Below are 144,179 nucleotides of genomic sequence, written 5' to 3' on the forward strand. Positions count from 1 at the left end.
CATCTAGTGAGAGGATTGTATGGTTTTTTTTTTCTTTGAGTTTGTTTATATGGTGAATTACGTTGATAGATTTCCATATATTAAATTATCCCTGCATCCTAGGGATAAAGCCTACTTAATCATGATGAATAATCGTTTTGATGTGTTCTTGGATTTGATTTGCAAGAATTTTATTGAGTATTTTTGCATAAATGTTCATGAGTGAAATTGGTCTGAAGTTCTCTTTCATTTTAGGGTCTTTGTGTGGTTTAGGTATGAGTGTAATTGTGGCTTCAAAGAATGAGTTGTGGAGTGTTTCCTCTGTTTTTATTTTGTGAAATAGTTTGGAGAATAATGTGTTACGTCTTCTATGAAAGTCTGATAGATTTCTACACTGAACCCATCTGGTCCTGGGATTTTTTGGTTTGTTTGTTTGTCTGGAAGGCTGACTGCTTCTATTTCTTTAGGTGTTATGAGACTGTTTATATAGTTTGTCTGATCATGGTATAACTTTGGTATCTGGTATCTGTCTATAAATTTGTCCATTTCCTCCAGTTTTGTTGAAGATAGGCTTTTGTAGTAGGATCTAATGTTTTTTGAATTTCCTCAGTTTCTGTTTTTATGTCCTCCCTTTCATTTTGTTAATTTTAATACTCTCTCTGTGCCCTCTAGTTAGTCTGGCTAAGGGTTTATCAATCTTGTTGATTTTCTTAAAGAACCATCTCCTGGTTTTGTTGATTCTTTGAATGGTTCTTTTTGTTTCTATTTGGTTGATTTCTACTCTGAGTTTGATTATTTCCTGCCATCTACTCCTCTTGAGTGTATCTGCTTCTTCTTGTTCTAGAGCTTTCAGCTGTGCTGTCAAGCTGCTAGTGTATGCTCTCTCCAGTTTCTTTTGGAAACACTCAGAGCTATGATTTTTCTTCTTAGTAATGCTTTCATTGAATCCCATAGGTTTGGGTATGTTGTGCTTTCATTTTCATTGAATTCTTTTTTTAAAAAAATCCTTAATTTCTTTCTTTATTTTGTTCTTGACCATGTTATTGTTGAATAGCGCATTGTTCAGCCTCCATGTACATGTGGGTTTTTTGTTGTCTTTGTTGTTATTAAAGACCAGCCTTAGTCCATGGTGATCTGATAGGATGCATGGGAGTATTTTAATCTTCTTATATCTGTTGAGACTTGTTTTGTGAATGACTGTATGGTCAGTTTTGGAGAAGATGCCGTGAGGTGCTAAGAAGAAGGTATATTCTTTGGGTTTTGGATAAAGTATTCTGTAGATGTCTGTTAATTCTAAGTGGTTCATAACCACTGCTAGTTTCACTGTGTTTCTGTTCAGTTTCTGCTTCCATGATCTGTCCGTTGATAAGAGTGGGGTGTTGAAGTCTCCCACTATTATTGTGTGTGGTACAATATATGCTTTGAGCTTTAGTAGGGTTTCTTTTATGAATGTGGGTGCTTTCGCTTTTGGAGCATAGATGTTCAGGATTGAGAATTCATCTTGATAGATTTTTCCTGTGATGAGTAAAAAGTGTCCATCCTTATCTTTTTTGATAATTTGCTTGAAATCTATTTTATTAAAAATTAGAATGGCTATTCTAGCTTTTTTCTTGGGACCATTTGCTTGGAAGATTTTTTTCCCTTTTACTATGATGTAGTGTCTGTCTTTGTCTCTGAGATGAGTTTCCTGTATGCAGAAAAATGCTGGATCCTGATTATGTATCCAGTCTGATAGTCTATGTCTCTTTATTGGAAAATTGCGTTCATCGATGTTAACAGATATTAAGGAATAGTGGTTGAGTCTCTCTGCTCCTCCTTGTTTTACAGACAGCTACGTCTTCTCATGCAGTGCCAGCCTCGTCCCTTAGACAAAAAGGTGAAGGTCAGTGTGAACAGATTTGGCCGTATTGGGCGCCTGGTTACTACAGTTGTCTTCTGCTCAGGATCTGGCAAAGTAGAGATTGTCGGCATCAACGACCCCTTCATTGACCTCAACAACATGGTCTATGTGTTCCAGTATGAATTTTCAGTCCCATGGCAAATTCAATGGCATAGTCAAAGCTGAGAATGGGAAGCTTGTCATCAATGGGAAGCCCATCACCATCTTCCAGGAGCAAGATCCCACTAACATCAAATGGGGTGATGCTGGTGCTGAGTATGTTGTAGAGTCTGCTGGTGTCTTCACCACTATGGAGAAGGTTGGGGCCCACTTGAAGGCTGGGGCCAAAAGGGTCATCATCTCTGCCCCTTCAGCCAGTGTTCCCATGTTTGTGATGGCTGTGAACCATGAGAAATATGACAACTCCCTCAAGATTGTCAGTAATGCATCCTGCACCACCAACTGCTTAGCCTCCCTGGCTAAGGTCACCCATAACAACTTTGGCATCGTGGAAGGGCTCATGACCACAGTTCATGCCATCACTGCCACTCAGAAGACTGTGGATGGCCCCTCTGGAAAGCTGTGGTGTGATGGCCATGGGGAAACCCAGAACATCATCCCTGCTTCCACTGGTTCTGCAAAGGCTGTGGGCAAGGTCATCCCAGAGCTGAATGGGAAGCTCACTGGCATGGCCTTCCATGTTCCTACCCCTAATGTATCTGTTGTGGATCTGACATGCTGCCTGGAGAAGCCTGCCGAGTATGATAACATCAAGAGAGTGGTGAAGCAGGCAGCTGAGGACCCACTAAAAGGGCATCCTGGGCTACACTGAGGACCAGGTTGTCTCCTGCAACTTCAACAGTAACTCCCACTCTTCTACCTTTGATGCTGGAGCTGGCATTGCTCTCAATGACAACTTTGTGAAGCTCATTTCCTGGTATGACAATGAATACAGCTACAGCAACAGCGTGGTGGACCTCATGGCCTATGTGGCCTCTAAGGAGTAAGAAACCCTGGACCACCCACCCCACAGCAAGGACACTGTGAGCAAGAGAGAGGCCCTTAGTTGCTGAGAAGTCCCATCCCAACTCGGCCCCCAACACTGAGCATCTCCCTCACAATTTTCTTCCCAGACCCCCATAATAATAGGGGCCTAGAGAGCCCTCCCTACTCTCTTGAATGCCATCAATAAAGTTTCACTACACCCACAAAAAAAAGGAATAGTGTTTGTTGTTTCCTGTTATTTTTGTTGTTAGAGGTAGAATTATGTTTGTGTGTCTTTCTTCTTTTGGTTTTCTTGCATGATTATTTTCTTGCTTTTCCTAGAGTGTAGTTTCCATCCTTATGTTGGATTTTCTATCTATTATCCTTTGTAGGACTAGATTTGTGTAAATTTAGTTTTGTCCTGGAATATCTTGGTCTCTCTACCTACAGCAATTGAGAATTTTACTGTATATAGTAACCTGTGCTGGCATTTGTGTTCTCTTAGAGTCTGTATAATGTCTGTCCAGGATCTTCTAGCATTCATCGTCTCTGTTGAGAAGTCTGGTGTAATTCTGGTTGGTCTGCCTTCATATGTTCTTTGTCCTTTTTCCGTTACTGCCTTTAGTATTTTTTTGTTTTGAACATTTGGTGTTTTGACTATTATGTGTCGGGAGAAATTTCTTTTCTCCTCCAATTCATTCGGAGTTTTGTAGGCTTCTTGTATGTTCGTTGTCATCTCGTTCTTAAGGGTAGGGGAGTTTTCTTCTATGATTATGTTGAAGCTATCTACTGTGCCTTTTAGTTGATATTCTTTACCTTTTTCTATACCTATTATCCTTAGGTTTGGTCTTCTCATTGTGTTCTGAATCTCCTAGACATTTTGGGTTAGGATCTTTTTGGTTTTTGCATCTTCTCTGACTATTTTGTCTATGTTTTCTATGTTGTCTTCTGCCCCTGAGATCCTCTCTTTCATCTCTTGTAGTCTGTTGGTGATGCTTGTATCTATGACTCCTCATTTCTTGCTTATGTTTTTTTATCTCCAGCATTGTCTCTTTTTGTGAATTCTCTATTGTTTCTATTTCCATTTTCAATTCCTTTACCTGTTTGGTTGTGTTTTCCTGTAGTTCTTTGAGTGCTTTCTCCTGGTTCTCCTGTAATTGTTTAAGGGGTTATTCATGTGCTTCTTGAAGATCTCCATCGTCATCATGAAGTATTAAGTCTAAATCTTGTTTTTTCTGGGGCATTGGGAAATCTGCTACTTGCTGTAGTGGAATAACTGTGTTCTGATGTTGCCAGGTTGTCTTAGTTTCCATTGCTTGGGTTCTTGCACTTTCCTCTTGCCATCTGGTTGTCAGTGATGGTAGATGTTCTTTGTGTTTCTGATTGATGCTTGTCTCTCCTGTAGGACTGAAGTCCCATAGGCTCAGGAGGGAGATTGCTCCTGGGTTTTCGGCTCTTTGTATGCAGGCATTGAGTTCAGATGGCAGTTCTTTCTTCATGGTCTCAGGTGTCAGAGCACTTGTGGGGCTATTTTACAAGCTCAGTCCTTTGCCCACAGGTCCTGAGTCCTAATGGCAGTGACCCAGCTCCCTCTCTTCACCAGAAAGAACCTTTTACCAGACAGCACCGCACTCCCTGCACTCTAAGAACTCCTGTTCTTCTCTCCCAGGCCTGTGAGTCAGGTTCAACCTTGGTCCAGGTGGAAGAGCTCCTGTGCAGCTGATCTGGGAGCTCAGCCTCCTCTGGGCAGATCCTGAGTCCCAGTGGTGGAGAGAGAGAGAGAGACAGAGAGAGAGAGAGAGAGAGAGAGAGAGAGAGAGAGAGAGAGAGAGAGAGAGATCCTCGAATTTTCCCTTGGAAGTTTGGATAAAACCCTTAATAACCCTATAACTCTTATATTCTGGTGCCTAGAAAGTCAGCACTACATGAGCAATGCCTAGCTCTGCTCACAGATTAAAAAGTACCATCTTTGGTGCATGATAGCAACAGCCTCTGAATATCTATGTGGATGATTCAGAAATCACTTCTATGGGTAGTCCTGTTCAAACAAGATTCTGCCCTAAACTGTAGGAAAGCTGTGGGCACTCAATGAAGCTGACCAAAGACAATGTATACCTCAGGGATCTCTGAGTACACCTGTGTGGGTGCACATAAATATGGGTGCATATGCATGCATATGTAGAGGCCTAAAATCAATGTTAGGTGCCTTCTTCAGTCATGTCCCCCATTATTCTCCCAAGCAGGTCTATCAATAAGACACACAAATTACAGACATGATTAGTCTAGCTAGTCAGATTGATTCTGGGATTGCCTCTACCTATGCCTCCTGAGTGCTGAAATTACAGGTAACCTGCTACACAGACCTAGTACTTACATAGGTTGTGGTGGTCTAAACTCAGGTATCCAGGCTTGTACAGAAAGCATAAAAACAAGCCATTTATACATTTAAAGATCTTAAATAACCCCCTCCTACTGTTAACAAAATAGAAAACCAAAAAACAAAGAGAAATGTTACCTTAGTTCAATGCTTATTATAAAAATAGAAAAATTAATACACTGTGACGTTGGTACAATGATATAAAATAGATCAGTGAAACAGAATAGACACTCTGGACATATTATAAACAGGTGACATTGGGAAAAAAAATCTAAAAGCACTTAGTGGTCACAGGATAAAACTTTATCACCAACAGTTGCTGAACAGTTGAATATCAATTATCAAAAGGATAAAGACTAGAAGTCAAGAACTTTGATATTTTCCTTGTACCTTATATAAAAATCTAACTCATAAACAGATCAAAGGCAAAATGTAAGATCTATAATCTTAAGATTCCTAGAAAAAAAACATGGAAAAACTATCTTTGTGACCTTGAGTAAGACAAAAGTGTTTTAGATTTGATATGAATGGCACAATTCATAAAATAATGAGGCATCTGCTTATCAAATGATAGTGATGAGTAAATGGAAAAAGATAAAGATATTTGTGAACTAAATATCTGATCTTTTGAGCACAGAATATGAGAAAACCTCTAACGTCTTAATGATAAGAAAACAAGTCAGTTAAAAATGGACCAAGCATTTTACAAAGTAAGATATAGCACACAACTATCTGAAAGAAATTCATTAAGGAAATACATATTAAAGCCACATTAAGAGTCCTCTAAAGACTCCAAAGGTAGAGAGACATATTGTTCAACTGAAAAACCGTTAATTCTCATCTACTTCAAGGAGAGGTTTCTCTGACGAGGGCTGAGCAATGCTCTGATTGATGGGTAAAACAGAATGTCATTAGGAGTCATTTTATTACTGTGTTCCTATAGCCAAATAATACATTTTCTTTTAGGCCTATGATCTAACAGGTCCCAGTTCTTAGCCCCTTTAACAGTGCCAAAGACGGGTTCCATCTCATGAAGTGGGCGTTAAATCCAATGTTTAAAAGTGGGTAGCTTCCCCCATAACATATGTGCCACTGTTACTTCAGTATAGCTTGCAGGCAGGACACTGATATAGGTATCAGTGTTTGTATCGGGGAGGTATTGATAATCATCTTTCTCTTCCAGTAGTATACAGAGTGCCCTCAAGCACCATGAATGCTAATAAGGAAGAATGAAGCATCCAGTTAGGCACCAGTTTGGCTTCTCCTAGTTAAATGATATAAGTAAGTGTGGTCCTCAGCAATGGGATCTTACCATCATGTTGTAGAGAATAACCAATATCCATGACAATAACCTGGGATGTCTGGGGTACTTCTGGGACCCACTTGGCTAATGTCTCAATAAAATGCAATCCATTCCTGGCACGTGAGGAAGTTTCATTTGGTTCTACAAGATGTCTAGTTGAGGCATTCTCTCCCTTATTATTTGATTATTCCTTTCATATATATATATTCTAAAGCAGTTTCTAAAGTAGATTTCCACGTGGTTCTTCAAATGTCCATTAAACTTAGTTACTCCTCCCAATACTCCCTCCATTACCTTCTTCCCCAACCTTTCTGCCATCTAACTTTCCTCCAACTTCAGTTTCCTCTTTATTTCTCTATAACTCTATTCTATCTCCCCTTTCTTGGGAGGTTCCCCTCTTTTCCCTAGTCCTTTACTAGATACCTTACCTCACCCCTGTGGTTATTCAGATTGTAGCATATGTCTCAAAAGCTTAAACACTAACATTCCAATAACAACATGCAATATTTGTCTTTTGGGGTTTGGGTTATCTCCCTGAGGATAATTCTTTTATAGCTTCATTCATTTACCTGCGTGTTTCATAATTTCAGTTTTCTTAATAGCTGAATAATATTTCATTGTGTAAATGCACCACATTTTCATTATCCATTCACTATTTGATGGACATATAGGCTGTTTCCAATCACTCAGGGCTCAGGAATCTATGAAAAAGAGGAGTCAGAAAGATTCTAAGGGCCAGAGGTGATTGATAATTCCAAAGGAACAATGTGTTCCATACACAAGACTGGTTGCACGTATTACCTCGCATAAATTTGGACCCATGCATAGTTTCAATTCAGATGCGGTTCCAGCACTGAAAACAGGAAGTATAAGCTATTTGCAAATGATGCTTGCTGGTAAAGGGCAAAATCAGTGTTCTCCAATGGCTCGTCACTGGGCATAGCAACCACACTCTAGCACAGGGACTGTACCCAGGAGTCGACACAAATTTGCCTTCATGTATTTGGGAGGGATGGACATTTGTTTTGTTTTGTTTTGTTTGAGCATTTTTCTTGTTTGTTTTGGTTTCTATTTTGTGGTTTTTTTTTCTTTGAAAGGGAGAGATAAAATTGATAAACTTGGGTTAGTAGAGAGGTACAATGTATCTGAAGGGAGTTGGTGGAGAGAAAATAATCAAAATGTTTAAAAAAATTAAATTAAAAGTAACAAAATAAAAATACGTATAAAAACAAGCACACAGAAAGTGGTCCAGGTATGGTGACATGTCTTTAATCCCAGCACTCTAGAAACAGAGCAGGCATGTGGCTGCTACTTTGAGGACTGCCAGGACTACGTAGCGAGTTCCAGACCAGTCATGGCTACAAAGAGAGACCCTGTCTCAAAAATAAAATTAAAACCATGATTAAAAAATAAGACAGACCTATTAATTATAGGTGAATTTATTAATTATTTATTAATTATTTACTATTTTTATTTACAGAACGAGTGACTATCATGTTAGTGGAAATACGGAGGGCAGGAACTCTCACACACTGTTGGTAGGAATTAAAACTAGTACAACAACTTTGGAAAACAGTTTGGCAGATTTCTAAGAAGTTAAACATGAAGTTGCACAATGACCAGCCATCTTTAGGTACTTATCTATGAGAAAAGAATGCAGGTAGTAAATTAATATCCATACAAGCTTCATCCATAATGGCATGAAAATGAAAACACCTCCAGTGTCCATCAACTGGTAAATGGATAAATTAATTTTGTTTCTGTATACTTTAGAACGTTACTTAGCCAAAAAAGATGATTTATTATAAACAACATGAACCTCAAAATAATTACACTGACTTAAAGAAGCCAGACAAAAAGTACACGGAGCATGATTCACTTCTATAAATCTTTAGAAAACAAACTAATCTATAATGACAGAAGACAGATCAGTGGTTATTTGGGGATGACAGGCAGGGAGGAGCCAGAGAAAGGGATTAAAAAGGGGCATGAAGAAACCTTTAGGGTTATTGGATATATTCACTAACTTGATTGTGGTGATGGCTTTTGTGTGTATATGTCAAAGCTTGTCAAATTATACACCTGCAATATTTACAGTCTATTGTATCTCAATTATCCCTCAGTAAAACGATTTTAAATAATACTTGAAGTAGGCATAGAGATTAAAGAGGAGTGAATTAAAAGTTGCAATCTCTATGGTGAGCTTCCAGAAGTTGAGAAAGGGGCATCGAACACACGGGTGGAAAAAATTGTTTTGCAAAGAGGAAGAACACCTATTAGCAACAGGAGGGGAAAACAGAAAGTAGGCAAGCAGAGACAATGCCATGTAGGTTTTGAAACAGGAAGTTGAAGGAGTCCCATCTAGGTTTTTTTTTTTTTTTTTATGAAGAGTTAGAAGCAAAATAATCTGCTGAACCTGAGGCGGAGCGTGAACTAGTCACTGCAGACAGAAGGCAAAGTTTTCTTAAGCAGAGAAACAGTTTCCAGGAAGTGTTAGGGTGTCATAGAATAGGCAATTAACTGTATCTGTGGCTCTTCCTGTGATTTCCTCCAGAGCAACCAGACTCCCTCTGCAGACAGCAGTGGCAAGAATATAAAAGGGAAAAGCAGGCCGGATACCAGCGGGATGTAGAATCTAAGGCAAATTCGGAGCAAAAAGGACAAAGCTAATTGTTTGAGAAATTATGAGTGGAGTGGAGGCTCTGATGCTATCTGAGGAGGGCTATAGGATATGTTAACTTTAAAATGGAAAGAGTTAAAGTTGTTATGAAGTGCTGGAGAGATGGCTCAGAGGTTAAAAGCACTGACTGTTCTTCCAGAGGACCTGAGTTCAAATCCCAGCAACCACATGGTGGCTCACAACCATCTGTAATAAGATCTGATGCCTTCTTCTGGTGTGTCTGAAGATAGCTACAGTGTAGTTATATAAGAATAAATAAATAAATCTTTTTTTTAAAAAGTTGTTATGAAACTATTCACTGTTGCTCTACTCACAATAGCCAGAATTAGAAACAACCCTGATGTCCCTCAACAGAAAAACAGATAAAGAAAATGTGGAACATTTACACATTGGAGTATTTACTCCACTGTTTTAAAAAAAATGCCATCATAAAATTTGTAGGTAAATGGATGGAACTAGAAAAAAATTCATGTTGAGTGAGATACCCCAGACCTAGAAAAATAAATAGCATATGTATTTACTTATATGTGGATATTACCTGTTAAATCAATGATATCTAAGCTATAGTCTGCAGAACCACTCAGGGTGGGCATAGAGTTAGGGACTAGACAGACCTTGCTAGGAAAGAGACATGGGATAGTTATGGATGGATAAGGGGGTTTTAAAAGAAGAGGATTATGGCAAAAGTGGGAGGAGAGAGGGGAATGGTGGAGGGAACATAGCAAGAGAGGGGCCTCTAAGATTAAGGGTCATTTGAAGTACCTAAAATATATACATACATGAAGGTGGTCTTGATATAGTCACCAAATAATGGGGAGACAGAGTTTTGGATAGCCATTTCTCATCACCAAATGAAGCTTCTAGTACTGAAACTTCTAGTACCAGGACTAGGTTACATCTAATTAGTTGTTGGCCAAAGGGGTCCTTGAGATCCCCAAACAACCCAGGCTGTTGCCAAGACAATAGGTTGCTCTTTACAAATTGACAGCAAAGCTGCTTTTGGCTGAAGACAACATCTACAATACTCCTTTAACATGGCAAAGTGAAGCTTGTGCTTACAAAGCACCTTCACCCCTACATCCTAATATCTTTGGTACATGAAGGTACTCTCAGCGCACTACCAAATGAGAAACATAAACACCAACCCAGCCCACAAACCCTTTGATCATTACAACTGTGTCTTTCCTGCAAAATATAGCACCAAGCTGGTGGGAATAACCAATCAATATCTAATTTGACTTAGGGCTCACTCCATGAGATGGAACCCACACCTGACACAGAGTGGGCGACCAAGAATCTGAGACTAGATAACACAGAAACCAAGGGTAAAATTCAAACTTACTGTTAAGTAAGAGGAAGAAAGGAAAGAAAGAAAGAAAAAGAAAGAAAGAAAGAAAGAAAGAAAGAAAGAAAGAAAGAAAGAAAGAAAGAAAGAAAGAAAGAAGAAGGAGGGAAGGAAGAAGGGAGGGGGAGGGAAAAGGAAGGGAAGGGAAGGAAGGGAAGGAAAGGAAAGGGAAGGAAAGGAAATGAAAGGAAAAGAGATGGTAATAGGATGACTCCTAATGACATTCCTTTATACTCAATAGATCAGTGTCTTGCTCAGCCATCAGCAGAGAAGCTTCCTCCTGCAGCAGATAGGAACACACACAGAGACCCACAGCCAGACATTATGCAGAGATTGAGATACCTTGGAACACTCAGCCCTAAATGGGATGTCTCCATCAAACCTTCCGCTCAGGGCTCAGGGAAACTTCCATAGAGGAGGAGAGAGAGAGCCTGTAAGAACCAGAGAAGATGGAGAACAGTGAGAAAACATGGCCTTCTAAGTCAACATGATCACAGTTCACTGAACTCACAGGGACTGGACAGCATACAGGGCCTGCCCAGGTCTGCACCAGGGCCTTTGCATGTATATTGTGACTTCCAGCTGGAAGTTCAGTCCCCAATTCCAGTTCCAAATTCCATTGGAAATTAATTGGTATGGAAGTGATAAATAAAACTTGAAGAATTACAGCCCACTATGAAGTCATTGTGATAACTGATCTCAGGCTGATGGATTTGGGCCTCTGATTGCCCTCTGCCTTCTTGTCCGGTGATCTTTTACTCCCTGCCATCCTCCAGGAGGTGACAAAGGCAGGAGAGGCCCCCAAATGAGCCTGATATTTGTATTTCATGTCCCAAAGCTGTAAACTAAATTGTGCTTCTTGGTAAAAAGCTCATGCGGTAGTTTGTTGTAGTGAAAGAAAAGAAACCCGGCCAGACGTCAAGAAGGACTTGCTCTGAGGGAGCGAAGCTATGGAGCTCCACATAAGATATGTCATTAGGAAGGCTGTCCGGACCCTGCTGGCTGTGTCTCTGGAGCCGGATTAAACACGTTCCCCGCCCTTTTATATTACACACATTGACACTTTCATCTGAAGTCTGATCAGATTTCTAGTTTGATTTCTATTTTGCGGGAGTTCTTCCTAAGTAATGTTGTACACTTTTGCTGGGGCAGAGTTAATGCCTGATTATCTCCCCTTGGCTCTGACAATCATTGGTGATTACTGTTCATATCACTTCTTCAGGAAACGACTCTCAGCAACCTGCTATTTAGCTACAGAGAAACATCATCTTCCATAGGAGATAAACATCTCCTGGTTTTGCTCTATAGGTTTAAAAAGACCTGAGTTAGTTTCGTCTTACTGCTCTTGGTTTGCATTTTATATTCTGAACACATACATTTGTACATACCCAGTGCACTTTAACTCCTGGCTCTAATTATTACTGGTTTCAATGCTCATCATCTGCTTTAATCAATGACAGCCTCTAGACTCCAGCTTCCGTGTGCCCCATTCCTTTGGCATGACCTAGTGGTAGTTTACAACCCCACTGCTTTCTGGCCTAACAAGACATTCCAAGCCAGACTTGCAAAAGCCCCACCCTAGATCTGGGATGAGTCACTTCTCTAAGACTCCTAGTTATTATTTGGAGGGGAGAGATTTTTAGAGGACCATCTAAGTTACTGGGTTAACCATTCATTGTTACTTAGTTTTTTTTTTTTAAAGGCAAAACTGAGGAACAATTGTTTTTAGAGACAAATGAGTCCACACTGCCATCAACAGTCAATGGTTGAAGTTCATACATCCACGGAAACAATGCATCTGATTCACAAATCAATTAGGAAAGGACCGAAGAGACAACATGGAGACATTCATAGAAACATGTACTTTCTCTTAAGCTCAGGCGAATCCTTTATCCCAGGCCAGTACTAACTATATTGTTCTAATCCACCTTGCAAAAAAAGAAAAAAAGAAAAAAGAAAAAAAAGCTGGCTTCTTCTGAAAGCTAACAATGGTAAAACTGAAGGAGAATGTCTTTGTCAGATTTCCTAACTTATGCTCAGTATTTTTATCAATATAAATATGGCTTAAATATGAAAAGTGGGGCAGAGAAAAGTAGGTAACAGCCAGACACTCCTCTGTGCAGGGTGAGGAAAGAACCCAAAGCCATGACCACAGGGTAAGCCCGTCTGTCCAGCAGCACACTGGCAGGCCTGGCCACAAGAGAAGCCTTAAATCTAGTAGTAACCGTTGACATGAAGGTGACTTCTTTTGCTTGGCGGGCTGGCATTTGACAAGGATGTCCTTGCACTGGTCTCTGTATTTCAGAGTGTACAATGATCTTGAGAAGGGACTTGTTTTAGGTGGAGCTTTCTGAGGACTTGCAAACAAGGAACAACTGAAAATCAGAGATCCTGGGGCCAACTTGCCACAGTGTATCAGTGAGAAATGCTAAGAGATAAACTTACAGGGTGGGGAGAAAGTTGATCCTGGAACCACTGAGAACTGTGGGTAGCAGAAAGCTTGTTCTGTGGGGACCAGTGGCCCCACTCTTAGGGGCACCATTGTCTGCAGATTCCTCAGAGGTTGAGAGCTACTAACTCTTGACTGATGGGCTGGCCTTGGAACTGCCTCTTTGTCTTTTGTGGTTTGCTTCTGGGCAGGACTCTGAGCTCTAAGGTCAGGTGTAAGGGATCACTAGACTTCTCCAGTCTAGTTGGCGGTCTCTGAAGGTACAGAGACTGGAAGACAGAGAAAAATTCAGCAAAAAGATAGGTTAAATCAAATCCCGTAAATAAAATTTTCAATGAATCAAATTTCAAAAACTAAATGGCTAGATCATCAACAGACTAAGCCAGGGAGAAGAAAGAATACCAAAAACACGAAAGAAGGCTAGAGACTTACTACTCTAAGATGGCAATAAAGAAAGAAGGGAGAAGGATGGAGAGATGGCTCAGCAGTTAAGACCACTGGCTGCTCTTTTAGAGGACCCTGTCCAACTCACTGCCCTCACAGGGCAGCTCAAAATTGCTTGTAACTCCATTCCTGGGAATCTGACACCCTCACACAGCCTTACATACAGGGAAAACACAGGTGCATGTAAAATAAAGTGAAATTAATTTCTACAAGAATGGAGAAAGGTAATCATTACCACAACCTTCAAGACCCTAGGACATGATTAAGAGATCAAAACTGTTAATCTGTGGTTTAGGAGAGGGAGCCAGAACTTAGAATAAAGGCAAAGAAATTATAGCAGAAATTTTTGCAAATCTTGGTGGAGATTTGAACTTTTAACTACAGGAAGCGTTGGTATCCTAAATAGAAATGATCTTGTGAGTTTATGGTTTAAATGACCACCCAAACATGAGCTAAACAAAGGTGACACCAAGGAACATGCCAAACTGAACAGGGAAAAGCCCAGGAGGCCTCAAAACTACCCAAAGAATCACAGGTAATAGAGTCGAGTTGGCAACAGAAAAGGGAGTCTTCCCCAGGGAAGGATACAATTTGTTGTCCAGTGCCAAACTGTCAGTCCTGAGAACATAAATGTAAGTAAAATTATATGGACTCAACTCAACACACTACGTCGGGTAAGCTGTGTGTGTGTGTGTGTGTGTGTGTGTGTGTGTAATAGTTTTATGCCAACTTGGCACAAATCAAAGTTATTTGAGAGGAGGGAAACTCAATTAAGAAAATACCTCCATAAGATCAAGCTTGTAGGACATTTTCTTAATTAGTGATGGAAGGGGAAGGGCCCAGCGCATTGTGAGTAGCGCTAACTAATCCTGAGACAGTGGTCCTGGATTCCATAAGAACACAGGATAAGCAAGGCATGAGGAGCAAGCCAGTAGCAGCAGCCCTCTGTGGCCTTTGTATCAGCTTCTGCCTCCAAGTTCCTGCCCTGCTTGATTTATTGTCCTGACTTCCTTCGATGACAAATAGCAGTATAGAGACGCATGACAACCCTTTCCTCCCTAACTTGCTTTTCGGTGATGGCATTTCATCATATTAATAGCAACCTTAACTAAAACAATATACAATGTATGTCTGTTATAACAATTAATGGGAAAAGAGGTTATGAGTCTGAAGGAGCGTGAGAAGAGACGGGCATGTGGGAGGGTTTGGGGCTAAATTTTGGAAGGAGGAAAAAGAAGGGAGAAGTGTAATTAAATTACAATCTTAAAAAATTAATAAGTAAGTACACTCTTTAAAAAAAATGTCTTCAGGACACAACAATAAAAACGGCAAGAGAGAGGGGCCAAGTAACCCATAAGTCAAACTTATGGATAACAGCAGACTTTCTGGGCAGAAACCACAAAAGCCAGGAGGCCATGATATGATGTCTTTTAAGCTGAAAAATGATATGTTTCATGCATTTGGAAATCCAGATCACTGTATCCAGAAAAGCTCTCCTTCAACATTGAAGTAGAAATAGTCTCTATGGTAGGCACAAACTAAAACAAATGGTGCAGGTGAAACTTAATGGAATATTAAGTGTAAAAGAAGAAGAAAAACATAAGCAAGTAAGAGAGCTCAGAAAATAACACTAGTAAAATACATAAGCAAATGAGAATCAGTAAATAGTCAAAACATATTAATTTAATAATCTATAAACTTTGAAGATGAAGGGCAGAGAATGTAACGCATGCCTTTTAGAAGAATAACTAAACGTAAATGATCTTAACTATCTAATTAAAATATACAGACTAAGTGGATAGATTGAAAAGCAAGATCCAAATGTTTGTTGTCCTCAAGAAGTTTATCCTCCTGACATAAAAGGGTAGACAGTAAAAGGACAGATAGTATTCCAAATACTGATTGCTTGTAGGTGAAGGCCTACAGACAATCAGTGGCTGCTGAGAAGGAGGGACCAGTCTTCCATAGGAATGAGTACCCTGACATATTATGCAACCCCAAATTGTCATCCCTAAACATATATACATAAGAGCCATGATAAATGGCCTCAATAGAATGTGTGTGCGAGTGTACATTGTGAGTTCGTATGTATGTGTGTGTGTCAGTGTGTATGTGTGAGTGTGGGTAAGTCAGTGTGTATGTGTGTGTTTGAGTCTGTGTATATGTGTGAGTGTAGGTGAGTCAGTGTGAGTGTATGTGTGAGTGTGTGTGTGAGTCTATGTGTGTCAGTGTGCATGTGTGAGTGTGGATAAGTCAGTGTGTATGTGTGAGTGTGTGAGTGTGGGTGAGTCAGTGTGTGTGTGTGTGTGTGTGTGTGTGTGAGTCTGTGTGTGTAGGTGTGTATAGATTGTCCTGGAGCTGTTTGTATTTTAATGTTAATTTCACTTCTCCTAGAGTGGCTGCCTAGTCATATGACTCCAACTGAACCTTCCCAGTTTAGTTAGAGAGATAAAGGAAAGTCAGTGACTGGGCGGGGCAAGGGAAGTGGAAAGAAGGGAGGTCCAAGAGGTCAGAAGGCAGAGAGGAGAGGTCCTGGCAACATGGAGTTTCCCAAGGACCAGCTAGACCCAGGTGGATATTGATTGGCATTAAATAGCTACGAACATCAAGGATTTTACAGGTCTAGTATCTCATATAGAAGGGCAGTTTGTATCTTTGTCTATTTGATGCAGTCTTGTTGTGTAGAGGGTTTGTGGCTTGAGAGTTGAATATATAAACCTATATGAAAACCTATCGGGCTGTAGAGTTGTGCTTGTGGGATTTGGGGGTACAGAAACACCCCTGGACAGAGGCAGAGAACAGGCAGTAGTAAACCACCAAGGGAAGGGAGTTGTGCGAACAGAGTGAGATCCGGGTGGCAGCTTGGACCGGCCTTGGACCAGGCGCACTGGGCTCCATATCACAGTCAGGCCTGAGGAGTGAGACCTCGGGGCCAGTAAAGAGACAAACCGGTTGTTTTACTTTTTAATATTTACTGCAACAGGTGTGCAAGTGTGAGTGTGGGTGAGTGAATCAGTGTGAGTATGTGTGAGAGAGAGTGTGTGTGAGCGTGTTAGTGTGCATATATGAGTGTGAGTGAATCAGTATGAGTGTGTATGAGTGTGCTGTGAGTGTGTGTGTATGTGTGTAAAATTAATAATTATAGAGGAGGTTGAGAACTTAAGAGCAGGTTGTTTGCAAGTTAGGAGGGAGAGATAGAAAAAAATGTAAATATAGTAGTCATGTATGAAAATCTAAAGGAATTAAAATTTTTTATTTTTTAAAAAGTAATCCAAAAGGAGGCTGAACATGTAGTTCAGTTGGTGGAGTGCTCATGCAGGACGCACAGGGAGATGAGCTCATCCTCAGCATCATAGAAACCGGGCATTCTGGTCCATGTCTGTACGCCCAGAACTCGGGAAATGACAAGAAGCTCAAATGATTTTTAGCCACATCATAAATTCTAGTCCTGCTTGGAATGTGCAAGACTCCAACTGAAAGACAGTAAAGGAATAAAGAAGAGGCCAGAAAAATGGTTTGCCAGTTAAGAACATTTGCTCTTGCAGAAGACCAGGCTTTGATTCCCAGCACCCATGTGGTGGCTTTCAGTCATCCATAACTCACATTGTAGGGGAGCTGATGCCCACTTCTGACCTCTTCAGGCACAAGCCAAACACATGGTACACAGATGTACATGCAATCAGAACTCATACATATAAATCAATAAACCTAAAACAAAAAGAAAGGTTTAAAGAAAAAAAAAACAACAAATCAAAAACGTGGATGGGGGGGACCCTTGTCACTGCTGATAAATGCAATCTGACAGTCACTGTGGAACTGATTACGGAGTGGGAGAGATGGGCTGGTAGTTGAGAACGTTTATTGCTTAACCTAGTTTGCTTTCTGTTACTATGATAAACACTAGGACCAAAAGCAACTTCGAGAGGAAGGTGTTTGTCTTATGTATCCTGATCACAGTCCATGAGGAGGAAGTCAACGTATGAATTCAAATAGGAACAGAGGCAGAACCCTGGAGCAAGACTGCTCACTAGCTTTCTCTTTATGGCTTGCTCAGTTTGCCGTCTTACAGGATGCTGGACCAAGGGTTAGCACTGCCCTAGGCTGGACCCTCCCACATCTGTTACTAGTCAAGAAAATGCCTTCACACATACACCTTTCATGCAGTTCCCTAATTGAGATCCCCTCTTCCAGCTGACATCGGTTTGTGTCAAACTGACCGAAAGCTAACAAACACCCTGCTCTCTCAGAGGACCAGGTTTGGTTTCTAGCTCGCAACCACCTGTTGCTGCAGTTCAGAGGGATCTGATGTTCCCTGGCTTCAGAGATAGCCCGCCCGAACAAGATGTACACAAACTGAAGCAGACAAACGTGCACATATAGGTACTTATACATTAATGCACCCATCTTATACGTAAATCTTTAAAGCTAAGAATAGCACTGTCCATCTCCTGCTGTAATTCTCCTTGTTAATCACCCAGGTGGATCAGTCAGCACACGGGCGGGGTACCCTCATCCGAAAGGGTATCAGCAGATACGGCAGTATTGGCAATGCCAGAGCGATCAGCCCACATGCCCATCCACAGGTAAACGGGTAGATGAAATGTGATATAGACATAGTTAATTAAATATTGTTCAGCCACAAAGAATGAAATTCTGTCACTGACAAAAAAAAAAAATCAAAACTAGAAGGAACTGGAAATCCTCAGAGTTAACTGAATAAGCCAAACTCAGAAAGCCAATGTTATGTGTTTTCTCTCATGTGTAGAATCTAAACTTTTAAAGATGTGGAAATTAAAAGGGAAAACGTTTAGGAAGAGACAGGGCAGAAATAGTGGGGGAAAGGGACAGGCAAAGATGGTGGATGAATATTCTTTACTGGCAGTGGAGAGATAATGTGTATGTATGTATGTATGTATGTATGTATGTATGTATGTATGTGTGTATGTATGTATGTATGAATGTATGCATGCATGTATATATGCATGTATGTATGAAACTGACATAATAAAATCTCCAGACTGCACTACTAATGTCCACTAATAAAAACGACTAAAAATGATTAAAGAAAACTCACCTGAGCTCAGCTCACAGATCCTCCACTACACTATTTCTGTGAATACTTTATTAGTCCTCATGACGTGAGAAGCAGGCTGCTTTAGGTGTCCCGGGCTGCTGTTTCACATGGTGCTTGACACAAAGTCTAAAACTAAGCTGATTCTGGAAAGTTCGGTTTCCACTTCTGACTTTGTGTGAAGAAGCCCCTTTTAAAGGAAACACATTCTCACTCAAGTCTTTGGCTCCGGTGAACACACGGCAGTGTCCAGGGTGCAGACAGACACAGCTGCCCTGAAAACAGAACAGCCAGCTCCCACACAGCCCTGGCTGCTGTGTCCCTCAGCACTCTTCCTTTTTGCACTGGGAACAGCTGATTTCACTGACTACTAGAGAGCGAGTAGTTCATACTGTGTACCCCATTCACCTGAACACAAGCTGAAACCCAAGTGCATACAGAACAAAAGCAATGGCTAAAATCAAAACCAAAGAGACAGTGGACAGAGGCAGTGGGCAGAGGCAGTGGGCAGTCGGAGAAAGAGCCCTGGGGTGACTGAGGAACAAGGTGATCCAGGGAGTGGGGCCAGGACACTAAGGTTGCTGGGACCTCAGAGGTCACTCCAAGGGCATCTGGAGAAGAATGACCTCTGTAGCTGTAACAAGGGACTTTGTATTTTAGTGGTTCCCCAGGACAACATCCAAGGTCCCACATCTTCCTCACACATTTCCTCCCACCCTGATATAAATGGCCACCTCCTTGAACATTAAGAGTAGGCAAGCCTAACACAGAGCTTCAGACAGGACTCCTCCCTCCACATTCATCCAGATGTTAACACCTGCTTCCTAAGTTCCTGAAAATGACGACCCACTTCGGTGCCCCTTGACACATCTAAGCCTCTGGATACATAACAGAAGAGGTGAGAAGAACGCTGGACATGTCATCTGAGGGGCAGGTTGTTCCCCAACCTGTGAAGAATGATGCCCTTATATCACCTGTGTGGGAGCAGAGGCAAAGGTGTTTGTAGGAAGGGCCAGGGTACACAGGGTCTGCCAGCCTCTGTGTTTTGTCCTGGGATCAGCCTTGCTCAACTTTGTCCTAAGAGCAGCCTCCTTACGAGCAAGCTGCCAAAAGCTAGAATGGGGAAAGAGTGGAGCCCCAGCTACATCAAGTAGCTGTGCAAGCTACCTAATCCCTAGCGCATTGTAGGGATGCTTTAAGAAGTCGGCAGACCTGGACATTGTTACTTTGAGTCAAGCGATTTGTATGAATGAGAACCCAGGTGCTTGGGAAGAAAGGTCACCTGAAGGAGAGAAAGCCTGAAACCACTGGGAGTTTGGATCAAGAGAGTTGGTTTCTGATCCCAAAGGGTTGAGGATTCGGCCTGACGTGTTTTGACATTCTTGGCAGGCGTTTTGAGCAGGTGCACAGCCGCCGCTCTGCCTGTCTCAAACTGTGTGTTCTCTAGCAGGCGAGACAAAGGAATGAACTCTAGACCCCTGCATCTGAGGGAGAGATGACACATGTCTTGATGAACGGGGTAAATCCAGGCACCTCTGAGGGCCCTTGTTACATTCTTGAGCTGTAGGAGGGGCCTCGGCTTGGGTTTCCGGTATTCTTGGCCTCCTTACTGACCCGGGGCACCATTTCCTCCTCCTCTCCCCTGTACCTCCCCTACCTTCTTTCAAAAAAAAAAAAAAAAATGTTTAAAGGGTTTCGTCCATGAATGATCTTATTCATGAGGCAGGCACAATGACAGTTTGCAGAGTTAAATGGGCACTTTAACTGTGTGTCTAATAAATCCGCAACCAAAATAAACACACGGGGAGAGGGTTGGGGAAAGAAAGGAGTCAGGCAGGCTAGAAGGCACGAAAGGGGCCTGTCACACTGATTTACACAGCCCCTTAGAAAGCAGGGTGTCCCTCCCCTCCCAGGCCTGGCTGACCTGGGGGCCAGTCCAAAGCAGCCAGGTAGAGGCTGGTGTCGGAACACACCTGCGCGGACCATGAGGCAGGTGGGAAGTGGAATGGGAAGGGCCATGCTGTCTGCTGCCCATCAGAGAGGCAAGAGCCAACTGCAAAGAGGCAAAACCGGACTGATGCTGAACCACGGCGGATCCACACCCAGATTACAAATGGCATTACCAGGCTCTTTCTGCCCACTCCAAGTCACCCTCCACCCAGGATTTGGGAGACAAACTGGGATTAGAGACATATTCAGGTGAACTTAACAAACACCTCTTGCTCCAGTGCTAAGCATCATTTCAGTGATACAAGGGGCCCACCTAAGACCTTGACCCTTTCTTAGCCTGTCTAGCAAGCCAAGGACATGCTTTGGGGTGTATCTGCTAGTGTATTTGGGGTGAATCACCTTCCTTGTCCAGAAAGAACACTATCACACAGGGAAAGGGAAATTCCTCTAATATTTTAATAGGTTTGAGGGTAGAGCCAAACTTCTTCCCATTGTCCACCCCGTCTCTACTCAGTGCTATTTTAGGTCTAGACTTACTGGTTCATGGCTATGGCTGGCTGCTCCTGGTCCTTCAGAACCCTAGATGGCCTTGCTTCTGGTTCTCCAGGTGCTGCGACCTCTTTCAGACCACTGCTGTCTCTAGCCCTTCCCACTCTGCAAAATGGGAAGACTGTCTCTAGCTGTTGGCCCAGGACTCTTGGCGGAAAACACTCTGAGGATATCTCAGCCCCATCCACACGCCTCCACACTTCCCCACACTCGTCGGACCCCAGGAAATTAGCACAATCAGTGACATTGCCTTCAAATGTAGATTCTCTGTCACCCTTCCTTATGAACTTCCTCGGAGGTTCTGGGAGAATTTCAATAGACAATGCAGCTCATTTCTTTGTCTTCTAGTCTCTGAAAAGGGTAGGCAACCCCACAGCCCTTAGATAGATCTGCTGCTGTGAGGATGCCCAGGATCCAGGAAAGGTAGTCTGTGATGAGGAGCCTTGGGTTTCTTGGAAGTAAGCAGTGAAAATTTCTGTAGAGCCATTAAAATAATAACAACAACAACAACTAAGCAAGAAGCCAGGAGGACACAGACCCTCTCACTGCGCAGCTGCAGACCTTTGATACCTCTGCTGAGAAAGAGTAAGCGCCAGCCTGTAGCCACTGAAAAACAGCCTCGGGGGATTTATGCTCTAATAAGGGAACAAAACAAGGATCCATGTCCTTCTTGGGAAAATGGCAGGATGTGACAGCAGTCACAAAAGGCACATTAAGAAGAAGAGAGGGAAGAGGGAAGAGTGAACAGGTTGGACCGGAGAGAAGGCAGGGTTAGTTAGGAGCACTCATACGAGGAGTTGGCTGCTCCCGGCCCTGCTGAGGTGTGCGAGAAGAAAGGAGGCTGTCTCTTGGGCACAGAGCCCTTTGGCATCCAGGGTCTCAGAGACAGAGATGCCTGACCCAAGGAAGAGGGGTGCCTCAGTGCCTGGAAGGGGTGCAGCAGGCAGCAAACAGAACCAAGGAGAGAGTGGGGATCTCAGAAGTGGATTGGAAATCCCCAGTTCCCAAAAGGGGAGTTTCTGTACACAGTACGTTTCAGCTCTACCCCCAAAACATTCTGTACCCCCACCCGGGTTTCAAACAGATGGAAGGGTCAGAGTAAGGAAGTACCTACAGACAATTTTGGGAGGGCTTGGACTTGACCTAGCCATAGACTTGGGCAGGACAGAAAACTCCAAGCTGGTCTGCTTAAGACGTGTTTGTGACTAATCAATTTAGATCAGTTTGAGGAGTTATAGTAAGAGCCAATGCACCACTGAGTTCTGTGCGGTCGGGTATGTCTTAGCAGATCTTTAAGGATAGCAGAGGAGCCATCTGGCAGGCACAGTGGGTAAGAGAGCATGACCGACAGCCCACAGTGGGCTCTACAGCAGCAGTCTGTTTTCTACCAGAAAGAATGCACAGGGTGGGCACGAGCCAGAGGAACCCTCTAAGAAATCCTTATTGAAACCAACAGCCTGCCCTTGACAGGCCCGTGTCTGGGAGAAGAGGGGCCATGCTTATGAGGAAAGCTCTGCAGGGGCTGCTTGGTCCTCAGCATGACTCCTAAGCCAGGCAGAACCCAGAAAATAGCATTGGTCTTTCTCTGGTTAATGACTTATGTAAAACTGAAAGAATCTACCCACTTTTCAGTCTAATTGGACAGCAGTAAGTCAAAACAAAAATGTGTATAAATAGGTTCTCTCCAAGTTTGCCAGAGCAGAGTCACTCCTAAAGAGAAACACTAATGTCTCTATGGTCAGCTACTTCAAATTCTCAAAGACTTGCCTAAGCTCCTTCTCTTCCTCCAGGAAACTTCAAAATTTGACCATCCCTTAAATTAAAATCTGAACCCTTGGTGGTCATTTTCTTGCATTCCAGAAATGGACAATGCACTCACTTAGCAAAGCCTGCAAATGGAAAACCATGGAAGAAGATTCACATGGAAACCATGAAAGAAGAGAAACACGGGGTGGAGCAAGGAAATTTGGGGGTTGGGGGTTCTTAGTAATTAATTCCAGAATTGCTTAGAACAACCTACGTACTGTGACATTCCAGAGAAGACTTGTGAATCTGGTACCTGGATGCATAGCACAGGATCCTGGAACTATGTGAAAAGAGAAAGATAAAGCTGGAGGAAGAGTGGAGCTTGGCTTCCAGAAAAGCCATAAGCAAAAGGCGATTTCCTTCCCACTGCTAAAGAAAGAGACAGCTGCATGCCCTTATTCATGTCAGCACTACGTACAATAACAGAGTTGGGTGTCAACCGAAGGATCCAACCAGCAGGTAGATGAAGAAACTGGTACCTGACCTCCATGGAATACTATTTGGCACAAAAGTGAAGGACATCTTATTATTTGAGAGAAAATAAATAGACCTGAAGGTCATCATCTCATGTGGGAAAAGGGAGCCAGCTACAGAAGACAACCACAGCATATTCTCACTCGGTACACAAATACTCAGGAATTTAAGGCTATGATGGAAGTAGAATGTAACCATGGTAATTGCCACATGTCTGGGATGGGAGATTAGGTCTGGAGAGATGCTGGGTAAAGAATAAACAATTTTATGGGGCTGGAGTGATGACTCGGTTGTTAAGAGCACTGGCTGCTCCTTCAAAGGACACAAGTTCAATTCCCAGCAACCACAGGGCAACTATCAACTGTCTGCAATGCCAGAGGATGCCACACCCTCACACAGACATGCATGCAGGCCAAATATCAATGCACATAAGATAAAAAATAAACATTTTATTTAAAAGTTTTCAGTTGTGATGAATAGTTTCAAAAGAGATCTATTGTACAACATGGTGATTACAGGTTTCAGACTATTATATGATGAAAAATTGCTGAGAGTAGCTTTTCAAATTCTAACCACAAAAGAATAGTATATGAGATAATGCAAAGGCCAATTTGCCTAATGTGGCCATTCTTCATTGTGTGCGAGTTTTAAAAACATCAACTATGCCTTAAGTATGAATAATTTTATTTGTCAATTAAAAAATAATAAATCCCCAGGCTGGCCCATCTTTGATTCATCAGAAAATAAAGAAAAAGAAAACAAGAACATGCACATCTTAGGCTGGAGGGTAAGCCATGAACTTGTAAATGGAGGTGCCCTTGGGCTGGGCCTTACCAAACACAAGGAAAGATAATCCCAGGTCTTAAATTGACCAGCAAAATGTCTTCAACCACTGCAGGCAAGAAACAAACCAAAGAGAACGGGCCAAAGAGTAAGCTGGAGTCAGGAGCTCCTGGAACCCAGCATGTGGGTGAACCAGCATGTGTGTACAAACAGGTCCATACAGTTACACCTGCTCTCAGACAGTAAAGAACATTCTCTCTCTCTCTCTCTCTCTCTCTCTCTCTCTCTCTCTCTCACACACACACACACACACACACACACACACAGAGAGAGAGAGAGAGAGAGAGAGACAGAGAGAGAAAAAAATACAGAGAGACAGACAAACACACACAGAGACACACACGGGGTGAGAGAGACAGACACACACATTCACAGAGAGAGACAGATAGACAAACACAGAGAGAGAGAGAGAGAGAAACGGACAAACACACAGAGACACATACATGGGGAGGACAGACAGACAGACAGACAGACAGACACACACACACACACACACAGAGGCATCTTAGTACCAGACGTCTCCTGGAATGAGGATAGTACGGCTCTCAATCTACCTGGCCCCACCCACATGCTTACTCTAGCCTTCTTGGTTTGTTGTGGTAGAAGTGGACTGTGGGGTGGGCAAAAGTGAGAGAGTTTGCTTTCTGCACATTTGCTACAAGCCACCTCGAACGGGCAGCTGGGTGTGGTCTATACAAACTGGTTCTCAGAGGCCAACCCTCAACCCCTTCATCTGTTCATGGGAGTAAAAAGAAAGACTTCTCCCTCTGCTTTTCTCAGCAGCAAAGATGTGAGGTGGGCCTTGGTGGCATCAAAGCTGAGTAGTAGCCCTGCCAGCTTGTCAACAGAGAGCAGCAGGCAGCCAAATGGCAAAACATGGGCAGATTTTTGTCTGTTTGGCGCTAAGGTCTTCTGTGTGACTGTTTGACAGGGACAGTATTGGTTCTGCCTCCTAGCTGGGGCTCTGTTAATGGCTGGCTTCCAAGCTTACAGCTTGGTAGAGGTGACAATATGGGTGACTAGCCAGCCACTATAATAGGTGTTGTGTCCTGAAGGGCATCATAGGTGACCCTGAGAAATCAGGCCTCACCACCAGAGTGCATGAGAGCCAGACCAACCCTCCCTTGTGACATTTGGTGTCCAGGGCTTCCCTGGTCTTATTGAAAGTGAGGGGTCAATAAGACCTTTTGTTTGTCTTCCTCTGATGCTGGCAATATGGAGCCCAGAGCCCTTGCATGTAAGATAGCACTTCCACTAGGCACCAGCCCCAGTGCCTTAGCACAGCTCGGCAATCTGCTTTTAAGTCTTCTTTTCTTAGAAGTTGTATAATTAATAGAGAATAGCAATACAAAGGATTGGGCTCAAAGGTTTGGATAGAAGCAAGGCTCATCTTCATAGAGTTTTGACCTTACAAAGCTGATCACTAACTTAGCTGTTCAAAGGGCCAATCTGCAAGACAGCTGAGCAGGCGAAGGCACCTACTTCCATGTCTAATGACTTGTGTTGACTTACTAGAATCTACATGGTAGAAGGATAGACCTGACTTCCATAATCTGGCCTCTGGCTTCCACACACAGTGGCATGAGCATACATACATACATACATACACGCGCGCGCACACACACACACACACACACACACACACACACACACACACACACACACACGGATAAAATAAATAAGTATATTTTTAAAATACCACATCTGTGCAGCTACTGGCTGTGGAGTAGCTTGGTGGGGCAGCCCAACTACTTAGCTTCCTAACCTTATGACCAACGCATCACTTCTGGGGCCCAACCTTTTGCTTTGTACATGGAAAAAGAAAGACCTAGAGAAACTGACTACCTCTCTTTCCATAGGACACTTCTCTAAACAAACAAATGAGCAAACAAACAAGACAATCCTCTTCAAAGATTTATTTTTAATTAAAAAATAAAAGTTATCTTAACGTATCTGCATTTGCAGCTTCCAGGATGGCAACTTCATGAAGCAGGGAAGCCAAGGATTGATCATCAGGTCTGTTGGCACCTGACCATCTTATAAAGGTACAAAGGCACACATGTCTCCAAACAAGACAAGCAGAACTCGGAGATATCCCTCGTAACTCACAACTCCCTCCAACTCCTTTTTTTTTTTCTTTTTTTCTTTTTGTTTCTCTTTTTTGTCTGCCTTTAAACAGCTTTCCCCATCCCACCCCACCCTCAAAAAAATTAATTCTCTTAAAACTACAGAAATAAGCACTGAGTCAGCAAGGAGCCTGGGCAGGTCTCCATGTTTTGCTAACCTGTTGCCCAGAGGGGAGCGGGGAGGGAGAAGAGCAGCCCTTGTTGCAGGCCAGCCCAGCCTGCCACCCTAACAAGCTACTGTAGCCAGCCCTAGAGCCATCACCCAAGCCTGGGCAATCAGATCCAAGGCGCTGTCTCCCTTATTCAAGGGTATCTGTGGCTAACACAGCCTTGCAAGAAGGGTAAGTCCCACACAAGTGCGTCTTCATCAAATGCCTCAGATGAAAATGCCACTGGTAGGAGGGAGACAGGAGGTGCTCCTCTACCCATGTGACTAGTCTTTAGAGGTCTTGTCTCCTTCAGAGTCTCCTTGCCTCTCTCGTCCCTTCTTCCCAGTCTCCCCCTTCCCCAAAAGAACTTTATTTTAGCTTAATGGTGGGGGTTCAGAGGAAGCTTCGGGCAACTCCTGGGGCTGGTGAATCTCCACCACCAAGGGGTGTTCTGCCACCTCCAAGGGGACAAGGCACGTTTTGGGCTCCTGGGTATCACAGGGCTCCTCCTGTCCCTGCAAGGATTCCAGCTGCTCCTGGCTCTGGGCTTGACTGTTCATCTTCTCTTCAGCCTCAATCTCCTCTGATGTAGGAATGGAGTTCTTTTTGGGGCGACCCTTAGGTTTTGTGGGTGCTTCCTGTCCACCTTTAAGGACCTACATGGGATAAAAAAAGAGAAGTTATCGAACCTAAGAAATCCCTCTGTCCTGCTTCTGGTCCATCCTGAACAACACTGTGTAGCTTCTCTCGAGATAGCAAAGCCACAGGGTTTGGTCACACGTAGCTAAAGGCTATCCCCTCTAGCCTGCTTCTTCCATGCTCGGTGGATTTTAGTCAGGGTCGAATACTTTGGCACTTAATACCCTGATTGTGAACACAGAAAAATGTCACCTCCTCTGGTAAGGAAAGAAATTAAAGCTCAGATGCCAAGGAGATAATTATGGACTGACAGATTAAAAGAAATGGATCTATGGCAAGCAGAAAGATAAACACACGTGTGTGAAACAAAGCCCGGATCATCTTTTCAAGACAATCTGACAACTCAAGTTTAAAAAGCTTTAAAATGTGAACCCTTTAAAAAAAAAAAGAAGAAGAAGAAGAAAAAGTGCCTTACAATAAATTCTCAGCACTCATACCTAAAAAAATAGGTTGATCTGCAAAACATATTCAACCACACCCCAAATGGCCTATGTCAGTATAAAATATTTATATAGACATCCTGTTTTGTGATCTACACAAGAACTTCCATGAGACAGGTGGAAATTATTGTTTTCAATATTCATAGTTTACTTAGTAAAGGTAATATACAGTTCCGGTCAGTTAGTGTGAAGGGCTTTGGGAAAGGTTGAATTAAATAGGGAAGGTATGGGAGATATTTCTGCTCCTTTCTGTACTAATTGGATCATCTCTGGGGTATAATATCTGAGTTGAATATATCTATCTGAAGGAACAGCTTATTTTCCCTTGCTGGTTAGTGGTTTTACTTCGTGGTTGGCCCACTACTTTTATACATACGGTAAAGTCAGTTTATCATGCTGGAGAATGGAACAAGCTGCTGGTTTCATGTGATCAGGAAACAAAGAGAAACAGGAGTTGGGGGTCTCAGTGTCCACTCAAGGACACTTCCCAGTGACCTAACTTTCTTCCACTGGGCTTGCATTCATGTTTCATGTATTTAAACTGTCCAACTTAACAATGTTTAGCATAATTGCTAACTTGGGCAACTATCACTGCAGCACAATTTTAGATCAAGTTTCCTTATCCCCAATAGAAACCTTCTACCCATTAGCACCAAATCTTTGCCTTGGCAATCGGCGGTTTTTCCACATTAAACAGAATCATGTGTAGGCTTTGCTGGCTTCACTTGGCACAGTGTCCTTAAGGGTCCGTCTATGTTGTAGCATATATCAGAAAATAATAGTCCCCGTATGTCTGTATCAGTTTTCTGACTCCCCTCATCAGCTGAGGGACACTCAGGCTACACCCACCTCTGGGCTCAGTGAGTAGCGCTGTCAGTGAGCATGCGTGAACAGACAGGGCTTCACGTTTCCGCCGGACCCCTTTCAGGTCTGCACCCGGAAACGGAATTGCCATATCATGTGGCAACTTCCTGCTAACGTTCTGAGGACTCCTGCTAAAGTAGCTGCACCTCCTAACCAAGCATGTGTATGGATTTCAGTTCTCCACTTCCTCATCAACGCTTGTCGTCAATGCCTTCATGATTACAGCTGTCCTAGCCAGTGCGCGCGGTGGAGGGAGGGGCATTCAGTGCGGTTTTCATTTAATGGCTAACAATGTTGAACAGCTTTTCATGTATTTATTGGCCTTTTGTACATCTTCTAAAATATTTTTAACTAAAATATAGTTGTATCATTTCTTCCTTCCCTTCCTCCAACTGTTCCCATGTACCCCTTCCCAGGTTGGTCTCTCTCAAATTTGTGGCCTTTTTCTTTTTAATTGTTGATATACATCTTACCTAAGTATGTATGTACAGCCTGCTCAATCTGTATACTGCTTTTTGTATGTGTGTGCATATAATCTCAAGGCAGACCATGTGTGTATCAATTTGTCTGTTTGAATTCTCCTTAGAATATAGTATAAGAGATTTTTATAAAATAATCTAAATTCATGCTCCTTATCAGATAAACACTTAAAAATATCTGTTCCCATGCTGAGACCTCTCTTTTCAGTTTTCCCTCTCTCTTTAATTTTTTCACTCTATGATGATATCTTCCACGGCACAAACGTTTTTAACTCTCATAAAATCCAACTTAATCTCAGAGGCTCCGCCAGAGTCATACAGATACAGTTGAGGATGCTTCAGCTAACTATCGGACTAAACATGGAGATCTCAATGAATGAGCTAGAGAAAGGACTGAAGGAGCTGAAAGGGTTTGCAACCTCACGGGAAGAACAACATTATCAACCAACCAGACCCCCCAGAGTTCCCAGGGATTAAAACACCAACCATTGAGCACACGTGGAGAGACCCATGGCTTCAGGTGCATATGTAGCAGAGGATAGCATTGTCTGGCATCAATGGGAGAAAAGGCCTTTGGTCCAGTAAAGGTTCATTTTCCCTGTGTAGGGGAACACCAAGGCGCTGAGGTAGAGAGGGTGGTTGGGAGAAGGAGCGCCTTCTTGAAAACAAGTGGAGGGGGAGGGTGATGGAAGTGGGCGGGGAAGGGATAACATTTGAAATGTACATACAGACAATACACAATAAAAATTTAATTTAACAAAATCCAGCTTATTTTTTTCTGTTGTTACTATGATTTTTGTTTGTATATAGAAAGGCCTTTTTTTTTAATCCTAAGTCAAAAATATTGACTTATTTTTCTTCTAAGGCTTTTATGATTTTAGTTCTTATGTAGCTCTGTGATTTGTTTTGAGTTAATTTTTGCATGCAAGAGCCAGGAAAACTGTATAGTCTCTGTATAAACTGTATAAACACCTCTTTCCAGCTGCAATTCTTCTTGACTTATTCAAACCTAGCCAGACAGCTCAAAGGGAGGTCTAAAATGACCTTCAACAAGATATAGACACTAACAGAAATCACCTCTGGAGAGAAGACACCCATGTTCCTTCTTGGGTATGTCAGTATCTGATTTCAATGCCAGTGCTTTTGAAAGTCTTGACCTAGCTGTGCCAAGACAGAACCTCCATGTTGAAAGCAGCTCCACCGGGTATGAAAGAGGTTATACAAAAAGCAGTTGCCCCATGCAGTAATCAAGTTAGAAAAGGGCAGGTCTAAGGAAGCCATCTAATTGGCAAAAGAAAGTCCAGCCCAGCAATTACAGAACACCACCCACACGGCTTGGATCTACCCCACCTGGCTGTTTTCCTACAGCATGAGAAAAAAAAAAAAAAGTCAAAACAATCAGACCATTTTCTAAATGGAATAAAACATTCCAGTGCAAGCAATAATTAGGAGATAACTACCCTCCTGGCTGCTTTCCGAATCGACCTCTGCCCCCCTGCCTCCCAGCGCACCTGAGACATGCAATTACACCGCACCCGCCCTGCACCAGGACTGACACTCACAAACACCCTGCAGCTCTCTCTGGGGGTTTGTTTCCCCACCGATTCCTAGAGATAGGTTGTTCCTTAGTCCAGAGAGACCAGGCAACCCACTGGGCATGAGGTCATGTGCTTCTCCCTGTCTCTCACAAAATCACCTAGAATATGGTACTTCATTAGCTTTTATCTACAGTCCTCCTCTGGACCCTAAAGCTAGGCATTAAAATATAGATGAAGATGTCAAGGTGGCTCTTCTTGTTTTCTTTCTGAGGTACTTAGATGGGGTTCAGGCAGTCACCTCACAGAGACTAGGATGACAGGAAGCAGTTGACAGAAAGTGTTTGCAGCCATCAAAGCAAGCCATGGGTGGAGCTAGAGTTAAATGTAAGACTCCAAACTTGTGGGATCTAACATTCACACCAGCGTTACATTCTGCTCAGTGCAAAGGATGGAGTGTGACGCCACTGCCCTTACTGCTTCCCATTTGTCCTCATTCATCCACCAGAAGCCAGGCTTCAGAACTTAGGGAGTGTTTGCCTCTCCCTCCCTTCCCTACTCCAGCACAGTTGGGACCCTAAAATTGATGATGAGGAGGAGGAAAAAATGTATGGGCTCGAGAATCTCTCCTACAGCATAGCCTTTCCCATTAGCTGTTTGTCCTAGCCTGATGGCCCAACGTCCCATTAGGCCACCAACTGTGTCCCAGTGCAGAATCAGGGAATCAAGTACTTGGTACTCCTCTCAACCAAGAGAGAAGCTTGAAACATCCTAGAAGCCTGTAGAGTTTGCTTTCACCTCCTGTCGTAGCCTCTAAAAGTTTGGATTCTTTGAAAACATGGATTTTGTCGACAATGAACACGAAGAACCACAGCAGCTAAAATCCCTCGTCTGCATCTCACGTGGCAAACTCTAGCCTAGGTGTTTTTAATAGACGTTATCTCAGCACAACTGTGTGAAGTAGATGTGAGACTTTAACAAGGAGACACACAGTAACCCGTCCAGGGTCATCACTGAACTCTTCACTCTCTGGAGACAATGCAAAAGCAAGTGACACCCATGCGTGACACTGGAGTCATCTCACATTCTGCTTTTAAGGTACTTGTACGGTTGGGGCCGCTTTCCGAAGAGAACTCAGCATTAATACTGCAGGCCACTGAAAAATGAGACGTTTTCAGCCTGACACAAACGCTGTGGATCTCCAGAAACGGAATATGGAATAAGCATCCCAGCGAATGTGCAAAATTAAATTTACTCAACCCGCTATAGGTTACACATGCTGACCAGTCAAAACTAGTTAGAGATCCTATCTGGATCTCTTGGCAGCTTTGTCTTTGGCAGCCTTGAGAGTGAGTCTGAGCATCAAATGCTAATCTTTTTCCAGTTCCAATTAGGTTACTAGCCTTGAGACATCTTTATTACCCAATTATCTTTTTCTTTCCTTTGCAGTACCTGAAGAGATAGCCTTGACAGAGTTCTTAGCAGGGAAATATATGAGGCAATCTGGAGCTCAACAATGCCCCGCTGTTCTGAGGAGTCTGAACTCAACACAACTGCACACCATGCCTTGTCTGTGGCTACTGCCATTTGAAGTTCCTTCTGCCCCTCTGCTCCTTCTTTCTGCCTGAAGCCCGTTCCCCGCCATTGCCGGACACATCACCATCCATCCACCAAAACCAGTCTACCAGCACCTCTTCCACAAAGCCTTCCCTCCTCTTTGCTCCTGAAGCAGCATCTCTGCCCTCCCACAGTTGCCTTGATTACTCTGTATAGCTTAGCTTCCAGGTCTGTCTCAGTGACTCAACTGAAAGCATTTTTATATTTTGTGTTTTTAATTAATATTTTTGATTAGCATACAAAGCATGGACTTCCTTAAGTATTTTCAAGCACCACTTGTTTTCGATGGCTCTCCTCCTCCTCCATTTCTGCCTCCCTTTGCACTGCCTGACCCTTCAACACTCCCTTCTCCTCTCACAGGCTTTTGGGGTTTGTTACTTACATCCACACTCACAGCCACCACATGCTCAGTTCTCTTCTGAAAGAGGACTCAACCTTACAAGTACCTCAAAACGTTTCCAAGGTTCTAGGGGACAGCCTGAACTTGTCCCTTCAACCCTATTACCTGATACAAAAATAACTAGTCCATGTGCTGTTGCTAACTGAACTGAATGAACTAAAAGGTCGCTTCTCTCCTCTCCTGAAGGGGAATTCGACTTGCCTAGAATGCTCTCTGATGTTAAATCTGCTGAGTTACTTCCATTTTGAAGTGTACAACTAATACATCATCAGGTACGCCACAACTGTGCGGGCTGTAGAGTGGCTGATGAAAAACAGGTGATGTCAGAGCCCGGGGTGCACACGTTGTCCCTCAGGGGCACTGGGTGGTGCTGGCCGAAAGGACATGTTGTCAGTTCCTTCTTCGTATGACTCATTCGGAGATTGCTGATAACCAATTTAAACAATACTCTGCTGCTTGGGAGACATTGATCTCCGCAATGGTGATTGATGAAGAAAGAGGAAGGTGGTGGGACTTAAAAGTAAAAGAACCTAAGGGAAGTGCTCCAGATGGGCAGGGAGGGGCGCCCAGAGGAATGAGGCCCAGCACCTCTCACTCCCAAACTCCTTTAGAGAACAGTACCCACCCCCACCCCCAATTTCCACCATACGTTTTATATGTGTAGAGCCTTATAGGATTTTTAGAAGGACTCAGTTTATCTGAATTTCATTATCCTTCAGTTTTAACATCTGTCTGCAGCTGACTTCACTCCCGCATCTCTGCACACCCTTGCTACTTCCTGGGCCTTCTTTCTCCACCTACAGAACAAATTCCATTAGAAGCAGAGGTTATGTTTTATTTCCACCCCTGTGCTGCCCATGACAGGGATGGCTAGCAGAGGAACAGCGATGCTGCTGCAGTCTGGATGTGAAGTGTGTCCATAGCATCCTCTCCAATGTAAAATGTTCAGAGGTGGGACTTCAGTAGCATGACTGCACTATGGAGTCACAATAGGCTCACAATTGGATCAGCCACTGGGAGGTGGGAGCCAATTGAAGGGAGCATGCTCCAAAATATTCTGGCCTGTCCCCAACCCTGCCATGGGTCTCTGAGATCAGACTCCCTGGGAGGGGAGCTTATCCTGCTACTGCCCAATAACTATGATGGCCACGAAGGTTAAAGACTACTGCATTCAAGGACACAGGCACAGAAGCATGTGTCTCTTTTTATAGCTACTGCCAGAAGGTACTTAGCTACTGCCAGGAGGAGAACGGAGTTCTTTGGAAGTACTAGAAGATGGGGTTCAGAATAGCAGCTGAGAAGACTTGTAGGTTTTCTTCTTTGATTTCTAAAGAAACTGTCAATCAGAGAGGACTTAAGTGGAGGGTGTAAGGATCTCCCCCAGGGAAGGGGAAGTAGAATAGATTTTACAGGTGAACTGTGAATGGGTAGGGTTGAGAACAGGCAGGATCAGTAGGGGAAAGGAAGGAGAAAATACCGGGAGAAATGACTGGAATTGGGGAACATTTTAGGAGTGAAATGAAACCTAGAGTAATGGAAACTCCATGGAATCTATGAGAGTAACCCTAGCAGAGAGACTCCTAGTAATAGGGACATGGAGCCTGATAGGTCATTTTCTGTAACTAGGCAAGGACTCAAGTGGAGGGATTGGGACACCAACCCAGCCACAAAACCTTCTACCCACATATTGTCCTGCCTAAAAAGAGTGTGCTGGATTGGAGTCTAGCAAAATCATCATCAAAAAGACCAGAGACTTCATCCAGCTATCCATCCATCTGATGGGAGCAGATGCAATATACTACAGTTGAACGAACATTAGGCAGAGCTTAGGGAGTCCTGCAGAGGAAGAGGGAGGATAAGAGGAACCAGAGGAGTCAGGCACACCACAAAAACAGGGCCCACAGAGTCAACCAACCTGGAATTTTCAAAGAGCCTTTTGGGGTCTGATCTAGGTCCTCTGCATATATTTTATAGCTGCACAGCTTAGAATTCTTGAGGGGATCAAACAGTGGGAGCAGAGGCTGTACCTGACTCTTTTGCCTGCTTATGGAACTGTTTGACTCCTACTGGTTTGCCTTTTTGCCTTGATGTGGTAGTATACACCTGGTCTGATTGTAACTAGTTATGCAGTGTTTGGTTGAAGTCCTTGGGAAGCCTGCTTTTCTCTGGGGGGGGGTGGCAAGTGAATCTGGGGGAGAGGGGTAATGTACAGACAAGGGGGAAGAGCATTTTGGAGGAGGAGAAGGAGGGAAAATTTAGATCTGAATGTAATATATGAGAAAAGACTAAAAAATGTTTTGTTTATCTTTGTTTTGTGTTTTGTTTTAAAAAAAAAAATGAGGTCAAGTTTAAAGAGCCTCCCTCTATAGCCAGCACCTCAGAAGACCTTCCTGTTTTGAAGCCCAAACTACCAAAGATCCTTCTTGCTTCCCAACAGCCCGAGACTGGAATTCTTCCCCAGAGTGGCCCAGAAGGGTTCCACTCCTTGTCCTTTCTTACCATCTTCTTCCATTTCATCCTGCGATTCTGATACCAAGTCTTCACTTGCAGCTGAGTGAGTCCCAGAGACTGGGCCAAGTCCAACCTGGAAGGCATGAGAAACAAAGGAGGGGTGAGGAAGAGGGGAGTGGGCAAGAGAGCTGGGGACATGCTGGCTAGCACCCAGCACTTGCTACACAAGCTCAGACTGCTACCATTAGCCCAGACCATCACCAAGAGGAAGAGTGTCTCCCTTCTGAGAACACTGTGTTGGACGGGTGAGAATGTGGGCAGAGCCCTCATCCCAGATTCATTCTCTCTCTGGAGTGAACCTGAACATCCAAGCCTTTCCTCTTCACCCCTGTACTCTACACAATGTAGGTTCCAATCCCAAAACCAAGAAATAAAAGGAATTCTGCTCATCGCTCCAGATTCACCTCTGGGAGGTGAGCCTCCCAGCTTCCTTAACTCCTTACACTCAGCATCCACCCCAACTGACCGTGTTGTCAGCTGTCTCCAGAGTCCATGCTACCTCTGCCTCCCAGTTCAAGTCTGAGTCTTTCAGTTAATTTGTGTTTACAAAACTACCTGCTACATTCCCAAATCCCAAAGCAGAGCTCAGAAATATTTTTGCATATGCACGTTCACATGTGGCTAGGTGCATGCATGTTCGAATGTGTTGTGTGTAGAAGCCCAAGGTTGATGTCACGTGTCATCTTCTGTCACCTCCTACTTTGTTTATTGAGACAGGGCATCTTAGTGAGCCCAGGGTTCCCCCATTGTTCTGGCTATCCCCTGGTTTTGCCTGCTAAATGCTGGGATTGCACGCAGCAGCCACACCTAAACAATTTTTGTGAAGGTGCTGCGGAATCTGAACTCCAGCCCTCATACTTGTGAAGCAAGTGACTCGTGTGCCAAGACATCCCCTCAGCCCCAGGAATTTACCGTAGCTACCCTAAAGTATTACAATGATTGGAATGTACAACCGTAAAGAATCCAATGAGGCATTAAATCCTTAGTCCCTCCTGCTTTCTATGATCACTGTTTCTGCTTTTTTCTGTAGCCTTCTGAAAAGCCCTAAGGTTGAAGCATTTTGTACAGCAAGAAGTAGTTTTAGCAGCACAACAGCCATTTCCAGAGCATGCCAGCATGTCAGACACACGCTAAGCCCGCACCCGGTGCTATCTTTTCACCACACCGGGCTTGGTATAATTATTCCCATTTTACAGATACAAAATTTAAAGCTGAGAGAGAGAAAGGGAGAGAAAGAGAGTAGACTCTCACAAGGATGGGACCAAACTCTTCCTGACACTTGGTTTTTCTGTTCAGTAAAGTCTATTGGAACACAGACAAGTTAATTTGCTTTCATTGCTCACGGCTACCTCTGTGCTACATCAGCAGACGGAGTAGATGAGGAAAGACTATGTGATACAAAGAGCCTGAAATAAACTCTTCTGGCTCTATTTTTGCTGACTCCTGGATCCTGGAGCAAGAGCGCAATCCGCCCATGACTAACATACACCACCTCACAACACTTCTCCACAAAGCACAGTTGAGGAGGGGAAACAGAGATGCTGCAGCTGGAGCGAGGACCCAATACTCCAAATGGGACATGAGATATTAAGAAGAAGTTAGTCGGATTTCTATCCTTAGTTCTCATGACTGGGGCCAGGAACCTACTCGGTTACCTGGGTACCGCCTAGGGGGACATGAGATCCGAGAAAACACGAGCTGTCTGCCTGCAACCTCCCTTGAGCTCCAGCCCTGCTCAGTGAAGCAGTTCAGACTTGTACATCACTTGAGCTGTGGCCACCAATGCTTGAAGGTCACCAGGTTTCTGAGAACTGCCACTTGCAGATCGAAGGCCCACTATTTCTGGCAAGCCTGCACAGGCTCAACCCTAAGCCACAGGCAGTCCAGGTGCAACAGGCAGTCCAGGTGCGACGCCTCAGCTGCAGCTTTCTCTACCTAAGGAGATCTACATTGGCACAAACACTGCCAATTGACCCTGGCACCAGCCAACTCTTGGTGTTTTACATACACAGCTGCCCAGGACTCCCGCTCTGATTGGGGTACATTAACTAAGCCTCTAATAATAGTTTTAAAAATTGAATCTGACTTCAAAGGACTGTTGAGCCCGTCTTAAAGTTACATTTCCATACTGTGGTCATCTCTGTAGGGGCTACGGGCGGCTGAGCATTTGGTTGGAAGTGACTAACTGACCAAAGCAATAAACGCCCAGTGCCAATGGCACTTAGCTCTTCTCATTAATGAAGCATTATGCCCTCGGGAGTCATTCATTATGAAGTGGACGATCCAGGGTGATTCCACAATTCTGGTCCCAGAGCTGTTCTGGGTTCTGATGGTACTAAGGGTCCTTTCCGGCTCCTGGGGGGAGGGTTCTCCACCTGGTTCACCTGAGGCCGTCAGGTGCATTAGTCAGTGGAAGGTTCACAGCTTTACAACAGCATTGGCAAATGTTGTTAGCTCACTTGGGAAAAATGCATCCTTGACTCACTCTGGCTGCAGAAAAATCTCACTGTCATCATCTTTCTCCCATTACCTGCCACCGTTACAAATTCTCACTTCCCTGCATATAACACTCAAATGGAGTCACCTAGGAAACCAGGGAAACAAACACCAGGGAGGAGGGCAGGAGCTGTGGGAGGAGGGAGTGCTCATGGCTCTGGTCACGTAGGGATGTGGGGAATACTGGAGAGGGCGGACTGGGGCGTCAGCTTCAATGCCAGCCAGATGGAATCCTCCTCCCTGTGCCAGTGAATCAGTTCTGTGTGGGTCACCTGCAAGATGCCTGGGCAAGTATCAACCCCAACAGATTTATTAAGAACCAACCCCCCCCCCCCCAGGTTTCCTTGCTTCTGAGAAATAAACCTAACTTTTAACCATACTTTCTGAAGCCTCTTGGATGCACAACCATACGATGAAGGATGATTGCTGCTCCATCTGGCTACACAAGTCCATGAAGCTCAGTCACCTGCAACCTGCGGATCACGTGTTTCGGCTCCCAACTCACAGACCTGTCTGGCCAAATGTAACCACGGTGCAAACGCGCAAAGCGAAGCTCACTGGGCCTTGTCGACCCTAGACTGTCCCCAGCTGTTCGACTTCCATGAAGAGCATCCTTGTTCCCTAATGACCTGCCTCATTCAGGAACCACAGGGCATTCGGCTTCTTCCTCATCCAGGGTTGGTTTTTCCCATTCCGTTTCCATGTTTAAATACTCCCCCAAGTCCCTGCAGCCATCCCTACATGCTTCCACTGCGGGCTGTTCTGCCCCATCACTTGCCCATAATCTATCAGCTGTGGCGCTGCTGCCTCTAAAATGAATCTTATGGACCAGTGACTGCCTCAGCAGCAAGACCCTGTTCCTCAGTCAGGCACACGCCCGTCCACGCCCTAAGTAGAAATCCCCACATTTGTATTTCCTTCAGCATGCACAGTGAGACAGGAGTGTGTGCCTTAGGGATATCTCCTCTACGTAGGATGCTCTCTCTTCTGGAACCAAAGGTCTTCTTAAAGGCTTTCCTGCATGCTCAGCAATATCTTTTCGTTTCTATGGCAACATATAGCTCACTATGCTGTAGCAATTGTATTCCATCTTTCCCCCACCCCACCCATGATGTCCTTTAAAGCAGGGCTCTGTTGACTACAGAGTATTCTCCGCCACCCATGCCACCCCACTTTGGAGCACCCCCTGGCAAGCAGCTAAATTGTAGAACCACTAGACAAGTTCTCCATGAAAGGGAAACTTGGAGAGCATGCTTCACTTCCGGTTTGTTTTCTAAATGGCTACTGAACAACTTCAAGCATGCAACTCCAGTGATTTCTTGTTCCCTTTCATAGAGCTGGTGTCACCCTAATAGGGACAAAGCAGTGACAATAAAAGTAATAGTAATACTAATAATAATAATTTTAAGGATCTGCAATAAATAAATAAATAGGCTTATCCCTGAGCTCAGCCACCTCAGGGTAAGATAAGGATACAGGCGTATTTTGTAATTAAGATGCTAAATTAAAGACAGAGGGCCTCTAGAGAAAACAAGGGTTACAATCATTCCAAACATGGTTTAAACTCTCCAGCTTTTCAGCGATCTCTGCCAAGTGGCTCTACTTCAATCCTGATCAAATACACTAGCCAGATCTTTCTATCCAAAGCCAAGCCATCAAACTGAGTCAGCCAGATATTCAAGAGGGCAAGGAATGGCTAAAATCACAGTTCTAGACCCACTGTGTGTGATGTTAAATGTCTGGGGCTTTAAGAACCAAGCCAGTCTCCAAACATTGTTGATTTTTCGTTCCTGGGTATTCTGAAGAACTTTATCAAAAACATAGGAGATACAGATTGGATGCAGAGTATGCATTCAGGCACTGTGGACTGATGGGATAGATTCGGGCAGGCTGCCCCTTCTAACGAAAAGTTGACAGGACTTGAGGAGAGGAATAAAATCTGGGCCAGAGTGTAACCAGCACTGAACGTGCCCTTTGTGAATCCACAGCCCACGAAGTGCAGAGCTTCTCCGGGTGGTACCTACAGAGGGTCATCCTTTGATCCTCACCTGTCTGGGGTAGACAAATACTTCTGCTTCTGAAACTTCTTCTCTAGACCCATGAGCTGCAGCTCTGTGAAGATGGTGCGACTCCTGCGCGGTTTCTTCTGCCGGGGTGTGGGTTGTTCTGTCTCCGATTCGCTGCTGGCCAACGCCTCACCACCAGGGGTCTCAACAGCAGCAACAGAGGCGGCCTCGGCAGCGACTGGATGGCGAGGTAACACTGGGGTGATTCCTGGGCTGGTGGGAACCAGGTGGGAGATGACCGTGGGCTGCCGGGTGATCACTGACAGGAGAGGATATGCCCGCAGGGAAGGAGAGCCTGGAAAGCAAACAAGAGTCAAGTCACCACAAGGTGCCGGAGAAACCAGGGACAAGGAGCCCACAGAGAGCCCCTTGCTAACACTGGAACGAGTGCAGGGCCTCTTGCCCATCAGAAGGTACAAGCGGAGCAAACAAAATCAAGAAAAAGCAACTCAAGACCCTGAACCACAGGGTGAGTCAGCTCCACAGAGCCTTGCTCCAGCGTGGGCTGTGAGGACATCTGTGCCCCACTTAGCCGTAAATGGCTTCTTGATAAGTCCCCTCATTTAAGTAACACCCCTGTGAATGTCTAAATTCTGGTTTCAGTGATATAGATCAATAGAACTATGCAAATAAAGAGCAGCTGCCAAGACAGGCTAGACACATAGCATCTGAATTCCAATAACAGATCTGTAACAAGCAAATTTCCTAAAGAAAGGAAAACAAAACAAAGCAAAAAAAAAAAAAATCCTTCTATGGTCTTCATTAAAGACCTTCTCATAACTATAAAACCACAGACTCAGAAATCCCTGTGCCTTGAATCATAAGGACATTCAGAGAAGGAGGATACTGACTCCATCATTTCAGGGAAACTAGTCCCAGAGAAGTTAAATGACTTGCCTAATACAACATATTCAGGAAAAGCAAATTGAGGGTCAAAACCACAATCTTCTGGCTTAATGTCCAGGGCTCGCTCTTAGCACTGCGTCATGAGTCACATGTTTTTGAGGGAGGAACAAACAGATATTTAATTCACATAAAAGCTTGGCTCAATTATGACTAGTTACCTGCCAGAAGCACTGTTTAAAGAGGGTTCTCGGGCTGCACTGGAGTTTTCTGAGATTGATTAACAATGTCTGCTATGGACAGGTGGTAGGGTACAAATATGCTTTTTATACTGCTTCTTAGGAACATATAGGGTTCAGGGACACATATATGCTTTTTATACTGCTTCTTAGGAATTTCAAAGCAAATGTGCTTTTGCAGCTAACAATGTAAGTTTATAAGTGCACATTTTTAAAGTTCATGTTCTGTTTACTATTTATAGGTTGAGGTTTAGAGTATCTGCGCTACCTCCTGTGAGCCACACTTTGTCTCTCTGAACTCAGCTTTGTCATCTAGATAATAAGAGTAGCTAATTTCCCAGAACTCTTCAAATCCTGGCATATTGGTGCTACGTTAAAGTATCTCTCGGCCCACATTCGACAGCTGATGAAACCAGAGAAAACTGGGGGCTGCCCTTTGAACCTCATGGCAGGCTTGCCTGCAGCCACAAAGGCAGAGCAAGCAAGAGTCAACCAACATTCACACTCGTCCTGGGCTGAAACCAACTACGTCACAGAAGCCCCCAGGTGCTGCTTGTGAACCCGACTCTCCTCGGGCTTGGCATTGCTCTTTGTATTCATTGCTGTGCCCGTGTTCTGGATGCCAGGCCTAGTCATTAAGACAGATAACTGTTCTTCTTCTTTGGGAACACTCTAGTGAGGCCCAGTGGAAACCACAAAGTTGTTAAGAAACAATAAATCACCGAGTGTAACAACTTCCAGGAACCCTAAAGCCAACTCTTAACACTTGAGGGTTGTGTTGTAGATACGTTTTAAGAAAAAATACAAAACTGGGCTGACCCAATGGCTCAGGGGTTAAGAGCACTACTTCTCTTTCAGGGGGCCTGAGTTTGGTTCTCAGCACCTGTCACATCTGCCTGTACCCCAGTTCCAGGGCATTTTAGGACTCTGGCCTCCAAGTACGCTGCCCTTATTTGCACAAATAATAAAAGCAAATTTAAGGGGGAAAAAAGTCTAGAAACAGTATTGTACAGCAAGAAAACCAAGGTGCTGGGTGTGGCCTTTGGTTCTCTCTGCACACATCAAGAGATGACTCCAGAAAGAAAGTCTCCAGAAGCTTCTATAAAGACAAATGTTGCTCATCTCAAATTACCTTCTTTCTTTCACACTTTATTTCTTTCATTATGAAGCGAGTTTCTGATCGAAGAATTCAAAAGTTTACCAGGTAGGAAATGCAAAATATCTACTTGCAAGTCTAGGTTTTATTACTATTCTCATTTGTAAAGGAGTCCAAAAATTTATGCTAAAAGTGATATAGCACGTTGTGCTGGCAAAGAATGGGGTGATAGGTGCTTGTCTGCTGTTGCTGGTAATATAAAAAGATAAAAAAAAAAAAAAAAAAAAATAGGAGAAAAGGTGTTTTACTGGCCCATTGTCGGCATCTGCCAAGTCACTGACAGAAGAAAATTCCAGGATGAGTCCTTTCGTCCACATGCAGAGATCTGTGGGCCACCATTTCCACTGCAGTCTTGTTTACAGGAATGGGGAGGGGGCTCAATCTGCATACCTATGAACACAGCGATGAGCCGGTTATATCTGCAATGTGGCCTAGGGGTATGATCTGATAAATGAATACATAAGTGAATGGATCGACTAACTATTCAAATATATATTAAGTGAGAAAAGCACAGTATGAAATTTGTGTCATCAGAAAAGCACTGTGCCCACTTTTACAAATGCATTTTTTTAAAGAAATCCAAAAAGCTATTTAGCTCACGAATCACAATAATCACCTCTCAGGAAAGGCGGAGGTAAAATATAATAGAAAGGAATCTGCTGGTGTTGATCTCTGAGCATGGACTATGGGCCACCTGCTCTGAAAGCTGGGGTTACAGCTGTGAAACAAGCAAACCCCACCTCCGTTGCTGCTCAGGTTTCAGTAGAGGAGGCAAGCAATGTAGTGGCAGGCAGTGATGAGCTCTAAGAGAAAGCTTCAGCAGAGATGGAGCAGGCATGGGGAGGGCAGGTAGGCCTCTGAGAAAAGGACGCCTTTCACAGGACAAGTGTGCCTAGTGCGCTAGAGTCTTGAGACACATGGTTGCTGAGTGCCTCAGGCACAGAACCAGCACGGACAATCCCTCTCAGGGCAAGATTTAACTCGAAGACTAGTAAACAAGGACATAAAAGTTCAGAGAGACCTGCTGGGGTCAAGTCATGTAGAGATGTGATTCAGAATGATGAAAATCCATCCATGAGATCCTGCTGGGCAGAGGGACAATCTAGTCATTAATGATCTTTATGGCCGCTGTGGAGAACAGGCTCGGGAGCAGGTAGGGAGACTACAAAACCAGTGAGGAGTAGGGACCAAATCCCTAGCTAGGCTCTAGAGACATCTGTGGCCATGGCGCTGTCAGATTCTGGGTATATTTCATTGATAAGGCTGAAGGGTCTGATAGGAAGTTCCGAAGCAAGAGTAAGTGGGGAAAGCCCAGGCTGCTGTGGTAGACAAGTAGCTGTTAGACATCTCTGATGTGGTGAGGTAGCAGCTAGGTAAACTAGTGGTTTGGGGGAGCAAGAGACTGGAGGGGCTTTGATTCGTACAGTGCGTGTGGCATTTTGAGCCATAAGCTGATTGAGGTCACTCAGTGAGTGAGCAGAAGAAAGAGACAAGAGACTGAGCCTGGGGCATACCAACATGTGAGGTCATGAGGAGGGAGTGATGCCAGCCCCAGACAGCAAGGAAAGGACAAAGAAATAGAAGCCAGCGTTCCATGGAGCTCCAATACTAAGATAATACTTCTCTGGCCTGTATAGTCTGTCACATGCTTGTGTTATTTTTGTGAATTGGAAAAGGAAGAATTTAGCTAAATGAGCCTTAAGTTCTATTCTCATTCTAAAGTTCTGATTTTCTTCGGTCTCTTTGAGCTTCTAAAACGCTGGGCAAAGAAAAACTGACATATAAACTATGTTTAGTTTTGTGATATTGTTGGAAAGCAAACTGTGGGTGCTCTCTTAGGTAAAGGAGACCCTCTTCGTCACAGACAGGGTCTGCAGAACCTTCTCTCTTTATGCTGGAAGATATTTGAGTTTTTATTCTAGGTTAAAACACATTCTTTCCTTCAGAATAAATGTCATCAAGTGTGAAAAAAAATTAAAAAGTCTTATACACGTGAGAAAGAAAAGTGGAGAGTCTTAAGCTAATTTTAAAAAAAACTATGCTTACTTAAAAGTTTACTTGAAATAGACCATAGATCCCAATATAAACACATAGAGTCTTGTGGCTTTGTTTAGGCTGAGAATTCTTAGTAGTGGCACCAAAAATACAATGCATTTTAAAATGAAAAAAAAAAAAAAAAAGAAAAGATGATCCCTGTCAAAATTAAATCTTTCATATATAGCATTTTTCATATGTGAAACCTAGATTTATATATGTGTGTACATGTGCCTGTGGTGTGTGTGTGTGTGTGTGTGTGTGTGTGTGTGTGTGTGTGTGTATTTCAGGAGGGGGAAAGAAAGGGAAGAGATGGAAGGAGAGAGAAGAAAAATTAGAAAGTGACACAGAGATCTTAAGGGATTAGGAGATGGATTATGGGACATGGACACAGTACAGGAGGTGCAAGGGGGATGAGGGAAGGGAGGCAAGGGGGATGGGGAAGGGAGGTAAGAGGGTCAGGGGGAGGGCAATGGAGGGGTGAGCTGACTAGGAAGTATAGTGACGTTCATGTATGAACATTCCACAGTGTTGTAGGGAAAGGCATGCTATAAACTAGGGGATTCATGTAACAAATAATAGATAATTTGTATATAGAGAATATTAAAGATTTCAACTTTAAAAATTATTTTAAAAAATAATCAAAAGTAGGCAAGAAGTGAGGTACATATCTGTAATTCCAACACTGAGGAGGCCGAGGCCAGAGGATTGCTAATTAGAGGCTGGTCTGGGTAAGATAGTGACAACTTCTCATACAATTTTTTAAAGACCAAGAATTGACATTTTATATAAAAATTTCATCAATACATCATTAAAGGTGATTAAAATAATGGGTTAGTCGCTGTGAAGATGCAAGATTCCACCGTCCAGGGATAGGAATGTCCACAGTATTCTGTAAGCTGACAAGGAAGAGAAATGACTGAAATTCTTATGCACTGCTGAATGGTTTGTCTTCTTTGGAAATCAGGCTGGCAGGTTCTCATAAAGTTAAACATACAGACACCATATGACCCAGCAAAGCAAGTTCCTAGGTGTTGATCCAAGGGAGAGGAACACACAAACCTACAGGCCAATGTGTAGAGCAGTTTCTTAGTAATGAACAAACACTGGAAACAACCCAAGCACCCCTTAGCTACAGAGGGACAAAGAAAGTAGTATTCACGATGAATACTGTACAGTGCTCAGAAGTCAGGAGAGAAGACTTCTGATGCACATGGTGCGAGGAAACCTCAAAGCCATTGTTCTAAGTGAAGCAAGGAATGTTTCGCGACGGTTCCACTTTCCTGATGTCCTGAACATGGCACAACTAGGGGTGGGAAAGACACTGCCAGAAGGTGGGGACTGGGTGAAGCTGACTACAGAGGGGACACAGCTCCAGAGAACGAGGGGTACCCTGAATCCAACAGTATTTATACAGCTTCCTGTTTTCATCAAGACTCATCCTTATCCATAACAATGAAACATTGCTGAATGTAAGTTAAAAGAAAAGTTAAAGGAAATGGAAAACAGCTTGGGTTTGGGAGGGGGCGGTTAGGCCACCTTCACTTCCATATATTTATGTTCTCAGATACCATGGACCCGTATATGCTATTCCCTACTCCAGGCTCTGGGAAATTGAGTCAGGGGCCTAACATATGCTAGGCAAGCATTCTGTCATTAACTAACATGACTATCTTATAAAAAGGTTTTGTTTGGGTTGGAGAGATGACTCAGCCGTTAAAGGTGTCTCACAACCAAAAACATACATTTTTTTGTTTTGTTTTGTTTTGTTTTGTTTTGTTGGTTGGTCGGTTGTTTGTTATAAGATAGGACCTCATATATCCCAGGCAAGAGTCAGACTCTCTATGTAGCAGAGGATGACCTTGAACTTCTCATTCCCCTTGCCTCCACCTCCCAAGGGTTGGGGTTATGGGAGTATACCATCATACCTGGCTGTTATAAGTATCTTAATTATTTTTTTATTACCCAGTGAGCACACATTGTTTTAAAAGAAATTCAAAGCAATTCAGGAGTATACAAGGTAGAAGACACCTCTTCACTGTTTCTAACACCAAGTCCCTAGGATAAATGCAGAAGTGCTCTTGTGCATGTGCAAACACAATAACCAACAACTCTAACTCCATAATATTGGCTATTTGATGATAGTTTTAAGTGACAGGTTTAAGATTTAGTAAATTGCCAAAGAGAGAAGTTGGGAATCTTTGTTCATCAGAATTCTGGGAGCCTACAAGGGAATTCCCACCCGCAGAAGCCTGAGACTTACTTCCTAGAAAAGCAGTCAGACTGGGAAAGAAATTACCCTTCCCACGGTGACCTCTAGAGAGGGGTCACACACAGAATACAAGATGAGGGAGGAAAGAAGAGGAGGCTGTGGTGGGACAAGAGTGGGGGACATGTTTTAGAGGGTTAGGAATCTGTAACTTTGAGGAAAGTAGAGGCTATAGAAAGAGTAATTCAGGAAGGATGTTGACTAAGAGGTATACTATATAACCTCATGGAAAGTTTGGATAAGATCTTCCCATCCCATTTTTTAAGACAAGGTCTCTTGTTATGTAGCCCAGGCTAGCTACAAACCCAAGGTCCTTCTGCTTTAACTTTCTAAGCACTGGGACCATATCTTATCTGGCTTCATGACAAGTTAAAAAAAAATCAGATTTCTATTGTCTTTGAGTATAATTCTACACATACAGTGGGCCACAAAGGGCCCTAGACATGGTCAAGGTTAATAGTCCATGTATGCCTGCCTGCTTCTGAATCTATTGTACTAGGTTTGTTTCACTTTAGCTATCACTAGACGTGGTGGCACACTCCCAGCATTCTTGAAGCAAATGCAGGTTGATCTCTGAGTTCAAGGCCAGCCTAGTCTACATATCAAGTCCTGGGCCAGAGAAAGCTACATAAAGAGACACTAAATCTACTTAACAACTATGGATCCCTTAAGACATGTTTTATCAAATAGAACAAGACAACCCCCCACTTTCTTCTTTTCACAAAATTTCCTGACTGATGTCATTCATTATTTGTCTAATTGAACTTTATAATCAACTTGTTGGTCTGTTTTAAGAAACAACACCCCCCACCACACACGCAAAAATGAAGAAGCAAATAGCACTGATGCCCTGGTAAAAGTTGTGCTAACCTCATAGATTTAGGGAAAGAGAACTCTATTGATCTTACTCTCTAATGGAGACAGTTTACAGAGATTTGTGCAGTTTGTTAAATGAAGACTAAACCCAATGAAACATTTTAAACCCTATCTATCTATCTACCTACCTACCTACCTATCCATCCATCCATCCATCCATCTATCCATCTATCTATCTTTTTCCTCCCTAACTCCTTCTCTTCCTTCATCTCTCCTTCCTTTCAACCTTCTGGTGGGACATTTTTACCACACATCAGAACCACCATCGTCTATAGTATGAAGAATCTTAACTAAATATTCTAATGCAAGTTCAGTGACAAAAATTACATCCAGCTACCACCTGTGAACACTTCTAAATTGGGGACATACACAAATGGAAGATGACCAAAATGGTAAATACAACTACAGGGAAACTTGGGGACCTGGGTATTTGATGTAAATCTTTAGGGTTAGAAACATGGCTGCGCTAAGCACTAGTGGGTAATATATGAGCAACGAAGTCCTGAGTCGCCCAACGGATAAATCTATATGCACAGTAAAGTAAGACAAAATATGCTTAAGTCAGCTGCTTCTGTCTTTTCTTATACACCCTGATTTTCATCAAAATAGCTCTGCTCAGAGCTTTTATTTTACTAAATGGTTACATCAACATTTCATCTTCCCATGAGAGCACTGAAATGTTTAGTCATATGCCTACAACTTATTTAAAAATAGGTGGGTATTTACAAATTAATGCATAATTCTCAGAAATTACCACTAAGAATGTTGACTAAAGACAGCTGCTGGCCTAGTCTGGATCATTCATGTGTACTTGTGAAACTCGGGCCGTGATCTGCCTCAGAGGGAGTGATGACTGTAATAAACAGACACCCTATTTAAACAAACACATTTTTAGTTGACAAATGGAGTGTAAGCGTGACCACACTGGATGCATTTTCTAATGCTTGTTTTTCTTCGGCTTAAATGGGTTTTCCCATAGAATGAATAGCATGTAACTGTGTGTCCTGTATCTAGAAACACTTCCCTTGACAAATGTTTTACCTCTCTGAGAATCTGCCCTTGGATTCTAAAACTTGAGTGGTTGACTCATGCCACGGAATATCCCAGGAGTTTGAAGGGATGGGTTAAACAGAGCAGTCATAACTCTAGATTCATGGAGTCTTGGGTTCAACCTGGGGTTGAAAATATTTTTTTTCTTTTTATTGATTCTTTGTGAATTCACCCCAATCCCACTTTTCTCCCTATCCCTTCTTATCTGACCCCACCCTTGCAACCCCCTCCCCAAAAGAAAATTAAAAATTAAAAAGGAACAAATAAACAAAAATCTCACTGCGGAAGCTGCATGTGCCACAGTGTGTCACCCAGCATATCCCCTTTTGCCCAAACAGCTTTACTTGCAAATGTTCACTGCGATGAGTTATTGTTCTGGCCTCTGGTTTCTGCTACACTATCAGTACTGGATCCTCATAGCCACTCCTCTTGAATATCCTGTTGTTGCCCTGTGTCATGGAGATCCTGCAGCTTTGGATCTGCCGGACCGGCCCCTTCACGCTCCAACAGTTCATAGATTGAGTTGATGTTGGGTTGGGCCAACTCAAAGCTCTGGATCTGGGCCTGGGTGGTAGCTGAGTTGGTCAGCCTGCCATCTCTCCCACACCCTCACCACCGGGGCCAGCTCTCCAGCCCTGCCCTCGCTAGCTCCCCCAAGGCTATAGCTGGCAGGAGGCAGGGCCAGCTCTACCATTCTTCAGCTCTCAGTGACCTGGAGTCCAGCTCTCTTGGAAAATATCTTTTAAAACAATTGAGTCTGTACTGAATATGTACACTTTTTTCATTATTTTATAAACAATTAAGTGTATCCACCAGTTCCATAGTGTTTTCATTGTGTGGGGTATTAAAATCATTTGGATAAGGCTTCAATTATCTAGAAGAAAGTATGCCATTTTACACAAAGAATCTGTTCATCTATATGTTTGCACATCCACTGGGGCAGGGTGACCTAGAACTGAAAAATGTCAGTACTCCCAGATTCCACCGGGTACATGAGCTCACATGCCAGGGCCAGGCATGGGCACCATCTAGAGTTACCAATTCCTATCACCTCTTACCTGCAGCCACAGCTGTACTTGAACCCTGTGGGAGAAACCTCAGACAAGAGTCCCTGCATCTACAAATCTCCTGTGGGCTTCTCTTCATTTCTTCAGCATACCAATTCCCAAAGTACCTCTCCACACCCACATTTCTGGCTGACACAAGCAAGGGTCAAAGGTCAGAATGAGTAAGAATCTCTAAGTTGCTGATTGACTCATTTATGTTCCAGGAATGTGTGACCTATATATGTGCAGAATGCTCCAGAGCAACCCAAGGAGCACACACAAAGGCAAGGCAAGAGATGTATTCAGTCAGCCTGAAAGTGACTTAGTGGAACAAATGAGTATCGATAGCTAACTTCCCTGAAAAGGGGGGGGGGGTGTCATATAATCACTCACAACAAATAATTACAACCAACTTTCATTTCTCCCAACTGGCTGGTAAATTTGGAGAGAAAGGAGGGGGTGAGGCAGAGGGGGGGCTCTTTCTCTGACTCTCAAAGTGGTCTGGAAGAGATAGATGTTAAATATTCCTTTTGTAATATCACCATCTATAAAGTCAAATAAGTAATAGTTCTTCCCCTGTGTGACTGTAAAAGTTAAATAAATTAAAATATGGAAAGTACCCATGTGCACTGGGTTGCTCTTAGCCCCCTTTGTTTCTTCCCTTAACTTAGATACTTGTGATTGGGCCACACTAAAGGGGAGAGGGGTTGGTTTTATTGAGCGAGTGGGCTTAAATGTAGCTTGGTGTTATAGGCCTGTAGTCCCAGCTAGTCAGAAGTGGGGAGACAGGGGATTGCAGGTTCAAGACCTGACTATTCTGGAGAGTATAGAAACATAGCTGTTAACTGTCATAGAGAAGCATAAAGAGAGTTCAGTGGTAGAACTTAGTACACATGAGGTCCTGGGTTCAAGCCTCAGTATCAAAAGTAAGAAATGAAAAAGCAAACCCACATACGAACAACACACCTGTGACCTCTGTGCATTCATATATAGTGCATGAGTCAGCAACCCAGAGCCAGTCAGTTTCTCTTTCTATCATAAGGACTTCAAAGGCCCTTGCAACCACGTTCTGGGACTGACTATAACTGGAGAGCAAAGAAATCAATGTAAACTGATCAGAAATTCTCCTACAGAGCTGGAGATGTAGCTCAATGATAAAATACCTGCTTAGCATGCAAAAAGCCCTGGATTTCATCCCCAGCATATTACACACAGAACACACAGGCATACACACACACTCACATGCATATACATATACTCACACATATACTCATGCACACACAAACACACACAAACACACACACACACACTTCCATACACATCACACACATATACAGCACAGGTACACACAGAGAATGCACACACATAGCATACACACACACACACACACACACACACACACACAATTCATTAAACAGCTTGAACATCCCAACACATAACCCTTGTCAGGATAATGGGAAAGAAAAGATGAATTTTAGGGCACAACAGACAAAAACAAAGTCGGTTTTTATGAAGTACAGGAAAAGTTACAGGGTTGTTTACATTACTTGATGTGGAGTGAAGTCAGGATAAGCAAAAGCTGGATGTAAAATCCAGTGGCTGTCAACACTGATGAAGGGATAAAAGGAAAGAGAACCCGAGGAGGCGCTGGATAGTCCTTTAAAGCTCTGACACAGTGGGTTTGTAGCACGGCACAGTGAACGAAATAGGTCATTTTCCAGGTCACAACTTTGCATGGCTAAAGAAGAAAAGCCAACCCAAGAGCCAACAAAATGTCTTACCTATTAACTTCCTCATTAAAGGGGGGTGTTGGCATTTAGTGAGGTAAATGTAGATGAATTTGAAACATGGAAGAAATGTCTTTTGGAACATCCACATGAAATGGTGATGATGTAGTCTCTATAATAATCATCTATGTGGACATAACGAGCAAGCAAGCCAACTGAAGAAGGTTCATGAAGGTTCCAAACAAAAGGCAGGAGGTGGGGTGGAGAGGAGAAGCCAAGGAGATGTGGGAAACTGGGGGACGACAGGGAGGTGAGCCCAGACACAGAGCAACCCCGGGAGGCTGGTTGCATCACCTCGGTTCGTTGTGCACACAAGCTCAGTCTTGTTGGTTCGACCTGCAATATTACCAGATCTGTAGATACCTGAAAAATATCGGGCTGAGCTGAGATCAATCAAGATAGCCAAGGGGACAGATTCCTGGACCTTTCTAGGCTGCTAAGATGCAGATTGCCTCGCCCCATCTTCAACAGTCCTCAGTTCCCTCCAACAAGAACACCCTGGAAACTGCCTGGTCTTTCTCCTCCCTCCCCGCCATCCTGCAGGCCTATGTACGGCCACACCTGCTCTCCTCCACTCCTCACAAGCCAGCATTGACAGAATGCTGCCCAGAACAGCTGTTGTTTATGACAAAGCCTGAATTAACCGCTCCTCCCTTCGCGTACCCACACCTTTTGTTCACGGCCTTATTCACCCTTACTTAACTGAAACCTTAAATTACAAGGTAATTTATTTACCCATCTGCTTCTCAGCAACTTGCAAATTATTTATCAGAAGGTAAGATCAAAAAAGCTATTTTCATAGAGTCTGGACCTCCACTGAACTTATTTTACCAGAACCAAGAGATTCAGACCAGGGAAAATCATGCCGACCCACGGAGTTCTGTGGCTTTAGTCAAATCCTATTTAGAGACTTCTGTTTTCTGTGTTTTAAATGACAATGACACTTTTCTGCAAGTATGTCATAGAACAATATTGGATGTTAAGTATCAACAAAGAATTGATAAATAAAAATCAATGAAGAATTCTTCCCAAAAAGTTTCTCTCTCTCTCTTTTTTTTCAAACACCCGTTTAGCAGGCAGGTTCAACTTAAGTTCCCTATTTGCCAGATGCCTGAACTCACTAGGAAATAGCTCTGCTTTCTTGAGCTCTAGCCCTCCCACCCATGCCTCTTGTTCACTGGTTTCTAGTTAGTTCTGGGATTTCTGGGAGGAGGCACCTGTATGGTTTCTAGAAGGAAGCCTGTAGTTCCGTCAGCATTGGAGAATGCAGCAGAAGGAACCACGAAAACACGGGGGGACAGGGGCAGATTTTCCCTCAAGAACAGATATAAATGAGGTTTGAAAGGTGCAGCTGTCTGAAGTGCCATCACAAATAGCAAACAGCTAAGAAGGAACAAGTAGAAATTTAAGAGATGTTCACAGAAAACCACAAAAATTTGCCAAATTCCATTAAAAACTTCAAAGGAAAAAATGTGCATGCATGGAGAGAAAACAAGAGAAAGAGTGTTTGTACATGGTCAAAGAATGCCTCGTGTTGAAATTGGTTCCACAGAGCAAGGGTGAGGGGAAGTACTATGGAACATGAAGGCACGTCACTAAGTCAGGATGCCCTTGTGTGGCAAGGGTCCAAAAAGATAGTTAAGGATCAGAATAGTACCCTTAGTTGTGACAAGTGGCACTGTGACATTTCCATGTGATTAGTTTGATGTCCTACACCCAGTCCTATGATTTCTGTGGGTAGGGTTCCTCTCAAGTGTCTTATTAAAAGTTAAGCAGATACTGTGGCCGTGAGACCAAAATAAATAAATAAACAAACAGTTTCAAAAACACCTCAAGCGTGAGATGAGGAAGAAAAGGAAGCCCTGTGTAATGGCAGTACCTTTTAATTTTCCTTTTATTTTTATTTATACGTATGCCCACATGGTGGGTGACCAGAGCATCCAGTAGATGGTGTAGGATTTCTGCATCTAGAGTTTCAGGAGGTTGTGAGCTGTCCGATGTGCATGCTGGGAACTGAACGTGGGTCCTCTGTGAGAACCATAAGTGCTCTTAACCAGGGAGCCATCTCTCCAGACACCATTGGATTTATTGAAGAGGATAAAATTGTTCCCCTCTTTCTCTCTTACTCAAGCAAGGACTCCAACTGTGGAAAATATGTGCCACATAACAATGTTCGAGGCCTACTCTTGAAGGTGTAAACCATGCTAAGACAATAATGATAAATTGTTACATCACCATGAACAGCAATTGTGCCAAACATTGTACTCAAACAAGACCAAATACAGCCACTGACTTCCACAAAATGGTTTTGGGTTTACCCTACACTGAACTAAACTTTGTGTGTTAAGATTCATCTCTGCCTGAAGCAACTCCATTCAGTTTGCTCAGCCTTCTCTTTCTCTGAGTTTTCTTCATCTGTAAACAGAGAGGTGGATAACTTTTTGGCCTATTGGGTATGAAAATGTGATGGTTTTATTAGTATGTCCTGCTGAGAAACAATAATCTTTCTGTATTTCTCAACCTGATTTGAAGCCTTTGCTTTATATTTCTATCTGCTTTTATACTATACTTCTCATAGAATATCAGCTAAACAAACACAAGCTGTTAGACAACCAGTCAAAGAGAATGAATATTAATACATGCAAATAAATTCCTCCAGATCTACTTGGTTCACAGGAAGTAGGTGATAAGCTGTTTACTTATCTGATATCCCCATAGGTGATCCTGATTAACTACTGGAGGCAAATGACTCTATCTGCATAATTCTCGACTTGCACAATTAAGACTTTGAGACTCTGTGATTTATACCTAATGACACACTGAAAACAAAATATGAGGTTATTGTTTCCTAAACCATCCTTTGATGGATGAGGCAGTAAGCATTGAACACAGCCATACAGACAGCCCAGCCCATATCTGAACTCAGGGACCAGAGCTCAGACCTCTGGAGGAGGACAGGCATCTGTTCATCTCACTGGATTGTTTTGGTATACAAGGGCCACCAAGTGCTGAGTATGACAGCCCCTTATTCTGCTTCAGGTAGTCTAGTGTGCTGTAGCTAATAAATAGGTATATCACCAGCCAGTATATGAAGTTCTGCTTGAGATCAGTACACATGTATGAAGAGGGGTGGAGAGAAGGGGTAAGCTTCTGGTGTCTTAACAAAACAGCAGGACCTGTGCTAGTACTGTTTTGTTCACCACAAAATAGTGGTGACAACCACAATCTCTTGAAGGGTCAATCTCTCAAAAGAAAGGAAGCCATTCAACCAATTTCATGTTTCTTAAATAACACCCCTGATCTAAAGGCAGTGAGCATAGAATGAAGACAAGGAAGGGAAGCTCATGGAGTTCCACCATATGTATTTCATCCCCTTGCCCTCACAAGCATCATTCAAGGACTAGAGCACACGTCTGGGATTCAATTAATGGACGGAGATTGCAAAAATTCTAGAACACGGCTCACCAGGTGCTCTCCTTCCTGATGCCCAGTGCATCTCCAAACATTATGAAGACCTCCCTACTTCTTCTGAAGTGCCCGGTAGCTCTGCTGGGTGTTAGCTTACAATGCTTCAGACTGGTCAGTTTTTGTCTCAAGGCCTTCATGGTTTTCCTGACATCGTTGGTACCCAATCCCCCAAAGAAAGTCAAAAGGTGTATTTCCTTTCTTCTAGATGACAACTGTCTCACAATAGACAATTATATATTTCAATGAGGAGAAACACAAAAATGTGAATCTCCCCAAAATATACATGTATATTCTCACATACAGAAAAACTACCAAAGGTCATGGGTTTCTAAAAGATAAAGTAGGCCCAAGTGGAGAGGTTCTGCCCTATTTGGGAAAACAGTAACACACAGGTTCCAAGTCAGGTAAAAAGAGGACAGATAGTTGTGTTTCTGATGAAACAGCTTGGGTTAAAATAATATGACATTCTAAAATCCATCTAACACAGAAATAATGACCTCACTACCAAATCCAGAGAACTGATCCAACACACACACACACACACACACACACACACACAGATGATGAACTCAGATCTGCAGCCAAATACTCTGATATTTTCTCATTTTCCCTGAGGTATTTGCCACCTGACCACTTGAGAATGTGTATGGCTTGGGGTTTCCTTTAATAAGTTGGATCTACTTTTTTTTTTTTTAATACGGATGAGGACTTTCTTTAATATTATTTATTTAGTGTATATGAGTACACTGTAGCTGTCTTCAGACACACCAGAAGAGGGCATCAGATCTTATTACAGATGGTTGTGACCACCATGTGTTTGCTGGGATTTGAATTCAGGACCTCAGGAAGAGCAGTCAGTGCTCTTAACCACTGAGCCATATCTCCAGCCCCCTATTATTTTTTTAAAGATTTATTATATTTACATATGTACACTGTAGTTGTCTTCAGACACACCAGAACAGGGCATCAGATTCCATTACAGATGGTTGTGAGCCACCATGTGGTTGCTGGGATTTGAACTCAGGTCCTCTGGAAGAGCAGTCAGTGCTCTTAACCAATGAACCATCTCTCCAGCCCCGGATCTACTTCTTAAACTGATAAAAATCATCTAAGTGCTTTAGAAAGGTGTGTACAAAGACTAAAGCTGAACACAGTGTAATTTCCAAAGACTGATTCGGGACTGTGGGCTCAAAAAGTTGTTCTCCCAACAGAGATGGAATAAGATTAATAAACGGCAGGGCTGGAGAGATGTCTCAGCAGTTAAGAGCACTGGCTACTCTCCCAAAGGGCCAGGGTTGGATTCCAAGCACCCACATGATGGTTGCAATCATCTGTAACTCCAGTTCCAAGGGATCTGATGCCCTCTTCAGGCATCTACGGGCACCAGGCATACATGTGGTGCACAAGAATACACAGGCAAACCACCCATACACATACAATTAAAAATAAATCTTTAAAAGGAAATAAATAAATCATAGTGAATAATGTTGTCATGAGTTTAATCCCAGCACTCAGGAATCTGAGGCGGAAATACTGCAAATTTAAGCCCAGCCTGTCTATGCAAGAGACTGTCTTGGTTTAAATAAATGTATATAATATATTATTAATATATAAAATTTATTATATAATTATGCATAATAAAGTATTACATAATTTGGATCTCTCTGTCTTCTTAGAGATGTGAATGCTAGAATAAGGTTCTGAATTCTGTTATAAAAGGGGAACAGTATCAAGACGATAATTTGGTAAACTTACGTCAGAGGCACTATTGGACCTGTGTTACAGTTAAGGGGGTAAATTCAATTAAGAAAAACCCAGAAAGGAAAGAGCACCACATATATAAATCATTACTATCATCTGTCAGGGACCTGTGCGTGAGTCCAGTCCTCCCCAAGAACATCACCCTTCTTTCTGCTGGCATCAGAGAACCCAATTCCTACCAAATATAACGAGTGTATAGACTCCTTCTGATGAAAATATACCCATAGGGCTCCAAAATCAACCCGATTCACTTCTGCAATTTCAACCAGCAGAGAGAAGTACATTTTTGAAGGGTAAAGCCTCTTTCCTGAGCCCCATAGGAGAGAGTGTACGTGCAGACACTGTGTGCCGGTTACACACATTGAACAGAGCCAACACTTCCAGGCTTCCCGCCCAGCACTCGCTGGGCCTTTGAGGACAGAGCCTGCCTTCTCTGGTTGTACATCTAAGAGCAGGAATGGAAAGTTCTTTCAAGGGGCGTCCTTCTCTGTCCTGGGGAACAGAGGTGAGAGGGAGTTGGAGCAGAGCAGGATTTCCCTTTCATTGAACTTTGCCCATGTTTTACACCCATGACTCATCAGAAGGCTGACAGAAGCAAGCATGCTGCAGCATCTCCTAAGGTAGAAGCAGACACTGGATAGATGCACTCCGAGGGTATTCCGAAGGTCTCCAACAAATAATTTCAAGTAGCAGCTGAAGTACATCGCACCGAAATGCAGGTAGATACTGCCCATCCCCGAGGAGAGGAAGAACCAGTTAGTCTCTCACGTTTTTTATGCCTATAATGGAGTTAGTAAGGGTTGGAGTTGCCAACATGGTAATTAAACAGAAACTGCCATTGTCAACGTGTCGACCCACCCACTCACTGGTGAGGACTTCTTTCTGGTCAGAGTTCAAAAGGGAAGCATGCAGCTTCCACACATCAGCCTCGAGTGTTGAGAGACCACACAATTTCTTAACAATCTGAACTAGTGAGGTGCTATGTGATTCCTGGTTTGAACATCCTTGGGGCATCACCGACAAAAGGGATTGGCCAGAGATGCAAAGCTAAGTCACTGCCAAGAACGGCTGAGAAAGTTTCTGTAGGAAGAGCCTTGTTAATGTCTCCATACCCAGGCCCTGGTCATCCTCCTCCTTACCATGGGAGTATCGGCTCGTCTTTCTTAACAATCCCACTTTCCTCCCTAACCACACCCTACTCTCTTGATATCCACCCCGAATGTCACATGTGGGTAAAAAAAGACCCAGGTTCAGAAATAGCAAGCGCTGTAAGACTCAATGACCAATGACAGGTCTTAAGGGTCAGAGTACAGAAACTGAAAAAGTCCTAAGATGCAGTCCCAGCTATGAGAATATCTGCAGATTAGATGTGAAGGTCCGGTATTTTCAGACCCTACATGGAAATTCAGACCCTACATGGAAAGAGCCCACTCACCCAATTATCTTTCCTATGAGACACAAAGATAGACAGGGGAGCAGATTTATGAAGAAATCCCCACCTCTGAAACTAGGTGAGTCGTTCTGATCTGAGAACGAGCACGAGGAGCCTAAGACTTGACATAAAGACCCAGCCCATGTCAGACCCAACAAACAGCCATGGAAATACCACCATTCCTGAGGCCGAAGCCACACCTAGCTTTACAAATGCCTAGCTTCATCCATGATTTCAGAAGGCTTACCATAGGATGTTAACACTTGCTTTTCTTCTGGAGAAGCACAAAGAAAAAGTGGAGGTGACAGAAGAGATCATTCTGAAAAGAAGGATCCTTTAAAACTAATTTAACAGACATGTAAAACCAGACATGCTTATGCATGCAGCATTTTAATGTTTCCCTGCATGTATAAATATGTTATACATATGTGTGTGATACTCAAATCAGAGTAAACCTGTCTTATCTCCTCAAACATTTATTGTTTCCTTATGAGAAAAATATTCAAAATCCTTTCTTTTTGGCTTTTTGAAATACACACACACACACACATACACACATCTACTGTCTCCCTTCTGTATAATGGCACAGAGTTTTTTTGTTCATGTCTTAGTGCTACTACAAAACAACTTCTCCCCATCTTGCCCCTACTCTCCCAGCCTCTGCTAAACACCATGCTATTCTCCACAGATTAACAAACAGACAAACAAAGAAACACTGAAGTCCATTTGTCAGAGACACTTTTATGGCAAAAAGCCGGCAGGAATCTGTGATTTCAAAGCCAGCCTGATCAACACAGAGATTTCTGGGACATTTGGGAGTCCACCGAGAACCTGACTCCAAATACCCAAAATAAAGGGGGGAACACGCATGTCCTTGTATTTAGAGCAATGCTCTTCAAGATAGCCGGGAAATAGAAAAAGTATCCATCAATTAATGAATAAATGGAGGAAGAGAACGTGCAATGTGTATATAATGGAATGTCATTCAGCTATAGGATGAAAAAGAAATTAGGGGATGGCTCAGGGGTAAAGTATTGCCTGACGTATACAAAGCTCTGGGTTTGCTCCCCAGTGCCACTAGAGAAAACAATGGCTAAAATCCTGTCATTCACCACAACACAGTTATAGAACTATTTGGTAAGGGTCTTGTCTAAAGAATTCATATACACTAAAGGATGTGCTCCTCCCGCAGCCTGTAATTCTTTCAGCGATTTAGGCCTGGAAAGAAGTCGCAAGTTTCTAGAACTCATTGCTTTGGTAACAGTGAACAGGCACCTGACTTTCCCTGGGGATAAAGAGCTTAAAATGGGCTAACAGGACAGACATTCCTGCTTCTCTTAAGTCTCTAGCCAGCTACAGTAAAGCAAGCTTGCTGCCTGGGGTAGTTCAGAAGGATCCTTCCCATGATTCCCTGGAGGCTTTGCTGTAGAGGCAGGAGAAAGCTTTTCCTGATGCTTTTGAGCAGAGGGGGGCCAACTGCCCAGAAGAGAACAGCTGGCCCACATAGCACAGTCAGAGCAGACATCAAAGAGGCTGTCCGGTTAGGCAATCGGCATACACTTAAAGCTCATCATTATCATCAATAGCGCCATCAAACCATCTATTAAGAACCTAATTATGGGGCCCATCACAGGGAGTGAACTGAGGAAGTTCCACGGAATGGAAGCCACAGTTACAAAGCTTAAAATGGGGAGGGGGACTTGGGAGGTCCACTTCTGTTTAAACCAACTAAATAAAAGCAAATGAAAGTTAGATCAAAATTAAAACAGCAGTATTCAGTGACTGTGAGTACCAGTTATCAGGCTTAAAGCCCGGGGCCAAGAAAGGACAAAGAGCTCACTCATCCGGTAATTGCTATCTCATTATTTGGGAGTGTTGTTGACAGTGCTATTGTTCACTTTAATTATTTTTGGCCTAAACTCTTTAGCCCTTATGAAAATCATTAGTAAGAATGTATTTGAATCTCTCACACCTAGCCCAGGTAGCCTAGCCACATAGCTTTGATAGGAGTAATCAAGGTCCAGGTCCTTCTCAAGCTAACACAGGACTATAGTCATATCCAAGAGAGGTATAAAGACACTCTGATTCACTGCCTGCTTCTTCCCAGTGAGGTCATCTGCATGCCTTGCTAACATGATGAAAAGGCAAGGGTGAGATACAGAAACAGCGCCATGCCAGCTCAAAGATGTTTCTTGCAAGTGCAACAAAAATTTGAAGGCCATTTTAGGGAAAAGCTTCTAGTTGTGCATCTAATTTGAGTTTTTTCATAAAGAACTCCAGGGAATAGCTTAATAACTTAAGCAGGGACAAAGGATCATTGCTCTCTCCCAGTCTCCCAAGACTCAGAGAAGATGGCATAGGGTAGAAAACAGCGTGGACTTCTAACTCAGTAGCTATATTTAATAGAAAAGAAAACAAGGAAATAAGAAAACAATTTACTGGGCTGTTGAGAAATACTGTCAGAGTCCGGCATCAGAATATGATTGTATTCAATTAATGTAATCTCTTTATCTCAGAACTTACTAGATAAGGTATATAAAATAGCTTAGTCACCGAGGCCAAAATTCAATTATCTACAGCACTGAGCTGAATCAAAGGTCATATAGTTCCGATAAGCCTAGAACTCAGATAGAACTTACACCAATTAAGAAAACCCAGAGCTCTCAGGGACCCAAGGAGTACACATGAAGGGACCCATGGCTCCAGCTGCACATCAATAGGAAGAGAAGCCCTTGGTCCTGTGAAGGCTCGTTTCCCCAGTGTAGGGGAACGCCAGGGCACTGAGGTGGGAGTGAGTGGGTTGGAGAGGGAGCATCATCATAGAAACTGGGGGAAGGGGAAGAAGGAAGGGGGGAACAGGGAAAGGGAGTAACATTTGAAATGTAAATACACAAAATATCCAATAAAAATAAGAAGAAAAGAAACCCTTTTATCTTTTTTCTTAAGTCTGTGAATATATATTCCCTACTCTGAAGCCTCCCTTCTTATTCCAACAGAGAAGTTTGCACTGATGCCAACCTCATACCTGTTGCTACGGACCTTCCCTGTTCCCTCCCATCCTGCCTTTCCATTCCCCACCTCCCAACTCTCCACCTTCACGGTCTGAGTACTGACTTTTTAACCTTCCATGACCTTCCATGTCCCCAGGATTTACTTTTTGTCTTTTAAAACAATACCTTCAATCTTTGTGCCATCTTTCAAAAACCTTTAAGTACTCCACAGTTCATAAAATTGGGTTCCGGGAAATGGCAGTGGAAGCCCTTGACAAACTGTCTGTTTGGGGGATGTTGCAGCATGTAAAGTGCATGCCACTCAAGCATGAGAATCTGAGTTCAATTCTCAGCACCCATGTAAAGCACCAGGTGTGGTGTGTATCTGTAACTGCAGCCCAGGAGCAGGCTGGGGGCATAGACAGCCTAGACAAATCCAGGTTCCTTGAGAGAACTGTCTCACAAACTAAAGCGGAGGCATCTTCTGACTCTAACGGGCCACGGAGTCATGGTTCAAAAAGCTCATGGTCCACACTGGCCTCTCCTCCTACAGATGGTGCTGGCACGCCCTGCATGAGAGCCACGCAGCCCTACTTCAGAGTATAACTCCACCGATGAAGATCTCATGCAATAGCTGACCAGTCTCGGCTTTTCCTCCAGAAAAGCAGAGATGACAGCGTGTGCCTCCTAAGGACAGCAAGGAAGTAAGAGGTTTCCTTTGTAAATGCGTGCTTCCTGGAAAAGATCAATGCTTCCAGTCCCTGCTTAAGTTAATCCGCTATTCTCTGGAGTCCTTTATGAGAAAACTCAAATCCAATGAGCAACTAGAAACTTCCCAAGCATTCCCAAATCATCTTCAAGTTCTTATTACCCTTACATTTCCCAACATAACTTAGCATCAATTTTCTTGTCATTGTCTTGTCAAGAAGCTAGTCATTCTTATCATCCTCAATCTAAAATAACCATTTCTTCAGAATATGGACTGTTGTTTCTACTCCAGAACAAATTTCAGACCAGACACAAAACAAGCCCTCAGCTAAGAGGCACTATCCAACCATCCCAACTATAAAAACTGCTTTCTCTTCTAAGCTCATTCACACGAATCACTTTTATAACACTTATTGATTTGTATGGATAAAAGATTATCACCACTGTGTGTGCATGGAAATCAGAGGATAACTTGCTGGAGTTGGTTCTCCCCTGCCACCATATGGGTCCCAGGGATTAAACTCAGGACATTAAGCTGTATGAGCAAGAGCCTTTACCAGCTGGGCCACTTTGTCAACTCCCATACTACATTTCACAAGCTACATATTGTGATTTACAGATCTCATACTATGACTTAAATTCCGATTTAAGTTAAGAGTTCCAGTAGATCTGTCTTCTAATCTGATTCCTTTTCCATAAGATGCTTATGAGTTTCATCCTAGTTCCGAGTCTAAATGACCTTAAGAACTTTTAGCAAGCAGTAATCCCCAGGCCTCATACCCAGAAGTTCTGAGGAACTGGCCAATGGTGGGTCCTGCTGATCGTATTGTGCACCAGCGCTGAGAAGTCACCAAGCACAAGGCATACGGTTCTTGTTGAGCAACCGATGGCAAGTCTGTGAACAGCAGTGAAACCTGTCCTTCCTGCCTGTGCTTGGGAGCTTACTCTGTGTCAACATACCCTTACATGGACTTCACCTCATCTCCCTCTGCCTTCTCCCTCATTCCATCAAACACGCGAACCCACAACTCAATAACAGACTTGCTATCTAAGCCCGCTCCCCAACGACTTGGGTGCTATATGCTGGCCATGAATTCTCATCCATGTCATCCTCAGTTACAATCCGGTACATGTCTTTGATACTCCTCTTTATATGGGATGCCCCGAGAGACTGTAGGACCAGTAGAGAGCAGACTGACCTCAAGCCTGCCCATATGCTTGGATGTGATTCAGATACATCTATGATTCAGTCCCATAGCTTAGACTGTAAAGAGAACATGCTCTCAACATTCCAGAATCCATAAGAACTCTGGACCTCACAGAGGAAGGTGAAGTGAAAGTGGACAGGTTTGTTGGGAGTCTGTGTGCAGAGCCTTCATAATGAACCCTTATGGAGTTCAGCACTTCTAACCCAAAAGGTTAGATGCATCTCAGCCCATCTTCTAACAGAAATTAAAAGGACCCTTCTCCAGAGAGAAAAAAGTAGCCTTGGTCAAAGATCTACTTGCACTGATAATTCCATGTGGCCCCCAGGTGAACTGCCTTCCCCATGCCTGGACACCCCACAGAGAAGCACACCTGTTGAGGGGGTGAGCACACAGCCATTTTTGTACACGTACCCTTCCCACTCCGTAGTTTACAGTTCCATTCTGGCATATAAAGACATAGCTCAAGTCATTAAACATTTGAAGAAAGCCTTGTAAAATGAGAGTCAAAAATAAAATAGGGAGAAAAAGGGAAATTGGTGCAATTAAAGACAATTCGGGGAAGTGGAAAAACTTAAAAGAAAACTCATTAACATCCTCAGAGAAATGAGAAAATTTTCATATTCATGAAATAGGATGCAATTTTATTTATAGAAGGAACTATTAGAAGACAAGAACAAACTTCTAGAACACAGGCAGGGAAGGGGGGCAGTGAGGTGGCTCAGCAGGGAAAAGTACTTGCTCCCTGAGTTCACTCTCCAAAGTGACACAATAGAAGGAGAGAACCAGGTCCCACAAATTGTCCTCTGACTTCTTCACACATGCCATGGCATAAGCATGTCTCCACATACAAGATAGATGGATGGATGGATGGATGGATGGATGGATGGATGGATGGATGGATGGATGGATGGATGGATGGATGGATAAATGAATGGATAAATGGATGGATAGATGGATGGATAGATGATAGATAGATAGATAGATAGATAGATAGATAGATAGATAGACAGATAGATAGATGAATAGTGTTTTAATATGATGTCCAACAAAAACAATGAGTTAAAAGATGGAGTTGAGAAATAAACTGGGCATTCTGGGATATGCCTATAATCCCAGCACTCAGGAGAGGAAGGCAGGAGGATCACAAGTTCAGGACCAGTCTACACTATATACAGAATGCTTCTTAATAATAAACTGATAAACAAGTAAATAGGAAGTAAATTTAAAGCATATAGATATCACATACACTGAGAGAGGTAAAGCAAAAAGCATATGCTAAAAAATCTCAACAGCAGTGTTGGGTACCATCTAAATATTTTACAGTACTTTGTAAACATGCTGCAGGGCCATGTGTCAGACACTTGGTAGCCAGTTTATGGCACTATTGAGATGTAATGGAATCTTGAGGAAACAGGAACCTAGTGGAAGCTTTTGTGTTCCAAGTCCTAACCAAGGTATCAGTCTGAGAAATGTTTCCCTGGCCCTATTCCATTGCAAGTGAGAAGCAAGGGTTTTCCTTTGTAACCAGGGAGCATCTTGCATGCATTTTCATGATAGCATTCAATGTGATATTTTGGTTATTTCTGTTTGTCTTTCCTATTGGCCTCATCTTGAATCTAAAAACATACCTTAGTCCATGGATATAATTTAGAGTAACAGTACATTATAGAAAGCTTAACATTCATAAATTTGTGGCTTACTGAATAAGTATATCTAATAAATAAATGCAACTTGGAAAGTGCCTTAGCAGCTGCCTGTGATGTAGGATTGGCTGAAAGGTAAAATTTGGGATGATTATAGTTCAAGAAAGCCACAAAACAGATGTGGATCACCATTATCAAATGTGTTCTGTGAAGATGTTTGGGGAACCACTCAGGCAGAGGCTGGCATCCGGCAGGATTCTCCAGTATACAGGATATTAAACCAAGTGACTTCTTCGGGCCCATGCTACAGGCTCTAGAACTCAGAGAGTCCTGCGGACACGTTAAAGGACACACATGTGCAGAGCAAATCCAAGAACATGCTTCCTGTAGACCCTGTCAGGTTTCTCTTCAGATCCCTGCTCTGTGATTCTTTGGATTCCTTCTACTGCTTTTTATAATAAATGTAACGTGGAAAATCCCTTAACAGCTGCCCGTGGAGTGGAGATGAATCGGGGGCCAAGTAGGGAGAAAGAACGTAATCCCATTGAGCCAAAACAAAGAGCTTGAGGAAGGGAGAGAAAGGGAGAGAAAAGAAGGAAGGGATAGAGGGAGGGAGGAAAAGCAAGTTTCAGTTCAGCCTGGCAAACTCCAACATTCATGTACAGACTCACCACAACCAGAAAAGCACATCAAGCTTTTGCCCTGGGTATGAGTAGCCTTTTTGCACATAAAAGATGGTCCCACTGAGAGGCTCATCAACTTACGAGGGAATTCTGTGCCAGTAAACCTGTTGTGGGTTGTAATAATACAGGTCAAAATGAATTTAGCATAGATGGCCTGCCTTGACCGTGCTCAGAGTACATACAGTAGCTTCCAGTTGTGCAAAACCATCTAAACTCCATTTGTAAGAAAAGGCCAACTAGAGAGGTCCTAGGTAGAACCACTGATAACCGTGGCCCTTCTGTAGCAGTAACATCTCAAAATGATCCACGTGCAGTGAAGTGCCGCTGCTCCAGTGTTCTGAGACCTGGAACCGCTCGGATCATAAAAGGGCCTGGATTTCCCTGCATTAGATAGAAATCTCCCTCGGATCGAGTTATGATCCCAAGGACACAAAGAGACAGATCTAGATCATCCATGCACAAATGTATATACAACCCACACACTCTCTGCATACTTCCAAACACTGTTTATGCAGCTGTCTACAAACTCAGCTTGTCTGTTTATTTTCGTCCTTAGAGGAAACAGAGACGAGAGATCTGCCTATTAGGCACAGGCAGATCAAAGAGGCCCCAACAAGCCTGGGAGACTGTCCCATTCCAGCCTTCCATCTAAGCAAAGATCAAAACAAGGCTGCAGCCCTGGCCTGGCTCCCCAGCAGAAAGCTTGTGGCGGCACCTGTTGGGACCTTCCTCTCAGTGCTCACACCAGATGGACATGCTTCTGATCTCCTGGGAGTCAGCCATGGAATAACATTGAAACTCTCAAAAGAAAAAGCATTTCACACCAGGTCTATAGAGGCCAAATTACTACCTCAGAGCACGCTGCTTTATGAATCAAGAGGGGTGGGGTTTAAAGAAAAGGGAGGGTCCTGCAAAGGTCAATTGCCAAACTAAAGGTTACCCAGACATTTATTTGTAGGTAGACTTGTGAAGGTGGCAAACATTTGCTTTCTCTCTTGAGCCAAAAGAAAAACTCTGGCACCTTCTGTGTTTTTGCCCCTCCCTCTCTCCTATGTCATCCTCTTAATTGGCTATAATCACCTAAAGCAAGACTGTAGGGTGACATTTATATCCATCACCATTTTGTTGGCTCTGGAGACAGGCATGCCCTTGTGCACTATGAATGAATGGTGCATTGTTCATCTCGTCACCCTGGGGCATCCCTACAGCCCTCTCCAAGCTGCCCAGGGTTTGCTTGGAGTCATTGTTAATAGTCAAAGCAATCAACACCATAACAAAAAAAAGCCTGCATGATAGCAGGTACAATTTTGGGTCTTAGTACTTCTCCCTTGGGGACATTTCTGTGTAGGAAAGGACAAATTGCCATTTGACACAAACTCCATCACCATGGAAGTGGCCAAGGACTGTATCAACAAAAAAGTAGGGTGACCACTAGGACATTGCTTTCTTAAGTAGGTTCCAGGAAGGCCACCTGCAATCCACAGCAGGAAATGCCTGCTGGCGGCATGGCAACCATAAAACAGCAGAGCCCAGCACACCTGGCACAATCCAAACCAGCAGGGAAATTCTCCCAGTGCTCAGTAGAGACTGTGGCCAAAGGTAGGACGTATTGAGATGGTCCAAGGGCAAAGGCTGAGAAACAAGGTACCTCCTTGTGAGTAAGCCTGTGGTGGTATCCACAGCAGATCCACACAAACCTCTCAATGTGAGCCACCAAAGGAACCCCCAGTTTCCACAATGGAAAGGAAGCTTGCCACACCACCCTCATGCACCCCCTGGTGTTCTGTCTGCCACTTAGGACACGGGAAGAAGTAGAAGAGGTTTCTAAGTCAATGACTGAGGGCAATTGCAACTAGGCATCGAGGGGGTTGAGCCAAGCGTTTGTTCCGTGAGCTCTGCCCGGCAGCAGAACAGGGGAAGGTTGCTTCAGCTCCCAGCTGACGTGCTGCACCTCCTTCCAAGGATCTTTTTCTGCAGGTCAGTTTCTACACTGCCCGCTCTGCAGCAGTGCTCTCTTCACCCAGAAGCTCTCTCATAGCTACTGTTTGGCTCTCCCTTCCCCTAATCCTCCTTCCTAAGATCCCTTTTAATAAACCTTTCATTCCTTGAGGACAAAGACTTGAAGCAGGGGGTTCCTGTGTTTGCTACTTATTTTGGTTCTTCCTGATGAACTATGGCGACTTATATATGATAGGCATTTAATTAGCTAGCTGTCGTCTGACCAGTCTCTTTCTCTTATAGAGAACACATAGGATCCTGGAGAAAAGGAGTTAAACATCCAGTTGACCCTCTTACCACCAATGTCTCAGTGACTATAAGCTTAGCGTATTCCTTCAGCTTCCAAAACATTTCACTTCATAAAAGTGCTTTTCATAAATAGCTCATTTTCTTCATTATAAAATGGATAGATTAAAGAATGCTACCAAGAGCCCCTTTTGTGGAGCTGGAGAGGTTGTGACATTCCAGTATAAGTGGCTGCCTAGTCACCCTGCGATTTTTGCATTCACTCACACACCGTTCAAGCAGCTGTTGGGCATCGTGTTCGTGGGTACTAATGTGGCACACCTGACAGTCTGCACGCACACTTGCTCATTTAATCACCATGGCAATCCCGTGGGGTGGGTATTAATATGCCTTTTTTTAGATATGAAGAGACAAATGCTCAGAGTGTCTAAGTCCTTTGCCTGCTTTATCACATTGAGAGCCAGATGAGGCCTGTCCCTCCAGAACTACAAGCTTTTATTAATGTATGCTGATGTCTCCCGATGCCATACAAGCCAGAGCCAGGCCTCAAAGCCGAGCCTCCACCTGGTACAGCAGCAGTTGCTTCATATCATCCTACACTGCAATGATTCATACTTGTTCACACACTTCTACGTGAAATGGTTCTTCTGCACATTTGCTATGTTTTAAACAAAACTTCTGCCAATCCCATGAGCTAGAAACTGGTGATTATGTCCTGAAATGATGATTATAACCATTACAGACCTTTACATACAAGGTATCCTGGGCAATTTGTGTCAAATACATCAAGCTTGCATTGGCTACTATATATAAACTTCTGGCTAGAGTTAACTGGTGTTTCTTGTTTTGCCCCTACCTGCCATACATCAGTCTATAATCAATATGACGTCTTCTTAACGGCAGAAGGGTCAGGATCAAACTACTAAAGGCTGAAGTCGTTTTAATAGAAGTGAAGTAACTTTTATTGTCGTCTTGATCCTGGCCTCTTGGACACCCATCATCCATGTTCTTTCCAAGCCTCAGATCTCAAATTTTTTTATTTTCCTATCAACTAAAAGTAGGGTGCTCAACTGTCCTGTCACAATGTGCTTTCTTAACTGATATCCATTTCTAACAAATGTCTCTTTTTCCTATGGTTGCCGATACCATTTCATTGGAATGGTTGAGAACAAAGGCAGCATTTCTAAAAATTTAGGGAAATCTGGGGACAAGAAAGTAGAGAAAATATTAGTCTTAAGACCATTATTGTCAGCAAGCATTTCTAGGTTCAAGTAAGATCTCCAAGTACGAAGCGGAATTCGCCATCTTTACAAGCCTCTGTTGTTGCTGAATCCTGAACTACAGGGTGGGTGGCATCATCAGACTTTAGCCAGGCCCTGGCACTTTACTGCTTTTTCTTTTATCTCTCTAGCTGGCTTTGCTCAGGCTCCTGATCTCTCCTTCTTGTTAAGAGCTAGAGTTAGGCTGCCACCCTGGCACCTCATCTCTTGCCAGAATGTTGGTAAGAGCCTGTAAATGCCTCCAAAATGGGGTCTCCTCCCATCTTGACACTTGTCCTTGTCAAGGTCATTTTCCTCAGATACAGCTCCAGGAATAGTTTTTCCATTTCATGATTCTCCAGAGTCCACAAAAGGAAGGTCCCCATTGGCCTAGGCCCTCCCCTCCAGCCACACTCCTCAACATTTTCTCTTTATACTTTGAGTTCTGTGGATATGTCCAGAGTCCCAAATGCATGAGCTGCTTCAAGTCACTTCACCTTTGGTGATATTTTCTTTTCTCAGAATGCTTCCTGCTTTGCTTCATAATCTCATTCCCTTGGCTAATTCATATTCATCCCGTGTTATTCAGCTCTAGTTTTCTCATCCAGAAAACATTCTAAAGCCTTCTCCTGCTCCGTTCTGCATACTCTGGGCGAAATAACACGTCAAGAACTATGCCTCTGGAGCTGAGGAAAGATACAATGTAACACTGCTGGGCAATTGTGGACAGGCATGGGCTGATGGGAAAGATACAATGTAACACTGCTGGGCTAATGTGGACAGGCATGGGCTGATGGGAAAGATACAATGTAACACTGCTGGGCAATTGTGGACAGGCATGGGCTGATGGGAAAGATACAATGTAACACTGCTGGGCTAAGTGGATGAGCTAAGTGGGTTGACAGACAAGGTAATCATATAGCCACCTATTGTGATATTCTTTAAAACTACCAGTAATGAACCTGGCCATGCATCTGTCTTTGACAGTATCTCTGGACTTGAATTATAATGGTAGCTTAAGGAGATGAAGTAGCACACAGGGTTTTCTCTGAGCCACTGTGTTATAAAAGAAGAAGTTCACAGCTAAACAGACCCCTGCTCTCACCTCATTACGGTAGTTTCCTGTGCAAATAGTATGGTATACTCACACAAGGACAGCTACAGTGTGACTAGGAAACACAACTGTATATAGAATCAGTCCTGTGGGAATGGCACTCACACTCAGCTCTTATCTATGGCTCTAAACTGCACTCTAGACAAATTCAAATAATATGTGACTCAAAATAAAAAATACTCAAATTCCCATAGAAATAGCAATGATACAAAATTTTTTATTAATCAACTGAAACTATATTTTTGTTTTGCTTTGCTTTGTTTGAAACAGGGTGTCTCTGTGTAGTCCTCGCTGTTCTGGAACTCACTTTATAGACTTGGGTGGCCTTGAACTCAGGATCTACCTGTCTCTGCTCCCGAGTACTGGGCCTAATGCCAGCTTGCAACTATGATTCGAATTCTTTGTTATAAATTGTGGATTTTTAAATTCTCAAGTTTAAACCAGAAAACATTTACGGAGCTTCTGTTTGAAACACCTAAAAAATCTAGACTCCTATTTTGGATTTTTCTGTTTCTTAGTTGGCATGTATGAGCTCTATATAAGACAGAAGAGTTAAGAAAGATATAACCTGCTTCTTCTTCTTCTTTCTTCTTCTTCTTTTTCTTCCCCTTCCTCCTCCTTCCCCTCCTCCTCCTCCTTCTCCTCCTCCTGGAAAACACTAAATGGCACCTGTGTACAGGGAGGGCCCAGAGGACCCAGGGACCCAGGATTAGGAGGCTGCAGTGGCTTCCAAGGAGGATTCAGCAGTGGTCTTAGGGGCCGCGGTCGTGGTCGAGGCCTTGGGGCTCATGGAAGTAAAGCTGAAGACAAGGAGTGAATCCCTGTCACCAAGCTGGTTAAGGACATGAAGATCAAGTCTTTGGAGGAGACCTACCTGTTCTCCCTGCCCATTAAGGAGTCTGAGATTATCGACTTTTTCCTGGGGTTCTGAAAATCATGCCAGTGTAGACACAGATTTGGGCTGGCCAGCGGACCAGGTTCAAGGCTTTTGTCACTATTGGGGGCTACAATGGTCACGGTGGCCTTGGTGTTAAGTGCTCCAAGGAAGTTGCCACTGCCATCTGAGGGGCCATCATCCTGGCCAAGCTTTCCATTGTCCTTGTGCCAACAAGATTGGCAAGCTCCATACTGTCCCATGCAAAGTGACAGGTCATTGTGGCTCTGTGCTGGTGCGTCTCATCCCTGCCCCAAGAGGCACTGGCATTGTATCTGCTCCTGTGCCCAAGAAGCTTCTGATGATGGCCGGTACAGATGACTGCTACATTTCAGTCAGGGGCTGCACTGCCACCCTGGGAAACTTTGCCAAAGGCCACCTTTGATGCCATCTCCAAGATCTACAGCCACCTGACCCCTGACCTCTGGAAAGAAACTGTGTTCACCAAGTCTTCTTATCAGAAATTTACTGGTCATCTTGTGAAAACCCACACCAGAGTCAGAGGACCCCAGCTCCAGCTGTGGCTACCACATAAGGGTTTTTATAAAAGAAAAATAAATGAACTAAGTCTGTTTTTTAAAAAGGAGAAAGAACCTGTCCACCTCACTCTAGAGCAGTGTCAACTTCTTAATGCTATGGCCTTTTAATACAGTTCCTCATGCTGTGGTGACCCCCAACCATAAAGTTATTTTCATTTCTACTTCATAACTGCAATTATGCTACTGTTATGAATCATAATGTGGATTATCTGATATGTGACATCTGTGGGGGTTGTGACCCATGGGTTGCAAACCTCTGCTCTAGGGTTTATTTCAAGATTATAGTAAAATATATGTCCAGTTAGCCTCTTTGTTCCTGGTAAACTACAAAGCTGTCGTTTCATCAAAATATATAGATACTATCATGACCCTCCAAGGCATCCATGTCAAAAATGAAAAAAACATGTTTAAAAATTCATGAAGTTGCAGTAAGTAAGAATTCAAACATGATTCACTGGGCCACATTGTCTCACAAGTATTAACACAAGTTCACAAACATGCCTTGGAAATACACGTTTGCAGCTATGTTATCACTAAAAGCTTAATCACATTTTAAAACTATGGGACATTTATGGCACTATATAAAGACAAGTGGTAAAATAAATAAATAAATAAATAAATAAATAAATAAATAAATAAATAAATAAATAAAAAGTTACTACCTTAAAGGCATTGAGAGCCTCAACTACCACAAATGTTCATTTATATAAGTTATCCCATTCAGAAAGAAAAAATAAAAAAAGAAGAAGCCTGGGTTTAGAAAGCTCCTGCCTTTCCTGGAGCACTCTCCTGGAGCACTCTCCTGGAGCACTCCTTTTAACTCCTATTCACCCCATAGGCTCAGCTTCCAGGCTGCCTTCCCCAACTGCTCTGGGTCCCAGTGCCCCCCAGCACACACCTCCCAGCACAGATCTGTCAGGTAGCACTGACATAGTCCCTTCAGACCCATGCCATCTCCCACGAGATGCCTGCATCTCCCATGAGAGAAATGGGAGGACTTTGATGGTAACACTCTATCTCTACTCCTTGTACAGTGTGGCCTGGGGACAAGTACTTTTTTAATAAAATTTTACTTGTAATAATAAAGGCCATTAGCTTTGTGTTGTTTTAATCAGGAGTCCTGCTGCTCCATCATTTTGGAGTTAGATTCAATTCGCTAAGGTCTTTTTGTGTAGCCATAGGTTAAACGTTCCTTATCCAGAATGCTTGGGACCAGAGGCATTTCAAACTGAATATCTTCACAGAGTTTACAAGTGGAGCATCCCTAAGCCCCAAATCCAAACTCTAAAGTACCCTAACATGCACTGTCATTGCTGCACTTACGTGTGTATCTGTGGTCTATCTGCCTGCATGTTGTGAGTGTGGATCCCTTGGAGGCTAGAAGATGGCATGGACTGGTACATCTGGCATTGCCACCAGCAAAAGCCACCTGATGTGGGTATTTGGAAGTAAACTCAGGTCTCCCAGAAGAACCAGTGCTCTTAACCCCAGAGCTGTTTCTCCAGCTCCAGAAACTGCTCCACAGTCTTTAGGCGCTTGGTGTCACGTCACTTCTTAAAACTTGGAGGGTTTGTGCCTTCTGGACTTGAGGTTTTCTGAGTAGAGAAGCGGGTTCTTTATTAGCTTATTTGAAATTTGATTTTTGAATCAATGTTTTTTTTTTTTAAACCCTGCAACTCTCAGACAATTTCCTATGAGTTAAAAGAGGCAAATGAACTCACTAATCCATTTATTTCCACGTGGGTTAGGACTCTGAAATAATGCCATGAATTTCCCAGGAAATATTCTCCTATCTGTCAGCAAAGGCCAGACTCTCCTGAAACCATGCTTAATTGCAGTTACACACATTAGGTGAGGAGGGTTTTATTTCCTCTGTCTCTTGAAGTACCTTGTCTCTAAAGGATTTAAAGGGCTCTATTATTCTGTATAGAATATTAAAGTGAGGCCAACGGCGCTGCTCTTCCCATGGAGGTTTGAGTTAAGAAAGGAGTGGACTAGATACAGAGACAGTATATAAAGCTCCATGAGTAACTACCGCTGCTGACAACTCTACCAGCCTCGCTCCTAGGGCACCCTGGGGTAAAGGTTCAAGAGTTCTGGTCTGAGACATAGTATGTAAGTTCAAATCCCACATCCTGCAGCTCTCAGTGCCCTCATCAAATTCCAGCATATTCTATTACTCCAACTTCTTTTTCATGTTTAAGCTGTTGTGAAGAGTTGCTAGGCACCACTTGACAGCTGCCGTTTCGTTCCCATTCCCCCACACACACCCAAATAGGTTACACTTTAGTCTTGTAGATTAACTTGAAATGAACTATTATCCCTCAGGATGAAACACAATCAAAATGAACTTAGAGAATTTAAACACACACACACACAGCCAGCAGACACTTTAATGTCTATAAATAAGGTCTTAAATATTAAGGATTCTAAAGTTGAAGCAGAACATTCCAGACAACAGCTCTAGCTGCATGTTAGAAGTACTTAGTCCAAAAGGAAAATTAAAGAGTTTGGAGCAGCATGTGAAAACTGCATGTGTACAGAGGGCCAGAGGAGTGCAGGCCTGGGAAGGAGTCACAGGAACAAAGAAAGCAGAGAAAGGCAGGAAGAGAAGTTACAAATTGTTCATAGTAAGAAAGAGAAGGCCACGGATCATCAGGCAAATTTACCAAGGCTCAAATCCACACAGTTAGGACTGGGGACAGAGCCCTGAGAGAGACTGCTTATGTCGCCAAGGCTAGTTCTTCCCTTGATTCCCAGTCCTGCAAAACAAACAGCAGCAAGGAAAACAGAGATTTTTCGAGTCTAGGTGCCAAAATACAGCTTACCCGCTACAGCCGCCATTCTCAACCTGTGGGCCCTGACCCCTCAGGGAGTCAAGTATCAGAGAGCCTGTGTGTCCGATATTTACATAAGCAGCAAAATCATAGTAGCAAGGAAATAATTTTGCACTTGGGGAAATCACGACATGAGGAACTACATTAAAGAGTCACAGAATTAGGAAGGTTGAGAACTGCCCGTGCTAGAAACAAGGGATGAAGAAGACAGGCCTTTGCCCAAAGAAAGTTGAGTTTTCCTAGCAGAGGGGAGCCCATGAAAGCCACCAACAGGGTGGACTGAAGAAGCTGGTGCTGCCTGGTCTCAAGCGTGGGTATATGGGTCTGACAGTCAGTCAGAGCCCTCATATCTTGCCCACTCTGTTCTCTGGCATTAAGTGGAACTCTAAGGAAGCAAATGCTGGCTTCTTAAAAGTTATTTCAGGGGTGAACTAGTTTGCTCTCAGCAGATCTGAGGTATTTCACTCTCTCAATGCCTGCAGGAAGTCCAGGAGCAAAGGTGGTGTTGCACCTTTCTTTTTTTTTTTTTTTTTTTTTTTTTTAATTTTACACGCAAAAGTGTTTTGCCTGCACATATGTCTTTGTAGCCAGTGCATGCCTGGTGCCCGTGGATGGCAGAAGCAATGCTAAAGAAGAAAAATGCTGCTAATCTTAGAGTTTCAAGCATCGTGGCTTGGTGTACCCAGTGAGAAGCAGAGCTGGAAGCCAACTCCAAGCCCAGTTGCATTCCTCTGATGTTGTCACTCAATAGATTTTAAGCAAGTGGAGATTTCTCAAGGAGAAGAAAGGCAAAGCCCACCCGTGGCAAATGGAGAGTACACCAGCTCCCAAGGGATTAATGGAGTACATTTCTTCCGTGCTATTTCAGGATGGGGGCACAGGCAGAGGGTGGGAGGTGGCCCCCAGGGTGTGACAGGGAGGGCTAGGGGATGTCAAGTACATGAAAAGCTTCACACCCATCCCTAAATGGATGCCCTCACTTGCTACTAACCCAGGCTAATCCAAGTGGCCTCCTGAAGATCTCCCTTGCAAAGCTGCTGTTTCCTTAAGTGGGAAAGTGCCTGCACAGCGGGTGGACAAGCTGTCTAGAGGGGCCTGTGCCTCTGTTGACACAGTAGGTTCCTTCATGCTTGGTGCTCACCTGGCATACCACTGGTGGCAGGCGAGTTGTAAGACAATGGAAATATTGTCACCTCCAGGAAGCAGAGACAGGTGAGACCCCTGCAGGCTCAGCACAGTGAGAAGACTTGATATAATGCTCACACCTCCAATGGTCAGAGACTGCAGGAGATTCTTGATGGTTTAAAATAATGTTAAGCGTTCAAATCAAGTTGCACAGAGGTAAATACAGGTATATTTAGAAGCTTGTGGCTATGAAAATTAAAAATGATAGATTCCCAGAACTGTTTTAGAGGTGCTTCGTTTAAAAGACACAGCAAGACTCCTGGGGAATCTTAATTAAGTGACTTCTTACTCTGGGCAATGCTCTCTTCTCCAGTATAAGCAGACCAGTGGATGCCCCAACTCAGTGCTTCTGCATAACTCTGTAGATTATTCCAGAATGATTTTAGGGTCTGCTTTTTTTAATGTAGAAAAATTAAATTTTTTTCCAGCCTAAATGAGCAGGACAGAGATCATCTTCCCAGTAGACAGCAATCTTGTTGTCTGTTTTCTACATGGAAAAAAGCTTAATGTTTAGTTTGCAAAAGAAAGTGCATCATACTCTACCACAATTTAATATTTTAAATTTATTCATTTTATGGAATATAAACATCTTAACTATTAGATACACACCTTCTAATATTTTTAAAATCATAAATGCTTTGATTTACTTTAGAAAATGAAACCAATCATTATTCAATTCTGGAAAAAAGTTAATCCATAAACCAACTAAAAATAAACTTGTTTAATAGGTAATCTGTGCCCAAAATTAAAACTACATCTTTGTGTATAAGAAACAAAATAAAATTGCCATTGGCATTTATGAACTTTAGGAAAATTATTTAAATGACTCTTAAAGATCAGGAGATGGGGGGGGATTTAACAAGAAGTTTCAAGCAACAATATTTACAAAAATAAAAACACGAAACGTTTCAAAAAGTCCTCAATGAGATAAGGAAATAAAATGTGGTTTTTGCTCTGTGCAAAGTAATAGAAACATGCGAGCTACTGGCGCATACAACAGCAAAGAGGAGTTCCACTGATGTGACACCCAAAGCAAACAGAGTGGAACAACACAGGACAGGGACACAAGCATGTCAGAACAGAGAGACACAGTCATGACAGCGTGCGGGGACACTGGTAACCTCTCACAGGCACAAGCACCAGGCAGAAATGCTCTTTTCCAAAGACGCTGACAGGCATCTTGTTCCTCTTCTTATTGTCACTATCTGTCTGCATTTCATCACTAGTTCTACCTGCTTGATGTGTGAGTTTGTGTGCTCACACTTGGGGCTGAACCCACGGCCTATATGTGATAGGCGCACACTACACCGCTGAACCCCATCCCCAACTCAACCTTAAAGCCAAACAGCAATTATGTGAAATATATCTAATCGTTTGCATCCTAGAAAAGTACCTGACTAGCAAGGCACAGTAGATAAAATGGGACAGCATCCCTGTCACTAGCTTGCTTTGCAAATTTGGCATAAGAATGCATCCCGTGGACTGCGGCTGTCTGAGATCTGGATGGCTCCAAAGCAAGGAGAAGAGAAAGGAGAAGGACCAAAAGGAATCTTTTTTTAGGGATAGTTTGGTATGTCCTAGAATTTTAAAATCAGCTAATACAAATCAAATCAATTTAAATAAAGCAGAAGGGACCTCCAAGACATCTCAGCAGAAAAAGGTACCTGAACTCAATTCCCAGCATCCACAATATAAAGAAAGAACAAGCTATTCTCTGGCCTTCACTCCTTCACCATAGCACTTGAGAGAGCGCACACTCATGCACACACCCATACACTCACACTTACATGCACATGAACACAGACACAAATAAATAAAATGTGCCTTTTGAACACAGAAAATCTCAAAATATATGTATTGCTGAGGATCCACTATTTTCTATACAGCATTACATTTTTAAAAATAAATTTTTCAGATGACCAAGCTCTAAATTGGGCAGCAGTACTCCCTTTGTGTGTTAAGATTTGGACTTGTCTTCTGTCCCTTTACCCACACTGTTCGGGGTTTTGCTTGGCTTTCCTGTCTTGACACAGTAGAAACCTGAGATTGCGCCCAATACAGGCATCCCTGTCCAGCCTGAAGAGTCACTTCATCTTCCCCATCCTATTCCTTCCAGACAGAATTACCTAAGCTCATATAAAAACAGTCAGGTAAGCATAGAGAAGTATCTACCGTGATGTATGCTTGTCAGTATTATTATTTTTATGAACTTCACTTTAGAGTGACTAAGAAAATCTGTACTTAGTGGAATTTTACCCACCGAAATTTATAATTTACTCCTGTGAAATTAATTGGCCTTATGACTCCCCAACTCCTGTTTAGTGGTAAGAACTAAATCTAGAAGCTTCTCAGCCTAGTGTCCTGGTTAACCCTATAAGGCACAGGCACATATAGAAAACTCAGCTTACTTTCACACATCCTGTTTCCTAGAGGGCTTTGCTCAAAGGCTGCCTCATCATGAGTAAACATTCCATAGAGAAACAAGGGAGCAATGGAAAAGCTAGAGGATCACACTTTGCCCTTCCTGAAAAGAATCCGGAGCTCCTGTCCTGGGCATTTGGGAACCCACAGGCACAGAGAGAGAGAGAGAGAGAGAGAGAGAGAGAGAGAGAGAGAGAGAGAGAGAGAGACCACCACAGTCAACTGCCTTGCCCTGTTCTGCATTCTCTTTCCAGCCGGGGCTGTGGTAATGGCTACATAACTTTTATTTGTACTTTATATTATTTCTAGGGATAGATGACAAGTTAAAAGCAATTAAGAAGCATATGAACTATCACCAAATCTCACTGAAGCCATAAGTCACGATGATGCTCCAGCCTGTCCTCACTTGTCACTCTCAGATTCCCTCTAGGAAAAACAGTGGGGGTTGAAACAACAGAGGAAAAGTCCTAAAACTAATTTATTGAATTCCAACCACTTTATTTTGGTTGAAACTCAACCGCTTTATTGTAAGTATGGGGGGGGGCAGAGAATTCAAGAAGTTTTTCTGAATTCCTGGCTGTCCTGGAACTAGCTCTGCAAACCAGGCTGCTCTCAAAATCATGGAGATCCCCTTGCCTCTGCCTCCCAGGTACTGGGATTAAAGGCATGTACCACCACTACCCAGTTTGTAAGTATTTTTGATATGTGTGTGTGTGTGTGTATGTATGTATATATGTATGTGTATATATACATATATATATATATATATATAATTGTTTCTAGAATATTTTGAGAAGTCCGCCCAAGAGCCCAAGCCTGATCTCAATTTTAAGAGTCCTTGCAAAGAGCCCCAGTAAACTGTCACCGTCAGCCCTTCAGGCGTCAATGTATGACTGCAGCATCAGGGGCCGTGATGGATCAAAAGAGGTATTTGTGTGGCTTGGGATGATGTCAGATGTTTGGATCAGTAACCACCTTATTTCACAACTAGGAACTCCTCTTCGAGTAGCCTGTGTCAAGGGTTGGCAAGACTTTCTGGAAAATAAATACATATGGCTTTTGTGAGCTGCACTGTCTCTGTTACGTCTACCTGACTCTGAGGATCATCACGAGAGATGTCACACAAAATACAGAAACCAGAGTGCATGGTGCATGGCTAAGCTCCAGTGACATTTTTAATGCATGGGTACTAGTTGCATTTTATATATCTTTCACAGATTATGAAATATTCTATTGCCATCTCTATGACTATTTATAAATATAAAAACTATTCTTTGGCTCACGGTATCAAAAAATAGATGGTGGACCAGATGTGGCCAGCCCTTACACCTACTTGCCTACAGAGCACAGTAACGTATATCATTCTGAGGATCATTTAGCTTGCCCTATACTTATTGTGTTTTTCTCCTTTCACAACTAAATTGATATTCCTTAATCAGTCATTTCTTCCTAACACAATGGGAAGATGGGCTTTGTTTTATCAATAATAAAATGTAAAGTGTTCAAACATTATAGTCAGGGAAGGTTTGCAGAAAACAAGCATGGGGGTGGTGTCTTTTGGTTTGGTTTGTATACAGTGCTACAGATAGACCCGGGGCTTAAAAAATGCTAGGCAAGCACTCTACCACTGAGTTTCATCCCAGCCCATGAAGAACAGTGGTTTGGGCAGGATTTCCACTGTGATCTTTGCTTGCACGCTGTTTATCAGCTACACAGTCCTCTGTGTGGCACCGCACCAATACCATGGCTGGGTTAGAATGAAGGCATAAGGATCTTCTGTGATCCAGGATGATGACACTTTTTAACACATCATTAATATGTGCAATAATTAGGCTACACGTGTGGCTGGGCAGGCTATTGCCCCATCGTAAGTCAGTGGCTGCTGTGAGTTAGAAGGAACGCCTTTCAAAGGAGCACGTATACATAGGGCTGTCTTCAAATGCATTTGTTTTCTTCCTGAGGACAGCAGGTGCTGAGCAAAGCATCTTGGGGCCCTGCTGCAGTCCTCTGGCTTCTTTCCTCACACCTGACTTTTTCCATTTGTCTGCATTCCTCTTCTACCCATCACCCCATTCCTGCCCCCTCCCCGTCCTCCCGTGAAAACACACATACACATGAGTACACACACACACACACACACATTTTAGTTATCTGGATCTTCAAGTCTCAGAATATTTTCAACAAGCTGCTGAAGATCTGCAAGTCCCACTGAATCTCGTCTCCGCTATTCAAAACACAGGCTACTGCTGAAGAACCTTCAGAGAACTCACCCGTTCTCCTCACAAACTCCATCCAGACTTGTCTCGATGGCACCTTATATTATACAACCCCTCTTGCTTCCTCCTGCCTGGCCCCCACAGCCGTGAATGTGAAAGAAGACACTAGACCTTGTTTCTAGGACACATCATTTTAGAAGTTGGACACCTGCGTTGCCCTGTGCAGAGGGTTTCCTTAGTGCCACAGGAGTCAGAGCCAATTGTCAGGGGACTTTTCTCACATCACAAGGAGTTGCCAAATAAAGTGTCCCCGGCAGATACAGAAGACATTGCAAGATACTAGTAATCCTCTGGGATACAATTCGAGAAAGACCCATACGAAAAGGCTCTTATTTAGGCAGTCCTTCCAAAGCATTCCCCAATTCAAAGTTAGGAGATGGGGCCCCATGTAGAATGCACCCCAAATCACAGGAAATAGATTCACCCTCAAACTGCATACTTTCTTCCACGCCATCTAATTACCAAAAAAAAAAAAAAAAAAAAAAAAAAAAAAAAAAAAAAATCAGGTCTCTATCCAGTTAGTTCCTCCTTGGTACTCTAAAAATAAAAAAACACTAATTCTTATCCGCCTCACAAAGACAGTGGCTAAACTGTACTCTGGTTAAAGAAAAGGATTCACACTCCTTGAGATGTCTTCTATTTCTCTAATTCGTTTCCTGAGTTGCTAACACCCGAGGAAACGTTTCCTACATATAATTCATCCCACGAAACTCCTATGGGAAAGAAAGCAACAGAGGTCATTCTGTGAGGCCGCGGTGCTGACCCTCTTGTGCTTTTCATTCAAACGTGTAAAGCTCCAGGTCCCGCGGTAGGACAGAGGGCTGAGAGGAACGAAGCAGACCTAGCCAGAGGAACTGAACTCAGACAACCCACAGACCACCCACGCTGCCTTAAAAGCATCAGCGCAGTGATGTCATCCAGAGGGTGCCTAGAGGAAAGTGTTTTTTTTTTTTTTTTTTTTTGAGAGAGAGAGAGTTAATTTTGCTGGAGTTTAATTCACAGATAATTGTAATCTTTCCCTATAGGGCTGTGCCTCAATCAACTGAGAAGACATTCTTTTAATAGGATAATTATTTTTAATAGGAGCTATCAATGACTGGGGTGCTTTGTTTTTATGGACTGGACTTAATAGCTTGATAAACACTATTTTATTTAACCTAAGTGACTAGCCTTGTTATGCAGTCTCTATTTTATGGATGAGGAAACTGAGTGTCGGAGAGGTTAAAGTGGTTTGCCTAAGGTCACAAAGACAATAAAATACAGACAAACCCAGGACAGTCTAACTCAAAACCTACACACAGTGCACCGTATGCCTCCACTGAGTGGTTTCACGCACCTGTAAGCAAAGGACACGAGTCACACATATTGTTCCTTAATCAGTAATTCCCAATCCAGTGATTCCTAAGCTTCGGTGTCCAAGAAATCGTTTTAAAACAGAAAACTGTTCAGCTGGAGAGATGGCTGAGTGGTTAAGACGACTGGATGCTTCTCCAGAGGACCTGGGGTCCATTCCCAGCACCCGCATGGCAGCTTCCAACAATCTGTAATCCCAGTTCCAAAGGATCTGATTCCCTCGTGCCAAAACACTACACCTACGCCGTCAAAATAAAATTAAATTAATTATTTTTTTAAGTGAGGGGGAGAATCTGTGTGAAGGGGTACTGGAAGGAGGGGGTGCCGATATTGAGATATAAGGTGAATCAATCAGTTAGAAACAAATATTGTGACCACTCTTTAGTCAAATTTTGTCATTTAGAGTGAAGTGAATGGAACCAGAGAGCAGTGTGTGAAGTAAAGTAACCCAAGCAAAGAAAGACAAAGTATGTGAGTTGATGTGGAAACTAAAAATAAATAAATAAACAAATAAATAAATGAGGGGAAATGGACAAACAAAACAAAACCCTGGTTAGATGGAAGATATTCTACAGCACAGTGGGAAGCTGCTGTTTCCAACAATCTATGACATATGCTGTAGGCGACTAGCTGGAGCTCAAAACACAAGAAACAATGCGTGTTAAAGGGCATGGTAACCGCAGGTATGGGTCATCAGACCCTGAGCGGCATTTTTAAAGTGTCACACCAGACTCCACGTGTGTGTCAATTAAAAGGGGAAGATGTGGAGACTGGAACCGAGTTGTTAAGTATTTTCTATCTAGCTCTTAACAATGAGGAAATGGAGATTCCACCCTTGAATCTTCTGTGAATAGCTTTAACCCAGTGACTCATAGCTCAGTGATGCCCAGGACTGTCAGCGACTGTCACCCAGCAACAAGTGAGTCACAGAAACAGACGACAACAGTTCTGAAACCTCCCAATGATCAGATATGCCATTTCCCACCTCAAATATCATTCCCTCACCGAAGTTTTCTGGAGTCGTTGAAAACCTCAGTCACAAAAACACTGGACTTTGCTGTATGTGTTACACCAAACACACACACACACACACCAAACACACACACACACACACACACATACACACACACACCACACACATACACCCACACACACACAATATATATATATATATATATATATATATATATATATATATATATATATATATAATGAAGCCTGCATAAAAGGGGACAAATCTGAATTCTAATTTACATACCTAATAACCACATGAATGTAACTTTGCACTGAAAGACACCCACAGTCTAATCTCAGTTCTGTGATAATGGGAACTACATCATACAGAGTCTCCATTTAGTTTAATTACTCTTATGCTCTACAAGTTCTTAGCTCTAAGCCTGGTACCCAGCTACCTTTTATTTTTCTAGTATCCTACACAGAAAAACACATTGTTTGGGCTAATTTTTCCAAGCATCAAAGGCAAAGTATTCTAGCTTTAAAAAATCCAAAAACTCCATACCTAGTCCTCTGACACAGTGTCTGTCACACTATGATCTGAAGAGACAATTGGAAAATGAACTTTCAGTACCCAGCTAGAATCAGAATTGTCTAATGAGTTCACAAGTTACCATGATATCCAGGAAAATCAAAATTAACAACACTCTCCAAATAAAATCTCCTCAGACATACCAAGCTTTTCAACAAAATATGTAATCATGGAAAGGAAGTAACTTAGATAAGATTCCTTTGCTCCCCCTCAGTGAAAGCCTGAATATCATATATTTTAACTTTTTTTGTTTGGTGATTTATTTTTTGAGATGGGGTAGTCTTGACTAAGTCTTGCTGTATAGACCAGGCTGGCCTAAAACTCACAAAACTTTATGTGCTTGTGCTAAGATTGAGGGAATAAACCACCGTGCCCAGCTCAATGGTACCTTTGAAAGGTTTGCTTTTATTTCCCATGTACATGTATATATGTGGGGTGGAGGGGGCTAAGGGGGAGGGAAGCGGGCATCGGTTCCTCTGGAGCTGGATTTACAGGAAGTTTTGAGCACTGAGCTGTATTCTGGTCCTATGAAAGAATGAATCCTCTTAACCACTGAGCTACCCACCCCTCCAGCCCCTGTCTCAGGTTTCAACATAAAGATTCAAAAGCAGATCTCTCAGATGTGATGCCAGGGTGCAGACCTTCATAGCGTGCAGAATGACGTCCCCTGCATTTTTCTCATAGACATATGTACATAGCTGCCTGGAAGCCTCTTTGGAATTCGGTTCAAATTATCAAAGATGTGTTCCTACAACTGCCATGGATAGACGAAAATGTTCAAGAAACCAATCTATGTATGTATGTATAGATAGATAGATATAGATATATAGATATAGATATATGGAAAGAGAGGGAGAGAGAGTAGGTGACTAATAATAATAAATAAAATCATTGTAACAACATACTACATTTATGTAAGCGCAATGTCCCCTGCCAACATCCTATTGAACTGTTCTCACCCTTCTTGCAATGTTGTGAGGTATTAGATGCATCTTTGCTTATATATTTGCTTGGGCATAAAGGAGTAGTCTGGGAAACGGGGGATGTGGGGGAGGTGCTTTGGCCAATTCAATTGTACCAACTGTTTCACTTAAAGGAGGGCAGAGCTCACAAAGGGCTATATTTCTGCCAAAATGTCTAAATGTGGTATTTCTAAATTAGACCTACCGTGCAATGATAATTAAAATGTCTGGACTGTTAAGATCACTGAATAAAGCAGCTGCCACTAAACTTGTCATTACAGAATAATGTCGTTGAGATTAGCACCTCTAAACAACACGATGACCGCTTATTACTGGTAACAGACATCTCTCTGGAGATCACCATGGTTACCTTCATCCCTTCCAACAATCCCTGACACCACACACTGACCAGTTTTCATGTTACAATTTTAAATGATTACAAAATATAAAGAAAATGTACACAGTGTGCCAATGGTATCTTTCCCCCTTGCAGAATAAACTACAATTTTACATTACATTCTTTGATATTTAATCTCAACTACCCTGGCAAAGTTCTCAAAAGTAAAATATCAGTACCAATGAGCCACTGGCCAAACACCAAGGACAACTTATCACCATATCACCAAATATTTATAAAATTGGGGTGCAATGCAAAGGCGGTTTGTTATGACTTAAAGCATCATTAAGAATAAGAAATTCTAATAATTCAGACTTATATAATTGTTGCTACATATTAGCAAGGAGCAACAATTAAGAGTATGTGTTGTAATAATTCCTTTGGGAGCTCCGAGTTCTTTTGATTGGATGCCAAGGCATTGATATGGGTAAGGGTGTTACTATAGAGAGAAATAATGCTGCCAACCAGGCTGGAGAGGTGGGGAAGATACAAATCCAGCTTAGGAAGACACAGTGGCTGTTTAGTGACCTTGTGTGCTCACTGTGAAACTGCTGACAAGCTTTTGCCTCAGGATGGAAAAGCTCCTAAGAAAGCCATCAAAAGTTCCACAAGATTAAGAGTTCTGTGTACATGTGTGGTCCCTTATCCTATCGGTTTTCAATGTTTATGTTATGAAAAGTTTCAGCTATACAGAGAAGTGCAAAAAATAATACTGTGAACATCTGTGTGCCCACAACCAAGTGACAGATTCGCAATGCTTAGACTGAGTCACCATAGGCCTTTTTTAAATGATAAATAATTACATAGGAAAATAAAAACATGGAGGTAACTCTCCCCACTTCCATCCTCCTGCCTGCTAAGCATCCTGTACCAGCCTGAATGTTTTCATTCACCCTGTAAATAGCATCAGACTATACACATCAATCTACAGCTTGTTCATCCTCAGAATTTTTATTTCTGAAAATGATCCATGTTGACACAAGCACATTTAGTTCATTTATTTTTAATTACTACATAAAGTTTATTGCACAATTACAGCACATGTTATTTTATTCCCTGAAAGACTAGTTAGGTTGTTTGTTTGCTTTTAATTTTCCCTCATCTAAAAGACACAAAAACTGAGCAACGTACTTATCTGTGTCCTGTTGCTTTATCTACTACGATTCCTTGAGGCACAACTTCCCGAGGCACTGCATTGCAGAGTGCACACATCTGCAGCACTGCCAGGAGCTGCCACCTCTGCACAGTGGTCTAACCCAAATGGGAGTCCCACCTCAGCCTGCACAAAGCCCCAGGTTTGATCCCACCACCAGGAAATAAAATCTGAAAACCCTCTCTCTAACCACTGGCACTGGGGTTTGAGGAGGCCGAGTTCTCCACAGCTCTGCTCTTACCTGGGATGGGCAGATCCACTGCTTTGCCCACCCAGTGGCTGTGAGGCACACAGTGGGACTACGAATCCCTGCATTTCATGTCCTAGACTCCTGCCCGTCCATGAACGGTCTGACTGTGTCACTGATCATGTGACTTCAGTCCTCAAGTTCCTCACTAGCAAATGGAGATAATAGTAGCCCCTCTCAGGGGTGTTCTAGAGCTGATTTTAAGAGCCATTATTCCAGCACTATAACATATCAATCACACATACACATACACACACACACACACACATGCACACACACATACACATACACACACATACACACACATGCACACACATGCACATACACACACACACACACACATACACACACATGCACACACACACATGCACACACACTATTACTGAACCAGCTGGGTGACTTAGTAAGTAAAGATGCTTGCTACCAAACCTGACAAGTTTCATCACCTGGATCCATACCATGGAAGGAGAAAAGTAACACATACAGCATGACTGTGCTTATGCTTGTGAACAAGAAAGTTGAGCATAAAGTTTTTCTCAAGTTTATAGGCTTCTCTGGATGATGACTGCAAGACTCAGAGAGAGCACTCTTGGGAACCCTCTTGCTTAATCAAGCTAGCTCCCCAAGGTAAGAAGCCATACCGTTTGTGGTGTCCATTCAGGAAAAGTGCAGTCAGCAACCCAAGGTATTAGGTAAACTAAACCTCAATCCACGGGTGACTGCCACCTTGTTTGTGACAGGATCAACCCCCAAAGCACAGGGTGGTGGAGGCTGACAGGGACCTGCCATACTCCAGTATTTCCTGGAATGGAAATACAGACAAGCCCTCCAAAGGTTCCCTAGTCCTGAGACAATTCCATTTCTCCCAAGGGCTATATGCTCTTTCATCTGCAAATGGAAAAGCAATCATAGCATTTATCAAAGAACTAAGTCATGTGTTATAAAAGTATCTATCAGAAGTATATTGAATCTGGGAGTGGTGGCACACACCTTTAATCCCAGCACTCTGGAGGCAGAGGCAAGCAGATCCCTGTGAGTTTAAGAGCAGCTGGGTCGACAAATGGAGTTCCAGTCTAACCGTGGTTATATGGTAAGACCCTGTCTCGAAGAAACAAAATGCATTGAGCAGGCATAAGAGTACAGATCTATCTTCCCACGCAGAACGCTGAGATAGTAGTATTTCAAATTTGATGTAGGCTTGGACTATACATCTATAGAGTCAATTTAATATAGAATCCACAGTAAGGCCTAGTCCTAAAAGTCAAAGATGTATCTTCTTCACTTGCGTCTGACCTTTCCTTTGTGGATGGCTGTGCTTGCCTTTGTGCCCTTAGCTGGCGGAGTCAGGAAACACACACAGCTGCATGCCAGACCTATCGAGTAGTCCTGACATCAGCACCTTCTGGTGACTGACAGGGGCCTTCTCAGATGTGCTTTCGTATCAGCTAGAGTTTATGATTACTATTCCTGGTAATCAATTTAAACCGGATTTGGACACCAGGAACTCCTAAGTAACTCCATTCAGGTTCCCTCTCGTCTCCAGGGTGGACTCAAGACTCAGCTGCAGCCGGAATATAATTAGACAGCCTTCCGAGACCGTCTAGGTGCAAGACTTTCCTCCTCACTACTGCCAAGTTTCCACATTCAAGAACTTAAACTGCCATATAAAATGCTCTTGCAGGGATGAGTAATTAGACACTGTAATGGAAAAGTAACTGTGTTTTTATTTAGAGCACTTATTTTAACAAGACTTTTCTTTCTAACTATTATTGAATGGCAGTAAAAATAAATTAAATCCTGAGAGTTTACAAAGACATTCTGTTTTGAAAAAAAAAATAACAATAATAAATGAACACTCTCCCGGAGAGTATGTATTTTGTAATGCCATTAAGTTGGTGCACAGTCCTAATCAGCGTCCTAATGCTGACTCTGTATCTGTCACAATTGCTGTGTAGGGACACCGTCTGCAGCTGTCCGGCAGCACTGATGTGTGAGTCCCCTGGAAATTCCCTCAGCCCTTAGTCTTCTTTTTCTCCTGTCCCGTTGCTTCCAGGAGACATGTGCCCTTGTGGCAGGATGTCTTTCGAACATTCTACAAACACCTGTGGTTTTAGCAACTTCATGGGTAGAAAGGAGGATGCTGGCCAATCCAGCTGTGAGCCCAGCTCAAGAGACACTCCAGAAATAGCAGCCCCACCCAGGTGAAGCGGCAAGCCAGTACCTCTTAAGAGAAGATTCACGCATCTCATATCATCCAAATCCTTGCAGCCTCCAACCATATTCCACTCAAGAGCTGGTAAACTGGCTCATGAAACTACACATTTCACTCCAGTACAGGACAAAGGGCCATAATGGAAGAGCTGACACCACTCCCACCTAAGGCCACAACCGAGTGGAGATCAATGAAGCTTGGGTCATCCGAGCTGCCACGTTTTTCATCTTTCCTGCTCCTGCGGTTCTCCTAGCAGTGAATGAGACAGACCCTCAAAATGACTAGGATATGGTATTTCTCAGCCCCTTCCTCCTGCCATGGATGTTAACTGACAGGCAGGCTCCAGGGGCCTTAAGGTGCCTGGCTTGAGTCCGGGTAGAAGTGCTGTTAGCCGTCTATTGTCTGTGGACAGTCACTTCAGAAGCCACCTTTATTTCTGCACCACAGAATTCTCTAAGATAGCCTCAAGATTTAACAGAAACCCACTCTTTCCCCTTTTCCTTATATCCTCCTCCTTTTTTCTTTCCAGTCTCACTTTACGATTTAAACAACTATTTTCAGTTCTCACTGCTTCTCATGTAGACGGCCGGGAAATCTGCACTCTGCTAAAATTAACTTTATACTGTCTAGGCTTGCATTGCCAATTCAGCCTTCTACCCCAAAGAATAAGTAGCCTGCATATTTGTAAGACATCGGCCTCATATATAATATTCCAAGCAAGTATAAATATTTGTTTAATTCAATTATCAAATTCAATGCTGTCGAGGACTGCAGACACTGGTGGAGGCATTTGAAGTCTGAGCAAGATTCCTAATCCTTTTTCCATCTGTGATTAGAAAAATCGGCGGCAGCAGAGGCCGCGCTTGTAAACGTCTCATAAGCTCTTAAAGCCCATTCCCGAGGAGCCCCTCACGTCACAGTGTAAGAAACAGAACTGTAAAACTGAAGAGGTGGTAATTCACCAGCTCCTCTCCAAACATACTGTGACTCCGAGCTAGTGCCTGGTGATGCTGGGCATCCCTCAGTGCGTTCCCCCTTCAAATGGGAACAGCAGAGAGCTGTGGAGGTAACCACTAGTGAAAAGCCTGCTGGCCTCTGGCGGCATTGATAATGACCATTTTCCCAGACTCCGATTTACATCTCTCCATTCACATTCCAGGGTCCCATTCTCAAGTTCCCAATATGCTATGGGATTTGGTCTCTAAATAAAAGAGCAGAGATTTTGGGGATTTGGTGGAACCAGCCTCATGAAGCTCTTCTCTCTCTCTCTCTCTCTCTCTCTCTCTCTCTCTCTCTCTCTCTCTCTCTCCAATAGCAACAGAGTCATGCATGTCTGAGCCTCATTTAACTTTTCCCCGGTATGACACCCAGTCTTTTTGATAAATGTGCCCAAGGACACCACCCCAAAGAACTCGTTTCTCATGGACCCACCAGAGGATAAAATGTTCTCAATGCCACCTCCTAAGATAATCACCCTGTCCCAAATGCCCCTTTTAATTGGTTGACTGTCCCCTGGGTGTGTCTGCACCTAAGAAGTTTATCCAGGGTGTGTAACCAAGAAACAACAGTCTTCCTGATTTCTGAGAATCCTGACAAGGACAGTGGTGCAAAAGGTAGATTGAACTGTGCCAAAACATTAATGTGATGATGTAGTTTTGTAATAAATGATAGATAGATAGATAGATGATAGATAGATAGATAGATAGATAGATAGATAGATAGATAGATAGGTAGGTAGGTAGGTAGGTAGGTAGATAGGTAGGTAGATAGATAGATCTTCCACTTGGGAAGAGTAATCTTTCTACCCCTTCCAGTTCCAAAGCCATGGCCAGACCTAAAGGACTGACACTGAAAAGTCACAGATAGATTCAGTAGAACCATCCTGCCCAAGAAGGGAAAAGGAGCTAGACCGTATAGATTCTGCATTTTCTTCCCACAGATGAACCTGCAGAAATGTAACATCACTCTAAGAAGAACAATAAATTGTAAGTAATACTATAGGTACGTTTATCAATAATCTCACAGGAAAACCCTTAGGGTAAACAGCCCATATACTGGTGTTTGTGAAACAAATTACCTGTTTCCTCTGAACACTCCTCACATTTAGAAGCTCTGACTACTTCTAAAACATTTAAACAGAAAGACAAAGCTTCCAAAAGTTAAAATGCTCTGCAACCTAGTCCATTGTGAGGAGCCAGTTTTATTCAATGGCTTTCCCTTCTTTTGAGGGGTTCTGGATCCTCCTATTCCCATTTGTTGGGGTTACTGGTGACCCAAAACAGACAGCTGTGCTGTGCTTATGAAATCATATGAAGTTATTATCTCATCGGGGTAAACTTACCATCACTGACATGATTTCTGACTTCCAACTGGCAATCTGTTTTGGTTCTGTGTGAGGATTGCTGTTACCAGATTTAAAGATAAGACTTTCCAGTCACATACTCAATTATGTAAAAATAAAAGTATTCTATACTCCACTGATGACGTGAATGACAAACTTTGTATAAATGGAGAAATTCTTTAGGTTGTTTTTTGTTTACTTTGGGGTTTTTTTGGTTTTTTTTTTTTTTTTTTTATGATAAACTTTCCTTTACTTTGGCTTAAAAAGGATTCTCCTCCTCAGTGTGAATTAAGGTGACTTAGGAGGCACTCCTGGGAAACAGAAACATTTAGAGGCCACTCCGTAAGAGCAAAACATTTGTATTTTCAATAAAGGCCTGCTAAACTGAACAATGCTTTTCGGATGATGAATATTCCATCAAAGGGGAAATGTTTAGTAATGAATTACTGACAGGTGATTATCTGACTAATGAAAAAGGTTTCCATTCCTCTGTTTACTTAAATACACACTCTCCTGCCCGGGGAGATTTGATATCATGCATTGCCACTTGGATTGCTAAATCTAGCAACACGAACTGCTTAATTAGGTGGAAGTCTTCTAAATGTGGCTTTTGTTTCACCTTATCCTGTGTGCTGACTGAACATGCTGGTCAATAGTGAAGGAAATTCTGGAGAAAGTTTTAGTCTCGGTTTTCAGTATTTTGCCTGATCAAGTTCACGTCTGTCACAGTTCTTTAAACTGGTGGAGGTGTGCAAAGTAAAAAATAAAAATGAGAAAATTTGGTAACTAATTCTAGTGTAAGCTTTCACTTGTTTCAAATTTCTCAGACAGTGCTTCTGCTACGCAATGCTGAACATTCGTCTCTATCCAGAGAAATGTACTACTGTTTCCCTATAGTTAGGAGCCATTTATTTTTTTAATTTTTAATTACGTTTTAAAAGATGTAGCTGTCCTAGCTATGTTTTATTTATTTATTTTTTTGATCCTGCTTTGCAGTTACAAAGTACAAGAAAGCTTTGAAAGCGTGAAACCCGGGAGAAGTCTCTAATGGGCTTCCTATGATCTCATCCACGTGAGGCTTTCTCTGTAATCGTAAACCCACTGAAGGCTTACGATCTGGAAGTATCAACTATTGTAGCCAGTTTTTATGGGTATAATTCCACTAGCAAATCCTACTTTCTACATTCTAAGTCTCAACTAGAGCAAATCAAGCACACTTTGAGAGAAACGATCCAGAGGAAGAATGGAAAAAGGAGGCAAGAAAACCACTATCAATAGCTACATCTGCCGCAAACCAAGAACTCCTAGGAACACAGGACAAGCCTTCAGCCATGTTAACTCAGCTTTAACATTCACAAAACTCCCTTTGAATCACTGCAGTGTGCCTGTTTTATTTCCCACACACGGCTCCAAAGATCATGGAACTAGCCTAGACCAACTGCATGACAACTTTCCGGGCCTTTTCTCCCCTCTCTTTTTCCAGCAGGTTTTCTTACATGAACCTATGCTGTGACTCCCATAAGTCATGAGATGTGGCCTTAGAATTACAGCAAAGCCCCCGAAAGTCAGCAGGTACTAAACGGGCCCTGAGTCCTCAGGAATTGAGCTTTCATTCCTGGTAACAGCTGGAGGGGGTGCATTGAGAATTGTTATTGGGGGGGTCTTCATTGGGATTTGTGTTGTTTTAGCAAATAAATGTTCTCCAAAGGAAGATTTAGCCTGCTTCTCCTAGCCCAACACAGTCACTCATCCCACATCTGAGGCTCTACAGATAGCACGCGAAATGCCTGCAGGGTAACTATCTTATTTTTCAAATCTCTTTCCTGTAGACCTTGTTTATTTCCTTGTTTGTAAAATTCAGTATTACAAGGCTTGTTGTGGGATATCAGGTCTAAAACGTCACTTGATTTTGAAAAAAACGTCTCACCGTATTTCTTATTCAGATTTAGTGACTGCCTGGCTTAGCTGGGCTGTGTCCATGGAGCCAAGGGAGACATAGGAGTCCCACTGAGCAGCTTTTTATCCCACAAGTTCCAAAAATGTCTTTGAGTCTTTGAGAACCACTGCAGTGCGCACACACTTCAGTTTTTCAGAGTATAATTTCATGAACTTTCTTCACCGCAGCCACACAGCAAGCATAGAACCAAAGGCCCAAAGCATGGAGTGTGTGCTTCTAGTAGAAAGCATAGTCAAGAACTTCTTTGAAAATATTTTTTTTCTCTTCAACTGTTTTTAAACTACAGCTAGGGTTTTTTTATAGCCTGATCTTCGTCATATAAGAGATCTTTAAAACTAAGCTTCTCTTAGTGTAGTGTTTTAAATGATTTTTGGATTGATTTTCTACATGTCTACTTGTTCGATGTAATTATTAAATTCTGTCTTCTTCCTATCGGTCTAGATTTTTGTGGATAGATGAAACCAGGTTTGAGGGATTGTTCTTTTTTTTTTTTTTTAATTGTTCCTAGTGTTGGTTTTAGTCACTTAAGACAAACAAGGGGTTGATCCTCTCTGCCTGTGTCAAAACTCGGCATAGTCCAAAACTACTTTCCCGAGGGCAATCATTTTGAGTAAAGTTTGATGTATTCGCAAGTTTATTGTGAAGCCCAGGAAATCGACTTACCTTTCAATATTACAAAAGAGGCAATCTAACTGTGCGTGAAAGATGAGACCACCAAATTCAAGTTGAAACGGACAGACTCACTGAATCTGTTCAAGTGTTTGAACTTTCTCACTAACCCAGAGTATGCTACACTGGCGTCCCACTCCAAGGGCCACTGGGTCTTAACTGAGCTCCCATCCTGGGAGCAGTACCTGCCCAGCGGGTTGCAAACGTTTTTGAATGTCCTCCGCTGACAAGTCTCCTCGCAAGAACTCGGGAGAAGAATGCTTTGGTCCCTGTCGCTTTCGGGTTGGAAAGCAGAGGCGACCGCACACGGGCGAAAGTACAACAGCCCACTGTATCTCCCAGCGATTGTCTTACCGGTACAAGAGTGCAGGGGCTTGGGTCGCACTACCAGCGATGGGCACACAGAGTAGAGGGAAAGTTTCTCAAAGTAGTCGCAGGTCTCCTTGGAGAGGATCTCATCGATCATGAAAGTCTTGTAGCGCCGCCTGGCTGCTTTGAGCTGGCCGGGTGAGCTCAGCCTCAGTTCCGCGTGGCAGTGCATGGTGAGCCGGGACCCGAGCCTGGCGACCTGAGCACCGCGAGCGCCTGGCCGTCCGGGACCGCAGGAGGTGGCGCGCAGGCTGGGGCCTGAGCCCCGCTCCTCGGCAGCCAGAGGGGCGGCGGGACCCGGGGAGGCGCGCGAAGCAGAGAGGGCACGGGCGCGCCTGCTGCGTCTACACCCACCCGCCGAGCAGCATCTTTTGACTACAGCCTTTTTGGGACACCGCAGCTGTCAATCAGCGCGCACTTCCTGCCGTGCCAGGTGCGGAGCGCGAGCCGAGGGGCGTCGGCTGCTCCCCCGCCCCTGCGCGCCCGCGCGGCCCCGGCGCTGACCTGCGCACCCCGGGTCCAACCACTCTTGCTCGCGGCCTCCCGCCGATCCGAGAGCCGAGCGCTCCCCAGACTGGCTCGCTATTTTAAGACGCTCGCTTCGGTTCTCCTCTCCCCCTCCCCCAGCTCCAGGTGTGTGTACGGGTGTGTGCGCGCGCTCCTGTGTGTGTGTGTGTGTGTGTGCGCACGCGCGCAATCCGGCGGACGCGCGCCGCCTCCTCCAGAGGCTCAGGAGTCGAGCCGCCACTTTTCGGAGTCACATCGCCCCCTCGGACCTCCCTTAGAGCCAGTCCTGCTACAGGGGGCGCCGCTCCCGACCCCCGCAACCCTGTAGGGAGCTATGTCCACACCTCTTGGCACAAAGCAGTGGCTTTTCCCCAGTCCACCGCTCAGCCCGCAGCTCCCGAGCCCGCACTGCACCGGTGCGCTCCCGGGGTGGGGCATTTGCGCCAAGGTTGCAAGTTTGACTGCCTCACTGAGGACCCCAAACTATAAGTAAATTTAGTACACTCCATTACCCCAATAACAAACTGAGATAGTTGTGTAGTGGTGTGTGTGTGTGTGTGTGTGTGTGTGTGTGTGTGTGTGTTTAAATTCTGTTTATACAACGGTTTTCTTTGCCAGAAAGGGCCAAAAACATCGGGGTTGCAACATGCCCACAGCTCTTCCACAGTTAGCCCAAATTCTGGCTTTTCCTAGCGCCCAACCGCGGTTTTCAATTCAGGTGCAGAGCACACTTTGGGCTTTTGGGGGTGGTTTCGCTATTTCTTCTTAGCGTCCTAATCTCAGAATCTGTTCCTACCAATGTCTGTACGAACTTTGCTCGCAACCACAATTCTTGCGTGAGAGGGTCCGGCCGCACTAAAACGCCTGCGACAGCTCCTGCTGTCGGTGACTCGCAAAGCCGTGGGAAACGACCTCCCGGTGTACTCCCAGCCCCCTGGACTGTGGCCCTGAAGCGGTGTGTGTGTGAAATGAAAAGGAAACGGACAGCGGGGACACAGAATTGGGGACACAGACTGCCGATGATGTCTCCCAGATGCTCGGACGGTGGGGCTGATCCCGAGTCTCCGGAGAGCTCTGTGTGCGCTCCGAGCGTGGCTAGCCGCCGAAGCAAGTTGGTACGCGCACCTGGGCGAGTGGTTAAACTCACCAAGGAGCAAACTTGCTGAACTAATGATTAAACACTTAAAGAAAATAGGCATCAATAGACTGAATCATAGTTGAGCATTTATTGTGGCCAGCAGCTCATATTGACATCTTTATTTCCCATCTCTTCCCTCCTTAACTCTTGGGATTGATTTTATTTCTTCCGTTCCAGGCGCAGGCGGCCAGCACTAAAGCTAGGTACCCCAGCGACGGTGTGCTCCTTGCTTTTTTTCCCTGGACTCTGTGACCTATCCGCTGAAGAGGATGGAAGGCCTAGGACCTGTCCCTGTTCAGTTCAGTCCGGGTGATGCCATCGGTCGCCTCGACCCGCTGCATCAGGAGCCAGGGCCAGGGACCGGAGCGCAACACTCGCTGCCACAGCAATCCTGGGGGAGTCACCCGGACAGTGCCCCCGCAGTTGGCAGTCAAGAAGAAACTAAGGGCTTGGCGGAATAGGAGTCTGACCAAGGCGACGGCGAGACCGGCTTTCAGCGCTCGGAGCCCCGCATTAGAATGGCCTCGGGGCAGGAGCTTGAGCGTGCCGCCAGGCTTAAGCTAGCGCTCCGCAGTAGTGCTCCGCAGTAGTCGCACGGAAGGCGTGCGCTCTGGGTCACTCTGCCGGGAACCCTATCCCTGTACTGCACTCCTGTCCTTCAGCCTTTTTTTTTTTTTCTTTCTTTCTCTTGGCTCTCCTCTCTTCACCCACTAACTCTTCTTTACCCTTTCGTTTCTCCCTCGTTAGTGCTCGCCTTTGGGGCCTCTAAGTTTGGTCTCCTTTTTCTCTGTCCTTATTTCTGCCCTTCGCTCTGTTCTCCCCGAAGGCGCATGCTTGTTTCTTTTTCTTTCTTCCTTTCTATTCTTCCTCCTCAACTTTCCTCTCTCCAAACTCGGGTCGGGAGTGGCATTTGTAAACCCAGTACCCAGGAAAGTTCATCAGTAGACCGACCCAACGCTTGAACTCCTAGTCTAGCAGGCTGGAACCAGCCCCATGGACTGGCCTTCGCCCCTGTGAAGTCTTTCCAAGAGATGCATCTTTCTGTCCTCTTACTGCTCCCTTCTTCCCACAGAGCCTCAGGTACAAAACTCACCTAAACCCTCCTGTAGATATGGCTTGAAATCTAGTGAATTTTGATAGCCAAATAAGTAGAGCATCCCCTGTCGGTACATTGCAATTTTTCTCCCCCCTCCCCGACTTTCTACTAGGACGGAATCTGGAAGAACAAATTCCTGAATAAGCAGTTCGGAATCTTGGAGTCTAGAGTTTTTAGCTTTCTGGTATTCGTTCCTTGAACTGACCTTGGCTTCTCATTTCCAAAAGGCAATCCTAATTTCTACCTCAAAGGGTTGGCCTTTTACAAGCCTTGCCAGTAATTGGAATGCCCTGCCACCCCTCCCCTCCCTTCTCTGCCCAGAAAAACTAGAGACCCATCCAAATACAGCCTCCTCCCTAGCAGCCTTGCCTCATCCCCAGGTTTGTCCCTTACTGTCCCTGCCCCTAATCCAGAATTTCCGTCCTTTGCAGGTTTATTTCACCCGATGGACAATGAATTCCTAGTGGCAGATGCCTTATTAAACTTATTCCCCTCCCACCATCAGACAGCACCTGGCACATGGTCCCTTCTCAGTAAATGTGTCACGAACAAATGGTTGTGGGGAAGCTCTGGAAACAGAATTATATAATGCGTTTGATGGGACATCAACTCTTAATTAGTTGTACTAAATTTGTCTTTCTCTTTAAATGAGTCTCTCCCCATTTTCCTTGTTAATTTTGAGCTTTGAGCAATGGCATGTAGCCTAATTTCTTTTCTTTTCCTTTTCCTTCAAGCTCCCTTTTTTCACCCCCTCTATGACACTCTTAGACTGAAGAAAAGCATCTCTCTGGGAGGAAGCACACCCCAGCTGTCAATCATGAAGTGAAACTTTGCTCAGAGGAGTCTGGGGTTTTGTTTCCCAAGTTAATGAAGTGGCTGGAACAAGAAACATCTGCCAGGGGGATTCAAACCTTCTCCAGCTGCTGGAGACTGGCAGATGCTCTTCAGTGTCCCAGGATCATACCCTGGTGGTGTCTGCCCTTGAGACCATCCGGAACCTCAGAGAAACACACATGGAGGGACAGACTGTTTACACTGAGCAGCAAGCATACAAGGTGAGAAAAGTTCACACCCTAAAGGACAGTTTCAGAGGACCACACACACCCCTCCCCAGTTTGGCCTCTGATTTCTAAGACAGCTCAGCATAAGAGATGGGGATAGGATGGAAACTGGGCTAAGTGACCTGAAAACCAAAGGTTTCCTTCTGATCTCTACCTTCCACTCACCACAGACTCTTCAAGTTGCATGAAAAGATTCTTCTAACTCCAAATCCGACACTTGAATTCCGTGTAGGACCTACCTTAGGACAATCACTTTGACTCTGAGTTAACCATCCTTTTATAATCTTGACTGTACCGCCATCAGGTGTACTTGCGGCAAAGACACCATTTCATTTCTCAGCTGCCTTTTCTTCAAAGGGGACCCAGAGGACAGAAAAGCATTTCTTACGGTCTTGTCACATGTATTTAATAACTTGTATTTCAGCCACTAAGTTCTGAAATCATTTCAGACATGTAAAAGCAAAATAGGAAAAGCATTGTAAGTTAATATTCCCCTGGGCCCCAGATTCATGCCAAAACCTCTTGCTGTCTGTGCGGCCCAACCGGGCAGCCTCGAATTACAAGCTAAGGGGGTATACCAGGAGGCCAGCTTATTTTTTAATGATGATATTAATTTACAAAATTGCTCTCGTGCACTGGAAAGCACCTTTTAAAGAGAGGCCACAAATGCAGTCCACTTGACCAATGAGCTTAGAAAGGATGGAGCAGAGCCTAAAAGCCAAGTTCAAACTGGAGGGGAAAGACAATAGCTTTGTCTGTAAAGCACTAAGTACTAATGCCAAGATGAAAAAGTCTAGTAAACTGGAGGAGTGGATGGGGGGAGAAGGGATTTGGAGAGGGAATGAGAAGAAAGGAGAGAGGAGAGACTGTGGGCAGGGCGTAAAATAACAATTTAAAAAGAAAGAAAAAAATTCGATTATTCAAATAGTTCCAAAATGGAGAGGTTAAGTATTTAGATTAAGATTAAAAGATTTTACAGTGTGTGTGTTTGTATCTGTGTGTGTGTGTGTGTATGTATGTGTATGTATGTGTGTGTGTTTGTGTGTATGTGTGTGTGTTTGTGTGTGTATGTGTGTGTGGTGTTTGTTTGTTTGTTTGTTGAGATGGCCTTTTTGTATCTAGGATTCCCTTGTAATTGCTATGTTACCAAGGCTGGCCTTGAACTCCAGATCCTTCGAGACACATAGTAGAAGTGCATCTTTTTTTTTTTTTAATTGTTATTTTCTTTCTTTTTTAAGATTTATTTATTATAAATTTAAGTACACTGCAGCTTTCCTCAGACACACCAGAAGAGGGCATCAGATCTCATTACAGATGGTTGTGAACCACCATGTGGTTGCTGGGAATTGAACTCAGGACTTCTGGAAAAGCCGTCAGTGCTCTTAACCACTGAGCCATCTCTCCAGCCCTTTAAATGAGGCCAACCTGGGTTTCAACCCAGCTCCGACACTGAATAATTCTCTGACCTTTGACCTTCAGCCACCTGCAGACAAGGAGAGTCAGAACAGGTTTTGAGGGCTATCTCTGGGACTCCTTACACCCAGCACTAAGTCAAGAATTAATAGTCTCTCTGGCACCTCCCCCATTTTAATAAAAATAAATGATTTTCACCAAACAAAACTTCCTGAAAAGGCACCAAGCCCTGCCTGTCCTGTTTCAGAAGGCTAGCGTTAGATTTTCTCTGCTCTAAGCCCAGAACCAACCAAGACATTAAGAGAGAGGGACAGAAAGGGAATGAGGCACAGCATGTAGAACACTCGCCTGTGTTCAGTTCTCAGTGCCACAGTAAACCAGATTGTGCCTACAATACAAGCCCTGAGGGGGTAAAGGCAGGAGGATCCAGGGTTCAAGTTTATCCTTGGTTACAAAGCAAGTTTAAGATCAGCTTGGAATCCATGAATCCCTATTTCAATTTTTTTTTCCGTTTCTTTTTTAATGAATCTGAGAGCAGGAATAGAGGGCAGGATTGAAGTAAAGAAATTCTAAGGCCCCTATAAAATCATCTGGCCCACAACAGCAGACTCAGCACATCTGCCAGTATTAACCAGTTCACCCGGCACCTTTTGACTCTTACGTTCGATCATGCTCACACTAGGAGACATCTCATCCAAATCATTCCGTAAAATGTTTTCCCCTCTTGCTTTCATGTAGTTTTGAATTAGATCTGGTGTGTGTTCTCTGTAAGCTTCCTCAATCCAGGGCAAGTAGCCAACCGAGAGAGACAGGCTTCAAAGAGAACTAGTGGACCCTCAGCACCGGTTGGTATCAAATACAGAAAGCTCCTGCGTCAGCCAGCCTGGGGAAAGACTGGTGGAGCCAGTCTGCCTTCTGAGCACACAAAGAAAAACAACACTCATGGAGAGCATTGGGCGATTAAGGAAATCTGCTGGCAGGATTATTACTGAGCTAATACAGAACAATATTTACCAAGAACACTGACTGAAATATGCCAATCAAAGACTGTAATGGTCTCTGCACTCCAGGCCCTTAAGAAAGAGGAAGTTTGTACAGAGTTCTGGGCACAGGTGCTAATCACCTACTTAGGTCTAAGTGCAGAGGGTGTGTGTGAGTGAGGCTGTGTGAGTGTTCTTTCTGTATGGTCTTCTTTCATTAGATTTTTTGTCTGTCTATTCTCTCTCTCTCTCTCTCTCTCTCTCTCTCTCTCTCTCTCTCTCTCTCTCTCTCTCTCATATCTCTTTTTTAATAAAGAGATGGGGAAGGAGTACTGGAGAGATGGCTCAGCAGTTAAGAGCACTGGCTGCTCTTCCAGAGGTCCTGAGTTCAATTCCCAGCACCCATATGGTGGCTCACACCCATCTCTCAGGCAGGTGGATGTATGTGCAGCAGAGAACTCATGCATTAGATAAATAAATAAAAACTTTAAAAAGAGAGAGATGGAGAAGGGAAAGAAAATACATTTTTAAATTGTATTTATTAAACAATCCAAGACTTTCAAGCAAATGCAAGAGAATTAGCCTGTACTACAAAAGAAAAAAAATAACAATCAAACAAAAAAGCTGAGCATGTTCAACAACTCAAAATTTCACACTCGAATCACAGAAGCATGGTTCTGTGGGATTCCCAACCAGTCTTTGCTGCATGTAAAGAAATGTAAACTACTTCCAAGATCTGTTCATAAGTAATATTCTTTATCATCTGCAGAGATGATAATGTAGCAAATGTGCATAGGGAAAAATGAGAAGCCAAAAGTATGAATTTTCTGGCATAAAACAGTATCATGTGAAATAATACAAAAGCAGAAATGCTAAAGTATCCCTTCCTAGAAGATCAGTCAAGGGAATTCTGATATTGTTAACCTTTCTTCTTCTCCTCCTTCTCCTTCTTCTCCTCCTCCTCCTTCTTCCTCTTCTTTTCTTCTCCTTCTTCTCTTCCTTCCCCTCCTCTTCTTCCTCTTCTTCCTCCTCCTTTTTAAATCCAGCAATATTTCTGCAGACAAACATTTTGCTTAATTTCCAACAGATAGCCTCGGGACAGTTTTTCCATTTCTCTGATGTTATGGATTTTCCTTCATTTCTTTCAACAGTTACAGGATGTGAAGACCTACACAGGCTGTAAATTACTGGAGTAAATGAACAAGACGGTGCCAATCTCTCTACTCTACTCATTTCAATTATGGAAGCTGGCTGCCTCTTTTTTTTTTTTTAATGGAATTCAAAGTTATTACAGAACAGAGAACCCCAGATTCCACTTCGAGTCCACACTCTGATATGTTTGCTTAAATCAATTTTTGAGTTACTTAGATTATGTCTCCAGAAGCTGCCAAAACATCTGGTGGTTTCAATCAGGTCTAGAAGAGATTGTGCCAAGTCAGGGGTTGGGGGTGGGTGGGAATTAGTCTGATTATTCATTTGTATAGGCAGAACAGGGGGTTGTTTTCTCCCAGTAGACAGTAAGTGGATATAGCTCCATAGGTTTTGGTTTTCTCTGCGGAAGCCAGAATACAGCCCATAATTCCTGAAAGAGGTTGTGATTTTTATCAGTTAATGCTTGCAAAGTTTTCTGACAGATCTTCGGCCCAAAAAGTAATGGGTGTGAAGCTAACTTATCCATGTCTGTGAGACAATTCTGTGCTCATTTGAATTCTGTGTTCTGGTAGTTGAAACCAAGCCAATGGGGCTGACGCTGTTTGGTATTCTCTAAAAGGAAAAAAAATAAAAATAAAACTAGCTGCCCTAGCCATCACAGAATGCTGTGCTCAATGTAACAAAACCCCACACATGATTTTCATTACCTAAAACATATCTATCCAGGGCTTTTCACCAGAACCTTTGTGCATAAAATGTTTCTCTATAAGATCTAGTACAATCTGGAACCAACAGAGAACTCTGATTTCTTCAACCCACTCAGATGACACCCTCAACTGATACCTGGAATTTTACATCATTATCTTTATAAATCATATGGCTACAGCTCCAAGAGAAGGAGAAGGATAGAGAGAGAGTTGCTCCTGAGAGTCTGATATTCTGAGGACATTGTCTTGATTTTCCTTCTTCATGTGTTACTTGGGAAAGAAATATCCTATGATTTGTAACGTTCTATTAGAGATTCTCCCTTGAAAATACATACCAGAAAGAGAAAGCATTTTCACATTGATTTGTGACATTAAGGACAGATTATCTAGCCATGTCTAATTTTTATAGCTTCCTTATCCATATATAGTTATAAACTAAAAGGGAAAGCAAAAGCTGATTAGAAACAATTATTGTTATACCATTCAGCATAAACTTTGTATGAAGGTCAGAGGTGACTCACTTTCCTTCTGAATATTCCAGAGCACATAACCACTTATCCCGACGTCTGTGTAGAAGTTGCTGAATGTCCATAGCTTAATTGTGCAGAGTTAATTGTTAACAAACTAGTTTTCTTTTTTGTTTTGTCTAAAGTATTTTTAATCTCCTAAAGGGGAGAGGGTAGTTATTTGCTTCAAGAACAATGAAATTTAAAGGAACCAAATTGCTCAGTAGAAGGAAGGAGGTTTGGGGGTTTTGTTTGTTTGTTGTTTGTTTGGGGGGCAATACTTTATTTAGAGTCTCACTATGATAGACTCTTGCTCCATTTTAAAAGTAAATAAGGGCGGGAGAGATGTCTCAGCAATTAATACCACTGACTTCTCTTGCAGAGGACCTGTGTTCAATTCCCAGCACACACACACACACACACACACACACACACACACCAACACCTGTTTGTTTGTTTGTTTTCTATGTGTAACTGTGGCTATCCTGGGACTGTGTAGACCAGACTGGGTTGGAACTCACAGAGATCTGACCGTATCTGCCTCCCATGTGCTGGGATTAGAGGCGTGGGCCAGCATGCCCCATCTGAGAATATATTCTTGAACAGGGTATAACAACCAACTCCTAAAATGCTCAGAATTACTAACAAGAAACTTGAAAATGTCAGACTTCCAGTTCTACCTGCCTGCAGACACATGGAGGCTAGCTGCCTACAAGTGAGCTATTGTCCTAAGCACAAATGGAGCGAGAAGCAAGGAGGAGATACAAATGGAGGAGATACAAGGTATCCTGTAGCACAGCGAGAAACACATGAAAGAGTCTAGGTGAATCACACCCTGTGTGTGGGCATGTGGCCTGGTATGACACTTCTGGAGGGCAGCACGGCGTCATGTCAAAGGTAGAGGCAATGTGGCAATCTCAGTCTAGCAACTGAAACCAAAATTGTGGTTCTCAAGTGTGATAATGCTTACAATGGTCCAGGACAAAGGTTCTCAACCAGTGGGTCCCGACCCCTTTGGGAGTCATGTGTGCATATCAGATATCCTCTATATCAGATCTTTACATCGAGACTCATAACCATAAAGCAACTACAGCTATGAAGTAGCAACAAAATAATTCTATGGTTCAGGGTCACCACAACATGTGGAACTGTATTAAAGGGTCACAGCATTAGGAAGCTGAGGACCCACTGGTCTGGGAGAACTTGCCTGAAAATTGTCAACACCTGCAATGCAAGAGTTGCCCTTTTTTTGGATTTTGAGGTGTTTTGGTTTTGGTTTGGTTGTTTTTCGCTTTTCATGTGTTATTTGAGGTGTTTTGTTTGTCTGTTATTTGGGTTGTTTTGTTTTTCTTTTGGTTGTTGCTTGAGACAGGGTCTCTCTAGAAAGCCTTGGTTGTCATAGTCACTTTGTAGACCAGCCTGGCCTTGAACTTACTGAGATCTGCCTGCTTCTGTGGTCCTGGAAGGAAGGACAAGTGTTACCAGGTCCTGGAAGGAAGGGCAAGTATTACCAGGTCCTGGAAGGAAGGGCAAGTGTTACCTTACCAGGCAAGAATTGGCATTTTAAAACAACAGTCCATTCTTGAACAAGAAGGCCAGGAGCAGAAAGATATATGTTAGTTATGAGATTCATTTAAATCACAGAAAATAAAGACTTGTTTCACACTTCTGAGCCTCAGTTCTCTTGTGTCTCACACACAAACACACACACACACACACACACACCTCTTAATTATCTTGTGGGTATACATTTAAACAATGCTGACATAAAGATGAACAACTGTTAACTATCAATACTAAGTGAAAAAGTCCATTTAAATAATATAACCTAAAATACAATTCAATTTTTAAAATATTGTTCATGGACATGCATGTACATGCAGACTGGTCCCAAATCATATTCAAATATTAACTGATAGTTTTTTATTCGTGGAATTTTATAGGATTTGTCTAACCTTTCTGAAGTTTTAAGCAATATTTCCACCATTTTACTTTAAATTGTATATATAAATATATATATACTGTTATTAAAATGTATAATTTCCCCAAAACCTATTTAAATTTTGAAATAAATTTTAAAATATTTTAAATATTTAGACTACCTAAAATTTTGATATTAAAACTTCTAAGTTAAAAATTGTATACTTAACAGCTGGGCATAGTGGCACACCCCTTTAATGCCAACACTCTGGAGGCAGAGGTTGGCAGATCCATGTGAATTTGAGACCACACACAGCACTTCTACAGTTCTAGGCCAGTCAGAACTGCACAGTGAGACTTTGTCTAAAAAAGAATAATAAATAATAAAGCAAAAGTTGTGTACTTAATGTAACGTGTGCTTTAATAATGTCTTACATTTGCATAACACATTTGCATGCATTGCTTCCTGGGAGCCTCAAGCAATCCTAGGTATGAAAAACCCATATGTGTACTACTCCTGTTTTACGTTGTGGGAAATGAGCTCACTTGTTTTCCTTAGGCTGTCTACAGACAGCTTAATTTTTAGAGCTGAGTCCCAAATTCAGCTGGGTTTTGCGTTTGTTTGCTTTTTGTTTTGTTTGTTTGTTTGTTCTTTGGTCCAATTTCAGAATAGCCTCTATCCCTCTATTGGACAGAATTTTCTGATTAGTACCAGTTATGTTTTTAAAAAGAAATCTAATTTTTACTGTTCACTTGTCTGCCTCATAGTTTTGTTGCCTTTTTATACGTTAAGCCATTGATAACATTGAAATTTATTTGAATATCAAGAAGACTGGCAAGGTAAAGTATATACAGAAAACTTAATCATCTCACAGGCCACGAAGCTTCGGTTATGAAGTAATCTCAATATAAACAATCCCGATTGTCTTTTAAAGTCAACAGAAATTTCATGAGTAAGGAAAATTAGTTGATGAAGTATGTGGAGTAAGGACTGCCAACTGGATTGCTGTGAGCAGAGATTTATCAGCAAGCAAATTTAGCTGTTGACTACTTGGAAGGCCACAGGAGCCTGAGGCAGAGGTGACACCTAGGAGCAGCAGTCACTGCCCTCTGCCAGAGGACAAGGACGTTCGTGGTGTGCGGTGGAATCATGGCCCCCTCTGCTGGCAGGACCCAGGACTGTCCCTGAAGACGTCCACCGAGGCGCTGACGTCAGCGCTAACTTCTGTTCTCTAGTGACCCTTGGGGGTTGGGGTGAGTGACTTCAGCACTTGTGTCAGAAGCATCCCTAACCACTGCACTTCCCATATCTGGAACCAGCTTTAAATATGGCCGGGGCTGCAGTTTGCTGATCTTACATTTATCAAGGACTTAAATATGCATCTAAAATCAGTTAAATGACTTTGTAACAAGTATGGAACGAAAGATATGGGAGCAGACTATGCATGATACAGGAAGAACGTTTACAGTACCCTACTCCGCAGCCCTGGCTGTTCCCTGTTGCTACAGCATCCAAATCCAAATCCAAGCTGCGTGTATGGACCTCAACCAATACTAAAAGGCCACTGGCCTGAGGTAATTAGACTTAGAGGCTCCATTAGTGCACTCTAATATGACCTAACTATGAGCTTACAGTGTATTATAATGAACCTGTGCCTACTCAAGGCCATATTCTAACGCACCTAGCTTCTGTGGGTTGGATGCATTTAACGTTACCCTAAACTTACAAGTACATCTGTTCTCATTAAACTACCGCCCTAAACCTTCCAAGAAAAGGAATAGAGAGTGTGGCTGAAATCGGAAAATATAAGGTACAAAATGTTAATAATAGGGTGCCCCGTAAAGCAAGGCAGACCGAAAACATCTCAGCTTTTCTAACCTGAAGAAAAAGCTCTGGCCTTCGCAATGACTAAGAGGCAGCTGACTTGGCAGCGGTGTCATGGTTTTTTTCACACAAACGCCTGTTTCCTTATTCTCCCCTGCTCTGCAACAGGACTTACCAAGCTAACCAGTCTGGCCAGGCACGACAAGCTAGTTTGTTTGTGACTACAACCATCCAGCCCCGCCGAACGTTTCAGAGCTGAGCTCTGGTTCGTGTGGCTGGCTGAAACCGGCGCAAAGTACAAAGCACTGTGGGTAATCATTAAGAAGCTGGCTTAGATACTGCGTTCCCAGTGGCCATTTAGTCAATCAGATAACTGGGTTTGGGAACGGGACATTGTTGTTTCTTGATATTTAATAGCACATTGTTCAATACAGCATTTTTCTTCACGCTGCGTCGCCTTCTCACAAGCATGGCTGTGCTAGAGAAAATGCACGAAAGTTGAAAATAGAGGTAATTTACTTAATTATTTGTTGAGAGTCAGTTCTATCCCAGGAACCGTGGGGGTGGGGATATGGGTAAAATGGGTTAAAAGTGGGCACTCCTTCCTCGGAATAGCAGACAAATGAATCAGCAAGCCGCTACCTATGCCCAAGACGGTGTGTTTGAAACTAGTGCAGTTATAGCTCAGTCTCAGAAAAGAACATGGGAGACTCTCAGAAATGGATGGAAAAACACCCACACATTTGCATCTAAGCTAAGACCTAAAGGGATATTATGAGTTTGCATGACGTGAAGAAAGTGTGAAAATTGTTCAAGGAAGACAAGAGAAACATCCCAAGTCCAGAGGCTGAAACAAACTGTCTGGTGGTCTGCAGGGGACATGTGTTGTTACAGAGAGATGGTAGTTGTAGGGAGGGCAAGGTTAGGGGAGGGTGGGGTGAGAAGAAAGACAGGATGATGGTATAAATGTAGAGAAATTGAAACCCTTGACTTGATATGGTTGGTGGGAAAGTTAAATAGCACAACTGCTGTAGAAAGTAGCTTAGTAGTTACCCAAAACTCCAAATATAAAATCAGCACACTATCCTAGTTACTTCTCTATTGCTGTGGCAACTTACAAAAGAGTGAGCTCATTGGCCTTATGGTTTCAGAAAGTGAGTCCATGACCATTGCAACAAAGAGTATGGCAGGCAGGTGGGCATGGTGCTAGAAAAGTACCTAAGAACTTACATCCTGATTTATAAGCACAAGGCAGAAAGAGCTAACTGAGATTACTATGAGCTTTTGAAACCTCCAAGCTCACCCCTAGTAACACACCTCCCTCAACAAGTCCACATCTCCTAATCTTCCTGAACAGTTCCACCAACTAGAAACCAATATTCAAACATACAGGGGTGGTGGGGATTTTTCATTCAAACTAACACACATACTACCCAGATATATAGCCCTAGAAATGTACTCAAACTAATCCTAAAATGGAAATATAATATTCAGATGCTTGCTACAGCATTATCTAGTGTGAAAAAAAAATCAGAAAGGACACAGTCTATCAATAGGAAATTAGATAAGCAACAAATGTTACATGCACTCAGTGAAATGTTACTTGGCTATACAAAGGCATAAACTTCTGATACGCTCTACAATATGGACAAGTCTTTTATGTATTACACAATTAAAATAAGTCAGTCAAAAGTATATAAGTATCGTGTAACCAAATGTATAGCCCACTTGGTCATAGAGGCGCATGCCTATAACCCTAGCACTTGGGAAGCTGATTAAGAATACATGAAATTGAGGCCAGCCTAAGCTAATACTATAACCCAGTTTTAAAGAAAGAAAAGGAGGATAAAGAGAGAAAGGAAGGAAGGAGGGGGAAAGAAAGGGAGGAAGAAAGAATTATATACCAAATACTGGAATAGTAAATTTATAGAGACAAAAATTAAAACCACAGTTAATAAGGCTTTCCTGAAGAAATGTAAACAAATTTCTATGAACTCCAATTAACGTACCAACCACAGATGAAAGAAATTATTCTATTTAAGTGTATCATGTGGAGCCAATGAGTTTATTAGAATTCCTTACAGGGACATAGGGACATGAGCAATTCGAAGGTATCAACATTACTGAAAAGTCCAATTAGCATAGGTGAGGAATGAGGAAAACTGCAGCCCCGAAGCTCCCTGACAAACTTACAGGCAGCTTCTTAGCAAAAGAGTCTCCTCTGGAGTTTGCAGAGTTTGTGAGTGTACAGACATTGTGTGGTGGAGGGGAAGTAACATGTTCATGTGTGTGTATCTGATGTTAATATCTATTGTCAACTTGATTTGAATCACCTAGAAGACATTGTTCAAGGCATCCCTGAGAGGGAGCAGACTGCATGCCTCCGTGTATGCCCTGAGGGATTATCTTGCTTAGGTTAAATCCAGGAAGAAGACCCTCTCCCCAGTAAAGGTGGGAGCACCAGTACATGGTTATATAAAAAGAAATCCAACTGAACAGCATTCTTTGCTTTCCATATCCTACCTGCAGATGTGGTATGACCAGCTGCCCCAAGCTTCTGCTGCCAGAGCTTCCCCATGGTGATAGACTGTACCTTTGAACCAGGAGCCAGAATAAATCCTTTCTCCCTAACTTGCTTTTACTGAGTATTTTACCACAGCAACCAACAAAGTAACTAAACTACCAACTCTCCGTTCAATCTTCTTTACTCCGGCCTGTTCTGGTTTGCTTTCTCTGGCTGTGATCAATGCCATGATCAAAAGCAACTTTGGGAGAAGTTTCTTTTGCCTTACAGGTTATGGTCCATCGTCCAGGGAACCCAGAGGCAGGAAATAAAAGAAAAACCATAGAAGGGATGTCTAGGCATAATGTTATTTTTGCACTGTGTAATGATTATTCTTATATTATTCAAATGCTGATTTCTGTGCCCCCATATCTGGTTACAATCCTTATTCTAAGAATCTCCTGTCTCAATGTTCTGTACACATAGTTCCCCAATTATTCTCTGATTGCTCGATAAAGCTAGCAATTCAACTAATGACCGACAGGACAGAGAAAAAAGCTGGGCTTTCTCTCAGCCAGGAGAGACGAAGTGGGAATTAGCCACAGGAAGAGGGTCCAGGGGACACCATTAGAAAAACACCTGGAGCAGAGAGAGCCATGAATTCAAGTATCTCGGGGGATTTGGGCTGGGAGGTAGCCAGGTTAGCATAGAGGATTAAAATAGAGTAAGATTGCTCAGTTGTTGTGTGTTTAAAGCATGTTAAATAAATATAATGGTCCACCCTCGATTATTTGGGAACTAGCTGAGTTAAGAGGAAAACTGTAACACACTTATATTAAAAAGCCATTAAGCACAGATCTACCTGCCAAGAGATGGCTCCACCCACAGTGGGATGGGCCCTCCCATGTCAATCATCAATCAAGAAAATGCCTCATAGGCCGGTTGTGGAGGCAATTGTTCAACTCTTCCCAGTTGCTGTAGTTTGTGTCAAGTTAACAAAAAACTGACGAGCACAGGCTCAATTCATGTTCCTTGGATTCAAGAAGAAGAAAATCTTGTTTGGAGTTTACTCTTTAACCTTTCCCGTGAATAAGGTTTCCCATGCCTTGTTTTGAGTAGGAGTGTTGTTCTGTCATATTCATGCTTCATACAATGCTTTAATTAAATCCACACCCTCCAGTTCTCCCACCATTCCTCACCATTTTTCTCTCCAGCTTTATGTACTGTTTTTCTTTCTTTCTAACTCACTGGTTCCACTTAGTGTTGGCTGTACATACAGAGATGTAGAATTATCCACTGTAACATGGGTAGCTGGTCCGGGGCCACACCCCTACAGGAAACTTACTCTCTCCTCCCCAGCAGCCATCAATTGCTAATAGCTCCTCAGCTAGGTGTGGGAGTTCATGAGCCCTCTCTTGTCTATGCTGGGAGTTTTGATGGATTAATCCTGCACTGGCTGTGTACATCCCGTCACAATCGCTATGAGTTCATGTGTATAATGGCCCCATTATATCAAACAAATAATTTTTCTCTTAAACTTTTTTTTTAATTTGTGAGAGTGTCTGTGGGCTTGTACCTTGATGCTCAAGATATAAACTGCAACCATTTTTCAACAAGAAATTGGATATACAAATTGTGCATATGGCAATTAGAAATAATTAACAAGGTAAGAGAAATACCTTAGTGGTTAAGAACACAGACTGTTCTTCCAGAGGACCTAAATTCAAATCCTAGTACACACTTAAGTAGTTCACACATGCCTACAAACACACACACACACACACACACACACACACACACACAGAGCATGTTAATAGATAGAAACTTGTCTGGCACAACAGGGACTACAGAGTGCACATGGGGGAATGTTTCTGCTAGAGTCCAGGGATGACAGAAGAGTTCTGGTGTCTCCCTAAAACAGCTGAGCTGTGGAAGTTGCATCCCCAAAGATGCATGACTAACCAATACATTCATAAGAAGATAATTAACCTCACTACTAGTCATCAGGGAAATGGAAATCAAAACTATTGTTAGGCAGCTAGATAGTTTGAAGGCTTGGAGGCCAGGATAAACTCATTCTTCATAATCGGGTTTGGACACCGCATCCCATGTATTACATGAAAACATGGGAGTATCATGGACTTGTTAAGGGACAAGGGAAACCTATCTCTTCCTAGTCAAAAAGATACAATTTGGATTCTTCCTATGGCCTTGAGTCACAGAAAATTCTAATACACTCCATGGGGAATAACTATAATCCTCTCTCTTAAAAGTTAAACCAACTGGACCTGTCAATCAACAGACTAGGAGACCACCCTCAAAAAAGGTGACTCACTTGAAAGCATGTTATGGAATGGGAGGGATAATTATTGCCTTAATGAGACAGGTTACATCTCGGGAGCACTTCCATGAGAGTGCTTACACATCCTCATTCCCAAAACTGCCAAGTTTTCTGAGCTCCAACTCAAGAACATAGCCTCTCCTCTTTTTCTTTCTATCTGTTCTTTGGCTGCCACTCAAAGTTCCAAGTAGGCTTTCCCCAACACTCTGTGTTTTCTACTAAAGATTATCCTTACATATAGATTATATTATGTATTAATAAAAAGTTTTATGTTGGGGATTGGTTCTGATGCTTTGAATCAATCTGGCCTCCAAATCAGGAATCTGCATGTCCAAACACTGAACGTCCTTGTCCCCAACTGGTTTTTTGATTGATCAGTAAAGAAGCAATGGCCAATGGCTGGGCTGGTAGGTTGAGGCAGAACCTTTAGATGTTCACAGGCTAAGAACATCTAAAAGAGAGGAAGCAAGAGAATCATCATGATTCAGAGGGAGACAGATCAGATTTAAAGCTACAGATGGAAAATCATCCAAAATGTAGGTAAGAAGGAATGTGGCACCCAGAAGAGTCTTGGGCAACAAAGACTAGGATCCCGACCAAAAGGATCAAGGACAACAAAGATAAAACATAAAATTAGAGAGCGTTAAGCCAAGAGTACTGGAGGAAAAGTGTGCTAGCCGAGGGGAAGGTTAGAACTGCCCAGCCTGAGCTAAAAATAAAATCAACTGGGGTCTGGGGGGCGGGGGGGGGTCTTTCATTTCCAAATCTAGACAGCTCTTGGGCGGTTGCAGCAAGCACACATGTCCCACCAGGAACACAGCCATTGTTAAAATTACCCGTGACATTTTCACTTCTTCCTTTCCTAGAAGTATCTCTTATATCCATTTCTCTTCTCTTACTGCTGTAGTGTACTTGGAGTACTGTAGTGAAGAAAGTGAGCATCCTTGTCTTGCTTTTTATTTTAGTGGAAATGTTTTTCCCATTAAGTACAATGTTGACTTTATATTTGTAACTATAACCTTTCTTATGTTGCGATTCCCTCCATTTATTCTTTGTTTCTTTACAGCTATTATTGGGAGAAATGTTGGATTTCCCCAAAAACATTTTTTTAGATTTATTCAAAATATCATATGATTACTGACCTTTAGTCCATTTGTGTAATTTATTATATTTAATAATTTCAGTGTATTAAACCATCTCTGACTTCCAGGAATAAGGTCAACTTGATCATGGTGAATGATCTTTATGATATATTCTTCAATCTTCTTGCTAGTTCTTTCCGGAGAATTATTGTGTTTATGTTCATCAGGACTATACATACATACATACATACATACATACATACATACGTACATACATACATACATACATAATGTATGTGTTTATCTGGTTTTAAAATCAAGGTAATACCAGCTTTGAGAAAGGGGTTTAGTAGTATTCTTGCCCTTTCTGTTACTTGGAGTACTTTAAATGTCCTTGGTGTTAGTTATTTAAGAATCAGATAGAATTCAGAAGTGAATGTATCTGGACCTGAACACCATTAGTGGGGGAAATGTTATTACTGCTTCAGTGTTGTGTTTTGTTTCTTGGGGTTTTGGGGAGGAATGTTTTGTTTGTTTGTCCATCTGTTTTTCAAGACAAGGTTTCTCTGTGTAACTCTGGATGTCCTGGAACTTGCCCTGTAGACCAGGCTGGTTTCAAATTCACAGAGATCCACCTGCCTCTGCTTTCTGGTGCTGGGACCAGGTATGTGCTACCACTGCCCAGCACCCCAGTGCCTTTTATACATTGTTTTAAAAATTTGCTTCATCTTTGTTAAATCTCAGTGGGTCATACGTGTCTAGAAATGTTCCCATTTGTTTTAGATTTTTCAATTTATTAGAATATAAGTTTTGAGTGTATGCCAAGAGGATTTTCTGAACTTTGCTGGTATCTTTGTAATGCCTCCTTTTTATTCCCATTTTGATTAACTTGAGTCTGTTCTCTTTCTTTGCTTAGCTAAAGGTTTGTCAATCCTGCTTGTATTTCCAAAGAAACAGAGAGTTGTTTCGTTGATACTTTGTAGTTTTCGTTTGTTTGTTTTCATTGTAGTCTTTTTTATTCCATTCAATGTTCTGATTTGGTGTTTCATTATGATTTTTCAAAGCCTCTAAAATTCACAATTTACTTGAGATCTGAATTACTTTTTTCTAATGAATGTATTCTTTATTGTTGTTTTGTTTTATTTTAAACATATGAAAGTACTCTGTCTGCATGTACACCTGCAAGCCAGAAGAGAGCATCAGATCCGTTTATATAGTTGTAAGCTGGAAATAAAACCCTGTATCTCTGGAAGAGCAGCCACTGTTCTTAATCACTGAGCCATCTCTCCAGCCCATTTTCTTTTTCTTTCTTTGGCTTGTTTGTTTGGGTTTTTGTTTGGTTGGTTGGTTGGTTTTGGTTTTTTGGATTGTTTTTTTGTTTTGTTTATGTTTTTTGAGACAGGGTTTCTCTGTATAGCCCCGGCTATCCTGGAACTCTCTGTAGACCAGACTGGCCTCGAACTCACAGAAAGCTGCCTGCCTCTACCTCCTGAATGCTGGGATTAAGGACATGAGCCATCACCTCTGGGTCTCTCCCACTTCTCAGCGTGAGCATTTGTGACAATGAAAGTCGTCCTTACTGCTACTATCATTATATGATGTCTTGGGTTATTATATTTTCATTTTCATTAAATTCTATAACTGTTTCAAATTTCTTCTTGATTTAATGGCCCACCTTTCATTCAGTAGTGTTATCTTCACATTTATGTAGTTTCTGTCATTTCTCTTTCACTTTTAGTCCATTGTGACAAGACATTATTTCCACTTTTGTATATTTGTTGATGTTTTCTTTGTGTCCTATTATAAGATCTATTTTAAGTACACTACGTGGCTGCTTAGGCTAATGTATATTCTGTACCATTTGAATGGAATCATCTGTAAATATTATACACATTTAACCCATAACATCATCTCTTCTATCTGTTTTGTTTTGTTTTTTCCCCAGTCTGGTTGTTTGCTGTGTTTCTCTGTTTCAGATTTCTCTGTTTTGTGACCTGTCTCAGAATGCAACTGGGTTATTGAAGTTACCCATTGTTATTGTGTTGGGGTTAATTTATATCCTTACATTCAATAGTGCTTGTTTTATGAAACTGGGTGTGTATGTTTGGAAATGTTATGTCGTTTTGATGGATTCTTCCTTTAACCGGTAGGAAATGACCTTCTTTTATCTCTTCTGACCACTTTTGGCTTGAAGTCATTTTATCATATTTTGTCAGATATTATAATGGTGATACCCAATGCTTTTTAGTTTATTTGTTTGGAATTCCTTTTCTATCTTCTCACTCCAAGCTTGTTTGTCTTTAACAGTGAGGCATGTTTCTTATAGACAGCAAACAAATGATGTTGTTGGAGTGGTGATGCTGCAATTTTACTGTGTTTTGTTTGGAGAAACAGTCTTACTGTATAAATAGGTTGGTCTGAAACTCAGGCATATGGGGGTCTGAATAAGAATGTCTCCCAGATGCTCATGTGCTTGAATAGTTGGAGCCCCCTTGTCAGTACAGTTTTCAGAGGATTCAGAGTGGACTTCTTGGAGGAGGTGTGCATAAGAAGCTTTCAGTTTCAAAAAGGCCCTGCTGTCCCCAGTGTGTTCTCTGCCTCCTGCTTTTGTATCAAGATGTGAGCTTTCAGCTGCTCTTGACACAATACCGTGCTGAGCCACATGGACCTGAGACCACCGTAAGCCTAATTAAACATGTTCTTTTATAAGTTGCCTTGGTCATAGTGTTTTATCACAGCAATAGAGAAGTAACTAAAACAGCATCTCCTTCCTCTTAAGTTCTTGGAATGACAGGGTGACTAGATCCTCTTTGCTTGTTCAACCTGATAGTCTGTCTTATGGTTAAGGAATTGAGACTCCTAGCATTTAGTTGTTATTGAAAAAAGTATGTATTACTTTCTGCCATGTTTCTCTCTCGTAGTGTTTGGTGCTTTCCTAACCATCATTTCTTTCCTGTGTCCTCATGGAAGTGTTCGCCTTTCGCTAAAGAGCATAAAATCATCGGCAGTGTTGGTGGCCGTGCATTCCTCTGGGTTATATAGTTTATGCTTATTGTGGACGGTTTTTGTTCCTCCATAAACTATGACAAATGATTTCTCAAAGCATAGTAATGCGGCCTGGCAGTTATTGGCTCTCAAAACTTGGCCGAAATTGTCCCATTCCCTTTGAGCCTGTAGATGAGAACTCGGCTGGAAGTCTGATAGGTTTACCTCTATATGCGACTGGGTGCGTCACGCTTGCAGGTCTCGGGATTTTTGCTTTGTTCTTTATACTTAGTGTGGTAACTACATGATATAAGATGGCTCTTCTTCTTTAAAGATAAGAAAATAAAAAGAAGACTCTTTTTATGTCTTGTCTGCTTCTTGTTCTAAATGCTCCCTGAATTGGTAAGGCATTTCTGTCTCTAGATTTGAGTGGGTGTTGTTGTTGCTGCTGCTGCTATTATAATATAAAATGTCTTTTTTCTGGAAGTTCATTTTTTAGCCCCACAATTCATAAATTTTTTAAAAATAGGATTCTTTTGTTTGTTTTTCTTTTTTAAAAAAAATTATTTTATGCATGAGCACATCAGATCCCTATAGATGGTTGTGAGCCACCGTGTGGTTGCTGGGAGTTGAACTCAGAACCTGTGGAAGAGCACTCAGTTCTCTTAACCACTGAGCCATCTCCTCAGCTCATAAATTTGGTCTTTAATGGTGTCCTGTAAAGCTCAGATGCTGAGCTGTCTAGTTTGAAGTGAGCTTGACACAAGCTAATGTCATCTGGGGAGAGGGGACCTCAATAAAGAAAATGCCTTTACAAAATTAATCTGTAGGCATTGTCTTAATTAGTAATTGATGGAGGAGGACCCAGTCCATTGCGGGTAGTGGCATCCCTGGGCTGGTGGTTCTGGGTTCTGCTATAGGAAAGCAGGGTGAGCAAACCATGGGGAGCAAGTCAGTAACCAGCAGCCCTCCATAGCTTCTGCATCAGCTCCTGCCTCCAGGTTCCTGTGTTGAGTTCCTGCTCTGACTTCCTTGGCTGATAAACAGTGATGGGGAACCACAGGCCTAAGCTCTTCCCTATGCATGGTGTGTTGGTGATGGTACTGCATCACAGCAATAGTAACCCTAACTGACACAAGGTCTGTTCATGCTCTATTTGTATATTCTTACTAGTGTCTGGATGTAATGATCCATCTGACTTGTCTTCCACCACTGATATTCTCTTTGATCTAGTCTATAGGTGAAAACTTATACTGATTTTTATGTGAGTTCGCGGGCATTTTATTTCTTTCTCTTTATTAAATTTATTTTTATGTCCTGTATTGACTCCCTTACTTCATGCAGCTGGATATTTTATTTCTTTCTCTTTATCAGATTTATTTTTATGTCCTGCATTGACTTCCTTAGTTCTTGAAGATCATTATTTGCATTCTCTTTTAATTTGTTTAGAAAAAATTTTTGAACCCTTTGATTCCATCAAACATTCTTATAATTATTCTTTTCAGTTCTTTGGGATTTAATCACTCTCTTTAGGATCTGGTATCGTGGCATTAGCATTATTCAGAGGACTCAAGCTGCCTTGGGTTTTTCTCATTTTTCTTGTAATTCCACACGGGGACTTGTTCATCTGGTGTTGCTTCATAGGCTGGATTTTGTGTATCTCAGTTGTACTCTTACTGTATTCCCATAATGTCTTTAGACAATATAGTCTGCTCCAGTCGGAGTTCTCTGATGCTCAGATGATACCAGGTTGAGCTGCTCTGTCTGTCACCCTGAGGGAAGGGGAACACCCTCGGGCTCAGGGTGCTGGGTGAGAGCCCGGAACCACTCTGACATTCAAATGTCAGCTGCAAATGCAACCACAGTCACCTCTGGCTTCAATAATGACTCTGGAATAAAATGACAAGAACAGTACTGCGTGTGCTGAGGACATTAGTGTCCAGGGCTAGGAATGGCAGGGAGGTAGACGGAGCACAGCCCTCTCCCCAGTCCCCTCTCTTCTCCCCACAGCATCTCAGCCCAGGTGTCTTCAAATCCATTTGGTATCTCATCTTGAACTTAGGATTCCCTCTTTTCTCTACATCCTAAGTGCTAGAATTACAAGCACACACTTCCACATCCGGGTCAGGAGTCACTGTTAGACCAACTGAAGGGAAAAAGTCCAGGATGAAAAAGTAGATGGAGAAAGGAAACTGGGGTTGAGTTAAGACAGTCAAAGTCAAAAGAAGATTAAAGCCAGCCAGGCAGTGGTGGCTTGTGCTTTAATCCCAGCACTCAGGAGGCAGAGGCAGGGAGATCTCTGAGTTCAAAGGCTAGCCTGGTCTACAGAGTGAGAAACCTTCTACATAGAGAAACCTGTCTCAAAACAACAACAAGCAAAACCAAACAAAATAAGAAAACAAAAATATATATAATTTAAACCACAGAAAGTTAAAGGGGTAAAGGGGTGGTAAAGACAGAGACAGAGAAAATTAGGTGAAAATGAGAGTGAAAAGCACACGGATCCTGTGTGGGGGCAGTAGGTGATAGAACCAGTAAAGAAACACACAGTACAAGCATATGCCCAAATCAACAACATAAAAACCAATGCAAATCCATGAAGAGGAATTGAATTTTTAAATAAAAATAATACAGATTTTTGAAAAGTACAGTGAGTAAGGATGATGGCTAATTGGGTAAAAGAGTTTGTGAGTCAGGAACCCACATAGAAATGGAAAGAGAAAACAGATTTCACAATGTTGTACACACACACACTCATATACACACACTCACAAACACACAGACACATACTCATACACACACAGACACAGACCCATACTCACAGACACACACTCATACACATGAACACAAACACATAGACACACAGACACATACACACAGACACACACACACATACATAAACACAGACACGTCACAATAGTAATAAATAAACTTTTAAGATTCTGGTTTTTAAGCTATACCTTTACTTCTTCTGTGCAATGGATTTTGAATTGTTTTCTTTCCTGTGATATTTATGACAGCAAATTATGCAGAAGCAAAATGCAGTCTATAGCTCCAGTTCAAACCTATAAAATACATTTGTTGGTGTACTCAGTTCGCTGAGCCCCAGTGGAGGTCAATGTCTTTTGAGTTGAGCTTCTGTTCGGTTACCAGTAGGTGTCAGCCTACCCTTTGTTTTTGCCCAAGCCGGCGTGGACTCTTGCTTCCCCATCATTGCTACACAGGTATCGGGTTTCTAAGTCGCGTTCTGGTGTGACCACGCCCCTCTGTTGGTCAAGTTTAAAGATGGAAATGTTCGGCTTCCGTTGTGTTTCTTGGTGTCCACTTCTAGAGTTCCCCCAAGTTTCGAGTCGAGCCAGTTCGCGTGTGAAGAATGCACGGTCTGTGGTGAGTTCCTCGGCACACTTAGCAGTCACCCGTGTTCTCAGTGTCCAGGCCGCACCGTCGAGGACAGGTTCACAGTCAACACTTCCGCTGTCATCCCGTGTCGCTTCACAGAGTGTATCCAACCAGTTTCTTCTCTTTTTAAAATTTAGTTTGTGGTTATGGATGTAAGTATGTCTGTACGCCACATGCATGCAGTGCCCCCCAGAGGTCAGAAAATGGTGTTGGATCTCCTGGGACTGGAGTTACTGATGGTTGTGACCTGCCTTATCGGTGCTAGAGAGGAACACAGGTTCGCTGAAGAGCAGCCAGTGCTCTGAACCAGCGGTCCGCTGTTAACCACAGTTTCTTACTAGACACCGTTTTACAAATATTTTCTCACATTTTGTGGGTTGTCTTATTTTCACTTTTTAAAATTTCTTTGAACCACAAATGTTTACATCTTGTTGGAGTCTTTTTATTCTTTTTTTTCTTTTAGATTATTTTTATATATTTGAATACACTGTAGCTGTCTTCAGACACACCAGAAGAGGGCATCAGCTCCCATTACAGACAGTTATGAGCCAACATATGGTTGCTGGGAATTGAACTTAGGACCTCTTGAAGAGCAGCCAGTGGTCTTAACCTCCAAGCCATCTCTCCAGCCCCTCTTTTTATTCTTTTAGTTTTCTTTGGTAAATTATGCCTTTAGTGTGGAATTTAACAAGGCTAAGTGAATTTCCTGCCCCACTTTGCCGCCTTGTCCTGTTCAGGTTGCTGGGTGGTGCAAATGGGTAGATAAATCAATAAATGTGATCTACTATATAAACAAACTGAAAAATATCCACATGATTATCTCATTAGGTGCAGAATAGGCCTTTGAAAAAATATCCAACACCCTTCATAATAAAAGTCCTGACCAGATTAGGGGTAAAAGGGATATAACTCAGCATAGAGGAAAAACTCAAAGAATTTCCACCAAAATCATGAGCAAGACAGGATTGTTCACTCTCTCCTGACCTACTCAATATAGTACTTGAAATATTAACTAGAGCAATGAAACAACTGAAGAAGGGATACATACAGGAAAGGGAAAAAAAGTATCTTTATTTGTATATGTAAGTAACCCTAAAAATTCTACCAAGAAACCCCTTAAAGCTGTTAAACGCTTTTAATACAGTGTCACAATACAAAATTAACACACACAAAAAATCACTAGCCCTTAGGGCTAGAGAGATAGCTGAGTGGTTAAGAGTCGACTGCTCTTCCAGGAGTCCTGAGTTCAATTCCCAGCAACACATGGTGGCTCACAACCATCTGTAATGGGATCTGATGCCCTCTTCTGGTGTGTCTGAAGACAACTACAGTGAACTCATATACATTAAATAAATAAACAAACAAGCAAATAAAACCAGTAGCCCTCCTATATTCAAATAACAAATGGACTGAGGGAGGAAAACAACTCCTTTCACTCTAAGTGAAAGTGAAAGACTTATCTCACAAAAACTTTAAGACACTGAAGACAGAAAATGGAGATACCAAGAAATGGAGAGGTTTCCCATGATATGGATCAGCAAGATTAAAATAGTAAAAATGGTCATCCTACCAAAAGCAATCTATAAATTCAATGCAATCCCCATTAAAATTCCAACACGATTCTTCACAGAACTTTAAAGGACAATCTTCAGCTTTGTATGTAAACACACACACACTCACACACACAGACACACACTTACCCACACACACTCACACACACAGACACACACACTCACACTCACACACATACACACAACACAGTATTTGCACAAAAGCAAGCATGTTGATGGATGGAATAGAGTTGAAGACCAAGACATAAGTCTACACACCTATGGACACCTGAATTTGGATGAGAAAAACAGAAATACATACTAGGAGAAAAGTAAGCATTTTCAACAACTGGTACTTGTCAATCTGGATGGTACTTGTGAAAGGGAATGAAAATATCACCCTGCACAAAACTTGACTCCAAAAGCATCAGAAACCTCAGCATAAGCCTGGATACACTGAATGTGATAGAAGAGAAAGTGGGGAACAGCCTTGAACTCATTGAGATAGAAAAACACTTTCTCAACAAACCACAGCACAAGCACTAAGATCGACAATCAATAAATAGGTTCTCATAAAACTAAAAATCCTGTGTGGCAAAGGATAACAGTAGTACAAACAAAAGCCCTCAGGATATGAAAAGATTTTTACCAACTATATATCTGGCAAAGTGCTAATATCCAAAATATATAAGACGCTTTAAAAAACTGGGCATCGAAACAAATGACCCAATGTAAAAATAGGGTATAGATATAAATAGAAAGTTCTCAAAAGAGGAAGATCAAACAATTAACAATTAAAGAAATGTTCAACATCCTTAGCCACCAGGGAAATGCAAATCAAGACTCTATTGAGATTTCAACTTAAATCAATCAGGATTCGAAGATGAACAAGACAAAAGAGCTCATGCTGGTGAGCATGAAGAGAAGAGGGAAACCCACCCACTGCTGGTGGGAGTGTGAACTGTAGAGGGAAACCCACCCACTGCTGGTGGGAGTGTGAACTGTAGAAGGAAACCCATCCACTGCTGGTGGGAGTGTGAACTGTAGAGGGAAACCCATCCACTGTTGGTGGGAGTGTGAACTGTAGAGGGAAACCCATCCACTGCTGGTGGGAGTGTGAACTGTAGAGGGAAACCCATCCACTGCTGGTGGGAGTGTGAACTGTAGAGGGAAACCCATCCACTGCTGGTGGGAGTGTGAACTGTAGAGGGAAATCCATCCACTGCTGGTGGGAGGGAGAACTGTAGAGGGAAACCCACCCACTGCTGGTGGGAGTGTGAACTGTAGAGGGAAACCCACCTACTGCTGGTGGGAGTGTGAACTGTAGAGGGAAACCCATCCACTGCTGGTGGGAGGGAGAACTGTAGAGGGAAACCCATCTACTGCTGGTGGGAGTGTGAACTGTAGAGGGAAACCCATCCACTGTTCGTGGGAGGGAGAACTGTAGAGGGAAACCCACCCACTGCTGGTGGGAGTGTGAACTGTAGAGGGAAACCCATCCACTGCTGGTGGGAGTGTGAACTGTAGAGGGAAACCCATCTACTGCTGGTGGGAGTGTGAACTGTAGAGGGAAACCCATCCACTGTTGGTGGGAGGGAGAACTGTAGAGGGAAACCCACCCACTGCTGGTGGGAGTGTGAACTGTAGAGGGAAACCCATCTACTGCTGGTGGGAGTGTGAACTGTAGAGCAAAACCCATCCACTGCTGGTGGGAGGGAGAACTGGAGCAGCTACTAAGGAAATAAGTATGGCAGTTCATCAGAAAGATGGAAATGGATCTACCTAAAGATTCAGCTATACTACTCCTGGGCATATACTCATAGAACACTTTATCCTACCAGAGACAATTGCTGAACCATAGCCATTACTGCTCTATTCATAATATCCAGAAAGATTGGAAACAACTTAGATATCTGCCAACAGATATCTAAGAATGTGATACATTTATACAATGGAATATCACTCAGCTATTAAAGTAAATGAAGTCATGAAATTTGCAGATAAATGGATAGAAATAGAAAAAAATCATCACTAGAAGGTTACTCAAACCTAGGAAGACAAATATGGTATGAATTCACTTATATGTGGATGTTCACTGTCAAGTCATTAAATAAGCAAGGTACAATCTGCATAACCTCGGAGGTTAAGTAGAGAGTAAAGGGCTTGGGGAGAGATAGGTCTTTCTAGGAAGCGGAAAGGGTATAGTTATAGATGGAAAAGGTGGGGACTGGAATGGGGGCATCAAAACAGGGAGGTAAGAGAGGACTGAGGGAGGTAATGAAGGAAGAGAAGCTAACACTGTGTACCATATGGAAACTTAATACAGAAGGAACCTGTACAAATATTAAGTCAATCTAAATGAATTTGCCAAATAACAGGAAAAAGAGCCCCAACTCAACAACTCATTGCCAAATGAAGCTTCCAGTACTAGAAATGGGTTACAGTGAATCAAGTTGCTGGCCAAAGGGGTCCCATGGGAATCCCCCAAACCCAAAATTTTGTCAAGGTTATTAATAACTCTCCCCTAAATAACTGATGGTAAGGCCCTACTGCTGATGCCAACACCTATACAACTCACTTGACACACAGAAGTTGAACCAGTGCATTCACCCTTAGAGACTAGTATTCATGATACTGGGAGGCACTCCACACTACCAAAGGAGAAAGATAAACACCAACCCGGCTACAAATGCTTAGATATGGGCATGACCTCTCTGAGCAAGATATGCTAGTGCAATTGTGGCCCAAAGACTGTGAGAGTAACCAACCATTATCTGACTTATTTAAAGGCCATTCCACAAGATGGAACCCACACAAAACATTGCTTGGGTGGCCAAGAACCTGAGACTAGATAAACCAAATCTAGGGGAAACCAAACTGTTTTGCTAAAGGAATGCAGCAATAAAATAACTCTTAATGACATTCTGTTATACTCATAGATTCATGCCTTGCTGAGCCAATATCAAAGATCCTTTCTCCTGCAGCAGATGGGAACAAATACAGAGACCCACAGCCAGACAGAAATGCAGTGAATGAGAGATGTTGACAAACTCAGCCCTAAACGAAATGTCTCCATCAAATCTCTCTCCCCAGGACTCAGGAAACTCTGTGTAAGAGCAGACAGAAAAGGTGTAAGAGCAAGAGGGAATGGAGGACATCAATGAATCAATGCCTTCCAGACACAACAGGGCTGGTACAGATATGAGCTCGCAGGGACTGAGGCATCATGTACAGGGCATGCATGCATCTGCACCAGATGTGGTCCTGAAGCTGAAAGGAGAAGAAGATACACATACCCATCTTTAGCCCGGAAACGATCTCCAATTGATATCTACTTATAAATTTAAAAAAAAAAAAAAACTAGTTTTTACCAAGGAAATTCTGCCAGAGAAACAAACCACTCTTGAGGTGGCAGGAGCCATATAGGAGAAGCTAAAAAGTAGCAGGTGATCTTCCTGAGATGGGTCTGCTATGGATTAAAAACTACAATAGTTCTGTTCCTTTAGACAAGGCCAAGGAGAATTTCATTTTAGGAAAGATTCCTGCTATTAATATGCTTTTCCTGGTATTATTAAATATATATAACAATTACTAGGTAGGTATTTGAGCAGATTTCTGCAAAACAATGAAGATGTACTATCTCATAGTGGTACTATATAGAGAAATAGATGACTTCTCAGTTTTTAATGATGATCCTATAAGAATTCCTAAAATTATATTAGTAATTATTAAGGTCTTTTATAATAGGACCTCTATTAAATCATTAATGATGTCAAAACTGCATTGAGAACTCTGCTAGTCATCAAGTGTCATGAATTAATTACTTCTGAGATAGTAGCCAGGCATTTGAAACTTAGAGCACATTCCAAGAGGTTGTAAAACCATTAACCAATGGTCATAAAAAGGGAACTAAAGACTGACTATAGGTGCAAGGGCAGAAGATAAAATATTGACTGGGTTTATCTATACAAAACTTTACTACTAAATTAGTCACAAAAGTTATGGGGTTTTTTGTTTTGTTTTTTTCTGTAAGTACACTGTACTTGCATTATACACACCAGACATACCAGAAGAGGGTATCAGATTCCATTACAGATGGTTGTGAGCCACCATGTGGTTGCTGGGAGTTCCAGGACCTCTGGAAGAGCAGTCAATGCTCTTAACCACTGAGACATCTCTCCAGCCCAAAGTTATCATTTTTACCTGTGGAGCTGGTAATAGATGATGAATGTTCAGCCAGTTAATTACTCTTAATGGATATGCATGTAAACATTCTCAGTTGTAAACTTCTTATTCAATTTATATTTGAATGTCTAGTGAATTTTTGTCTTAGAAGGGGGAGGAGATGCTTGGAAAAACCATGTGGTCTATTCCCCTAGAAAAGGTACAAAAGACTAAGAAAGACCCCCCATTGGAGGATATATATTGAAGAGAAAGCATTGAGCTAAGTCATTAGAAGCAAGAGCATTGTTACATCAGAGCAGGAAGAGAGAGCAAGATTATAAAGAGAATGCAGATTGGAATAACTTAGAAATTATAAGGCAACTTACAACATTAAGAGAGCTCTATGCAGAATGAAGAGTGAAAGAGGAAAAAAGAAGCTGCACAGAGAGCAATAGGAGCAGGCAGGCTTCTCCTTACTATGGAACAGAACAGGTCTTTTCTTAATAACAAGGCAGGCTTAGTCTTATTAAAGAGAACAAAGCTTTCTTCTTACAGACTTAGTTTTAATTCGTTTAGCAATAAAAGGATGGAAGCTTTCTCTTTCTGTATGAAATAAAGATTGAAGTTCATTTTTCATCCAGAATGACTGAGTTCTTTTTGCATTGGTGCTTGGGTTTTTACTTCATATACATATGTAAATATGGCAGTGTGTGTAAGTATGTAATTATGAGGTAGTATGAAAGCTGGGCCCAACTGATTCAAATGGAGATTTATGAGTATGTATGCATAAATCTATATATAAATTTTTGTGTGAGTTTAATCCATATTTGCTTGTGTAAAAGTTCTTTCTTCTATGAGCATGTCCACTTACCTTCAAGAGAGAACCGAGAAAGAACAGCTGGGTATGGACCCCAGCATTAAGGATAAGCCCCATGGTCAGCAATAGATCACCTGCACAAAATGAACACAACGGGATCTTTTGGGGTTCTTTGTCTCATAGTGTTAAGTCAGGGCAGTTGTTTGTTTTATTTTTGCCACCTTATAGGGCCCTTTCGTGCATATATTAAGGCTTCCAGTTTGGAGTTGTCATCAGTGTGTGTATATGGTGTCTCTGTGTGTATATGGTGTCTCTGTGTGTATATGGTGTCTCTGTGTGTATATGGTGTCTCTGTGTGTATATGGTATCTCTGTGTGTATATGGTGTCTCTGTGTGTATATGGTGTCTCTGTGTGTATATGGTGTCTCTGCATTGCTATGTGTTTCTTCTGCTTCTTTCTTTGGCTCTTTCTATTGTTTGGTTGTTTTGTCATATTCTAATTTTTGTGTTATTGATTTATTTTATTTTGTTTCATTATTATTATTACTTAGATTCCTTTCTGTTTTTTAAGAAGAGAAGAAAGGGTTTAGATCTAGATGGAAGGAAGGGAAGGAGGAACTGGGGAAATTATGATTGAAATACACTGTATGAAAAAAGCTACTTTCAATAAAGGATATGGGGAAAAAAGATTATTGAGCAGGTAGCAACACACAATGAAGGCCAAGGTGAACATAACACAGAAGAAAGTATGAAGCAAAGAAGTCTTTGCTCTGAGTTTTGGGTCCACAATTGTATTTTTATCATAGATCACAACAAGCAGCCCTGCCCAGCTCTCCATACAAACTACTATTAGAGAAAGAACCCGTTTATGTTTCCTAGAAATAATCCTAAGGGCACATGAAGAGTCAGCAATTTGGGAGAATCTAGTGCCAAAGGTTCTGTGTGTGGTTCAAACACAGACAGCTCCGTTTAATCATCCTAATGGGAGAGGAGATCATTCTAAGCTCCTTCCTTTTGATTATCAGAATATTACAACCACAGGATAAGAAGAAACTGGAATTTTCACCAAGAATCTCTTTCTGGGAGAAGCAAAATGTGGATGCAGCCACAGGACGAATCTGACTCCCTGAAAGAGACTTCACAGTTCTGTCAACATGTTAGAGTGCCCAAAGGAGAGACTGGATGCAAGACCAGGAAGAATCAGTGGGCAGGGCTGGACCTTGACCAGATCTGCGTACTTGCACATAATTTATCTAGTGCCTTCTACTTAAACCTAAGCCTCACTTTAGGACTATAAAGATGAATTTGGTGCCACTGTGCCCCTTTATCTCTTCCTCTTCTTAATGTGGCCACAAAGAGTAAATAAATCTTCTTTCTCTGCTTCTCACCATTATTTTCTTCTTTAATTGTCCCATTGAGGATGGGAGGACAAGCCTTAGCTTGTTAGCTGCCAGGGCCCATGCTCTGACCCTAACAACTCTGGCAGCATGCCCTCTCTCATGACTCCATGCCAACTGGGCTCCAGCTGACACAGCTGAGATGATAAGACTCCCTCCCCCTTCATCCCCAGGAAGAAGGTTTTCTTTTCTGCAGGAGTAGGACCTCAGTGTCTCCTTTCCTGTCTCTATCACTTCTTGTTAGAGGGGAACTCACTAAAGAGATTGCCCCCTTCTGCTACTCAGTCCACTTATAAAAGGAAGGGCCAACCTTGGGCTTGGCATACGGAGAAGACTGGAACCCTGTCACCTTAGCAATGGCCAGTGCAGTGGTAGAACCCTGGAAGCTGCCCTTACCTCTACACTGAGTACTCTAGGGCAGCAAAGTTTGCTATAGTCAGTCCTCACCCAAAAAAGCACTAGACTGATGGCTCAGAGAATTCACCTAGAAGGGGGAAATGAGCCATAAAAGAGGGAATTCCTAATCTCCTCCCAAAAAGTATCCACTCTTGTGGTGGGTTGAATAGGTATCCCATGCCTCCCCATCGACTCATCTATTTGAATGCTTGAACTTAGAGAAAGTGGCACTATTAGGAAGTGTATCACTGCTGGGGCAGACTTGGAGGTCTCCTTTGCTTAAGCTACACCCAGTGTGACACACAGTTTCCTTCTGTTGCCTGCCAATCAAGATATAGAACTCTCAGCTTCTTCTTCAGTGCCGTGTCTGCCTGCCCACTGCCATGCTTCCTGCCATGACGATAATGAACCTTTGAAACTGTAAAACAACCCCAATTAAATGTTTCCTTTATAAAAGTTGCCTTTAATCATGAAGTTCTTCACAGCAATAAAACCCAAATTCATTTGGAGCAGAGCTTGGAGAAGTAGGTTCTAAATAGAAGCTGTGAGTGACCATAGGGAGCAGAATCAAGGTCCAAGCCAAACCACAGACTGGCTGCTGCATAGGACAAGGGCTCAGGCTATGCCAGATATATGAGGAGCCCTCTTGAGAAAATACCAAGTGCTGACCTCAGAAACCATTTCTATAAAGGAGAAATGATTTTCATTGCATTTGTTGGTAGAACAATTTATGTACCAGGAAATTCTTGAAAACAGATAAGCAATCACCTGATGTTTGTGGTCAGGAGAAAGAAAAAAAGTGCGCTGAACAATTGGTTTATAAGAATGAATATTTGTAAGGCAACAGAATCCATGACTCCCAGGGGAGAAATATTAGATCCTTACTACTATAACTGGAGGTGTTATCATTGACCTAGAGTTACTAAACAAGAAAGTCACCGAGGCAGGGGAGTTGAAGAAGAAGGAGAGGGAGGAGAAAGAAGAAGACTTTAGACATTGGATGTTTAATAGTTATTTTAAATTTTTAATTATGTATATTAAAGTGGTATGTGCACATAAATACAGGTGCCCCCAGGAGCTGGAGTTACAGGTGGTCATAAACCACCTCATGTGGATGCTTAGAACTGAACTTGGATCCTCTCCAAGAACCATGTCGGCAAAGAATATTACTGGGGTCCTACAAAGAAGCACAGGACGAAGGCAAAGTAATTCTGCATAATGAGCTATATAGTGAAACATTATTATTATTATTATTATTATTATTATTATTATTATTATTATTATTATTATTATTATTACTATTATGGAAAAAAGCTGTGGTACTTAGAAATGGTCTCCATAGATGCATGTGTTTGAATGCTTGGCTCATAAAGGATAGCAATATTAGGAGGTGTGTCTCTGTTGGAGGAAGTGTGTCACTGTGGAGGCAGGTTTTGAGGTCATAATGTGCTCAAGCCACATCCAGTGTGGCACACAGTCTCCTCCTGCTGCCTGCAGATCTAGAACTCTCAGCTCCTTCTCTAGCACCGTGTCTGCCTGTATATTTCTATGCTTCTTGGCATGAAGATAGTAGAGTAAACTTCTGAAACTATAAGCCAACCCCAAGTAAATGTTGTCTTTTATAAGAGCTGCTGTGGTTGTGGTGTCTCTTCACAGCAATAAACCTCTAACTTAACAAAGACAACAGTTTAGCGTTTCATTTTTATCTTCTTTTTAACTGTCTTGTTCCTTAAGTGTCCAAAATCCAGTACTAACATTGGCAATAAAAGGCCACACTGACCTTGGAACAAATTTAAGATGGTTAAGGACTCTGAAAGTGGATGGTCAGTTGGTGATGGTTGTTTACCAATCAGGCCTGCCCATGCACCACAGCACTGGTCCTGAAGATCAACAAGGAAGTGATGGTGATCATGAAGAGGTTGGCTTTATTAAAGACATCAAGACTAACAAAAATTTGAGGATGCTCTTTGACAGAAACAGAGAATCTTACAATGACAAGTGTAAATTAATGTCAATCAAAACTTTAAATATGAGTAAATTAAGCAATCCAACAAAGAGACAGAGATTCTAATAGTAATTCAAACTGACCTATAGTTCACCATATTTCCACTTGAGTACCCACTGATTCCTCTGGAGAAATTAACAAGTTTCTTTTAAAATTTGTAAGGACCAGCAAAGCACCCAGAATTAAGCAAGTGTTTTTGAAAAGGAAGAACAGAGAGAGCTCACATTTTCAAGCTTCAGAACTTACAGCAAGGAACTGGGGAGATGACTTAGTGGACAAAATGCCTGCCATGCAAGTATGAAGACTTGACTTCCAATCCTTTGTACCCCATTTAAAAAGACAGGCCTACTCCTGTGTGTCTTAAACACTAACAAGGTGTGTGTGAAGTCAGGCACATCTCTGGTATCAGATGGCCAGTTAGTCTAGATAATGAATATCAGGTTCAGGGGAGATGCTATCTCAAAAAAATATAAGGTAGACCGGATATAAAAAGATAACCAACATTGACTTCTGATATACATGGATCTATATACACACACAGACAAGAACACACTACACACACACACACACACACACACAAACACACACTATACACACACACACATGCACAGAGAGAGAGAGAGAGAGAGAGAGAAGGCTTACAGCAAGTTGAGTAGTAGATAAAGAAAAAGTGTGCTACTGAAAAACATGAACACAGAGACCAGTGGAGTAGAACTGGAAATTAATATAACCTATAAGCAACAAGGTGACCAAGACCACTTCAAGGCAGATGAACACCCACTTTGAAAATAATATTGGACAAAGCCATTGTGCTGAGACAATTGGATGGCCAAATGCAAATGAATGAAACTGGAACCTTACCTCCCAACAGATACAAGAGTAACTCAAAATAAGTCAAAATCCTAAATATTACAGCTGAAAACTATAAAGGTTTTAGCATAAAACACAAGGCTAAATCTTGATGACATTATGTGTATCCTATCTGGAAAATGTTTTGTTAAACTAAAGCCATGATAACTTTCTCTGCCTTTTAATTTATCCGCCTTACATCCCAAACACAGCTCCCTTCCTCCTCTCCAACCCTTTCCACCCTCACATTCCCCTCCCCCCATTGCCTCCTCCTTTTCTCCTTAAAGAATGCAAAGCCCTCCTGGCTGCCAACCTATCCTGACACAACAAGTCACAACAGGACTACTAAGTACAACTTCTCCGACTGAGGCCAGACAAGGCAGTCAAGCAAGGAGAAGGAGATCCAAAGGCCGGCAACAGAGTCAGAGACAGCTCCCCATCCCCCACTCCAGTTGTTAGAGGACCCACATGGAGACCAAGCTGCACCACTACTACAAATGTTTAGAGTGCCTACGTCCAGCCAATGCATGCTCTTTGGTTGGTGGTTTAGACTCCATGTGTCCAGCTTAGAGGACTCTGTAGGTCCTGAGGTGTCCTTGACTCCTCTCGCTTCCTCAGTCCTTCCCCCAATGCTTCCACAAGTCTCCCAGAGTACTGCCTAATGTTTGGCTGTGGTCTCTGCATCTGTCTCCATCAGCCGCTGGATGAAGCCTCTCAGAGGACAATTATGCTAGGCTCCTGTCTGCAAGCATAGCAAAGAGTCATTAATAGTGTCAGGGGTTGTCTCTCACCCATGGGTGTGTCTCTAGTTGGGCTAGTCATTGGTTGGCCATTTCCTCAATTCCTTCTTGTAGGTAGGACAAATTTGGGGTAGAAGGTTTTGTGGGTGGGTTGGTGTCATTCTCCCTCCACTGGAAGTCCTGCCTGGCTACACCAGGATGGCCACTTTAGTCTCCACACACCCAGCTGCTCAGAGTGTCAGCTAGGGTTACCCTGTAGACTCCTAAAATCCTCCCTTATCCAAGGTCTCCAGCTCCTCCCAGAGATGTCCCCCCAACAGATTTCTGTTCTCTCTCACAGCCCTCTTTCCCCTCCACTCTCCCAACACCTCATTCACCTCCCCACTCCTACCTAGTTCATCCCTTCATCCCCCTGATGTCTATTCTATATCCTGTTCTGAGTGAAATTCAAGGATCTGCCCTTGGGCTGTCCCTGTTACTAGGTTCTTTGGGTCTTTAGATTGTAGCATGGTTATCATTACTTTATGGCTATCCATTTATAAATCAAAACATACCCCGCATGTTACTGGGTCGGAGTAACCTCTCAGTATGATATTTTCTAGTTCTATTAATTTGCCTGCAATTTTCATATCTTTGTTGTTAATAGGTGAGTAATATTCCATTGTGTAAATGTACTACATTTTCTTTATCCATTCTTCAGATGAGAAACATCTAGGTTGGGTCCAGCTTCTGACTATTACAAATACAGCTTCTGTGAGCACAGTTGAATAAGTGTACTTGTGGTATGGTAGAGCATATTATAGGTATATGAACAGTAGTGGTCTCAAGGTAGAACTATTCCCAATTTTCTAAGAAACTACAAGATTGATTTTCAAAGTGCTCATACAAGTTTGCACTCCCACCAGCAATGAAGAAGTGTTCCCCTTGCTCTACATCCTTGCTAGCATGTGCTGTCTCTTGCATTTTTTTTATCTTAGCCATTCTGATGGATGAAAGATGGAATGCTAGCGTCATTTGATTTGCATTTCCCTGGTGATTAAAGACATTAAGTATTTCTTTAAGTGCTCCTTGGCCACAAGAGATTCCTCTGTTGAGAATTGTTTAGTTCTACACCCCGTTGTTTTTAAATCCACCTGTAACCTCATGTTTTAGCACCTGTCCACTTTGTTCCAAGAAATAAGAACTGAGGCTTATTATTTTATAAACACATGCCTAGACCAAAAGCTTTACTTGTTCCCCAGCTAGTTCATAACTTAACGACCTATTTGTTGTATTCTAAGTCATGCCTTGTGGTTACCTGGCCCTCGGTCTCATATGACTGTCTTCTGTATCTGGGGTGAATCTGCTGTTCCTCACTATCTCTCAGAATACTTTCTCTGGACAGAAACTTCTGTCTCCCCATTTCCTGCCTAAGCTAATAGGCCAACAGTATTTTATTGACAGGTGATTCTTCCATACAATGTAAGAGATTCTCTGTACCCCCACCCAATTTTTAATTGGGTTATTTGGTTTGTTGATGTCTAACTTCTTGAGTCTTTATATATTTTGGATATTAGACCTCTGTCAGATGTAGGGTTGTAGAAGATCTTTTCTGTAGGCTACCTTTTGTCCTATTGATGGTGTCCTTTGCCTTACAGAAGCGTTCCAGCTTTATGAGGTCTTATTTATTAATTGTTGATCTTAGTGCTTGAGATATTCTGTTCAGGAAGTTGTCTCCTGTGCCAGTGTACTCAAGGTAATTCTCCACTTTCTTTTCTATTTGATTGAATGTATCTGGTCTTCTGTTGAAGTTTTTTTGTCTACCTGAACTTGAGTTTTGTGCAGAGTGATAAATATAGGTCTATTTGAATTTTTCTATGTGTAGCTGTCCAGTTAGACCAGCATCATTTGTTAAAGATGTATTCATTTTTTTCCATTGTATGTTTCTGCCATCTCTGTCAAAAATCAAGTGTCTGCAGATGTGTGGGTTTCTTTCTCGGTCTTTGATTCTATTCCATTGATCAGTCTCTCTGTTTTTATGCCAATACCATGTGGTCCTTATTACTATTGCTTTGTAGTATAGCCTGAAATCAGGGATAGTGATACCTCCAGGAGTTCTTTTATTGTACAGAATTGTTTTACATATCCTGGGGTGTTTGTTTGTTTTTCATATGATGTTGAGAATTACTCTTTCAAGGTCTGTAAAAAATTGAATTGGAATTTATAAGGGAATTGCATTGAATCTGTAGATTGCACTTGGTAAGATGGCTGGCCATTTTTACCATGTTAAGCCTATTAATCCATGAGCATGGAAAATCGTTCCATCTTCTGATATCTTTCTCAATTTCTTTCTTCAGAGATTTGAAGTTCTTGTCAAACAGGTCTTTCACTTGCTTGTTTAGAGTTACACCAAGATATTTTATATTACCTGTGGCTATTGTGAAGGGTGCTGTTTCCCTAATTTATGTATTGGACCATTTATCATTTGTATAAAGGGAGGTTGCTGGTTTTTTTAAGTTAATTTTGATTCTGGCCACTTTGTTGAAAGTGTGTATCAGCTATAGAAGTTCTCTGGTAGAATTTTTGGGGTCACTTATGTATACTATTATGTCATCTACCAATAACAATACTTTGATTTCTTCCTTTCCAATTTGTATCCCCTTGATCCTCTTTAGTTGTGTTATTGCTCTAGCTAGAAATTTAATTATAATTTTGAATCGATAGAGAGTTGGCAGCCTTGTCTTGTCCCTTATTAGTGAAATTGCTTTAAGTTTCTCTCTGTTTAATTTGATGTTGGATATTGGCTTGCTGTATATTGCCTTTATTGTGTTAAGGTATGGTCCTTGTATCCCTGACCTCTCCAAGACTTTTAACATGAAGATGTGTCATGTTAAAAATGTGGATTTTGTCAAAGGCTTGCTTAGCATCTAATGAGATGATCATGTGATTTTTTTTGTTTGTTTATATGTTGTATTACATTGATGGATTTTCATATATTAACTCATCCCTGAGATAAAGCCTACTTGATCATGATGGATGATGTTTTTGATGTGTTCTTGGATTCAGTTTTGTGAGTAGTTTGTTGAGTATTTTATCATCAATGTTCATAAGAGAAATTGGTCTGAAGTTCTCTTCCTCTGTTGAGTCTTTGTGTGGTTTAGGTATCAGGGTGACGATGGCCTCATAGAACTGAGTTTGACAATGTTCCTTCTGTTTCTATTTTGTGGACTTCAATAAAGATTTTCTTCATCAATGTTCTTTCTAACAATTCTGTGGGTTTGAGCTCAAACAATTAGTATTTTGATCTATTTAGGCAAAGGAGCTGAAATTAGGCAAAGGAGTCTCAAAACAAACAAAACAAATAAAGCAACAAGAATGTCAAATGAAGTCCTGAATGAGTCAGCACCACTAGTTATCAGTAACAAGCAAACTAAAGCCACAGTGACAGCTGAATGTGGTAGCCTGCAATCCAAGCACTCAGAAGACTGGTGCAGGAGGATTACAATTTCAAAGCCAGCATGTACAACTCCATGTCACATTCATTGAACATTAGCTATGAAACCTACTGCTAGATATCAGTTCCTACAACCAGGTTGACAGGGTTGTCTACAAGACTTTCTCTGATTAAAGAAAAAATTAACACAGGTAATAGGTAACCTCTAAGTTATTTTCCCAAGAGAGCAATGGGGCTTTCTTACATAATTCAGTGTATTACTGCTATTGTCTTCTTTCTCAGAATGATAGCTCTCCCCCAACCCCATGCTTTGTTACTCCCCTGCTGACCCTGGAGAAATGAGACTGCATGAGGTATCAGACCCTCTCAGCTCTGCACCTCAAATCTGAGCCCCCATGCAATTACTTTCTTTCCCGAGGTGTGCAATCAAATATCACTAGAATCCAACTTAGAAATAAAACGTTCCTCTCTATCCATGGTCCCATGTTGCTTTTTCATGTATAATTGACTTCCCTGAAGAATCTTTCTTTGGGATCCAGGTTAAATTCCCATCACCAGATAGTTCACAATTAGCTATAACTCCAGTTCCAGGGGATCTGATACCCTCACACAGGCATACATGCAGGCAAAATATTGATACACATTAAATAAAAATAAATAAATTTAAAAAAATTATCCGAGCTCTCATGTAATTATTTGCTGGCTTTCCTGAGGTGTTCAATCACCCATCAAGTCAATCCCACTTAGAAACAAAAACATTCCCCTCTGACCATGGTCCCATGGTAGTACACACCTTTAATCCTAGCACTCAGGAGGTAGAGTCAGGTTGATCTCTGTGAATTAGAGGTCTAAAGAGCTAATTCCAGAATGGCCAGGACTGCAAAGGAGATAAGAGAATCCCTATCTTGAAAAAGCATACAAATAACAAAAAAAAAAAAAAAAAAAAAAAAAAAAAAAAGAATCTCTTTTATAGGTATGCACTATAGTTTTGTCAGGTTATAAGCAATTTGGCCTTGTCAATTTCTCCAAGAAAATACTTGAGGCTGAAGGGAGTTCAGCAGTTTAAAGTGCTTGCTTTCCTCCCAAATGACTCAAGTTCAGTTCCCGGCACCCACATTGAATGGCTCACCACCCTCTGTACCTACAACTCCAGTGGATCCAGTGCCCTCTTCTGGCTTCTGCAGACAACTAAACTCACACACACACACACACACACACACACAATGCTGTGAGGTATCTACCATAGAAAGTCTTTATCAGCCAGCCAGTGACCACATTGGGTGTTCTAGGCCCAAGTGCAGTCCAGACAGTCCAGAGTCTTTCACAGTGAGCTTCTAAACACAAAATTCATGTCCTGAGTTGACACACCTCCCGTAGCAAAAACAGCCAGAAGCAGGACTACAAACGTCAGAAAGCAAGGTTACTACCTACATGCTGGGTTCCAAGGTGTAAGTGGTTCTTCCAGCCTGGTTTCAGTTTTGCAAAGGTCTTGTGGTCTGTTACAAAATAAGAATAAATTTTAAACTATACAAAGAATTATAATACGGTTCAATTTATTTACTGGTTAATTTTTGGTTTCTTGAGATAGAATTTCATTTGCTTGTCTGGAGTTTTCTTTGTAGCTCATCCTGGCCTTGAACTCATGATCCTTCTGTCTCTGGAGTGCTGGGATTTTAGTAGGCATGTGCCACTACTCTCAGCTAAAAGTCGTTTTTAAAGTGTTAAAATGGAATTAGACATTTTCCTTACTATGAAGGTTTATTTTCTTTTACCTAAAACAGGGGGGGAGGGTATGTTTACTTTAATAAGTGAAACCATTCGAAGGTCTCCTGATGCTATGGTGGGATCCAGGTGCTGGACCTTCTGAGTCCAGCTTACTAAACTGGCCCTGGTCTTTCTGACTTTGTTTTCTTAGTCCCAAGTCTGTTCACAACTAATATTCAAGATGCTTATTTTTTAATGAAATTAAAAGTTGTTTTATAGTCAAATGAAAGAGGAGTTTCAGAAGCAATTTATAAGCACAGTTCTAAGCGGATGTGGTGTACAGGATTTTTGAGTTCAAGGCCAGCCTTATCCACAAAGAGAGTTCCAGAAGGGCCAGAGTGACATAGAGAGACCTTGTCTCAAAAACGAACAACAACAAAAATACCAGAATCTAGACAAATAAAAGAAACCTCGGGTGTGGAAAGGGATGTTCGCTGGGGGCCTGGAATTAGTGTTTCCTTCCATAGAAGGAAAGGGCACCCAGCTGAAAATATCATTAGTTTGGGAAGTAGAGAAAAGCTGTGTCTTCCTCGGCATTTTACAGAGGCTCCAGCCTGGGTAGTGCTGGCCCCTTGGATCTGGACAGCTGTCAGGAAATCAGCAGGAGGAGGAGGAAAACATATGTCAAGACACAGGCAGCATCTAACTGCAAAAGCTGATCCACAGGCCCACCTCCACCAGATGGCACTGTGTTGACAGGGAGCCTGGCTACAAGCCGGGGAGCCCCAATAAAATGACCCTGTGTGGGTGCAGGAGCAGAGAGACTGTTTAGATTGCTGCTGATAACGTTTCTTCTTATCTAATGAGGATTTTTTTTTCCTTAACGGCGAAGCCTGCAATAGTGAATCCACTGCTCTATTCTCTGTCCACAATAAAAACTATGATCAGGATGGAGAGTTATGACACAGAACAAGCCTGTGATAGGGACAGGCATTGTGTACCAATTAAATCATCGGCCTTGTTATTGTCAATTACAAACACCACTGAACTGGCGCTCCAGATTGTCTGAGTGACCCTGTAAATTGTACAGGCAGCCCAGGCTGATAGCCATTCCAAGAATATTCTCTGTGAAGATAAGAGGCTTGCTGTGTCAAAGGTCAGACTCACCAGCCACACACCATCCTTACCCCAGCAGCCAAGGACAGGCAGAGAGTTGCTGCACAGCCCAACAGCAGGCTGCCAAACAGCCACAGGAGCAGGCACCTTGCTGTTAGGATTCTGGTCTCACTCTGCTAGGGTTGCACACTGGGTGGCTTACACAGCTCAAACTGATTCCTCGCAGTTGAGGAGACTGCTAGTGTAAGTTGGTGTGGTTGGCTTCTGAGGTCTCTCCTTGGCATATGGACGCCATGTTCTCTCCCTTGATTTTTATGTAGACTGTAGACCTCCTTCCGTGCTAATCAGTTCTGATTTCCTCTTCGTGTGTGGCTATCAGGCAGATCCCGTGGTACCAGGGCTTAAGGTCAAACTCTTACTTGGATGCTCTCACTGACTGTGTGGGCGATGTGCTGACACTAACCGAAGAAGCCACTGTCTAGGTCGAAGGGATGCCTGGCTATAAAACGAATAGGGCAGCTTACATAATCTCTGTGGTCTCACTCTGTGATCACATCAGCCTAAATTGCAAGTCTGAACTTTGAAAAACAAAGAGCAGGGTTTTCAAACCAGCCACAATAGGACAATTGTCCATTTGCATGGGACTCGGTGCGTGTCTGCTCACCCAAGTCTTCATGGAGTCACATCTGTAAAAATGACTTGATTTGTTCAAGAAGGTCACACCCAGAATAAAACATAGTAAGGATGTACGTTTGGTAATTAATCTTTTGGGATTTAATACACTTAAGGATCCCACAAGTCATCAGTCTTCTGGAAGTTTCCCTGTTGACTCCTCCTCTTTGTTACCACAGATGTATTTATTTAAGTATGCTTTGCCTACATATATCTATGTGTACTACATGTGTGCTGATGCCTGAAGAGGTCAGAAAAGGGCATGCGATCACCTGGAACTGGAGTTACAGATAGTTGTGTATCACCACATGGATGCTGAAGATCAAACCGTGGTCCTCCGCAGGAACAAGTAGTACTCTAGCTCCCCTCCATCTCCATCATGAGTCCTTGCCGATATCAGGGTGGTATTCTGTCTCCAGGGATAAACTGTTCCTGTGTCCATCCCTGCAGGGCAGTCACCACCTCCAGTGTTCAACTCAAATGTTACCCCCTCCATAAAACTGTCATAGCCTGAGAACTCTGCCTGCCTTCCTTCCTGTCCATAAAACCTGATACATGCGTCTGTGGTAACAAATACAGACTGTGTGTCCCTGACCTAAAACACTTGTGACCAGAATTTTTTCAGAGGCCTTCCATGATTTAGAAAAGGCGCAAAGACAGAATGAGATATGTCAGGTGTGAGACGTGCATCTAAACCCCAAGCCCATCTCTGCTTCTTATACAGTGCTATGGCTTAGACAAGGAATGTCCAAAGAGTCCACACACTGAAGGTTTTCTCTCCACTGAATCCATACGCAGAGGTATGGCTTTGGAAAAGTGATACATCATGGGGGTTCTGGCTTAAAAAAAAAAACAAAAGTGTTTATTTCTTCAGTCTTATACGTTTATATCTTATCATAATTCCCCAATTATTTTTTCATTCATTCCCTTTCTCCTCCCAATAAACCCTCACTTCCTCTCATGTCTTTGGGGAGGGGGCAGTTTCAAGACAGGGTTTTTCTGTGTAGCCCTGGTTGTCCTGAAATTCTATGTGTAACCAGGCTAGCCTTGAACTCAGAGACCCACCTGCCTCTGCCTCCCAAGTGAAGGGATTAAAAGCATGCACTATCACCCTCTTGCTTCATACATATTTTTATATGTGTGGCTCACTATAGTCAACTAAGAGTGCCTGCATAAACATGAAAGAACGGTTGTTTACCTGAGCAGGGCTAACTTACCGGTGGCTACAGCACTAAAGAGTGTGACTCCCCCTCTTTTAGCAAGTGTCTCAGTTACTTTTCTAATGCTGTGAAGAGACAGCGTGATCTAGGCAATTTACAGAAGAAAGCATTTAATTGGGGGCTCACAGTTCCAGAGGGTTAGTCCATGGTCCTCATGGTGGGAAGCTGGCAACAGGCATGGCTCTGGAGCAGTAGCTAAGAGCTTATTTCTGATCCACAAACAGAAGAGGGAGGACAAGACAGACAGACAGGAAGGCAGACAAACAGATAGATGCACAGACACACACACAGAGAGGGACAGAGAGAGGTAGAAGGAAGGGGGGCTTTCTGGGAATGGCATGGGTTTTGAAACCTTAAAGTCCACTCCCAGGAAGACACTTCCTCTAACAAGGCCACAGTTTCAAATCCCACATAGCTCCACCCACTGGGAACTAAGCATTCAAACATACGAGTCTGCGTAGACCATTCTCATATAAGCCACCATAGCAACCTTTAGGTGCCTATAGCTTCTCAGCAAAGTGGGGAACCTATGACCACCTTTTCCATTCAGAATAGAGTGCTAATGGGCCCAGTCTTGTGCAGGTATCCAATGAGTTCATAGGTGCAATAGTCATGTCATGTACACAGTACATTTCACAGTACTGCTTCCCAAACTTCAGTGCTTATATTCTTTCTACTCTCCCTTTCTATGGTATTCCCTGAGCTTCGGGGAGTGCACTATAGATGCCCATGTCTTAGTCAAGGTTTTTATTGCTAGACCAAAAAGCAAGTCAGGAAAAAAAGGGATTATTTGTCTTATGCTTCTACTGTGTAGATCATCACTGAAAAAAGCCAGGACAGGAACTCAAAGAGGGTAGGAACCTAGAGGCAGGAGCCGATGAAGAGGCTATGGAGGGGTGTTGCTTACGGGCTTGCTCACCACAGCGTGCTCTACCTGCTTTCTTATATAGTGTATAAACTGAGGGTTTTGGCATCCGATGTATAAAGTGAGGACAGAGCTGCTCCAAGGCATGGTTGAGGACAATGTTTGTATTGTAGAAATGAGGGAGAGAACAGCCAAAGGCATCTGAAAGAGTCCAAAGCAAAGATAGAAAGTACTTGGCCATGAGAGAGGTGCCAAAGAGCAAGAGAGGAAGCCAGAGTGTGGGCAAAGGAAACCATGAGAGAGGGGCAAGGAGGGGACCAAGAGAAGAAAACACAAGGGAGAACCAAGTGCATGCAGGGTCAAAATGACAAAGGTTATACAGGGAGGAGAAGCTAGCAGGAGGGAAGCCCATTAACTGGAGACATTAAGAGAAGAGGTGGGATGAGAAGAGCTGAGAAGGCCTCAGGTACTGATGAGCTTGCAGGCTAGCATGAGCTTTGGTGTGCTAATAGGCACCACAGATAACCACTTGTCAAGAGTTTCTTTTGAACAAGACACCCAGGACCACCAGCCCAGGGCTAGCACCATCTACAGGCTGGGCCCTCCCATCAAGTACACATGGATCTTACAGAGGCATTTTCTCAAATGAGGTTTCCTTCTTTCAGATGACTCTAGCTCATGTTGAGCTGACGTCAAACTGGTCAGGAAATTCTTTTTAGGGCTGAGTACTCAACAGTCCCTTATTCTTAGCAGAGGATTCTGAATTTGTCCAAGAATTGATGCATGAAGGAAGGGGTTTCCCACTTGATGGGCTTTTAGCAGGTGATGTAGACTGAGAATGCAAAGCCTAATTGAAAGGCATCATCCCATGGGGCTGGAGAGATGACTCAGCAGTAAGAGCACTGATTGCTCTTCTAGAGGTCCCAAGTTCAATTCCCAGCAACCACATTGTGGCTCATAACCATCTGTAATGGAATCTGATACCCTCTTCTGGTGTGTCTAAAGACAGAGATGGTATACTCACATACATTAAATAAATAGATAAATAAATAAATATTGAAAGATGTCATCCCTTGGGTTACACCTCACCCTACCCCTGTCTGCCGTGAGACCAGCTGCCTTGCCCTACCACAGGTCACTTCCGGTCCCTACTGTGCTCACACAGGCTTGGAAACAAAGAGTACTGAGACTCCTAAACTATGAATCAAAATAAATCTTTCCTTCCTTAGCTTGTTCCTCTCGGGTGTTTGTGTGTTTGCTTGTTTTGTTTTGTCACAGGCCTAGAAAGCTGTCTATCACGCGTAGATTCCTTGTCGTTGTCCACACAGTTTGAAAGTAATTTTGTGCAATGTTTTTACTGCAACCTGTCAAAGTCAGGTGGAATTTCCCTTCTTGTAGTATCAGCTTACCAGTCCAAAAACGTTCAGGTTTTGAATTTTCCCCCTTTAAAGTATTTTTAACTGTTTATTTGTTGTTTGCTTATTTGTTTTTATTTTATGTACATTGGTGTTTTGCCTGAATTTTGTTAGATCTCCTAGAACTGGAGTTACAGAGAATTATTAGATGCCATGTGGTTACTGGGAATTGAATCCAGGACCTCTGGAGGAAGAGCAGGTCCTCTTAACTGCTGCTCCATCTTTCCAACAATTTGGGGGGGGGGGGTTGTTTGTTTTGTTTTGATTTTGTTTTGTTTTGTTTTTTGTGAGGTTTCAGACTAAAGTGTTCAACCTTCAGGCCCAGTCAGTGATATTAACGACCTTGGTCTAGGCAGTTGTTCTTCTGAAATGTCCTGTGTTTGTTCCTTAACAGAAGTCTGGAAGCCACTAACCTCAAAGTTGAGGCCAACTCAATGTATCCAATCCAGACCAGCTTCAATAAGGATTGACTATCATTTTTCATGCACAACTAAATGCTTCCTTTCTGCTGGAGTGCTAGCCTGCTGTTACTTTAGAATATGCAAAGACCACCAGTCGCCCTGGGTTATGTGCCAAAGACCAGTCTCAACTTGGAGAGGGGTTCCTGAGAAAAGGGGTGTTGGAGAGCAGTGAAAAGAGCAACTCAAAATTAAATCATGGGTACAAGTGAACAGCCTTGCAGCCTAGTAGAGATGGTTCCCAAGACAACTCTCTGTAGAAAGCTCTTGGCTCTGTCATCTGCTTGAGAGAGCTTTTTGCTCAAGACCACTCCCTGCTCAAGACAGCTCATTGCTAGAGACAGCTCTCTTGTGGTAGAAAAATTCTAAAAATTTTCTGAGGAGCTCATGACTGTTCTGAGCTAAGTCAAAAAAAAGCTGCTATTTAAAAAAATCTTGGATTTTCTAGAAAAGCAAATTCTAAAAGAACTGTGTTCGCTCTCCAGAGATCTCCAGACAGCTCAGCTCTTGATGGAAAAAAATTCTAAAAAGTGAACTGCAATCCCTCTTGGCTGGCTTATCTCTAGGTAGACCAAAGCCCAGTTTTTTACTGACATATCAATTCAGTCATTTTTTCCAGGTTACCTTTTAACCATCTCATGAAACAGCATTCTACGACCTTAGCCCTTCGATTCTTAGAAGATAAGCAAGTACATTTTTTTTAACATTGCAAGTGAATTCATAGATCTGCCTGCCTTTCTAAGCACACACACACAAAAAAAGATCAATTTATCTGGGTGGGATCACATCCTGAGATTACCATTCCAGCCACTCCTGGACCCAAATTCTCTTTGTTCTAGGCTGACCTTGAATTTACGAATCTACCTGTCTTTGTATCTTTCTGACAATCTGTCTCATAATGCAGCTGCCTTTGTTTTTCTAGGTCTGTGAAGCCCCTCATACAATTCATATTGCATCCTCATATTTTGCATAGTTGATAATTATATTTTTTTGAACTCTTATTTTCCAGAGTTCCTTCCCACAGCCTTAAGGGCTGTCCCAAAGATTATTAGCATTCATCATTTTGCTGAGACATTAAACACACCCTCGCCTCCCCCACTCATGCTATCTATAATTATCTTGGAATAGTTAACCTTGTCTGAGAGGACATTCCCCAAAAGGAGGACCATAAAGTTTTATATATATATATATAAAACTGTCTCCTGGCATCAAGGGCAGCTTGCCCAAACTTCAGTGACAAAAGTCCAGGAGCCGGCAGTAGAATATCCTGTTAGGAATTAATAGCTGGCCAGCAGCTAGCTGTGTAATTGCAAGAAAATCGGTAGGGAGTTTTCTCCTCAGCAATAAACAAGTGTCGAACTCTCCCATCTCCAAGATGCCCCTTAACTATAGAAAGTAAATTCTATCAATGTACTCCAGGCAAGTGTGGAACTCTTTGGCAAATTATTTCTGGAATAGAGGGTAGAAAGAGAGAGACAAAGAAATAGAGAGAGAGAGAGAGAGAGTGTGTGTGTGTGTGTGAGAGAGAGAGAGAGAGAGAGAGAGAGAGAGAGAGAGAGAGAGAGAGAGAGAGAGAGAGAGAAGAGAGAGGGAGGGAGGGAGGGAGGGAAGGAGGGAGGGAGAGAATGACTTCAGAAGGAAAGTATTAAATAAAAAATTACAGAGGTTTTTTTTTTTTTAATTGGCTGAAAGAAAACAAATTCACAGTACATCATTCTGCCAACTGGCTAGGGGAAAATGCAGATGTAAGAACACATATTTATTTCTATGTCAGCTTTTTTTTTTTTTTTTTTTTTTTTTTTTGCTGGTGAGATTTTTTTTTTTTTTTTCATCTATTTCAATTAAGCAGAGCAATGAATTTGCTACGGAAGGCTGCCAGGATAAATGATATAACTGCAAACTATCATTTTTGTTCCACTTTAATCATGCATTTTGTAGAAGAACAAGTGTAGAACATTTTAATGCAAAACTCATAGAATACAAGCACATTGATATGAAATTTAAATGAAATAATTTTTCTTTGCTAGCTAAACTTAGTAACTTGAATCTTATGGCTGGGGGAAGTCACATATGCAAAATAACATTAGTCTTAGACTAGTTTAGACACTGTCAAATTTCAGAGACTGTTTAATCATTCGGCTTTGGGTTAACTGGGGGAATGACGTGCATTGGGAAGGTCTTCTAGATCTTTCTGCTTCTCGGCTTTATCCCATGCCTTTTTTCACGACTTCTTTTTTAGTGACATCTCCCCTGATTTTATCCCTTGACTTCCCTGGTTCCCCTTTGCCGCTCCCATTTCTTTGCTGTTTCCGGGGGGAACACAACAGGAACAGGAATAGTTCCTGTTGACATTAGGACAACTTCTACCCCAGCGATGGCACCACTTACAGGTGACAGGAACCTGGCACATCCATCGCCATAGAAACAGCCAAAGCATTCCCAGAAACCCACCTTCACCTGGGGCAAGTGACGCCACTACCCCTATAAAAGACTAAAACCCCTCCTCCTCTCTTTGTTCTCTTCTCTTCTTCCCTTGACCCTGACCCCTGTCCCTGTTCTATTAAACCTCTCCACGTGGAACCGTGTTGGTTTGGTGTGGTTTGTCCAGGCATGAGCCGAGAAATCTAAATAACAACAATTCCCAAATTAGTTCTGTTTCCCCCACAAACATCTCATTTCCCAGCTACCATTTCTCCACCCTACTTTCATCAAAGCTAGGCTGTCATGGCCTCCAGGTGCTCCAGTCCTGAGAATCAGCCTTCTCTGACTGTGTCCTCCTAAGGACTCTAAGTGCTGTTAGAGTCTGCAGGTAGAAGCAGAACACTCACAGCAAAGGAGCCGTCAGCCCTGAGGGCACTGAAACTTGTAGGACAGTCTCTGGGTCTCACCTTTAAAAGAGTATTAACAGATTGGAGTGGTCTCAAGGAAGAACGCCCCCATAATTATTAATAGGTGTGGAGAAAGTTGTTTCTGAATGCAGGAAGGTAGGCCTGTAGTCCAAGATGCTTGAGCCCAGGTCCGGGCAATAGGGTGAGACCCAATTCCAAAGTGATAACAACAATAGTGGAGGAGGAGGAAGAGGAGGAGATGACTTAAGAGAGGTCAATTGGGTAGTCAGTACTATGAAAATCTGGGGAGGTATTAAGGGGTTTAGTTTACTAATAGTGCACTTGCCTAGCACATGCAGGGCCATGGTTTCAAGTCATACCATTAAAGAATAAAATAAAACTTTTGTTAAAAGATAGAAAAAACAGACAAAGTAAAGGAGGTTTAGAGGATGGATAGAAGGTTAACAAAGCAAAACAAAATCTGAGAGATGAGGGAATAGCTTGCTTTTGCTCTGATGTGCAGTAAGGTGGTCAGCCTATCCAGATGTATCGTGTGTCTCAAAGTTGTTCCAGGAGTAGATTTCCAAAGTATATAAAGGACATTTTCTTGATATAAGCATTCCATATGTTATCAGACCAACTCATTGGTGCCTCAGAAACATATACTGTTGTTATTGTTTTAATTAAAAACAAAAAGGAAAATTCAATGCTTTGGGAAAACTTTCAGTCATTAGAGGTATTTAACACAGGAGAGGAAACAAAGTATCACAGGGGAATTCATAGCTGTCTTACCGTTTGCCCCTGGAAAATGAAGGAGGAAGAATCATTACAAGTTACAGAGAGGCAGAGTTTGACTCCATACGCTGTGGTTTGGCAGCGAAGCATCCCCTGAAAAAGCCTACGTGTTGGAGGTTTGATCTCCAGCTGCTGGTACTACTGAGAAGCAGATAAGTCTTGAGACTCTGACCTAATCCACAAATCAATCTACCAATGACTCATAATTTATTGGAGAGACATAAAAGCTTAAGGACATGGAGCCTACCTAGAGGAAGCAGAAGGCTGGGTGCCTGTCATCAGAAGGATGTCCCAGCCCCTTTCTCCATGCCTCTTTCTGCTTCCTGGCTGCACTGAGGTGAGCATCTCTGCCTTTCCATATCTCTCAGCATGATGCCTGCCCTCACCACAGATCTTAACCAATAGACTCAGCTGAAT

General features: G+C 42.6%; 1 protein-coding gene across 1 annotated transcript; it reads right to left on the reverse strand.

Moving 5' to 3' along the window:
• Nucleotides 1–26,357: 26,357 nt before the first annotated feature.
• BARX2 (BARX homeobox 2) lies at nucleotides 26,358–93,285 on the reverse strand. Its single transcript, XM_080930646.1, has 4 exons — nucleotides 92,709–93,285; nucleotides 39,498–39,810; nucleotides 34,942–35,026; nucleotides 26,358–27,064 (listed from the first exon to the last, which is right to left on the reverse strand). The coding sequence occupies exons 1-4, from the start codon at nucleotides 92,893–92,895 to the stop codon at nucleotides 26,783–26,785; spliced, it is 867 nt and encodes a 288-aa protein (XP_080786772.1). The 5' UTR covers nucleotides 92,896–93,285; the 3' UTR covers nucleotides 26,358–26,782.
• Nucleotides 93,286–144,179: the final 50,894 nt, after the last annotated feature.

Source organism: Micromys minutus (assembly GCF_963924665.1).
Source record: "Micromys minutus genome assembly, chromosome: 16".
Lineage (NCBI taxonomy): Eukaryota > Metazoa > Chordata > Mammalia > Rodentia > Muridae > Micromys > Micromys minutus.

Coding starts and splice junctions, on each gene's coding strand:
- BARX2 (XM_080930646.1), bottom strand. CDS start 92,895: ATGCACTGCCACGCGGAACTGAGGCTGAGCTCACCCGGCCAGCTCAAA. Junction 39,811..92,708: donor GCCCCTGCACTCTTGTACCG/GTAAGACAATCG, acceptor TTTGCTTTCCAG/GCTCTCCTTCCCTGCGGGCA. Junction 35,027..39,497: donor TATTTGTCTACCCCAGACAG/GTGAGGATCAAA, acceptor CATGCCTTCCAG/GTTGGACTTGGCCCAGTCTC.